This window comes from Rhea pennata, chromosome Z (genome assembly GCF_028389875.1).
Source record: "Rhea pennata isolate bPtePen1 chromosome Z, bPtePen1.pri, whole genome shotgun sequence".
NCBI classification, from domain to species: Eukaryota; Metazoa; Chordata; class Aves; order Rheiformes; family Rheidae; genus Rhea; species Rhea pennata.
The window spans coordinates 36,217,104-36,361,282 of NC_084702.1; the positions used below are offsets into that span (position 1 = coordinate 36,217,104).

Below are 144,179 nucleotides of genomic sequence, written 5' to 3' on the forward strand. Positions count from 1 at the left end.
CCCCGGAGCCCCCTTTGTTGCCGCCCCGGCGGGACCGCGGCACCGAGGGGGGAGCGGCCGCGGGTCGCGCCGGCTCTATCTGCGTAGGCGAAGCCAGGTTTCAGCGCTGGCGTTTTCGTGTTGCCTAGCGAGGGCAGCTCCTGCGGGCTCGTTGCGAATTCCTCGAGCCTTGGTCCAACGGCACCGGCAGCGAGCAGCCTTGACCCGAGCCTCGGTCAGCAGCATCCCTTTAGGGGACACCACATAGGCTGTGTCTTCTGTAAACCGGTTTACGTTAGACTGCTCCTCACTGGTGAGCAACTCTGGCGCCCGCCACGCAACCCCCTTGCTACGTGTTTGTAGCAACACCTCCAAGCGAGCAAACACTAAGATTTTCTCCTACCGACGCTTCCTCAAAATCATTCAATAAGGTTTTCCTCTTGGAATAATCCAAGAGTATATCGTAGAAACCTGGCAGTCTTCCTCAGGACATGGGAATCACTTGTATCTCCACTTGTACAAATCGCTCGGTATCACTGTTAGCTCTGGGACATTTGTTCCTTTCTCTCTTGTCTCTGAGCAAATTCCCACCATTAAGTGACATCCCCTCAAAAACATTTTTTGGAAATGTTTTCCAGTCACAAAGACATCTATAACTAAAGGTCATTTAGCCTACCAGGGGGTCCCCACTTTTCCCCCCATATTGCCTCTGTTGACACAAAACACTGCCTGTCCCTTTCTCCTCCTCTGCCTGCCATTTCAATTCTATCTTATCCAGCCCTTTGAAAAATAGCAAAGCTGTCTAAAAAGAGTGACAGCAGCTGGAAAAAAAGGCATTTCATCTCTATAGCACCTGCTGCAACATAAAATTGTCAACAAAGTAGGATTATAGCCCAAGGTAGTTTTACACTGCAGCTGGCACTAAAGGATCAGTATTCCCAGGCAGTACAAGAGCTAAATAAAATTTAGGGTATTTTATTGCAGTACAAGCTGAGCCCTCTGCAGGTCTTTAACATTGTCTTTGATTCTGTCTGCTTCTGAGATTTAATTTAGCACCGAGTTTTAAATCACCGAACTGTCATTTCATTATAAAAATATGTATTATTTCCAAGTCCATCCCCCCCACCACAATTGTTTGCTTTCCAGTTAGTATGCCTGAAGAGAAGCACACATTTTTTTTGCCAAAAGCGTTATGGATGGGATTCATTTCATTTCACCTCCCATTTAAAAGGACGTATTTAAAATTCAAACTGTACTTCCTAAGGAGGCCTTCCTTTTCTCCTCAGGTGTCTCAAGCGTTAACTTTCTGTTGCTGAAGCTATTGCATTTAGCTCAGCAGCCTACCTCCTGAGATGAAATTAGATGTGGCTTTCTCAGTAGACCAGATTATCTAGTTCTGCACAAATTATATGGAAATAGATGTTGTAGTAGTGGTGGCTAGTCAGCAGTCTCCTTATTATAATAACATAGTTAAAGAACAAAAGGCTTTTCTTGCAAGTCCATGCTTACTTTCTACCAGACTCTATTTTCAGTTTGTTGGCTCAATCTAACTAACTAACTTAAAAAAAGAAAAAGAAAAAAAGGAAAAAGCATTTTATACACCTATATACATTTTCAAAAGCTAACAGTAGAGTCTACTAAAATCTCGTTCTTTTAATCTTTGTGTGTCTTAAACTACTAGATTGGCTTCCATACCGAAGCAAGTTAATAACCATCAGTAATCATACCTCTCCCATTTCCTTGCCATCTGTTTACATCAGAGATTTCTTGCTGATGTTAGCACGACTGAATTCATCTTGTTCTATTAGGCTCAAGAAAAATTAGGAAAAAAAAAAACTGTCTTTAAACTGGGCCTCCGCTGGTGTCAGACACTTGTGAATCTGAGTATCTGCACATTGTTCCTCTCTGCTCTTGGCAGCTTGGACCTGACACACACAGCACATATAGCATATCCTTCCTTTGTACATAAAAAAAAAAAAAAAAAAAAAAAAAAAAAGAAGAAGAGCCTTTATGAAATCAGCCAGAGGGGTCACTGCTCAGCAGCACAAGGCAGCTGTAAAAGGCTGAGTGTTGATGCCGCCGTGCCTCCAGACTGCTGCCCAGGGGGATCAGAAATGTTTTCTCTACCTCAAAGAAAAGCCAAGGAATGTGATATTTACCCTCCTAGCTTACAGCTCAACTCAAACATTTTCAGTTTATTAAAAGTAAGGCTTTGATATGCTTTACACCTCTTAGAGCCAGTATCCAAAATACACAGCAAGTGCTTTAATACACTTTCTAAGTACCACCACATCCACAGTTTAATACATTTATAGTTAATACAAATTGTCTCAGGCATGTATACATCTTACAGGCAGGGAAGGCTATATAATATTCCAACCCCACTAAACTTATAAGATTTTTCGCCAAGATATTATTGCATTCATTCTTTTAATTTTTAAAGGGCAGCCTAAGCGTTTCAGCATGCACCATTTAACAGCGAAGGTTTAGAATGTATGCCGATTTAAACAGACTTCTAGAATCTGGAGAAGTTTGCAGAAAATTAATGTAAATTCCACGGTTCCTAGTAAACAAGCCATTTTAGTGTTGCCAATTTTTAATTATTAAAATAGCACTTTATATATAATATCTTTTTAATTTAAACTGTATTTACTTTTAAAGTGATCAGGAATCATGGTGAATAAAATCTGCAGATGTGTCAGTACTCTGAAGGTAAATGTTACTTAAGGGATTCAACTATGATTCTTCTAAAGAAGAAACAGACAAATACTTTAAATTACATGTTACCTGATCTGATGTCAGTCTTTATCAGTGAAATATTGTCTGTTTGTTTCCACTCAGGGAATGTCTGCTAAGGAAGAGTCCAACTGAGTAAACGCCGCAGTCTGTGCTTTAAAGAAGTAGAGCAAAACACCAAAAATAAACATCATTGTAATGGCAATACTTAATAAAATACGTAGTAGGACTAGCGTTCTTCTCAGCTATATTCAATGTTAAGTAAGAGTAACATCACTGATCAAGTATTTTTATAACATCAGAACATAAAATAAACTTGTACATACATGACATCACATCTGAGCAGGTTCCAAAGTCCAATAAAGTTTATAGTCCAGTGCTCAGAAAGGTCCCTTTTAGGAGATCCTCTTCCCCCCCTCCCGCTCCCTCTAATCTTAGCTGATAGTCCTACAGTATCTCATTCTGGCCACTCAAACAACAAGTTAATTTTCTTGCTTATCTAGAGAGCACTTTGGGGGGCACAGCAGCTATGCAGCAGAACCTTGTTGTATTTTCCCCTTGGGATTTTGTGGAGTGAAGGGTGGGGGACAGGGATATCTGCAGCTGTTTACAGAGATAGCAAAATCTGGAGACTTCTCACATCAACAGATGGGATAATAGTAGTACTCCTCCCTGTTTTTTGGCTTTAGTAACGCGAAAATGATGCCAGTTAGATAACTGCAAGTGCAACATGGTCCACATGTTTCTCATTGCTGCTCCCTATTGTGATAACTCATGTATGACTATATTATTTTTAATAGGTCCCCTTGTGTAACTTAAAGACTTGCCTATGAAATGCTCCTTAAAATACTAATTTTACTTGTTAGCTGACCAAGGTTCAAACAAAGTTGTCAATATTTCCGTCATGTAAATGAAACGAAAAAAGATTCTGCATTTTTTTTAATTACTTTTATAAGGTACAATGGAAAACAGCTTTTTCATTTCTGCTGAGTTTCTCACATTAAAGGATTTTCTTTAATGTGTTGAGGGAACTTCTCCTCCAAGAGGAGTCAAGATAGGATAAATAAAAGGAATGGGGATATACCCTTGCCGATGTTTCATATCTTTATGCCTATTTTACTCTTGAAGGGCTAAAAGAGTACAGAGAGGGAAGCAAATAGCCTGAAGTAGTAGTCTGGGAAAGAAAGGAGAACAAAAAAAAAAAAAAAAAAAAAAGTCTCACCGTGGTCACCACCACAAGAACTCTACTGCTCCTCAGCATTCATCATCAAAACTATCACTGTTCAGTTTGCCTTACTCAGGCAAATCCTACAGTTTTCAGTTGTTATGAAGCGGAGAGAACAATTTTGGGAAGCACATTTAAAGGTACATACATGGTACTCATTGATTTTGGCTGAGATAAAGTCCAGGGAATAGTCTACCTCCCCTGCTGAGGTACAGATAAATAGATGCAGTGATATTACTGTTACTGCAAGTTAAAAGTCACTTCCCACAATGATTGCAAAATCCCAAAGGGGAGAGAAAGAATCTACAGATGGTAAAGGAGAAACAGGAACTAGTAATTATATGTGTAACTCCGCATGAAGATCTGATTAAGCACACTGAAAAAACTATGCAGAACTAGAAACATGTTGCACTTTTGCAGAATAGGCAATCAGCTATAAAACAAGTTACAGATAAAGAACTTCCTTGCTTGTAATACATTAGTTAGCACAGACGCCTCACGCGCATAAAGAAGTAGGAGTTTTTGGGGAAAAAAAAATTGCAGACAAATTATGGAAGTATTAACCACACAGCTACATGAGATTGCTTTGCTGCAGTTGGTGACAGAACAACTCCAATTCACTCTGTCTGTACAGACAATGGTTAGACATCACATCATTTGTTGCCAACTCTTTGATTTTTAAGGAGTTTAAAACCGGGAATTTTTCCAAGACTAATTACCTGAATTTCTTTGATTAATCACAACTCAAAAGTTTAGTTATCTACTGCCCTTTTAGCAGTAGATAAAAGTTATTGAAAGTGTGAATCAGTGCAAAATTAAAACATTTTTAATTAAACAGTTAAACACTTGCTCTAACTCAAACCCAGTCTCTGACAGGTAATACCAGGCATAGAGACTTTCTAGATTTCTCACATAGTTGATCTGCCTGCATCTCTGAGCAAGCTTAGCACAGAGTTTGAGGAAGCTGGATTTTGATTGCCTGCTGGTTATTCATGTATGCTGCTTTCTCAACAGTGATTTGTACATGAGAATAAACACCTGGGAAAACCATAGGAGAAATATCCAACTATATTTAACACTGTGAATCACAGGGTTCACCAGACAGGCTTCTCCATACCAGCAGAGCATAAGAAAAACAGTGTTAGCTTGCAGAAAAAACCACAACAAAAAAACCAACACCACAACCCATGCACACTGATGATGGGATGGAACAAAAAGTAACTCGGGTTAATGCATAATATTAGGATTTCTTTGCTTCCAGCAGAAACCTAGCTCCAGGAGGTTTAAAAATGTCAGTCAATATACAGACTGACAAAAAAATAAAAATAAAGTAAAATAAAAACTGAAAAAAAACCCCTTCCATGTGCTTTTCGAGACCTATGATGAAAATATTGACATCCTGGAATACGGGCAGAGTCTCTCTGCTCCTACTGCCATTGCTGTGGATGACAAGGCAAATATAAGAAACCTGTAGTGAAATGCAGGTGTAGACATGCTCTTACATTTAGTTTTATACCAATAGTCTCTTTTATGTGGCTGAGAAGATAGAAAGAGTCAGTGTTTGTTCTAAGGGTGTTGCAGCTTCCATGCAGGGGTTGGAAATACCAGTTTTCACTGTATATGTTCAAGGAGTTAGAGGCATGTCAATACCTTGAGAATTTTTAAAATAAACTAGCAGGAAAATAATGATTTTAAAGTTTGGCATCCAGGCTGCTAGGTTCCTTACAATGTTATTCATAACGAAATCTTAAAAAGGCTGTACTATATTTCAAAGTTAAGAGCTATGATTACCTCAACACTTCAAGGGATTTTGAATATGGAGTAGTGGCATAACAAATGATAGTCAAATATTAGTATTTACCCACAAAATACTGTGGACTGCCACACAACTGCAAAGCAGTTTAAGACTAGCCTTCTTCCTAAGCATTTTTCCATAAGGCAAAAAAAAAAAAAAAAAAAAAAAAATCATTGATCCTCCCTGGAAATAAAATCAGAGAGTAAATTCCTTCTTTCCCAGGGGCTAATTCTGCTTCAGCTGAAGCCATTATATTCAGTTGCAGAAGGATCCAGCCTACCAACAGGATAACAAGAAGGGTGCACTGGTATATCATAGTCTTAACCCAGAAATGTTTTAGTATTTGTTTTATCAGTCTTTGAGTGATTAACTTGATAATAAAATCTCAACTTAATCGCTATTAAAAGAAGTTACTAGGTGGATTGCAATAGTATTATAATTAAAACAGGAAAAAAAGATCATTAGCTGTGTTTATTTTCTTCATAAGGCCAGAAGAAGGTAGGTTTGATGAGTCAGTTTGGCAGACCTTTGTATTAGACAAAAGTATAATTAAAAAAAACCCACCAGGCTCTGCCAGTACTTGAAGTATTATTTAATTTCATTCTGCTCATCATCATAATTAATAGGCAGAGCTGTATTTTAATAAAAACCTCAAACTGCCTGCAGAGGAAGGATAAAGGGCAGCAGAGTGTATCTTGCAGCACTCAGCTAACCTGCGCGTAGAAATCTGTCCGGAGAAAACACCAGGCGCACACAAGCGGAGCGCTTCGGACACGGGAGTTCTGCCACCGCAAATCCAAAGCCCAACTCAGCAGTCCAGAACAGCCTTTCGTTCGCCCAGCGCTGCGCGTTAGGAACGCCGTAGCAGCACGGGGCCTCGCTGGCGTACCGAGCCGGCTCGGAGCGCGTTTCGTTCGCTGTGCACGAGCGGGGGTAAGAGGCAATCTCCCCCGCTGCCCGGGAGCGGAGCCCGCTCGCGTCCTGCCGTTCTGAAATCGTCTTTGTGAGCCAACACAGCCTTGACAGAAATTTCGGCGGCTATCAGCCGCCTGTGTGCATTTATCACTACACACAGAGATTCATACTGTAGAAAATGCTTTGCAATAAATAATCAGTTACATATGAGGGTGCATAATTTTTTTTTTTTGGTTGACAGTCAATATTGAGGAGCACATAGATGATGCATCTTTCTGCTCAACAATTCACTGTGCAGTAAGAATTACTTCATACACAGAGAGGACATAAAAGTAGAATTTGAATTAGGTACAGAAATTATGAGCAGGTTCTCACCTTTTAAATTAGCAATAACATCGTTATAAGCATAATTCTTTTGTGTAACAGCACAAAGTCAGAGGCTGTAAGTAATCTCTTACCAGCCCTGGCTTCCTGATGAACCTTCCTGGAATAACATGCACTTTTTTCAGGGTGTTGATATGGAACTTATACTGTGCTAGGATACAGCATTTAAATGCCCAGATCCTTTGCACTTCAGTAAAAGTGACCTGACCCTATCCTGCCTTTCATGGAACAACAGAACGTAATAATGGTGATCACAAAACAAGATATATTTTTTAAAAAAAACACTGCTTGCTGTTTTCCCTTCATCGATACACAAGCTAAATGATGCCAGAATGTGAAAAGTTACCCGCAGAAAGCGAGGGATTGGTTGCTCCCATTTGGTTTCAGCAACTGAAACCACGTTGTTGCCACCAGGATTCAGCAAGCAAGCTCTCTCAAAAGTCAGCTCATTACCCCAGCATGACCGAGCAGTGAAGACATCATAAACCAAGAATCAACAACACAAATCCGATCTCTCTATGCCCACGCGCATCCCTCTCAGGGGCTACATCCTGCAGTGCTTTGTGCTTACCCATTCAAAATTACATTTAGAATTACACAACATTTTGAAATTTCCCTAAGCAGGATGGGCAAATAATTGGCACTCGGTTAATTTTCTCTTGGGCAATAGTTTTACTTGAATCCTTGTGAAAATTATTCTACATTCATCATTGGTTGCCTGGTGCATGAAGAATTTTTGGAATCCTAAAGCTTAGCTCCTCACGGTTTGAGAGATTTGAATATTAATTCCAAATGGCATTTCACAAAGGGCCAAATTCTACCCAGGGATAAATAGCTGCTCATCCATACCGACTTTAATAGGATCTGCTTTGCTCAGCAGAGGGCAGGATTTGATAAAAGGCTCTTACTCGATTTTGCCTTGATTGGCAAAAGCAAATACAGTAGACTCCTCCTGAAGGATTATTCAAACAGCAAACAGTGTTAAACACTGCGGAGAGGACAAGAGTACCAAATAAGGACTTGGGTTAACACTCTCTTACTGATAAAGCACATTTTAGAATTAGTGAACAGAAACCCCATCTCATGAATAAAAGCTACTATGCTTTGTCATAGCCCGCAAACGGGGGGAAAAAAGACAGTTTCTGAAAACAACGCATTCTTTTAAATAACGTACTTCTACCGAGTTGTCATAAAGAAAGCAGTGTAGTACAAATAAGGTAATTGCTGGGATAATGATAGGCTGGCTGCAAAAGAAAACTTCTAAGCCTATCCAGAGCTACATTTGCAAACTCTAAGAATCTGTTCATCTTCCAACTTCCTTGAAGGCTCAAATAGTTGCTCAACTGGTTCAAAAAAAAATCAAAAACATCTGAATAACTCTTTTGGGCTTCACGCCAAAAATGGCTTCAACATCTTACAGAGATGACTTAATTCCCAAAACATGCATCCAGCTAGACAATAGTTAACTTGAAAGATATCCTTTCCCAAGTTTTTCTGGGCTAATGACCTAATGGAACAAAATCTTCCGTACCTTTCTTTTCAGCATATGGCTTTTTTTTTTTTTTTTTTTTTTTTCCCTCCACATGTCCATGATTCTCACTGAATATGCTATGGGAAAACAGCCTTTCCTCTTCCATATTCTAATATCTAACAACATCACAGGAGAGAAATACGTCATATAGGAACAACTAACAGTGACTAAGAAAGTAATTTATTTTTTTCCAGGGTGCCAATATAAAATACAGGCTTCACTTGGCATTAAGTGCCTTGCCTCAGAATGGGGAAAAACTCTATATACAAAAAAACCTCTAAATCATAAATCTAATAAAGTATTAGTGTTTTTATTTTTTTAATCATTAAACTTGAAAGCATCATCTGCATTCATTAGGTCAGAAAGCTTTGTATCCACCCACCTCCTATGGCAATTCTCACAATTACTTATGAGGAAAGGGTTTTTAAAAAAATCTGCTAAACTTCACAAATCTAGAGAAAAAAAATGCAAGTGCTGTACATAAGAGCACAAATGTAAAGGAAGCACTCAAAAGAATGGGACATAAGCCAAGTCCTTTACAAAAGGGGGGGGGGGGGAAAGAAAAAGAAAAAAAAAGAAGAAAAAACATCCTGTCATTAGTTTAGTAGGAAAGGGACATTCAATCAAAATATACTTGAGAAGACTTTCAAAATATAAGCACAAACTATGTCTGTATCCAACTGAAAAAGGGGAACTCAGAATGGAAGTTAGATATACTAGAATTTGCTGTTTTCCGTCTATTTTTTATATCCAGTTCTTCTAAGTACAGAGAGGCAGATGTTCAGACCATCAGGTTCTTCAGCAGTTTTGGATATAGGGAGAGACCAAAACAGCCAAGCTATACCAATCTACATTGCTCCAGTTAGAGAAGACTTTTACTTGTGCCCATGCTGTTCAAATAACTGCAAGTTGTATTCACCTAGATCTTTGCATGCCTGCAATCCTCACTGAGGGTGAGGGTGGGTAGTTTTTGTGTATAAAAGTGTACCCTCAAACTTTTGAATGTGGAAGTGTAAGAAAACTGGGTTCTGTCTGGAGAGAATTTCGTCATAAATTGAAATATATCAAATTCAGTCATACTACCTATTATTATGGATTAACATACATTTTGGGTACTAAAACCCAATAATTTTAAGACAAGCTGGATGTGCGTCTGTGAAGAAACCAGTTTAAAAAAACCCTTCCCTTAGTAATGCACCTCATCCACTTTAATTTTGTGATTCACATCAGTAAACCATCATCCAGATTTAGAGTCTTAATAAATTTTATCACTTTTTTTTTGCATTCTATAATCTGTGACATCATTAAGCCCTTTAACTAAAAGTGTCACAGTTTACAAAGTACCTTTAATCCTTCTGTTCTATAGATCAGTTTTCTTCTTATAGGCTTCTGTGCAGCACAAACTATTTTAAGGAAAAATAGAATTGATGAAATACGTTGGATTAAGTTTAGCAGGAATGACAAATATCCTCTACTCAGGATAGATGTTGAAATTAATCCAACTCCTTTACTGAATAAACAGCTGAAACCGTTGATTGCTGGATGTGACATGAAGCTGGCATGTGCGAAAACGAAGCAGCAAATGTTCAGCAATAGGTACAGAAATGAAGCAGGAAGCCAGGACAGCAGGAAAACACCAGAGAGTTGAGCCTGGGATAAAGTCTAGCATGAGCACTTTTTAAATTAAGTACTAGATCTGGGGACCACCCTCCTCCTCCTCCTCCTCCTCCCAAAAAAATCATTTAGAAGCATGAGTAAAGAACTATTTTATGATTTGATTCCTCCTGCTTGTAGGGAAATATATTTGCAAAATTGAGAGTTTTGATGTGGGGTCATTGGGCTTTTTTGTTCATTTGTTTTGGTTCATTTGTAGCATTTCACCAAAGAAATAATTAAACTGGCATGAGCCAGTTTATCCCCTTAATTAGGGAGGGCTATAATCTGAGATTCCACAAGTTAACTGTGAAAGTTAAAGCAGTATAATGAATCTTAAAAGCATACAGCTGCTGTTACATACAGCTGCTATTCAGCAGTTTCCAGCAACTCTTGTGGTTGGATAGATTTACCATATATTTCTTCTCCAAGCCTGCTCTGGGACAGATCTACGAGTCCATTTTCCCACAGGCACAGACTAGCGGTTTGAATAGCCAGACTAGGAATTCAGACTTCCACTGCATTTAAAGTGAACCGTCTTTAAAAGGGTTTTGAGCAAAACATTTCTGGCACTGCAAAAAGCCGGTTTACATTTTAGCGGGAAGAATTCCCACCAGCTTCACGATGTTTCACCATCAAGTGCTGAAGCTAAGGATAACTTCCAGCATAGGCTGCATACTAGTAAATCACAGACTAACTCAGGAGAACAAAGAGCATTCCCAGCGTTTCCAGAAGTATTCAAGTAATTACTTATAATTACAGTACTGAGACTATTCAAGGATGTGGAAAGAGAGTGATTTGTAAAGAGGCAAAAAAGTGGTCCAGCAGAGAAGCATCTTTCCCATCTGTGATGTGCGCTGTGATGTCCCAACTAGTCCCAGAACTTCCTCCTCTGTTAAATCCTCATCGATTCGATCCTGTATCTTCTCTATCGTCATGTGATAAAGTAGACAGTTTCTTAGCTTGATTAATGGTAATAAAACATCATAAAAATCCTCATTGTGAAAACTAACAGGTCAGTGTAAAACGAGAATTAAAAAACCCCATACTTTGATGTGTATTATTATTTTGAACTAAAAAAAAAATTTAAAGCAAGTAACAAACAATTCTGTGAATAGAAGCAACAGTCAAATGCCACAAACTTATTTTTTTTTCTAAAACCACTCCACCCAATTTTTCAAAAGATAGCCCTAAGGCAATAGCCTGAAAGCTTCTTCTGAGTAACTGGCTTGGAATCAAAAAATTCCACTAACTTGTGCTGTTTTTGTCTTTATTATTATTTTTTTCTAATCGGATCACTGTTGGTATCCGATAAGCACATACAGCCTACGTGAACTTAATCCCACGGCTAGCTCCTTTCAGGAAAAGCTGCTTCCGTGCCTTTACTTTGTTAAGAAACGCTTCAGGCAAGAGCGACACTTAGAGGTGGGAGAAGATGAAACACTTGCTGTTAAGCATTTGTTTATTAGGTTTGGCTATTTTTTCCATTTTCCTCTTGATGATGAGCCAAGGGTGCGGTGGGTGCCCCCATTTGGATGACCCCCCTCTCCCAGGGTCACTTTAAAACAGGGCTTACCAAGTCTGGCACCGGTCCTGCTGCCTGATGCCTCCTTCTCGCACAGGAAATTGGAGTTTTGACAACAGCTGTTTTCCCAATTACTCTTCCTCAGGGGAAATTTAGCCTCCCACCATAGGCTAGATCCAGATTTCTCAGCCGGCTTCCTAGCACTCTTGATCTGGAGATCTCATCCGGCATTTCCTTCCAGGATGAAACTGCTCCTTTTGGCCTCTTTTTCAACTCTTCAACCTGGAAGCTCTGAAGAGTCACAAAATCTAGATCTTTCCTAGATGTCCTCTCACTCTTTAAAACATGCAAAAAAACCAGACACCCCCCCCCCCAAAAAAAACACCCAAACACCCTACAAAAACAAAGCCACAAACAGATTCTCCCGGGCGTCCCAAATAACCTGGGACAGCCTTCAAACACCACAGCCTAGCTCCTAGCCCTGTAACCTTTAACGTTTTTCCTTTTGTCCAGCAATGGGGGGTAAGCCTACAGCCAGGAGAGGTTCAGCTGCAGCTCCTTGAAGCTTAAACTCTCCCTTCAAAATGCTCTGCAATAAACAGGACAGGAGTTATTGCTTTGACTGAATAGAAACAAATGGTCCCTGGAGTCTGTGGTCTCCAACTGAAGCTTGATCACCTTTAGAGACAGTTGGGTTGAGCATTTTGTTGTCGCTGTGTTGGAAATGAGGATAACTGATGGTTGCAATGCCCTGTGAACAGCAATAATCTGGAGCCAGACATAAATACAGAGCCACACAGAGGCAATAGGAGTGACATTTTCTCACATACTGCTTTTAAAGCAAACAAACAAAAAAATCCCCAAACAATCTCCTCTCTTTCAAAATAGTGGTGAAATGTCAAAATAAAATCACTTTTTTCCAACATAACTTTATAGATAAGGAAGGTTGATTAGTGTATATAATGAAAAAAAACCCTGCTTTTACTCTGAAAGTAGCTTTCTTGAACAGCCCCACTACAACTGCACAAACATATGTTAGAACAACATCTGTATCTCTGGAAGTCTTCTGAATAAGAAGTGAAAACATAGTGAGCAAACGATTGGATGCTAGCTTATGTCACTGCTCTTGCTATTACTATTATTACTGAGCAAGCCAACAGGAAACATTTGGAGAAAAGCATTAGGATCCCTCCTCCTCTTTCTACACTAACCCACTGCTTAAAGTCTTTAAAGCTCACCATTTTGAATGCATATTCTAATTTTCCTCCACTGGAAATACTTATCTTTCTTCTGCCTGGTGCAAGGTCAAAGGCTGATAAGTATGTGAAAGCAGTAGTGCAGCCTGTCTCCTATGATACAGTACATACACAGCAATGCAGAGTTTTCCTTAAGCTCCCTATACCTATTTCCTTGCAAACTGCGGCTTGCACCACCGTAGCTACTCTACAGGCTTTTGAAAGAGGGCTGCTGAATCGCACTGTACAGCGTTTTTAATTAAAAAGCTAATAACATTGCGTGGTGAACTGTGTCTAACTACACTCTTGTGATCCAAAAGACTGAGCCGCACTGATCGACTTTAGCTATTTGTTTCTGAAGCAGCCGTTACCAGTTCCTGAGAGTTTGGCAGTTCTGAAATTGCACATCTTTAAGAAGCAGTCTCTCATTATTGCCCTTATAAACTCATTTGCTCATAAAAATAAGGTATTTAAAATCTTTTAATCACTGTATCTCAAATAATTTCACAGAGTTGGTTAAGCAGTATTATTAATTCCAGCTCACAGCTGGGAAGCTTAGATTCCCTAGACTAAATCGACAGCTCCAGAAAGGCCAAAGAACTTTTTCCCCCCTCCTCTCTCTTCTTCTTTTAAGAGGCTTGCTGGAACAGTGTATTAGTTTCACTCTCAGAAATTTGTTGGGCAGAGGCTACAATTTCTTAGATATCAGCAGAGGGCTATACAAATTACCCAAAGGGACTCTTTTGTATTTGCTGCAATCTCCTCTGCAACACCTCCCACGGCCCTTACGGTGGGCTCACGCCTGGTGTCACTTTAAAGCTTCTCTCACCCGCACGCTCCTGTATTCCCTAGGGGGCTGCTTTAGGGAGCAAACCGCAGCGGGCCCCTGGCTCCCTGCTACCTGGGAAATCGTTTCTCTGCTAAGGATTCACACGCCTGCGAGGTGGTGGAAAAAGTAAACAAAGCTGGAACAGGGAGGAAGGAAGGGAGGGAAACGGTCTGCAGAGAGCAGGCAAGCTGGCACACTGCCTACCCAATATATGCTTTCCTATCTATCTGCAGGAAACTCACTGGGCTGTTAACACTGCCAGAGACAGCTGCTGAGCACAGAAAACGCGTGAGTCGAGGCAGGCTGCCAAGGAGTAAAGAGCAATACGTGAAAAATCACTCTATTCAGTTACCTGGCCATGAAAAACAGGGACTCCTAAAGCCCCATCCTTTCTGGCATCTGCTGGTGCGCACTCATTCCTCTGAGCGTGAAGAAGATTACAGCTTTACAGCTGTAGCTCACAGGTATTCATCCGCTCTGTACTCTTTGGGCTAAATTGAGAGGATACAACCGTAAGTCTAGGGAAGCCAGGGACACATTCAATTTGTAACCCAAAGAGGAAAGAGATTGAGAGGTTAAATTAAGCAGAGTATTGCACACTGTTGGATACAAGGCCTGTTGTGGGAAATTTCCCCAAAATGCTCAGTATAAGTTTTCTTTCTCTCAGTAAGTGTTTTGCCAATAAGGACAGTTATAATTAATCCTTTAAAAAAAGTGACACTATTCCTCTTCCATCTGTACATATTCTGATTTCTCTAGAAGTAATCATGCAAACTGAAAACAATAGAGCACCGATCAATAATGCATTGCAAAATGACAACTCGATTGCACAAAAGGTTCAATGTACCTCTGAAGGGCTTGTTAGAAATAATGAATGATTTTACTGTAGCATCAGAAAGCCTTGTGAGAGGTACTGCAGGTGTTCTCACAGAGAAACTTTTCTTGAATGCCTTTCATTGGGGAAAGTCTAGATAATGGAAGAAATGAAGCAGTTAGCAGAAAATAAGCTCAGAGGAATAGCATGACAGTCTAAATCAAATAAAAACAGCACAAAATATATAACCGACATGTTTTTAGAGCAGGGAAAACAACTTTCCTAGCAGTAACAACAGTGATACCTTAGCTCATTCTTATTGCCTTTGTCTTAAAAATCTATTGTTGATTTTTTTTTTAATCTACCATGACAAGAGTTCTGCAGGGAAAAATCTACAAGATGTAAAATACATCTATATATTTTTCTAAAGAAATATAAATACAAGATTTAGATGTTGAGATCATTTAAGGAAAAAACACTGCTTGAGGTGTTAGCATTTCTAGTCATACAACATTAAATGGATGGCACTTATAAAGAGAATGTCTTCAGAGCCCTTCTGCTTATTTGTTTCCATGGCAATTTTGTATTTCTACTAGTAAGTATTTACAGCTGTGAAACCAGCTTCTGATTTGTAGCAGATTTTCTCTATTAAATCAGACAGACAGAATATAGACTAACTTGGAATAAAATAACTTCTGAGGAGAATATAACATACTAAAGCTTTAGCATAATATATTTTAACAGATAATGATGATAAAGTATCTGGATAAACATATTACAGTAGACAAACTTAATTGTCTCACATAAGATAGGTGTGAAAGAAAAAAAAAATGGTATCCAGATAGTGTTTTTCACTTTTTGTTTTTAAATACCCTGGAACACTAAGGGGAGGGGGGACACACAACTCAACACCTTACAAACATTAAGGATTTTTTCCCCTTCTTTAGACGTGCTACTTTTCACCCTCCAGTTTGGACCTGAGGCATTTCCACAAGTAAGGAATTACAGAGAGAATCACAATGCAAAATTGAATTACATCTCTTCTTAAATTTACCAGTCTTGGACTGAATAGTTCTACAGTGAAGGTACTTGCATGGTTGTAAGCAGCTGTTGTCATTTGTGGAGTTTATATTATTTTATACCCAGATTAGTTCAGTAGATTCTTTATTACTTCATATTTTTCCTAATAGCCCTTGAGAATCTTTCCACGTCTTTTTTTTTTTTTTCTCCTCCCCCCACCCCGAATGTCAGTGATTGCAGACCAGAAATTCTTCCTTCCACCAACAATGAAAATCTTACTTCATTATAGTACACTTGGGAACAATTCATTCTCACTACAGAGGCGTTAGAGACAAACAAAACAGCTAAAGCAATACGGGTTGGACAATTTCCAGAAGCTGGTACTGCAGAACTGTGTATTCGCTGCCTATCTTTCAAAAATGTGTTATTTATGTTTGAGTTAAACAGAGAAATAGAAGTACTGCTTAAACAGAAAATGAGGTAAGGTGGCTCATAAAAATCATCTCCAGAAGGACGAGGAGGAGGGAAAGGAAAAAAAAAGAAAAAAAAAAAAAGGACTTTAAAAGGAAAGAGGAGACGATAAGGGATTGTGCTGCCACTGATATCTTGGAAACCAGTAAAGAGCTGAAAAGGATCCCAGGCTTTGCTTCTACTTCAGAAACATACCTATCTACATGTACTTTCTGCTTTCCAACCACAACCTTGAGTCCAAAATATTTTAGGTTCTTATATCTCTTATCAATGACAGCTGGTCAAATTTTAAAGCAATTATTTTGACTACTCTCTAAAAAGAAAAAAAAATCAAGAGTTCACAGAATGGTTTGATTTAGTCTTATATGCAATTTAAACCTGATTGTAAGCGTAAGGAGAAAAAGCAGGTCAGAGTTTTCTCCTGCATGCAAGAGCAATCACAGATGACTGGTATCTGGATAAGTGAGAATATATGGGGATATCAGCAATCAACATCTCTGGAGGCATTTTTTCTTGTAGGCTTTTTCTTTCTTCTCCATGGCAAAGTCTTTCCCGGTGCTCCAAAAAGAGACTATCTTCTAGAGCTCCAGCATATATTCCAGCAAGTTCTGCATGCTGAATAAAGAAATTCCAGTAGTTAAAGGCTGTCAATGAAAAACTCCATCTAGTGCTAACAATAAGGATAAAGTAATAACTATAAAAAAGTGTGATTGTTTGAAAAAAAAGATACAACAAATGTAAATTTGAGGCAAATTACAAGAAAATTTTGGAAAAAACTTGGGCAATACCTTTCAAAGAATCCTCTATTAGCACATATTTAAAAAATGTATAGTCAGCACTTAAAGAGTATATACCCTAGAATTGCGTACACAGCCGGTTAGTTCCTTTAGAGAAATGAGAATTCATCATCAGCTGATCTGCGTACCTTTTGAAGTATGCAAATATAACACATTCATAAATACGTATGTAGTCAGACAATCTGAGCCTATTTAAATTGAACAAATTTTAATTCTATGCTTTGCATATTTAGGTTAATTGTAGTAGTTATTAGGTCTCTGTGTAAAACTACACATTGCTGGGATCACTTTGTTCATGGGAGTAGCAACTGAAATCACATACTTATTAGAATACTGACAGAATTTTGGCCTCAGTTAAAGAAAATGAATCACAATATGAATTTGGACATTGTTTAATTCATTTCTTTGCAAAGAATTCTCTCCTGAATGAGAACTAACATGGGCATTTTTTAAACATGAATGCTAATATATTCAAACATAATTAAGCATTGTAATGTTTAAGGTAAAAAACATTTTTTTCCTACGAAATGAGAAAAAACTTGTTATTCTGCCTTAATTCTACCCCCCCCCCCCCCAAATCTCTAGGCTGAAACCAAAAATGACCAACTTTGATCTCAAAGGAAGTGTCTTGGATAATTACTTGTTTAGTGTCCCCTTATAGGACTCCAGATGTGTTTTTCTCATTTTCATTGGTCATCAGTATTTAGCTCTAGATGTTTCTTTTTCTGGAAGTATTTTTGGCTAGGACATAGTATGCCTATCATAGCTGAGCCTTCCCTCTTTCTTCCACATCTTAGAAAAAGTGGCATCTACCAGCATTGCAGATAAAGAGGTGAGAAAGCTTTAAAAATGTCCTTTCCATAAATTGGGAAACATTGTTCTGCAAGCATTTCCCAGGCCTAGCAGACCATGGATAAGATAGAATGCAGTAAATCCAAATTATCACGATGCCATAGTTCCTACAAAGGTTCCCACTGTGTACAACACGCTCACCAGCTGCCTACTGAATCAAAGAGGTAGTCCTAGAAAATTGCAAGCTTCGCCTCTCTCTGCCAGCTTGCTGAATCCTTTAAGTGTACTATGATGCAAAACTTCTAAGACTGGGTATTATCAGAATCACTGAAGGACCAGCAGTTCAGATACAGGCCTGCATCTTTGAACTGTTGCTGACAAATAGGAATAAGAGAGGGATACCTAATAAGCCCATATTTGCTGAAGCCACGAATATAATTCTCTTCCTTGCATCAAGAGATTTTGAACTTTAAAGGAGCACCTCTGGCAAACTTTTCCAGACATGTAAAAAGCAAGAGTGAAAGAAAAAACAAAATTATTGTTTTTCACGTCAGAGCAAGAGCTGCATGAAGGACATCAGAAGTTAAAGGGATAAGTAATGAGTGCTGCCATAGCCAATTATGATAGTTTGAAACAGGCTTCTGAAGAACATGTTTTCTCAGTTGCCCAGTCCACCTTTCCATGCTGGTTATACTCTGACAAACAACAGCAGTTCAATTCCTCCATAATAGCAGGTGTCATAATTAATGTAGTTTTTTTTTCTTCACCTTCTCCATCATGTTTATATCTCACCATTGCTGTTTTCCCCCTCCTCTCCCTCTCCAGCTCTCAGTAGATTTTCCTGACACTAACCAGTCCTCAACAAATCTATCTGTATGAGTATTGCTGTTTATGTGACCTGCTGTCTCTTTTGGGAAGTTGGACATTTCTGTACCTAGCTGTTTCTCGTGACAAAGGAGTCACGGTCCAATTAGTCCCAGAGGAATTCACTGAAACAGTGCACAAAGTTAACAATTTCAGCTTCCACTCCTCTGCCAGAGATTATTGCTGTCACAACTGTTCAATAAATTCTGCTAGGTGCATTTTTGTACAAAATGTGCATGTGTGTGTACACATTTTATATATGTAAACATAATCCTCTAAAAACTTGAATTACTACTGTTTTGTTTTCAATTAAATTGAAGAGGAAGGAGTTGGCAATTTTTGTAGATGTCCTTCTATCCTGAAAAAATGGAATCTGAAGCAGGGAAAAGAAAGCGTTAAGAATTGTCATCACTTTATCCTCAGAAGATTTCAGCTCCATAAATAATAATTCACTGATTGTTAATTTGCTAAACATTACCACTATACATGCTATTCAAAATGTTTAAAATGGTGGGGGAGTATTTTTCTTTTTCTTGCCTCAGCAACTCTGATTTTTCTCACAAAAATATTTTCCTGATTTTTTTCTGACAACGTCACAGAAACCTTTTAACAAAACAAAGCAAAGTAGTTCTGCTAATTCTGGCCTCTATCCTGTCAACTATCCTTGGTCTAAGTATCAGACTTGATATTGTATTGATTACCACATTCCTACAGTGTCTTGATAGATATTCCCTACTATTTTTTCTCCGTCATTTTCTTTCTACCTCTAATTATGGGCTACAGAGAACCTTCTAATAGCTTAATTTTGGCTCTATTCCACCATTCAGGCTACTTCCTTCTCATTAAGAAGCTTTTTAATTAATATTAGTAGTATTAACAGATATAAATAGCATTAGTATTAATTTATATCAATAATTACTTAGGCATTAATAGCACTAATAATGATACTGAGAGGTGCACTCTCTCTAGCCTATTGCAGAAGTTAGTCTACCCTAACCTTGCAGCTGCTTGGCTTTCTTAGTAAGAAATCAAGCAAAACAGTTTGAACAGAAACACACTAAAACCCATCTTCATCTCCTCCACTTATTTTTCCATGTCAGATTTCACATTTGCCTTGATGCTCCATAACTCTGGCATTACCGTTTAAGACTCGGTTATCCATAACCGAGGTAATTCATACCTTCACAATATTGCTCAAATACCTAATGCTTCTGCTCAGTTTTTCTTCACTTCCTCTCACCTTTACTGCAAGATATTCCCTAAAATTTTCTGAATACTTCATTATTTCTAAAACATTGGATTATTGCTGACTGCTTTTCTCAAAAGCAGGAAGTTGTACTGTTTACAACTGTTCCTCTATATCCCTTCATTTCAGAATCCAGTTCAAGTTGTACCCTACATGCTTGTGCTCTAATTGACTGATTTGTTAGCACTTTCCTGAATGGGTCAACCAAAAAAACAAAACAAAACAAAAGAAACCCTCACAGGCAGGAAGATAATCTTAAGTAAACACTAATGCTTTGCAAAGTGACTATTACAATAGAGAAGAATGTAATTTAAAAGGATGCTAGCAAGTGTTTTAGTTTGGATTTTTCAGAATTATATAGACAAAATTAAGAGAAACAAGAAAAGATTTAGACATGTTTTAGAGAGTTTAAGCTTCAGAACAGAACATCCTGTCATTAGTATCAACATGGTACAGAAAGAATAGCAAAAACATTGCTGCATGGCATAATTTCTGGACCTGAACTCCATATGAGTTGCTGCAGATGCTCAGCTCTTTGAGGAATGAAACAACTATTAAGCAGCATACAGTAGGAAAACAACTCCTGGTCTCACTACCTTTAAAATTAACTTCCTGTTCTTCATATCTTGTTTCCAAGGCATCACATAAAGCTCTGGGATCATTCCGTGCTTGCTTGAGAATTTTGGCAAATGGCAGTTAACAAGCCTGGAGGACACAGACACATTTTAATGAGATCATCTGATAAAGTCTGAGAAGGAAAACTAGTTACTGTATGAGACTAATGTATACAGAAGGGGAAGGAGAATCTTCAACACTGTAATTAAAGTGACAATCCTTTCATGATCCATTGCAAAACAGAATCATATAAATAAAACACCATTCAATTTTTCTGTGATACTAAAAAGCATTTGGTTTCTTACCTGAATTTAGGACTTAAGAAAAAAAAAAAAAAAAAAAAAAAAAGAAGATTGCTCACAAACAAGCCTTACATTTTCAAATTAAAGCATACTTCTGTCATTTTCACTACCTGCTTCAGGCATGATACAGCTCGCTTTACAGACACTTATAGCTTAAGAGAGGGGAAGTGATATTCATCCTGGCAGTAGAGAGTCCGCATTTGTAGTAATTTTGATGCTTACCAGAGAAAACTCTTAGGAACAAAAGAATACTTTGTTTACATTTTGGTCTGTAAAACATCAATTACTAAAATCTAAGAGCCAGGAATACCAGTTCCTAGCTAGAGCACAGCCCCCATAGTCCAGTTTGGTCAAAAGCCAGGGATGACTAACACTACAGGGCTGCTAACTGTCAGTACCAACTTAGGAGAGACTCATCAGGCCCAATGTAAGCGGGAACTGTAAGAGAAAAATCTCTACCCTTCCTGCTTATTATTCCCTGGTAGATTTAGCAGAGGAAAACAAAGAGGGGGAGAGAGGAAAGTTGATGAAGATGATGATGATCACCAATGTCCCAGTCAACACCTTCCAGCAAGCTCAGTCAGGTGCAGACAAGAGAATCAGACAAGGAACATAGGAAGCCACGCGTTCTTTCTCACCCTTGCGTATCTGCATCTGCCCCTTCGGAAGCCATGGTAGCTGCAGCACGAGGCTCCAGGGCGCAGGGCTCTCAGCTCCAGGACTGCCTCGCACGCGGCTTTTGTGACACAGGCGCTGCCGGGCCGACGCAGACGCGTTCCAGCACGGCAACGCACAGCCCAAAGACCAGGGCTGAAGCTGGGGCCAGGCTGCGCACAAGGGATGCTCAGCCCTGCGACTCCCCCAGCAAACTCAAAGGTTGGCCACAGCACTACACCAAACTGGTTGCTGCTTAATGCAATCTTTTCGATAACAAGAACACAACCACCCCCTATTTCTTTTGCACGGACCATGCTGAAAGTAATAAAAGAAAAAGAGAGAGAGAGAGAGAGAAAATACTTAAGGTAGTCAAAGGTCATTTAGTCAGACACTGGAATGCTGGATACATTCAGCATAATCCTCTTTGTTAGAGGAGGACTTCATACACTGTTCCAGTAAACTTTACGTCAGAAATCAACACTAAAAAAACCCCCTAATAATTACAAAAATACAGTCCTCATTAGCAGCAAATTACATAATATAAAAAGAAATGCTGACAGTATCTAGAAGAATTTTAGGAGATAAGGGGTTCACAAAGCCAGTAGCAAATGCTACAGTCCCAAACCAAATGGTGCAAAAATTGTCTCCTTTTTACAGACGAATCAGTTTAGTAAGCTGATCATCACAGCTTTGCTAGGAAAGATAATCAAAATCAAAACCTTTTGCTACTTCAGTGGCAGGAAACACTCCAGCAAATACATGCTTCACAGCTGATGAACAACTTCTTAATAATAGGGAATTCAGACATATTAACAGAAAGATGCAGAAAGGTCAAAACTCTCGAATAAATTTGATTTAGTAAAGCATATAATGGAATATGCTCTAAATTTAAGAGTCCTTTCTCCACATGCTTTAGTAAATACCAGCTGATAAGAGTACCGAACTGTTCAATATTGTAATTACATTAAAAATTCCCAGTGACACACTTCTCTTCTGAAATCCAAGGACTCCCAGGTAAGCAAAACTTATGCGCAGAAGTCTGTCGTCACAGTTGAAAGTGAATTCATTCATTAGTATTTCAGAAATATTTTATACTGGAAAATAAAGCACAAAATTCACAGAAAACACAACTTATTAGGGACAAAGTATTTTAGACATCATACATGTTATCAATGTCTCATTCTTTTGTTACCCTCGCAAAAGGATGGGCAACATAGAAGTTATCTTCAAAACTTACAAACTATGCAAGTCTTCTGCTTCAAGTAAAAATTATCTCCCTCTTGTATACTGTTGTTTTCAAAAGAGTCAGTTTATAAAAACTTTAGAATTTGAGTTTTACACTATTTCTACTGCATACAGGAGGAAGAAGCATGGAAACAAGAACTGCAAGGTAAAGGATTTATACCTGCATACAGGCTCTTGAGCAAATACACCCTTGAGGGGAATACAAGTTAGTACAGTCTAACGACTCAAAGAGTTCCATTATGATTGATTCAGAACAAAAAGATCTATTCAAGTTGTCTGTATTAAGTATGGAAAAAGCTTAGACAGAACAGGTAGGAAGCTCAAACAACTGTTATAGTATGAAGGATTAAAACCTGCAGTAGTGGTTTACAACATACATTGCTTGATAGCGCTTATTCGCACGGTTGTTATTAAGAGGTCATTCACTATTAAAATTTAGTTTGTTTCAGAAACCTATCTGCTTTTACAGGTCTTCATATTACAAATACTGCTGTTTTGTCAATACACTGCCACATCAAGAACACAGGATCTTTTATGCCAAAACTTAATACAGTTAAAGTTTCTGCTCAACCACAACTAGCAGTCCCTACTTGATCATTACTTTTCATAACTTTAACTTCAACAGATTAAATATGATGCATTTGGTTAGAACACAGCCTTATTTCCTAAACTTAACGTGGCTAAAAAAAGTTCCTACGGAACAGACACGGTGAAGTAGAGCTGTTATCTAGAAAACCTTAAAAATTTTTGAGGACACAGCAAACAATAGGACAAATAACATCCTTCACAGTGTTAAATTTAGTGAAGAATTATGTCATTTTCTTTAGCATCAAGTGTTTCCCATATTTCTGCAACTTACGAAAACAAAAAGTCATGGAATTATAACAAAGAGTTGATTTAATATATTTTACAGAAACTTTGTTAACAAGTACACTGAGAGCTAGAAGATCTCCAAATCATGAGCATTATCAATCTCAATAACATCTTCGGATTCCATCTTTGCTTCATGATGTCCCTCCTGCAAATCATCCAGAGAAGCCAGAGCCTCATTTGTGTCACTAGCAAAAGTCTCTCGGGATGCATCATCATATTCTTGCAGGTTAAGCCCTTTAATGGCTTTTTTCATCTTCTTCCCTAGAACTTGTATTCTCCTCTTCTTAGCAGCCTTTTTGTTTTCATACTCCTTTTGATTTTCCAGATAGAAGATTTCCTTGAAGAAAGAAAAAGGCCGGCATATTCAGTTTAGTAGTGCTTGCCAAATAAAACATAAATATTTTTTTTAAATCTCTAGATATTTAGCCACCTTTTTATTACAAATAACATCAATATTTAATGCTATTTAATGTTAGCTAACAATATTTAGCCAAAATATATATTATCGCATTTAAGAAAAATGAATAGTTCTACAGCTACATAATTTCTCAATTTCAAACTATCATGTAACTGCACATTTAAGAAATGTTTTTTTATTCTGTGTTGCAAAAAAAATTTATGGGGGTAGGCTGTAGAGAAAATAGGGCCAAAAGGTTCTATGACACCTTGAACAAACTTTCCTCCAGAACTGAAATTTGAGTCCAAGTCTCTATCTTTACTGTCAAAGATGTGAACCTCATTTTCTCTACTGTAAAATACGACTGTTACAAGTTTCCTCTACATTTTAAGGGGCAGATCATGCAGCTGAACTAAGTGTTGCTACCTGATTTTTTTTCTGACGTAGTTTATTAAAAACTGCATATGGAAAATATTAAAGCTTTTTTCTCCCTCACTAAAAGCTGCTAAGTCAAACATTAAAGACATGCAAATCTGGGAGAGTTGTGCATACGACAATCTCTATGATGACAGAAGTATGTATTTCTTCCATAGACTCCTGTTTCATTCTGTACATCAAACGATGTACATAGTGGAAAATGTTGCCTCATTAAAAACCACTTTCCAATATCAGCAAGAGAAGAATGAGGAACTCAAACACAAAGGCAGGTGGAAGAGCTTTTTTGATTTTGTTTGTTTGTTTGTTTGTTTTGGGTGTTTTTGAGATGGGGCAAAGACTGATCAAACTCACAACCTCGTGCAAGTTCTGTAAGCCACCAAAGTTTTCAAAAATATACTACAGGCAATCATAATTTATGCTGATTCCTCTCTCAATTCAAAAAATGAGATGCTAGGATGATCTGCAGAGTGAAGAATACCCAAATACAAGTGAAATAAATGAGTCATTCTTTGAAGATCTATGAAGTGGCAAATAGCATGAAAAAAACAAAACTTGTCTCAATAGAATGCAGAAAACATTATCTCAGATTACTTCATATTATAAAAAGAAAGGCTGTAATATTTATAAGCTCACCAGACTGAAGTGGTGAACACCACAGATTTGGCCAATGAGCAAGAAAGTCTAGGTTCAAACCAGAATCTGACTTAAGTGGAAGTACAGCCTAATGCTATAGCTGCAACAATGAATATAGGACAAAAATCTTGTTTTAAGAGGGCACCATCCAGTCCACATACAATGAGGCTGAGCTCCAGAGGGGAAAATACAACAGCAGGCACAAATCAAGGAGAAAATAAGATTTCCTTCAGGCGCTACAGATACAGCATCCCTGGACAGGTGAGAGCATGATTTTTTTTATATTGTTTTTGGTGGGCAGTCAGAGCAGCTGGCATCATACATAAAAAGCGTTCTCTTTGTGTAGTAGAAATGGCAATTTGCGAAATATTTTTTTGCTAATATTTTTTAATATGAAAAGTTGGTGTATTTGAAATATTCTTACCTCGAAATACAGAGTTAAACCTGCTAAAAGTTATGGAAAGGATTCCATCAGAACATTTCCAGTTAAAAAAAAACAAAATTTACTTTTGACAATCAGTTATCATTTGATGATTTTACCTTGATTTGTTGTTCTTTGATGCTAGGTGTGTTCTTCAGCAGGTTTAAATAAACTCCCCCTGGTGTTCTTCTTCTAGTACCATTCTTCATAAGGGAAAGTGTAAATTAATATTTTAAGCTTGCTTTAATTACAAGTGTTGATATAGAAACATCATCTACAACAATGCTTTGTACTGAGACAGAATTCAGAAATCTAAGCTCTGTTTTGTTAGATATTACATCAGAACAAGCCTGGTTAGTTTTTGTTTGTGACTAATCAGTTAAAAGAAGGTCAACAGTCATCTCTCTATAATAAAACTGAAGTGTATGTTACTTCAATGCCCTGATACCGTATTAAAGGAGATACCTTTGTGTTACACAACAAAATAAAATACATCTCAAAAGTTCTAAGAACAAGAAAGTTCAATTTTAAAGCACATTCTTGCAATACTAGACACCATATTCTTTTATCAGCCTGGTAAATCCCCAGCCAAGAAAAACAGCATACTTCATTTGCCTTTCAAATACTCTGATTTTCAGCCAATTAATCTGTGCCACTAGGAGTTGTATTCTTTCATCTCCTTGGCAAATACTTGTTGATAAATATCTTAATCCTTCAAGACTATTTTTGCTTTAACAGAAGTCATTAGCTGAATTTTTTTTGATGATAGAAATATATGTACACATATATATACACAAACATACAAGTGCCTGAAAGTATTTACTGATTCCCTTTCCATTTTTTTAAAAAAACCCCTGCACTGAAGCTCATCATTTAACAAAAACATATGCAGAATTTGATAACCTAAGCAGTAAGTACAGTATTTTTATTATGACTTGTAACAGAAATCAGTACTCACTTTTGCTCTTCAGATACACAAGATGAATTTTATAGTCAATGGTCCAATATTAAAGCTTATAGGTTACCTCTCAAATGTTGCTTTTCAAACGTGACATTAGAAATGCATAGTACATTCGGACTTCCGATGGCATGCTGGTTAACATAGTAAATAGGTCAGTGATGTCAACACCCACCTAGCTTATTGAATTAATCTGGCCAGATGCAACACCTGGATCCTAAAATTACAAGCTTTTATTCAAGCTTTAGAGTCCAGTACTTTTAGTTTGTGGAAAGAAAAGTCCCAAGGCAAGGTAAATGAAATGTTATTGAAATCAGCTATTGATTTTAGCCCAAAGACTTGGACAATTTCCACATTCATTCAACTCACTGTTTACTCAAGCCCTGCTGGAAGATTACATTAGCATTTACTGTTAAATGATTTTCATGGCTCAGGCAAGAGTCCTGGAGAGGTAAAAGTAAATGAATGAACGGAACCTGCAAAAACCTCTCAAACGTAAAAGTTACGCAATAGTATTACATATGTATTCTGCAAGTAGATAAATCCCCAAACCCACAATATCGTATCTTTCTTACCACTATGAACAGTCCACCATTTTGTTCCACTTCAGCTGTTTCCATAAGCAGTTCAATAGCCTTCCTCTTTCCAATTACTTTCACTACTCGGGCAATTAAATCTTTCTTTGGTTCACAAAGCCTTTTGAGATGGAGGGGAGAAAAAGTATATTTACAGTTAGTAGAACTTCAAGTAAAATTGACCGTGGAACATTAATAATGAATAATTTATTTTGTGGGATAGAATGCATTTCAGTGTGCTTCAACTGGCATTTTAAGTTTACTTTCAAAATCCTGAGCTTCCAAGAGACAATGATATACATAGTATGCATTTTTGTAATTTGTATGCGTTTTTATAGTTTGTTTCAATAAAAATTGAGTGATTGTCTTCCATTCTATTAACATGTATATTAACATATTAATTGGAGGCTACAGTGAGTGAACAGCTCTTCTATATCTTGTGCAATTCAGACAGGTCTACATAATAATAATAATAAAAGAAACAAGTCTCTTGGATAATCTATGATAACCTATCATATGGGAATGGAAGCCTCCCCCCCAAAAGGCCCACAGCATTACTGAGTTAAATTGCATTATTTTGTTAGTAATGATGTCCTGGAACAGAAACTTTCCTCATTCTGCATGAAGGGAGAGGCTTTTATGGCCTCAATTCACTGTGCAGAAATCTGTACTTCCACTGGACAAAAAGCGTAAGTCCACAAATCAAAACAGCTTTTCCAGAGCAAGAGTTAATACTCTAAATTCTCATATTTTAATTACAAAGATGCAGAGTTTTAAGCATTATAGCTCAGCAGTGTCAAACTCTGGGGACTAACAGACCCCTTCCATCAACCATCAAAGTTTCTTGAAAACCATGGAACCTAGGAGCATCAAAAGTAGCATTACCACACTACAAAAATGCACGTGTTGCAACAACAGTATAATAAAAGGTCTCCCAGCACTTATATTATCAACCATATAAGGAACAACCAGGCTAGCTTCAGCTGCTTCAGTTTTATGACTAAAGTTACCTCAAATCAAACATTAAAATTCGTATTTTAATGACAACTGTCCTAACCATGCAAAAGCTTTATACTTTGGGATTAATCTCACTGAGTTCAATGAATTATTAGGCATTGGAAGTTAAAAGCCATTTCAAATATTTACAGGACTGAATTACAAATTATGAATCATTGGAGGAAAGGGAAATGTTTCTCAAAGACACTGAGAACTTTAGCGTAACCAGAATCACAGAATCAATCACTGAATGGGTAAGGTTGGAAGGGACCTCTGGAGATCATCTAGTCCAACCCTCCCACTCAATCAGGGTCACCTAGAGCATGGTAGACAGGGTTGCATCCAGGCAGGCCTTGAAGATTTCCAGAGAAGGAGACTCCACAACCTCTCTGGGCAACTTGTGCCAGGGCTCTGTCACTCTCACAGGGAAAAAATTCCCCCTCACAGGATTCCTTAATTTGGTTAAACTGTTAACTTTTGTTAGTAGTAGTGCCAGTCTTAAAGTCACCTCTCCACCTAGTGTTCATTCTGCCCCTGCACACAACCCTTCCATATATGCCTTAACACCAAGATGCGCAGCCCAACAGGAATGGAACAAGATGAGGGGAAAAAATGGTACAAAACAGTTAGGAAGGCTCCTTGACTTCAGTTCCCTGTGTGGGCAGCACAAGAAGAGGGTTATTTGGGTATAAATGGTACAGCACACCTTAAAAGCAACATGGCTATCTGTATAACCACAATCCTATTGATCCAGTTCAGAACAGCTATATAATAAGAATCAGAAAAAAAAAGGCTTCTATATTTGTCTCTTTGTTCTACTGAGCTTCATTAAGATTAGTTTATTACAAGTGACAAGCTGTAAATTCTCAAACTCAGAAATTTGTCCTCAACTTTGTCCCCTGCACATAGCTGTTATGAGTAATTTATCTGTTGAAAAAAGACCATCAGATTAAGTCACTCTAAATAAGAATGACCACAGTGACGTTCAACAGCATTAATCCAGTGCTACCAGTGCCAGCTGAAAGGAATTGTGGAGCTAACTGGTTCTGCACACTAACCTGTCTGAAAACAACCCTCAACACACCTCCCCTGCCCCAAGGAAAAAAAAAAAAAAAAAAAGACAGCCAAAGTCCAATCTGGCTCAGTGTAAGTTATTTAAATACTAGACTCTGCAAAAAAAAGCGGGTGACAGTGAGTGTGTGAATGGCAGGAGTTTGGTAATCTAGCCATAGGCTGGCATAAACTACCACAGAACTGCAGTGCAATTTCACAACAGAAGAGACAAAACTGTATTTCAATATTGGCATCTAAGCTTGGCACAGCCCAGAGTTAAAACAAGTGTCTGAAGAAACCTTTTTGCTGCTATGTTTCATGTATGTAAAGAACCTCCGAATTTCAGGATTTGTGCTCTCCAAATCTCTACACAGGTCAAGTCATGTATAACCTCAAAGATCTGTAACATTCACTTTCTCACGGAGATCACAGCAGGTGTTCACTGTTGTCCATCTTCAAATCCACATTTTTCATCATGGGGTAATACAGCTTTATCTAGAAAAGCCACTGCTCAATTTATGCCAGAAAAAAAAACAGTGTTTTTCCTTGCCAGTGCTCTCAAGTAAGCAAACTGTTCTGGTAGATCTTTTCCAAGAAAATTCAGGGTATTTTAACTCTCCACATGTAAAGCTTTTAGACTTTGTCAAATGCATTGCTTCAGAACTAACTGAAAATGGTATCAGAGACGTTAGACAGCATTACTGGAGGTTTTCTACAAGGTACCAGCTGTGATGCTATATTTCTATGATAGGATTCTGGAAATATGCCCAAGGCACTCATGTTTCACAGCTGGTACGACATAACATTTAGCTGTAAAAAACCTTTTTTCCAATATCTAAGGAAGTGAAGAAATACTGTATTAAACTCACCGATAGGCAATTTCATCTGCTACTTTTTCCTCAGAATCTTCTTCTGTTATCTCATACCTTCCTTTATAATTCATTTCTTGTCGTTCACCTAATCTAGCTTTTACAGGCCGCTTCCGTTTGAGAAAACCATGTCCATTTTCTTCTTCTATTGGTAATGTTTTCTTATCATCATGCATGTATTCATCCAACTCTTTATCTAAAGTCTCTGCTTCCTTTTGCTGAGCTTCTTTCATTAGCTTTTTAGCCAATAAATAATTGTAAGTCTCTGACTGTCTGCTTCTGTCAATACTACCATCCATCCCTAGAATTCCAAGTTCAGTAGCCACTGCATCCTGACTCTGCTCCTGAAGCACTACTCCCCAGATATTGTTGACCTTCTTACCACCTGGAAGAGTTTGTTTTTGCTGGCTCTGGGTGAACTGAAAAGGCTCAGATTTAGCAGGAGGAAGGCTGGAACATTTCTGCCGTTTTCGTTTCCACAAACAGCTGTCGTCATCAGATTCAGAAAAGCTCTCATCACTTGAGTCCACACTTTTGGTTGTCCGATAAGGGACACTTGGCGCACAAGATGAAATGATGCTCTGGAAAGGTCTGACTGGATTATTGCCATCATGTGATTTCTGAAAGAAATAAACATTCATTAATCCAATTACTCCTGTAAAAAAAAAAAAAAAAAAAGGAGCTAACAATTCATGTCAAAAAATGTGTATAGTTGGACAGAAAAATTACTGATTCTGATTAATGTGACTGGCCAGTCCTCTATAAGCATCTTATGGCTACAGTTGACAGAAGCATCTTATGAAACTTCTGTATTCTGAATGCTTGCACATGAAAGAGCATGGCTGCTATAGAAAACACATAGCATAAGTACCTAATTTGACTTAACAGTTAGATTAAGAAAATTAAGTCTCATTGCTCTAAGAATATTCACGAAAGCCTAATTCCCCACTTTTCTAACTAGCAGTCTAAAACACCAAAATCAAACCTGCTCAAAGCTGCACTGTCTGTTAAAGCACCATGGTTAACATAACCCAGAATTCTTATTCCTAGTGCACAAAACTTTGGGTCATGCTTCTGCACCATTCTACAGTAAGCATTTTCATACTAATATTTCTAGTTTTCCTCCAATGACTTCCTCTCATGAAGCTCTATACTATCTCATATATTTAAAAATAGTTCTCTTCTTTCAATGTTGGGTTAAAGAAAGTCCCTTAATTTTAATGTTCTTTCACCAACATTATAACACCATTTCCTTCTTTATCTACTAGCAAGAGAACACCAGAAGTCTTCAGCTTATTTTATCACGTTATGAAATACAAGTCTCTTAAGTTAAAATGTATTCAGTAACACAAAATAGTAGCACGCTGTTCACAACTCCACAAATTAAAATATATATACCTAATTTTTTGTGCTACACATCTCAGAATGCCATTACAAATAAACAGAAGTAACCAAATAAAGTAAAAATTCTTACATATACAATGTCATACACTGATTTATCCTATTTTGAAGTCTTTTCCTGTCCTCATACTACCGTAAGTTCCTCACGTAACTTCATAATGCAACTTAACATGAAAATTGTAAGAGACACTGGAAAATAAACATCTCTTTAGCAACTGATACATACAAGAGAGTTCTAAATTCAAGAGGAAGCAGTATGTTATTGACAGTTTTCCTGGAACGACCAACCGTAACACAGAACGCTCTTCTTCGCTCACCAAATCCAAAGCCTAGTAAATCCAAAAGCTCCCCACCCCCTAACAACCAGTTTCCCAAAATAAACAAGGATCAGAGAAACAGGCTAGTTCCCAGATCCAGGGCACGAAAAAAAGCTATTATTCTTTAGGAAAGACGTTTCTACCCCAGTTGTTTAGGCTCCAGCAGGGCGCCGCCTCCCGCAGGACACGGGCACCTCCCCAGCTGGGCAGAGAAAGCCTGCAAGGAGCTCATTCCTGAGCGAGCACCGCCCAGGGGCTCCCAGCCCCTCGAAGGCAGGCATCCCGGGCACACGGAAGGGCTGTGAGCCCGGCCTGCAGCCCATCTCCCGTGCTTGTGCGCGCGGGGCGGAGGAGAGAAGCTCCCCGTGCAGCGCCGAGACGGAGGCAGAGGCGGGCGGGGAAGGCCGGCCGGCAGCGCAGCAAGCGCGAAAGGAGGGACGAGGCGTGTGAGGAGGAGGAAGATGGAGGCGGGAGGAGGGCTGGGCTCTCCCGGTTGCGTCTTCTGCGCCCCGCTGCTAGGGGCTGCGCAGCCGCCGCTCCCGGCAGCGCGCCGGCCCTGCTGCTGTGGCGGCGAGGGAAACCAGAGCCGAGAGAGCCGTTACAACCGCTGGAGCCGTTACAACCGCTGGAGCCACAGACTCGCTTCGCACGCGCCCGCCTCATCGCGGCCTTCCCCTCCCTCACCTGCTGCGGGTCCCCGGGAGAGCCGGCCCCGGCCATATCGGAGTCCGAGCCGGAGAGCTCGCCGTCCTCCACGTCGCCCTCCATGCGCCGCGCCTCCAGCGCCATCTTCCCGCCGCGAACGCCGGAGCGCGGCGACTCCCGGGCGCCAGGAGGGCGTGGCCGCGGCCCGGGCGCCCCGCGCACGCGGGGCCTCTCCGCCAATAGCAGCTATGGCGCAGAGCGCGGTGCATGTCGGGGCCGCCGGCGAGGGGGCGGGAAAGGGGGGCGGGGGTGCGCGCCGCATCGCCGAGTAGCGCCGCCATCTTGTGGGTGCTTTGGCGGCTCCGTCATCTTGTTGCGGTGCTGTCGCGATGCTGCGCCAGCGTTTCGTGACGATGTTTTGGCGCGTCGTCTTGAGCGCCGCCGCTACGGAAATGGCCGAGGTGGCACAAAAGGGCGCCTACCAAACAAGATCCCTTGTTAATTTACACAAAAATCCAGCTAGGTTGCTTTACCCCATGTCTGCATGGAGCGGTGCTCCGTGGTTAGGGCCTACACAGGGCCCTGCTGCTGGAGGCACGTAGTGACTTTCATCAACACAAGAAGCAACATATTAAAAGCTGTTGCATAGCGAGGCAGTAAGATGGCCCATTCTGATTTCTGCAACAGATTCTTGAGGTATTGCTCTTTCTTTGACATATATTTAGATGGTGGTTTTTGTCCTGTATCACCCAAATTAGAAAAATCCTAGCAAGAGAAGTGGTTTTTGCATCCGTCTATAAAGCACTACCACAGAGCTTTTTCTAAGCATTCATTGCCTCCATTTGTTACCCAGAAATGGGATCATACTGGGCTGTTTCAGCTATCTTGTGGGTGACCTGATCTGAAACAGCAGTTCGGGCAGTCCTCACTACCCTGATAACTTGTCACTGTAGAAATGCTAGTTCTGTTAAAGCTGGCACCTTTCAGGAAACTGTTAAATGATCATTTGGTCCATTTACCTGTGCAGCAGGAGCCAGAAATCCTGCAAAGGAAATCATGTTTATTGGGATATGGGTTTGCTTTAACCACTGCATGAGTAAGCATGCAGATCATTTTAGCAAAATCACCGTGGTAGGTTAGCCATACAATCTCAGATGTTGTATCAGAAAGGAAGACTGAGGGCAAGATGTTACTCTTATAAAAACTGTTAACGTTAGTTGCTCCAGAATGTCAATTTGCTAGTCACTTTTATTGCAAGGAGGATCTTAAAATGGGTTGATTTGTGGTTGCAATGCCACTATATAAATTGATGAAGTATTGAAGGCTCTGTCCTGAACTAATCCCCCTGTGTTTCACAATACATGCAGAACTAGAGACAGTTGTAAGCAGCAGATGCAATGACAAGTCCTCTGTAAAAGCATGCTGAAAACTGAAGGCACCCAAGAAAAGCATTTATACTAATAAGCTACTTAGCTAAACCCCAGCCAAATGTAGAGGTTTCTGTCTTTGGCAGAATTCTGCCCAGGTGACTGAGTCTATTTCCATTAATGTTCTGCTTCACTGTTGAATATTGAAGGGACCAGTGCTCAAGAGCAGGATGTACTACAGTAAGAAGGTAGTATGCAAACACATATCTGAAAGGAAACTTTCGTATACAAGAGGACATACCCTTACTGACTTTCATGAGCATCACTAGGATGGATCTTCTTCTGTCTACTTGAAAATTTTGGTCCAAGTGATAGTTTGAGCAACGCTTTTGCCCATTTGGCAGAAGAATGATTAGAGACCAGTTTTAAATTTCACAGATTCTGAGCTGTGCTCTCATTAGTGGGCGTAACAAGTGTGATACAAGTTGTCAGACTAGCATGAATGTGCTGCCAAATGAACTTGCCAAATGAGCTATTTTCAGCCTCCATATCTGCACATTAGAATTCTTCTCACTGAAATTCACTTTAATAAATACAAACCTAAAATATCAGGCTTAATATGAGTTAATACTGTAGCATTACAGTAAAAAAATCATACAGTAGTTAGAGGTCAGTAGTCCACTTTTTGTTTTAATCTTCTGCACCCCAAGTGGACCCATTAAGGCTTAGGTACTTACATAGCTTCTTGATACACAGTCTTGCTTTATCCAAGCTCTCCTGCTATTGTTCCTGCTTTACAGGTATGGAACAAAAGCACAGGATGTATCTGTACTGCATTTCAGACATTGGCCTGAGTTCACACTTCTGCTTCATGAGTACCTAAATTTAGACATGGGCTTGGGCATACCAGGGAGAGAAGGTGCAGGCCTAGGTTCAGCTTTTATGCAGGTCTAACCACATCTTTATCTACATCCATTCTACAGTGGATGGTTCAAAAATGGTATGACTGGCATGGCTAGTACCACATAACAGATTAGAGCCCAGTGTGATGCAGATAACTTGGCCCAGAGTCCTTCCTAGAAGAATTTTCACACCACTTAATACAGTGTCAGTCTGAACTGTTTGGATAGCCTGAGGCAAAATGGAAGAAGAGAGACAAGTCAGGTACAGTGCCAGGTTTTTGCCTCACTTTCTCGCATGACCAGTAAAGTAGTCATGGCTGGAGGAACTAATTACTTACAACAATGGCGGAAATCTGTGGAGGAGCTAGGAATAGAAACCATGTTCTTTGGTGCCTCGGTTAGCATGCTAAGCATTTGGCAGTCCTACTTTTTTTTGCTAGAATTCAATTTACAAGTTGAAGCCATCTTGCACATTTCTCGTTACTTTGAGCATACGTAGACATAATCCAGAAAAGATAAAGGTGTGCACAAGATTATGAAATGTATTAGCAGTGCAACCTTTCAAAGTCTGTCAGGCCAGATCAGCTATATTCTGTCTAGGTACTGAGTTCCAAACCTCAGTATTTAGCACTGAAAGAAAACCTGTCTCGTGACAAAACTACATGCAGTAGTATACCTCTCTAGTGTCTTTTATTATCCCTTTGAGAGGTGTCAGAATCAGACTTTCTGAGGGTGATCTCTCTGAAGTTTCAGTAGGGTCATCTGAGTTCATAATCTCTGCAAGGCATCTTGCCAGGTTCAAACAAAATTGTGAGCTTCTGTTCTTTCTGGGGTTTATTGTGCCAGTGAATGACGGTTATGGCCACAAAGGCCTTGTAATTAAGTGGATCAGGTGCTCTTTTGAAAGCATGTTTCTCTCTGAGGCACCTATGGATGGAGCTGCTGAAGTTCCCACTTCATCAAATGCTGCATACTGTACAGACAACTAGAACCTATTTGATCTTAGATACTAAATTAACCTTTTAAGAATAAGGTTTGTATTAGGAGTAACAGTTAACAGGAGATAGAACAACTTGAAGCTGCTTTATACTTCTGGGTCACTAGATCAAAACAAGTTCACTGTGGGTCAGGTGTGATTGAAACTTGTTATCTGACAGGTTTTTGGTGGCTTGTGTGAAAGAAATGGATGGTGTCATTCCAGTTTCAGCTGGAACCCTCTTGGTAGTCTCGGCAGACCGACAATGAAAAAATAGCTATGAAAACTGATACACTGTATCATCCTAAGGACAGTTTCCTGAGGTCAAGGTTGTAAAGGCACAATGTCAAAGGAGAGGAAGGAAGCTTGTACTGCTCTTGACTATGCTTTTTCTGTGGATAGATGTAACATTTCATCATCTTGCTGAAGAAAAAGTATTATCGAAAGATATACATGCTAACTTCTCATTCAAGTTGCTTTTACTCAAGATTCTTTATATATTTCCCTCCTATTTAAATGAATTGCTGCCTTTTTGATACCAATTTTATAGTATCCAAACCTAATTTTCATGTACAAGTGAGAATTTAATCTTGCATGTAATGATACTAGTGACAAGTTTAGCTATTGAACCGAGTACACAGTATTTTTTTTTTCTTGCTTTTATAGACCAGAGTATATATTTTCATATGATAATGATAATAGGAATAATGGTTCATTCTGATGCAGCAGTTTTCCTTAGGTGTTTTACAAAGCAGGTCAGTCTCTGTGGAGTACGTATGTAGCATAGCAAGCTTAAGTCATTTTCCCAAGGTTGTGAAACACATTGGTGAAAGATACAGAAACAGAATCTAGGTTTCTTGAGCTCCCATGTAGTGATCTGCCCACAGAAAAATAATTTCTCTCATGACTAGTCTGTCAAGCAAAGTCTTAATGTAGTACCTTAGCAATAGACTTTCAGATTAAAGTCCTCTTCCTGCAAACCTTGCCAGACTACTTTAGAGCACTGATTTGGTTATATTATCCAAAGATATTTTTTATTTGACACAATTACTTGAACAACCTTTTCTTAAAGGGCAAATAAATTATAGTTAATACTATTACCAGTAAGCAAAGCTGTGTAGCTGTGAAAATCAAAAGATAAATTATGTAACCCATTGGAGAACTATAGATCCTCCTTTAGACAGTCTAAAGAAAACATGAGCTCTCCTAACCCCTCTCTGTCTACTCACTTTCTTATTTGTATGTTTTCTAGCTCAGTAAGTGCAAGAGAATCAGTTACCAACTCCTGGAGTGGAAAGCATGAGAGATCTTCCAGCTGTTGCTAGAAAAATATTCTTGTCTAGAAAAAACAGTAGGTATTAGCTGAAGAGAGGTATAACCAGGGCGGCCCAGAGAACTTGCTGCCTAATTTTCATCATCCTATTTTAGAAAGGAATCGAGCTGCTTCTTCTTTGAAGCTGTGCAGCCATCATTCTAGTGTCGTCCTGAAAAAACAGGCTCTGCTTCTTCGAAGTGAAGGAAAGATTTGTTCTCACCTCCGCTAATGAAGTCACTTCGCGGGTGAACTGGTGGTAGCTGTGGTTCCCCAGATTCCCCCCTCAGCACCGCGACCTTCCTACCTTCATCCCCGCTCAGGGAGGGCTGCGCGTTTGCAAAGCCTGTCTGATGTCTGATGCAAGTACAAGGGAGAGCCTAGCGGCGCACCCGGGGTGGGTAATGGGGACACGGCGGGACTAGCTCTGCTGCTGTCCCCCTGTGCAGGGGTCCTTTGGGGGGGATGGACTGAGGGAGGATTAGAGGCTTTAAAGACGCTTCGTTGTATTTGAGTCTCTCCAGGGCGGGGGGCAGCGCCCGAGAGGGCGCGGCGGGGGCGGAGGGGGCGGGGCCGCGCCCTGACCAATCGGCGCGAGGGGGCGGGGCGGGGCGGCCTTCGCGGCGTGCCCCGCCCCCTGCTGCCCCGCGGCCGCTGGCGATGCTGGGGCTGCGCCGCGCTGCTGCCGCGCTGCTGCCGCCGGCCGCGGCCTGTGTCCGCGCCCGCGCCGCCGGCTCCATGGCCGCCCTGCTGGTCAGCCAGCCGCGGTACGCCTGGCTCCGCGAGCTGGGCCTCCAGGAGGAGAACCCCGGCGTCTACAACGGGCGCTGGGGCGGCAGCGGCGAGGTGCGTGGCGGCCGGGGGCTGCGCGGCGGCGGGAGGCCCCGGCCTCAGCGGGATCCCAGCCCCAGGCCCGCCCTGCTGGCCTAGCGGCCCCTCGTCGGCAGTAGTTTACTCTCCGGGAGCTAACGTCAAAGTTAGGCTCTTCTGACGGTGTATTTTTTCCCGATTCAAATATTTTTTGGGGCATCAGACTACTGTATGTAGTTGTGTTACAAAAACACAGGCTTCTCTTGCATAGTATCCAGTAGTTATGCTCTCTTTATTCCATAAATACCTGAGCATTTCCCATTATCTATGTATTTTTGATGCTCAGCATCTCTGTTCTTGCATGTCTGCTTCCAGGTGGTGACAACGTACTGCCCCGCCAACAATGAGCCCATTGCCAGAGTCCGCCAGGTAAGCCTCCAGCACCAGAGAGAAGCCCTGAAAAGGGGGTTTTGGAGAATAAAGCCTGACAGCTCTGTGAGAAGGGAGAGTACTCCAACCCCAATGCTTAGAACAAAGAAGTTTTGGTTATTCTGGTAGCTGGTCCTTTTCTCAACCAGATTTGGAAGAGCACAAACCTCCTGAGGTTGGTGACTCCAGGGATCTAGAAGCTGTTGGATCACAATGCAGATCCATCAACCAGGAGCCAGTCTATGTGTTAGAACTGAGTCTCTGACTTCTCTGAAAAGAAGCGGTAGTCTGTTATCTTTTTTTCTTCCATGGTCTCGCAGATGTTGGGAAGAGAGAAGTCTCTACTGTCCATTTACATTTGTTTCCTGAGGGAGTTGGAGTAGGCAGAATAGTTGTAGAATTACTGCCATTCAGTGAAGCTATGTGGTCAGGAAGAGGTGTGAGCAGGAGCAATGTGACATTCACATGATAAATTTATGAAAATTTTTGGTATAAGAATAGTTAACCTATTCCTTTCCTAAATAAGGATTCCATTAGCATTTAATATTCACTGAAGCTGCTGGTCCTCACAAACTTTTTTATTTTTAGTAGTAGTGGTATATGAGATTAAAATATGATACATCGAGTATGATGGTGCCCCCATTACAACTATTTCTTATGGAGCAGCTTTTGTCTCTGAAGGAAGATTTCTGCTTAAGTTTTAATTTTGTGTAGGCAGCAGGTATACTTGCCTAGACATTTTTATTTGACAATAACTTACTTCAAGGAACTTTTAGACTAGCACAATAGAAATCAACATGCTGGATTAGGATCAGACTATGAGAGGGTATAACTTCCTGTAAGATGGTATTCTGTATTATCCACTGGAATGTCTTATGCTTAAGTGGTATACCATATCTTTTCTGTGAGTATTTTTGTCTCACTTTTCTTCTTTGACATGCTCATTCATTCAGGCTAGTTTGGAGGATTATGAAGAAACAGTCAAGAAAGCTAAAGAGGCTTGGAAAATCTGGGCTGATGTAAGTTAACAGGTTTGACTTATCTTATAAAATCTCTCTCTGGCAGGTAAAGGCCATTAAATTGCCCCCTTAGGAGGGCATGCATTTATGTTCTGTACATTATGTTAACGCAAAAATCTGTAATGAGGACCTCAAGAAATAAATTCAGACAACTCCTACATGTTACCATTAAAGTACAAAGATGAGGACAATAACTTGTGGAAAATGTTTGCTTTTAAAAGCCTGGCAAGTTTACCTAGGTCTGTGCCCGTATTCCATTGCCAGCAGGTCCGCTGAAGCTGAAAAACTCTGTAGTAAGCAAATTATCCCTCTGGGTGTGTTTAACTTCATGTTGCAGCATGCTGCCTTCTGTGAGAACACTGCAGAATACTTGAATATCTAACTTAAGGTGATAATTCCTTTCTCATGGGGTGGAAGAAGTCTGCTGGTTTTGAACGTGCCTTTTTGGCCAGTATCAGTTCAGTCCTGATATTTCATAGAACAGCTATGTTACTCCAAAACTTTATCACTGCCTTGTTGTACCAGACAATGGCATGTGATGATATTGTTGCAATATTTTTACTTAATAAGCCATACTTAAAACTCTTTCTGTATGAGCTCTGTCCAGCCAGCTTCTTCTTCTTTTTTTTTTTTTTTTTTTTTTTTTTTTTTGCTGGCCATGAAAAGCTTATGTCTATAGATACCTGCCAGCTCTTAATACAAGCTGAAAGTCTGAATTTTGTATAGTATTGGGTATCTGTATTTACTCATCAAAGTACTTTCTCTTGCGTGTAGAGAATAAAGTTTAGGACAAACAGCAATGCTTCCTCAGCTCCCTCAGAATATGCTAGTGCATGCTTTTTGTTAAAATATGTGACTGTAATGCTGCTGAGTTCATACAGGCTCATGTGTTTGGAAATAATCTGAAAGCATTTTAACAAATAAAAAGAATCAATGTGTCTAATCCTTTAAAGCCCGATCTGACAGCTGTTTGCTTTAATTTGTAAATTATGTTGTTATTAATGAGCTCATGTGAACAATTTTGTCTATGGAAAGATAGCTTGCATGGTTTATATATTCCTCACTTCTCTCTTTCCAGCTGCCTGTTCATCACTGGTTTCTAATCCTGTAAAATCTATTGCAGGTGCATGGCTTATTATTGATCCTATCTATTGATTGTTATCTAACATATACTGATAATCTCATCAAAACATCTATTGATATTTGGTATGTGTTTTTATTTTTTCAGTGGCTGGGGCTTTGAGGTAAAAAACAATGCTGTGTTTCTCAGTCTGTGTTAAAAATGTGTGCAGCTATTGTGGTATTGAAAAACAGTTTGAAAATACTGCAAGAGATCAGAAACCAAAAAGTGTGATTTAAAACAAAAAAAAAGGAAGGCTTATGTTTCTTGAGGCCCAGTTGATTGTTTTGGGCATTGTGGGTACTGTAACTGAACAGAAGTAGCAGAACAAGTAATCTGAATGTTTCCGGTAGTATTAAATGGAAGTGAGGTTTTGGCCAGGTGTAAATGTGTTCAGCATTGTCAGTCTTGATGAGGCGCAAAACTTTCTCTAAGCAGTTTACATGATAAAAATGAGTTAATTAGTAACTAAGAGTTGAGAAAATAGGGGGAAAAGTGCAGCAATCACTGCAGCTCTTGCTGCAGGGGTAGCAATTAGTAGTCTGTATGTAGCAGAAGTCACAGATGTTCAGTCTCAAATAGATTCTTCTGTTTGCTTTTATTTTGCCTAGATTCCTGCACCTAAACGTGGAGAAATAGTGCGACAGATTGGTGATGCCCTGAGACAGAAAATCAAAGTTCTAGGAAGCTTGGTAAGGTGTTTTGAGAAGCAGCCTAACTTTTGGGAAGAAAAATGTCAAAACTGTTTTTCTCTGGTTTTCGTGTGGCACTCTGCAATACTTACCTTCGTGATTATTCAAAAGCCTCTGTTAGTTCTTTTAGCTTTCCTGAAGGACTTCTAATTAAAAAAAGGAAAAAGAAACATGTAGACTGCTATTTGTCATCCAGTACTAAAAATGTTATTTCATATTTAAAATAAGAAAAGAATGATTCATTCTGAGCCTGTACTCTGGCTATGAAGATGGTTAAAACTGTTGCCATGCTCTTTTCCTACTTCCCTGTCAGATAGGACACTGTCTGGTACAAAAAAAAAAAAAAAAAAAAAAAAAAAAAAAAAAAAAAAGTCCTGAAAAAACCCTTCCTCTAATACAGAACTTTTAACCTTGAGCTCTTTCTGGTGATCTGCAGGATTTTGAAAACTTAGATGTGGAGATCTAGGACTTCAGAAGGAGCGATGGTTTTAATGAGATCTTCTTGCAGAGCCATGTGGGATATAAAGGTTGAAGTACTGTTCCTTTAACACACTTGCTAGTTGCTAAGGACATAAAGAAGACAAGTGCAGAACTTGCTGCTTTTCTTTAACAGAGCTTGTCTGTATGTGCTGCTATTCAGAAACAGCTGTTCTCAAGTAACTCCCTGTGTAGTCAAGCCTATATTGTTAACCTACGAAACTTTATTCTGATATTTCCCTTGAAGTTGGATCCTTAGCAGAGTTTTGGGGGTGGATTTAGAGTGTGAAAGTACATTTGTGTTTGAAAACTGTCCAGATTCCCTGATGAGTATGGACAGAGAAGTTTGCTGTATGCTCTTCTGACAAACCACATTGCATGTTGCTGAACCACACTTAATAGTTTTCCCAAACAGATGATGAGCCTATTCCATGGTAGTGGCTGAACATTTGTTCTGTGTACTAAATGTTCAGGTTTTCAGACTAAGTGATTGTAGTGGTCTCTTGTAGCTTTAGGATGTGAAAATCCCTCTGATGTAAAAGGGAAGGGAATGTCAACTCATTTTTTCATATGCAGTTGGAAGTTTCCATCTTAGCCTTATAGTGACCTTGTCAATTATCCAGATGCATTTCTGGCAGTCTTACAGATTGGGTGATCTCTTTCTTGGTAAATATGTCCAATGCCCCTCTGTTGCTGGTCACAGATTGGGGCTCGCCCTTCTATCTTGAGGTGGCTAAATGTCCTGGAGTCTGAGTCTGGTGCTCAGGTTCTCAACTTCTTGTTCCCAAAGAATATCTCTTACAGGAAATCTGGTATTCTGGCCAGTCCCTTCTCAGCTGGCTTCCCCTTCTTGAGGAGGAAGCAGAGGTCTGACATAGTTTTCTAGGTGAGCTATGTAGCCTAGCAGAGCTTTGGGACCGCAGGCATTATGCAGATAAGAAGTAGTATATTTAGTCACCTTTATTCTAATCTTTGCATGGGGAATAAATTCTTGTGGAAGTCCTTGAACCTGATTCCTCACTTAACGGCTTCTTCAAAGTACAGCCCTCAACCTTCCTCACTTTTGGGATATCACCTGAAAGCTTGTTCCCATGGCTGATCAATGAGTCTGCTGTGCACATCTAGCATACTTCAGCAGAAGACTTTAGTTTTAGAACTAACTTCAGCTAAAAACAAACAAAATGGTATTAAACAACCTGTGTCACTAAAAGACTAAGGGTGACTAGTCTATTTCAGCAGTCTCTGAAAATTGGATCTCTCAAGCTTTCTTTGAGATGTTGTAAAATCTGTAGTTTACTTATGAAAAATTTAAATGAGCATTTTGTTTTGATGGAACAGATTAATCTTTCTTCTTCAATTTATTTCACACTTGAACCAAAATGAATGAAAATATTTTGAAGAAAATGCAACGTTGCTTTGAACCAAGCCTACGAGGCTCATTACTTGTGGATGTAGTTTCAGTGGTTTACATTTGACTTCTTCTGTTGAGTATCTCCTGTTCTATGGGAATGCAACTCTTATCTAACTGTTGTGGTTATTATATTTCTTTAAGCTGAAAAACTCAGGAAGAGATGTATCTTTTCTAGTGAACAAAATTGTATTAGATCTTACTTGGTGTGCAGATATACCTGACACTAGCAGGAGACAAAATATGTTGGAAATGCATGTGGATTTTGAAAAAAAGATAATTATATCTTGCTCTTAATGTTTTCAGGTCTCTTTAGAAATGGGAAAGATTTTTGTTGAGGGTGTTGGGGAAGTGCAGGAGTATGTTGATGTCTGTGACTATGCTGTTGGTTTGTCCCGAATGATTGGTGGACCTATTTTGCCCTCAGAAAGTAAGTATACACAGTATTTTTTTTTTTTTGCATTAATGAAGGGATAGAGATAAAATATGTCAAATATATAGTGGTGTACTGCAGAAAAATCTCTGTACTGTGAGTTCTGAAGGAAGCATGTTGTCTAGGAATAGATTTGCTGGTAGGCAGTAGTGTCACCTCATAAAATATCTATTCTGTGGCATATATCAAGAGATACTATAGATTTTCTCTCTGCTCCTTGAAGCATTAGATTCTCTTTGCTTTTTCTGTTAATAAAAGTGCTGGAGGAAAATATGTGAAAAGTTAAGCAGGTGCTTAAGCACCTCTTTATCAGTTGCTGCCTAGCAAACAATAGCGTTCCTGTTAACTGAACAGTTAAAACAGCAAAAGTGATTGTTGATTAGTTATGTGATTACTTTTCTTTTCCACAGTCTAGCTGACTTTGTTACAGTAAGCTGTGGAACACATTTATTACAGCATATATTTTATTCTTGACCATAGTATTAGAGTGTGCCTGAAAATTAGATGAAGCCCTTTTCTTTTTTTAATGATAGGACCTGGTTTGTAGAGTCCTTTTGTTGTGATAGTAACTATTGTATGTTTCTGTGGCCTAAACGTAGGCTTTGGGAAACAACTTAGGCACCAAGATGCTGTTGTACGCCAGAACTATTTACATGCAGTCTCAGTAGAAGTACAACCAGACATGTGTGCTCCTGTTATAATGTGTGAATTATGACTTTTTTTTTTCCTATTTCTGTTTTTTCTGTAGTAGATGTCTGTATTACTTTTTTTCCTAATACTTTATTAAAAACTACTGCTAGCAAAATGTATTCTGGATGCAGCAGAATTCAATCTGGTTTTGTCTGTAAAAATGTACATTATTTCCATGTATATGAACTCCCTATTTTCAGAATGGATTGTTAAGTTCTGACCATTAAAAAAAAAGTCTGCAAAGGGCTGTGAAAAGAAAGGGCAGAAGTTGAGTTCTGCCTGTCTTAGTGCAGAGACCCTAAATAAACCATTGGGCAGCTCTCTGCAAGCTAATGCTCTGATGAAAGAAGGCCAACAACGAGAGATGAACGAGTAATGAAGGCCAACAAAATTGGCTGTGCTTGTAAGGCCTTATGATTTCTTTTCTTTTCTTTTCTTTTTTTTTTTTTTTTTTTTTTTTTTTAAAAAAAAAAAAAAAAGCATTAGGTGGATGCAAATTGCAATTGTGTCTCTGCTTTCAGGACCTGGCCATGCCCTTATAGAGCAATGGAACCCTGTAGGGTTAGTAGGAATCATCACGGCCTTCAATTTCCCTGTAGCAGTTTATGGGTGGAACAGCGCAATTGCAATGATCTGTGGAAATGCTTGCCTCTGGTAAGATACTGCTTTCCAATATGCTAAAAGTACTTTAAAATTACAGAGCTATTGTCTCAGGCATGTAATTATTCTCAAGTACCTATTGTTTCTGTGATACAATTCCATCTCATACAGGCTTCATTTTAGAAATGAATCTATTTATTTTTAGATTCACTTGTAATCAAAAAACTTCATTTTATTTTGTGATAGCTCCTTTTATGAGATATTGAGGCTCAGGCCTGTCCAGGACTTAGCTATGTAGCCTGTTAATGAAGATCCCAGGTTGGGCCTTAGAGCACTGCTAATAAACAAAGTTAATATTTTCAGAATTGGTATAACTAAGATTAAGAATCTAAATAGGTTGTTTTACTTTCTCCTTCCTTTCTGTTTGATCTATCTGCTTCACCGTGGGGGGTGGGGGAAATGCATATTTGAAATATTTTCCATTCTTGGAGAATATTTTCCACTTTTGAAAAATTAAAATGAAAATAATTTCATTCATATCAGTATATTTAACTTTTTTAATCTTTTTCCTTTTAGGAAAGGTGCACCTACAACTTCTCTCATTAGTGTAGCTGTTACAAAGTGAGCTGTGTTTCATTTTTTTTCTGTTTTGCTTTTTAAAGAAGTTATCTTCTGAGTGTTCTGTCTGAGAGTTTTTGGTGATGAGAGGAACCTTTCCCCTTGTTATATAAACAGGAGCAGCACACACAATGTTTTTTCTTGGGACGAGTGCTATGTCTCTGTTGAAGTAGGGTAGCTGTGTGGTCTGTCTCCATGTAGAAAATGAACTGCTCATGAAATTCAGCTTCCTTCAATGGCACACTCGTGTTTCAGAATCAGCTCAACATGAACACCTATTTTTAAGACATTCTCCTGGTTGGTTGTGTAGACCTGCCTACTGAAGATGCCTCCACACAATCTTTATTATCCAAAAGGAGTAACACTGCAGCATGTTTTCCCAGGGTTCAAAACTTGTTCCCAATACAAAGGAGAAGAACTGTAAAGAATAAATATCGTAGTGATATGTACTGTAGATTTATTACCACTTTGTTTATTATATTAGCATTTTAAGTGCTTATCTATCGCATGCTATAGATAACATTTATATTTAAATGGTAAATATAAATAGGCCCATTTCAAATAACTAATTAAAATATTTTAGCTCTAATATTAATTACTGAGAACATGGTCCAGACTGTTCCTGAGTATTTTATATAACTCTATGAAGTTATATGAATGTCTCTTTCTAATGGAAGCTTGAAAAAGACACGATGGCTTAGGTTTTTATATGCTGATCAGATGCTTCTCTGTGACATATTTGATTTTTTTGTGTGTGTGTGAGTAGTAGCTGCAACAGCAAGATCCTTGAGGAGAAAAGTGTGTATTGTACAAGTGCGTGTGAATTAAAATTAACTGCAAGGCTGTTGCTTATTTAATATCTGCAGCTTGTTCGTGTGCATACTAACACAGATTTTAAGGGCTTACTCTCTTTTATATGCTTCTGAAGGAAATCTCAGAAATTTTTGTGTTTAATTCTAGGATAATTGCCAAGGTCTTAGAGGATAACAAAGTGCCTGGAGCAATCTGTTCTCTGGCTTGTGGTGGAGCAGAAATTGGGTAGGTAACATTTCTTGAGTTTTGTAAAGAAGGATAAAGGAGAAAGAATATTCTTTGAGGATCTTCTGGCTGTAAAATTACTCTAATTTCCAGGAGTTGCCAGTACGTGCAAGTACCTGTTACTGTCATTTCTTACCAGCTACTCTGAAATACGAGCTCTACTGCAAACTTACAATGCATATCTCTGTGTGCTGTCTCTGGTTGTGAGATCAGCTGCTAACAATTTAACAGAAATTCCAATTCGATGAAGAGCCGTGACTAAGTTTACATTCTACTTCTTTTTGCAACCATGCAGGACATATACTCAAAACACAGGAATATAGCTAATACTAAATTCTACTCGTGTACTCTTAAGAGTTTTCACTTTGTAGCCCAGTAAGCTTTCTGAGTAACTCCCACTCCTATATAGGAGATTACATCCCCATTTTCCATGCTTGTGTAGGGCAATGTACTCATGCATGGATGCGTACCTGTGCTTGGAAGCTGTACAAATTGAATACTTCTGTCTGATTATTGCAGTCTGGTGATTCCTGCTACAAGTGAGTGTTCAGATATATCTTCTAAGTATTTCAACAGAAGACAAAACAAAATAGATGGTAACTATTGCAAAAGGTCATAGATATGCATATTTTCTTAAGAAACATAACAATCAGGACTGGTCTTACTAATTACTTTGGATTAAATTTCAAAATTAGTATGGGTGATTCACTGGTGATCTGCCATGAAGCAGAGGAGGAAAACAGTCATTTTCCTGTGCTTTTCTGACTAAGAGGAAGCTTTACTGACTTCTGTCACCTATTGCTTTCAGAAATGGAGCTTTGGCTTTAAAAGATCTCACTGGTTGCATTTGTAAGGAGTGATCGGCTTTTCCAGCTGTTTGCTCCTCTTCACCATGGTGGTATGTCTCTTCCCACAGGGCAGCAATGGCGAGAGATGAGCGAATGGACTTGTTGTCCTTCACTGGCAGCACGAAGGTGGGCAAGCAGGTAGCACTTACGGTTCAGGAGAGATTCGGTGAGTCGGAGAGGTCCCTTCCTTTTCATTTGTTTCCATGGTTGGGAAAGGTAGAGGATCCGCGGGGAATTTTAAAAGTACAGGTTGTTTAAATTGTCTCACATTATTTCCTTTAACTCAGTGGAAATACAATGATGAAAGTGCTCAGAGCTAGATACTGCATTTTGTAGTTAATTCTACCACAGTTCAGGATTTTTCTCAAAGCATCCAGAAATCCACAGGCCAACAGCTAATTTTGTGGGGTTTTCCATGAGTGGAAGTGTGTGGAGATTGTCAAAATGGACAGCTAGGATCTATTATCTTCTGGGAATCTCTGGAAAAAATTCATCTCCCCCTCACCCCCCTTTTACTTTATATGAGTACAGGAGAAAAGCTATGATCTTTGAGACGACATTTTTGTTGCAAATATTTGGAATATGTAGGCCTGAGTCCATGCTGCTGGATTCTAACTTGTGCTAGTTTTAAACCTAAAACTTTCTGAACAGATTTTTTTGCATTATATACATTTACAATTCAGAAGAGTGATGCTAAAAATTCAGTTTACAAAACTTCTGTGTATTCAAAGAAAGATGTTTAATGAAATCTAGCTGTAGTCAGAGGTGACCTCACTGAATGAGGGGCAGTGGATATGTGTGTGATTGATATAACTTGTGTTTTGTGTGTTTCATCAGGTCGAAGTCTGCTGGAACTGGGAGGAAACAATGCCATTATCGGTAATATGCACTGCAACAATTTAGTCCCATAGGTATTATTTGAAAGTTAGTACTGTCCTTTTTTACACTGTGGATTTAAAAAGTACCTAGTAGAATGTGTCTTTTTGTCTGTCTTCAGTATTGAGGGAGGGGTAGTGTTTTAAGACAAAAAATTACAATTTGAGTTCTTAACATATATTCACTGTTGGAAAGAAGGAAATGGGAGAGGCAGTTGGTTTCAGTAATAGGATGTGAACAATGCTGCTAATAAATTTTTGCTTTAGAATAGGCCTGATCTCTTGATCACTGCATTTTTAGCTTTTAGGATTTATTTATATGTTGACAGTAAATAGACATTGAAGTACTGCGAGTGATTAAGTACTGTCTTGAAAGCAAAGCATGCAAGTACTTATTCTAGTAGCATATTTTATAGATTTAAGTAACTTAGGGAGTCATCTAGTTCCTAGATAATGCAAATGTGGTAAAAGTGAGCAATATGGCAGAAGAAAAACCAAACTCACTAAATACTTAAATTGCTGTTCTACTGTGTTAGTTTTCTGTTTCATCTTTCTGATACTTCAGAAATTGTTTGCCTTTTCACTTGGAAGTCTTGCTTTTCATGGGATTGGCTTTTGAGTGGTGGCATAAACTTGGTGGCCTGCTTGGACTTCCCAAATTTAATAGTAACTTTGGATATTTACAGAATTTCAGTGGGACTAATTAAGCTGAATGATGTCTTTGAGATTTTTACATAGTAGCTTCGCTTTAAACCATCCTACTCTCTTCTAGCCATGTGAATTTGTTCAGCTGTTCTCATTTGTATTTCACAATATTATGCACCTGTACATGTTAGTGTTCTGTTTTGTTTGTTTGTTTGTTTGTTTTAAATACCATCTGAGTTCATTTGCCAGTGACAGGAGGTCAAGATAAAGAAACAGCAAGAAATAGCTTGTAGGATCTTGAGTAAAAATGAAGCTGACGTTCTTTACAAACTTTGTTGAAAAAAGTCCTTTTCAGTAGGTCAGACAGTCCAGTTGTATTTGGCTTTAATTCAAAGTATATAAGTACTCAATAAGAATTTTGAGATGTTATTGTGCATCTTAGTTTAGTGTGCTTGTGCCACTATTCCTAATGCTTCTTGATCAACCTATCACAGTTTGTTATACTCTGTTTAATGTCTAGTGAACTTAGAGGACCTTCAACACGTAAACCAATTTGCATGTTATCTGATTAATTTAGTGACATACTGATGTTTAACTTTTCTTAAGTGTTTGAAGATGCAGATCTGAACCTAGTCATCCCATCTACTCTGTTTGCTGCTGTGGGAACAGCGGGTCAGAGGTGCACGACAGCCAGAAGACTGGTGAGTAAATGTATATTGACTGGTTTGGGTATCTCTGGCTGTGAACTTAATTCCAGATTTTAAGCTCAAGAAGTGCCTAATAGTTATTAGGTAAATTTACCTATTTATAATATATAAAAATATATAATTTATATATGTATATATCAATTTAAAAATGCCTAATATTATGGAGAACAACCAATAGTCTTTGAAATGCATTTCTACTTTGTCTGAAAACATTCTGATAGGAAAGTAAGATGGAAATTTGTCATGCTGCTGTAATTTTAAACAGTTTCGTGCATATGTTTCTAAATATATTTGGTGCTAAAGTCACAAAAATAAAACTCATTGTACTTTTTGTAGTTCTCTCTGTTTTCATTGCCAGAGCTTGTTTGCCCATTTCTGCTATGACTTTTGGTGCAGGGTTTAGATTTCAGCAAGCGAGGGTGTGTTGCTTGCCCCTCTCCCCCCCCTTTTTTTTTTAAAAAAAAACCCCACGTTTTCAACAAGTTGACGTGTGTTATAATGTCTTCGTATGGCTCTTTAGTCTTTTCTGTATGGCTCGACTGGGTAAATATTAATCAAAAAAAGATTTGATTAAATTTGGGCAGATAGGAAAGGTGATGATTCCCAAATTGCAGAAATAAGAATCGCATGAGTGCCGAAGCACTGAATCTGAGAGTTTACAAAACATCTTGCTATCATTGATCTGAGATAGGGTTAAATTAAAACAGAGGTTTTATGTGCTTGCCTCTCTTTAAGTGCTCATGATTTGATTTCATGGTGTTGCTGCTCTTTTGAGGCCTTGCTTATGTGTTTATTTCTAACTGTTATTTGCTGAACATGAGCAGCACTACCGCCACACTCCCTTCTGCCCTCTACAAAATGCAGCAGTACTTCAGTAGTGATATGCTTAGCTTAGCTGTCTTACAACACTCTTACCCAATTTTGTTTAGTTCCTGCATGAAAGCATACATGATGAGGTGGTGGCAAAGCTTGCGAAGGCCTATGCCCAGGTCCGCATCGGTGATCCATGGGATTGTAAGTAACTGTTTTTAACTCATAGCTTTAGGAGAGGTGTTTCTGTTTCCCTTATTTGAAATTCCAAAGTGATTATAGATCAAAGCTCTCTAATTTTACTGGTTGAAGCAATTTACCAGGGAATGAAGATAGCTAGTTTCATTTAGAATACAGACTGTGAAAGGGAGATGAAGAATCCAGCTAATACTGTTCATCCTGGACAGATTAAATAATGGCTACCCAAATGTCATGATAAGAATATTTAGGAAAATACACAGTTTTCCTGAAAGAATGTCTTTGGATCCTTGCTTTTTAGCTGACACTCTGTATGGGCCTCTTCATACCAAAGAAGCGGTGAAGATGTACCTTGATGCAGTAGAACAAGCAAAACAACAAGGTGGCTCTGTGGTCTGTGGTGGGAAGGTGACTTATTTTTATTCTCCCTACTATGATTAATGTTCTAGAAAAAAATGCTGCAAGGTGGTGGTTTAGGCAAAGATTGTACTGCAGTTTGTCATGTCAGCCGTTAAGAGAATAGTAAGTTAGCCAGTCTGAGAATGTCAGAATTGAGGTCTTTTTTTTAAGGTAATGATGGCTTTCTACTTGGAAGCTACCGTCTTCTTCAGGAAATGTTTATGAGCTTTCTTCCATTTCTTGAACTGTTCCCTAGTCACACGGGATGATGAAAATAAAAACAACAGTGCAAATGGTGAATATGATGCATGTAATGGAAAATGGCTGTTCTGTCCCCAGGCCCTGGGTTCACAATATCAATCTTGAAGAAATCAGGGAGTTTCAAAAGAGTCACTTGCACATCTGCATCATGTGGGATGTTTAATTCTTGTGGACTTGAATTATCTTTTACTGGCACCTGGTTTACTCTAATGCCTTTAAATTTCTCTTCCTGACTTACTAGTCAGCCTGCAGGTAAGGGAGGGGGGATGTATTTTTATCAGCAGGTGAGTTTGAGATTTGATTGCCTACCTAGCAGATTAAGTTAGGCTTTTGTATTTTAAATATTTAAGTGAGTAAAGTTTAAGATGTCTGTCTGACCTTCTGTTTCTGATTGCTAGGTACATTTATAGTAATGACACTGTGAAGGATTCCCTCCCTACAGTGGTGGCTAAGCAGAATGCTGGTTTGGCTGAACTTGGCTGTTTCTTCTTTTATGTGTTTTGAAGGTTATAAATCGTCCTGGAAACTATGTTGAACCGACGATTGTGACTGGCCTCCCTCATAATGCACCTATTGTGCACACAGAGACATTTGCCCCCATACTTTATGTACTGAAATTTAAGGTAAAATAACAAGGGGAAAGTAGTCTGGTGTCAGAGATTGTGACAGAAATGTTGAGAGAGACTTCAGGTTTGTCATGTTCATGCAATTGTCCTGACAATTCCAAGAAGCGGTAACTGTTGTTCTGTGCTGTGGGATATCCACTGTAATAGCTTAAATCAGTGTGTAGCTACTATATGAATCTTCACTGGAGAGCACTGGAGTTAAAATGGGAGTCTGTACAGGAATAGATTTTTGTTGCTCATGTCAGAGAGTAGATTGTGTCTTTCTGTGCAATTGCAGAGACCCTGACTTGGTGCATAAATATTTGTCAAGCAGCATTCAATATAGTGTGTTATGGCCGTAGCATATTGGGGATTTTCCCACAGTGCTTCTTTCTGGCTGCTTGCCTTGAATAGGCATAGTTTAACCACTGACATGCTTCTCCTTAGGCAGAAGAAGAGGTTTTTACCTGGAATAATGAAGTAAAACAAGGTCTCTCCAGCAGCATCTTCACCAAGGATTTGGGCAGGATTTTCCGCTGGCTTGGGTATAGCTCAGATTATTTTTCTTATATTCTTAGAGCATAGGATCACTGTCTTTCACGTCTCTTGTAAAACCTATGCATGCTGCTAGCTGAACATCTTACAACCTTCATTTTGAGGAAGGAGCATCTCTTGATCCTGAGCATTAATTTAGTTTTTATCTTCATTCATAGGCCAAAAGGATCCGACTGTGGCATTGTGAATGTCAACATCCCAACCAGTGGGGCTGAGATTGGAGGTGCTTTTGGTATGTTATTTGAACAATCTGTTTTTTTTTCTTTAAATGATCAAATCCTCTAGTATTAAGTTTAGAGACCAGGTACTATTCCTCAGGTTTCTTATTTTGATTCTGAGATGATTTTTTTTTAGTGCCTTAGTTTCTCATTCAAAGAAAAGCTTCTAGTGCAGATGAGAATAAAGCATTACCAATGTAAAGCTAGTATAATTCAAATCTCCTCGTGTTAGTTTTCAAGGTTCAGTCTGTTCATGTAAATGACTAAATCTGATGAAATCAATGAAGTTTATTTTGAATTACTCTGCTGTAGGAAACAATGAAAATTGGCTAAAGATGGTTGAGTTTCAGCTTTAAAAAGACCCCTTAGTTTTGACTTTTAAATATTCCACGTACTACCTTTTCTTTTTTCTTTTTTCTTTTTTTTTTTTTTTTTTTAACCTGTCAAGGAAATGTAGCCCAGAAATGGTGTTCTGAGTATAGGCTAAATTCAAAATTGTTAAAATCAAAGTTTTAATTGAGGCAGTTTTGAGCATGATTTGTGGTGTATGTTTGCATGTATGTATAAAAATTACAGTGTAAAGTGTTTTCATGAGAGAGTCTTTAAAAAAAAAAAAAATTTTTTTATCTGCCTTTTTCTCCATTGTATGTACCAAAGAAAGGGAGGAGGGGGAGAGAAGGAAGAAATACTCAGCTAAGTGCTTAACCAGTATGAGAACCAGCACGTTGTTGTACTAGCATCTCAACTTAAAACATCTTGAAAACAGCAATCTCTAATATTAATGTGATGAAAATTTCAACTTCAGGCAGAAGTTTTGTGGATTAAGAACGGAGAGAATTGGCTGTGTCAGTGGTGTGTGGTGGTATTAATATAATTTATTCTACATTTACTGCAAGGGAAATGTAACAGTTTTCCAGTGTGTGCGTGTGAGGGGTGTGTGTGTGTGTGTGTGTGTTTAAACTGTCTCACCTCTTGTAAATAGTTCAGATTTCTGTGACAAGAAAGTTACCAGTTTTCGTTAATCTTTTTGTTTTTTTCTACAGGTGGTGAAAAGCACACTGGTGGAGGAAGAGAATCTGGAAGTGATTCGTGGAAACTTTATATGAGACGGTCAACTTGGTAAGAGAGAAGTTTTTAATTCCAAATAAATGCAAATTACAGGTAAACTTGTTAAAGTTGAAAATATATAAATCCTCGACTACTGGGAGTTATTTTCACTAAATGTAAGATAAGCGTGTTTTGGTTTTTTGTTTTGTTTTATTTTGATTTTTTTCTCTCATCTTTAGCTGATGTAAACTCAGCTAAAAATTAAATTACTGAAACTTGTCAGGAAGCAGGTGAAGTGGGAACTGCCAGGAGCAGACCACTATTGCCGGTGGGGAGCAGTTTAGTTGACTGCTGGGTATCTCTCCATGAATCTGCTGACAACTACTCTGTACTGGTCCATCTTTCCTGTTCTCTCCTGCTGTCCCCAGCCTTTACCTGCACTAACTTGGTTAGCATGCCTACAAATGTGAGAAATCCCACCTGGATATTCCTATATGAACATTCTGTTATTAAGAAATAAAATAGAGGAGTGTGTTCTCTCCTTTGATTGAGTGGAGGGGCAGTGTGGTTTTCTATGTATGTAGTTACTATATTGAAATCTGGAGTAAATAAAGTCAGTTCATAATTTAAACAGGCAAATACAGTATAGAAGTTTTTTGTATGCATGTGACAGCAATGAAAAGCCTTATACGTAGGAAATGGACCACATAATCTTGATGATCCAGCCTGCTTCTCTAAACACTTTTTTCTCTTCCAGTACAATCAACTACAGCAAGGACTTACCTTTGGCTCAAGGAATCAAGTTTCAGTAGCCACCTTATGTATGGCGTTGTCATGAACTCTCCTAACATTTCAGAATGATGTACCTTCTAAGCCTCATGGTGAAGAAAATTATCTGAAACTCAGCTGCAGCAATGATAATTCTGTCAGGAAATCAGCTACTCTAAAATTGTTTCACTTTCAGTGTATTAAATTACTACTTTAACCTTCAAATTATTTAGTCTTTGGGAAGAAGGAGTGGTGACTGAAACTAAACAAACTTGGTTTCGGGTGGCCTGAATAATCGTCTCTTGCCTTATCTCTGTGCTTCAGTGTCAACGCTGTCTGTATCCCGCACCGTCTGCTGATATATACTGCTAGTAGGCCCATGCTTCAGACTGCATTTCTGAATGTCCTACAGATATCTGGTGCTACAGGAGGGTCCAGTACAGGGCTATTTTTCAATACATAAATAAAGATACGTTTTTTGAGATTCTTCAGACTTCTAAGTTTCTTGTACAGTGTTTTGGAGCAGGTGTGTTCAGCTGTTTTCTCATACAGAGCTGCTAGCTGCCAGAAATGTCATAAAGACTGCTTTAGTTTTCCTGCCTCTCCTTTAGAAAGGAGACTTTCACCCCTTGTGTTGGGACATAAGGGATAAGATCACTGTCTACTACAGTCTCTTGGAACCTCCTCTTAGACTAGAACGGTTCATGGTTGATTCAGATTGTTGTGGCCCTTGTGACACCCTACCACCAGACCATCTGAAGAACCAGAAATGTAACCAGGAGGGAACGTACTTGTGGAGGAAATATGCTGGGGAAAGACAAGCTGTTTATGCTCTGTTTCGCCTTAGATGGTCTTTTCTGTTAACTACTGAAGGCTACAGTCATCAGGAGCACATTTGAGAACTTTTTCAGAACCTGAAAAGAGAAAAGGTATGATGCTCTAGGCTGAGTGGAGCTTTCCAATGATTCACGTCTTCTTCTTCTTCTTCTTTTTTTTTTTTTTTTTTTTTTTTTTTTTTTTTTTTTTTTAATGCACTGTTGTTGGAGAAGAGTTTCTTTTCATTTCAGTCTTGCATACAGATTTCCACAATCATTGAACCTGGCCAGGCCATTCAGTGGGGGCTCAGATTCTAGCTTTGATTTATCTTGATGCTAAGATCTCATAATAACAATGTAGGGAAAATTGTGTTGAAGGTCCAAAGACTGCAACACTATCTGGCCTTCTTTCATCATAGTATCTGTTTTTAAAATAGGCTATGTATTTTAAATTGTACATCTGTGTTATAAAAAGTATTTTGAGTGGCACTTTCTAAAGAACAGGTAGTCTAAGCTTTTCCCTACTGAAGCTTCAGAGACTTATAGTCAGGTCAGCTCTCTGCAGTAGTTCTTTGTGCTTTGTCATTTAACTAGGAAGTAGTTTTCTTGAATGGGTGTGCATTTTCACACAGACACAGAACTGAAGTCACCTAAGCAACAGATAAATCATTAGCAGATAGAGGGCAAGATGTCTAATTTCCAAATTTAATTATCCTCAAGGTAGCACAAATTATATGTTGCATTCGCTGACATTGGTCTCTGGCACTGAAAACCACTATGGCACTGTCTTAATGAAAAATGAGTTCAAGAGCTTCTCTTTTCCCTTCTTGCTGCTTGTTAATAATGTTTGGATAGCTTCATTCCAAGCAGGTAAACAAGTTCAAAATAAAGAGCCATTCTGTGTTGATGCCACATCCATTTGTCTGTAAAATAAAGACCTCTTTACTGTTTTGGGTAAGATAATTTCACAAGTCCATTGGTTTAAATTACAATGGAGTTTCTATGCACAGGAATAAAGTTGGCTCTGCCATCTGTCCTTAGACATGTTGTCCAGTGTTTCGGCAATCTTCAAATCATTACCTGAAAATGAGAATGAATAGAAAAAAATTAAGAGTGTAGTTATGAGGGTGACTGTGCTGTAAAGCAACATGCTAAGCTTCTGGGATTTTTGAAGATTAACTTGGAGTTTTGGTGTGTAACGATCCCTTCTTCAATATAGACTTTTCAGTAGTCTTGCAGAGAACTTTCATCTTGAAGCACCTCTGTAACTACCTTTGTTTTTGGAGAATAATTTTTATTATATCTACTTTGTGTAGGCAAATACGTATCTTCATTAGTAGATTACAATTTCATTTTAACTTTTTTTGAGTGTGTAAACTATCCCAAAGATCATGTTATCTGCATAGTCGGAGACTTTTGGTATGGCATTATAGCCCAAGCCTGTAGCATTCAACCGATTCTTGTAACACCTTATCTGCCTCTGAATTCCTTAGGTGATTTCTGAATCTTGCTTCCCCTCTCCCCTTTTATTTATTTAGTTACCTATTGTTAAAGAAGCTTTTCTGAATTGGCTGGTTGAATGACTTATGGTGAAGCAGGTTGGGGAAAAGCGCAGTTTGAAGACTGGCTCCAATTGTGGATTGTAATAGTTTTTGGCAAGGATATAGATGCTATAAACAGTTGTGTTTATGATGAAATAATAAAACTAAAGTAGGCTTAAAGATACCGTAAACATGCTATTTCTAGTTTCTAGCTTAATTAGGAAAGTCCATTCAGGAGACTGTAAACTGCATTAGCTATCATTGGGTTATCTCACCCAGAGGAAGGCAGTTTGAGTATTCATAAAATATGTGTTGGAGCTACTGGTGTGTGCAACAAAATGGAACTTGCAGTTTTAATACAAATGCTGTCAGCAGCTTCCACTGTTGCATAAACTTAATTACCACTAAATGTGTAACACCAGTGAATAACAAGTGGTAAATGACACGTGATCAATAATTCATTTGTTAGCACAGTATCGCTTACTGTGAAATGACCTCGATAGGGACAGTCTTGCAAGTAACTTGCTTTTTGCTATTTTCTTTCTAGCCAAAGAAAAAAATAAATTCTACAATTATCATTTTAAGTTTATAAACAAATACAGCAATTGCTTCTATAACGAATAGTGAAAAATCAGTGTGGAAGGGGACACAAATTGTTAAATGTGTACACAGGCAAATGACATAATCATGCAAAATTAAAATCCTGCATAAAAATGATGGATTGGCAAGGACTTTTGCAATGTCTTCTGCTCGGTATTCTGAAATGTGTGTTCTTTGACACAGCAAACGTGCTGTCCTTTGTAACATGCCTAATGTTTGAAAACTAATGGATTAATTCATTTGTTTGCAAATCTCGGTTGGCACTATGCTGGTTTTTGCAGTGCTAGGTATCTAACCTTGTATTTTGAATGTGTTTTTTTTGCAGGTACTAGGTATGAAGGTACATACTTATTCCATCTAAATTATCAATTGTTCTTTTTTTTTTCCTGCAGATAACAGGGAAATGCTTCTATATTTTGGAACAGACTTACACAGTAAGGAGTAGCAGAACCTTTTCTTTACATTGTGTTCCTCTCGGTGTCGCTGTTGGTCAGAGTAAAGCTTACTGAAGAGAAACAGAATGCATTTGTTCTCCGATTCTCTCTTGCTCATGAGGTCACCACAGAACAGCTTTAGCATTCATTAGGCAGATGTGTAAAACACAAGCTGCTGCTTCTGAATATCTTTTATATTCCAGCACAGCTGGGAACATTACTTTTTAGTTGGTAATTAAATCTACTTCACTCTGCTTAAGCCTCAGTTGATTAATGCAGTTCTTATGTAAAACATTAACTCCAGAAGCCAAAATATAAAAATAATAGTATTTCAGTTCAGTACTCATCTCCAGGAAAGAGCAAACAAGTTATTTAATACACACTTTATCTAGTAACTTACTGTTCTCTGGTCTTATGGCTCTGTTTTCCTGGAGCCCAGTTTCTTATAAGCTGGGGTGGAGCGGTAAGGTGGAAGATCTAAAAGTGATTAGTGATCACAGATGAACGAAGCATTGCTGTTCCAAGGCAGCTTGTACCCCTATTGACTGCTGTGAACCCCATCTTACCTGTTATCCCAATTTTCTTTCAAAATATTTTGGTTTGTTGGTTTGTTGATTGTTTTTCTGCTAACCTAATGCTGGTGTGGCTCCCTGCAGAGTACAACAAGCAGCAGAGCTGGGCAAGGGAACCTGTAGGAAGGCAGCAAGCAGCTGTTGGCCTGACTTGGGCTGCTTCTGGAGAAGGAGGGGCCTTGAAGGTGAGAGTGAGGAATTGGAAGCAATCAGTGGAGGAGGTGAAAGACGCAGGTGGTGTTGCTGAGAAGAAGCTGCTTTAGATGCTCAGTATTACAGTAGGAATGCTGGGGAAGATGAGGTCGGACTGCAGCAAGTGGGAGATGGCAGAGTGCACCAAACAGGATAGATGGACAGAGCATGTTTTGGGGTATGTTATAAAGGAATAACCGGATAAGGTAACTGGATAAGAGCAGGGAAAGGAGTCAGAAGCTGTTTAAGCTAACACACTAGGCTGCAATTAGGGTAGATAAAGCATAGATACACATATTCGCTATGGGACAGTGTCATCTTAACCCTCCAAATCTGGTAGCATTCATCCAATGGAGCATGGATCTGAAAGTAGGGCAGGCCATCAAACTGTTTGCTATGATAGAAAGCAAACAAAAGGATCTGAAAGCAAAGAAAACATTCCTGTTTTGGTGCCTCTATGTTAATGTTCATTGGAAAGCTAACCTTACTAGTAGCTCAGCCTACTTTATTCTGTGTTGAGTTGTTCCAACAGGAAATGGTAAATATGAAGCATCCTTTGCAAACTCTTACTTAAATGAGTTCTTCAGATGACAAATTTGCTCATTCCTGTTAGGTCAAATGTGAGCTTGCCTCTTTGGTGAGGTGGCCCTTTGAAACTGGGTCAAGAAATTGGCATTTCAGAATTTACTCGTGTTTTGCAAAGGTTAAGTGATTTGTTTTGCTCATGGTGGTCCTCCGATAAGCTGAAAACGTATATTTTGACTCATGGGGTTGAACAACTAAGAAAAGAGAGCAAACTATGTTCTGGCACAAAATTACGGCTGATATAATCCAAGTTGGTACAGTTCATTTTTTTCCCCCTTAACTACTTGTATACAAAAACATATTTTCTGCAGCATCTCCATGACTGGCATTTTTAGTTGTTTACCTGTATCCTCATTTCATAGCTTCTCATTCCTCAACACTGAGGTACGATTAGTCAGTCTTTATTATAGGTTGGTAAATCAGCGGCGCAGAGCAGAAAATAATTATTCTTTTCTCATTATTCTGGTTTAGCATGTTTCACTTCAGTATAATTGCTCCAGAATTGTATTTGCTGGGAGTGGAAAATCCTGGAGCGTATGTGTCTCTGCCAGGTTGCTTAATTAATTAAGACTGGAGGTATTAATCCTTGCTGTCTTCCCACAGTGACTGGATTGGTACAGTGAGCACAGCCAAAGCATGAAGTTCACATCCTCCTCCCTTTTCTGAACTACCTTTGTTCAGCTTCAATTTCCTCTAGAGCTCTTCACTAGGAGACATGGTGGTAGACGGGATATTTTTCTGAAATATGCCATTCTATTGCTTTATTTTTCTAGGAAATGGCAAAAGCTATTCACCCTTTTTGCCATAGAAATAATGTCTAACTAAGCTAAGTTAGGCAAAAGGCACAGTCCTTGCTCTTTTATGAGGAACGCAGAGGCTCACCTTAGCGTATAGATGCATCCCTAAATTGTACTCGGACACCTGCTGCTGAGAGAACAAATATGCAAACGCTTGTTTTAGTTTCGTTTTAGAGCTGCTGGATATACCTTTCCTAGCCAATATAGAGGAAGTTTTGGAAGGGCTGGGAACAGGGAGATGAGAGGCTGTGAGTTTCAGTAAGCTAATTTAAGATTGGTGGTGGTGGTGGTAACTTGGTTGTTCTGCCTCCCTTATAGAGCATTCCTGTCTTGCCCTTTGTTCCTTTTCCCTACTCAGCTCTGCTGCTCCCACCGCAGCTGCCCCGCGTATGGATGCGTGCCCTGGCAAAGGTAAAAGGCAGAGCTGGGAGGTAAGCAAGCGAGGATGACCTTCACCCCTTTCCTCCCAATTTACTGTCAGCTGAGCCAGTCGCCAGGCATCAGAAACATCAGCATCCCTTCTGAGGGACACAGACCTAAATCAAATGAAGACCTCATGCCAGTAAAGCACAGATGTGACAGCCTGGCTGCTGTCCTGCTCCGAGGAAACCAGTAGTGTGCGCTTGCAGCTGTGCAACAGCCTCACCGACAGAGAGAAGTCTGCTCTGGTCTAGCAAATATCCAGGAAAGTGAGTCGGAGCATTGTAAAGCAGGATTCTGGCTAGTGCATTGAATTAGAGTCTGAATAAAGTCTTAATTAAGCTGCTGCCTATCCCTGGGCTGCCCACATACTGCCTGTGCTTCTCCGTCTCTGTGCCCTGCTGAAGCACCCAGCGCAGAGTAAGGTGGGGTCCTGCAGCTTTTGGCTGCCCGATTCATTTTTTTTTTTGCAGAGCCACGGTGGGGGGAATCTCACAAAACCTGGCTATTACTGTTTTATTTTACAGCTCAGGGGTTGTGAGGGCAAGGGATAGTCCCATATAAGCTCTTTCTTAAATATGGCTAAATGCCACCGAAAGGGAATTAGATACCCAAAGCAGCCTCCTGCAAGAGATAAGCACGTCTTTACCATGTGTACACATCACCTCCAACTTCTCCTTCCTCTGCCAGACTGGTCCCTCAGATGCTCCAATCCAGTTCAGAGGGGCAACACAGGTGAAGCAATGCACCTTTGTACACCGTTTAAAATGCCCCGGCTGATTTTCCTGGAAGCAAAGTAGGAATGCAGGTTGGAACTGCACCACAGGCGTACTGGTGAGTATAAGAAGGAAGAGCAAGTGAGCAGGAAGAGGGGTAGCAGTAGGAAAGCTTTACTGGCCTTTAGCCAAGGCAACTGCTAGCAGGTAGAACATCTGTCACAGCCTGAGGTACAGGGGGTCAGAAATGTGTATGCATATGAAGTGACTCAGGCAACTGTTTGACTAAACCCTTAGAAGCCAAGAAATGCTAATTTCTTTGTGCTCATTTTTAATCTCTTCAGGAAAGACATTAGCCGAGCACCCTTACGAGCAGCACACTGATACTAATGTAGCTGGCCACACAGGTCTTGTGAGAGATTGCTCATTGCAAGCTAGATAAGTGGAGGAAAGGCAAGTAGTGTTAGTCACCAAAAATGCCGGCACTCCTGCAGCCTACCATATTTTATTGCCAATAAAATCTTAGGTTAGCAGCTCCTATTTTCATTTCTTAACCCTAGGAGAGAAATTTGCATGTTGCAGATGATTTAGAGGAACAAGAAGAAGGACTGATCCACAACAGAGGTATCAAAAGTTACATTCTTTTGTCTCATTTGCATTTCCTGCACTTTGCCCTAACATGATTTTGAAGGCCTACAGGATTGTGGTAGTAAAATTACTGACCTGTGTTTTCCTCAAGTAATCTCTATTTGAAGTAGCAGTTTTGGCAGCAACTTGCTCAGTGCGGTTTCTCTCATGTTGTCGTTTGCTCTGCTGCCAAATGGCTGTCAACGCTGTAGACCAGAAGCTGCTGTTTGCTCAGACCTTTCTGACTGTATGCTTCCACCCACTGCAGTAATTCACATTTAAATTGCTTTATCATATATGTTACGCAAGCTTATGTAGTGCAAAGCAATAAGGAATTGCCCTTGGAGTCCAAACAGGGACCACCACTGTATAGAGTTTTGTCCTTTGGACAGTTTCTTGATCATAAATTAATCAGCGAATCCAGGCTGCTACTATTTCTTTTTGCTGTAACAAGTTTTCTAGCTTGTTAATAAGGTTGCCAAAATTTGTGCTAGACTGATTAAAGCTGTGAGGGCAAGTGTGTTGGAGGAAACCAACATCAAGGCTTTGTTTCAGCTCATAAAAGATCTGCCTTTCACTTCCTCAAACTGCACATCCTCATTACTCTGTAACGATACTGAAACTTTTGCAACACTTATTTAATCCCAGTATGCTTGATAATGGTGGGATCTCCCACCATTGGGCTGTGCGTGTTAGCATGTGTGCAAGCATATTCACTTGGGAGTTTTTTTTGTGTCAAGTTCAACCTGAAGAGGAAGAGCTGGTTCTCTCCTAGGGCATCCACAGCCCCTGAGTCATCGAGAAGAAATGCTTGTGCCGTGCAGCGAGGGACGAGGCCGAGTAGTTCGGCCAGAGGCTAAGCCTGCCACTCACGCCCCAGCAAGCTGGGTCCCCAGCGGGACCAGTGCAGGACATGCACCAGCTGGAAGTGCCACCCCTCTCCCAGCGGCAAGGGCCTATACCTTTACTGGGTGATACCACAGGGAGAAGTCACAACTAGCAGAAGTGGTGAACTTCAATAGCTAGAGTTTCAAAATTTTCCCAGTCAGGGTATATTATGGAAAAATTTTGGCTGCAGGGGATGAGCGCTGAATTCTTCTATTGCTCAGGCTTTTTCCCCTGAGCAGAGCTAAGTATGGAAATCTTCAAGGCCAGAGGGAAAAATCCCATCTCACTTGGAGTTTTCAAGTCCACGCTCCAGAGCACCTTTTGTGGAGGTCCCAGGACACTGTGTAAAAACAATTCAGGGGCTTGAGCAGAGTGGGCTGTTGTACACTCGCTCATTCATTGAGTTACTCTTGAGCACACTATAATGAGTTTTTACTGGAAGGTAGTCGAGGGAATTGAAAACAAAGTAAAACAAAACAAGTGTTCTTACTGATAATGACAATGGCAGAGGAAGAACTGTCAGAGGGAAAAAATGCGTGTTTTATGATTTAGACATTAACATCTCCATTTTCCAATGTGATTTGAATGGCTCTGTTTTTGCAATAAGTTATCACACACTGTAAAAGAGAGAATATGTCCATGCAGTCTGAAATGAATACCCAGTCTTTGGAAACCCAAAACCAGCTTAAAGATCTCTCAATTTGAATGCTGAAAAATAGGTGTATTTCAAAAAGAAAGAAGAAAGGTTCACAAACTGGATATGGTTACTCTAACATGTCATGAATATCCATCTACATTCTCCTTTACTTTTTCTCTTGCTGGGGTCTTCTGTGTTTGGGAAAAAGATCTTGTGCCTGAATATCCCATCTGTGAGATTTTATAGATACCTACAAAATTCACATTGAGTCTACTTGTCTTTCCTGGTTATCACAAAATATTTTTTCAAACTTCAGTAAAACAAGTTTTCTAAATATTCAAAGAGTAATTAGTATAATTACTTTCACAGAGGGTTCTATTGTGAACAGCAAAATAATGTAAGAAAAGAACAGTTATGTGAAAAGCAATTAAGTGACAGGATTTATACTGTTATAAGAATATAAAAAGAGCCAACAAGTTTACCTTTGCCTTTGGTGGTTAGATGAATCTCTAATACCACCACATACCATAGGTAGAAATTCCCTGAATGATTAAGCAAATAAATGTATTTGTGGTTATCATTTGTTTAAGCATTTTGCATTAATTCTGTCTAAAATGATAGAATTGTTAAAATTGCAGTGATTATTAAAAATGATACACACTGTAGGATGGCGTTGTACTGTGTTACCCTGGCACAACTACCTCCTCCCCCTCACATTTTTCACCAAATTCAGAAACAAAAATGGAATTTCCAGTATTTGCTTAAGGAGCTTATTCAAAGCATTAAGAGAGCCAAGGAAGAGATTTGTTCCTCAGAGTAGAGAGTGGAGTGTTTGCTAATTCAAGAAACAGAAGGGAATGGAAAAAGAGAAATGATAAATGGAGGAAAGAGGAGATGAAGGAGATGTAGTCTGTGTTTGGAGTTAGTGCCTTGAGACTCATTTCACTATTCAAAGCAGGGAGAAAAACATCCAATAAGGCATGTCAGCCTTACTGCAGAAATGAATATTGCAGTTGGCTACAGTCCATCTTACCGCGAAGCATACTTGCTGTGACAGACGTGCTTCCGACTGCGCTATTAGAGGCTGGCACAGCTTTAAAATGGAAGATTTGATTTCAGTAGGTTGGAACTAGTAATATCACTGTCATGGCAGTAGGTCACTGCTTCCCGAGGAAACACAAACCAAAAAAAAAAAAAAAAAAAAAAATCACAGGACAAATACATTATTCTTTGGTAATCCTCTATTGTCACCTATTAAGAGGAGTTTTTCTCTTATTTTTGCAGCTGAGGAGAGCAACCGGCGTCGCACGGAAGCCTTAGCTGACGCAGTTGGCCCATCTCGCCTGGAGCTTGGTCTGTGACAGTGGCCAGCAGTAGACCCTCAGGGAAGCGGTTAGGTACAGGACAAGTACACAGAGGTGTTTCCACAGAGTATTCCAATGCTGTTTCACTTTGTGTGGAATCAAATTACAGAAAATGATAGAAGGGGAAAAGGTAATAATAGCAGCAAAGCTCCTAGGTGTATTCCTTCAGGCATTGCTCAAAAAGCAGGTTTTGGATGCGGGGGTTGTTCTATAGACACTCCTTTACCTTCAAATAACTGGTAGAAAACTGAGCATTTTTTTGATGGGTTACTATTTAGCAGATCAACTTTTTGATCTATGTCACATTGAGCAGTACAAGAGGGGAAATGAAGGTAGAGGATGGATAACAGGCAGCAGTGAGTGATGAAGCAAGAGGCTGAACATCTGCTTTTCTTTAGTCCTAACACTAATCCAACCTTCGTACTTTCATTAATTCAAGTAAACGTCAAACCAATAAATGTTTTAATGGGAGGGCTACTCTGATGGTCAAAGAGCAATTTCAGAACCAGAAATGTGTCAAGGGAAGTGTGAAAGATGTGTTCTTGCATTTAAGAAGTTTGAATCTTTAAAATCAGCAACCATCTTCCATCTAGCAATTACAGTAGATCAGAAAGACATGGTTTAGAAAGGCTGATCGTTACCCAATTTGGAAATCTAGATCTTTTTTTCTGTGTGAATTATTAGTTGCATCACTAAGAACTGTTTTAGGGCATGAGTGGGGAGAGAGGGAATAGGACATCTCTTGACCCTAGTATTTTAAACTAATTTTGCAAAGCATTTACTTTTCAGCTAATTCATACTGAGAAAGAAGGTTCATGATTCATTACCTATTTAGTGGAAATAGCTTTTAGTGCAAGCTGACTTTCTTCTCACCTTGCTTCTGCTTCAGAATTCAGCCACGTGTGCGTATTGGCATGGTAGCAAGCCACAAGTGCTGGAAGGATTCAGAGCTACGTTTTGTCCTGCCTGCCAGGTCCAGCACATAAGGTTATAATTAAGTTATTAAGTTACTCATTACTTTTTTCCATGGAAGGAGCCCTCATCTATCTATCTGTAGATTGTGTGAGGAGTTGGTTTTTAATTTTGTACTTGACAGCACATTAGAATGATTTCCCTTTAATCTCCCACTAAGCACTGCTAAAATGCCTACTCAGTGGAAAATTACCTTATCAATACCATTAAGTAAGAACAGCAGTTGAAGAGCCCTTTATTATATAGCCCAACCTCCAGGCTACCTGCATTGCCAAAGACTAATAAACGCTTGTTAGAAAGCTTAATATGGAACATTATACTTTCAAAACAGGATGCACTTCCTGCATCGTCATGCATCATGACTTGAGCTTGTTGTTTGTGATAGAAAGCCTAGGGAAGGCTAACGTGATCTTTTCAACGTTAAGAATGTTAAGCTGTATCCAAATCAACTCAGTACAGAGGCTGACAAGGCAAGCAAGTCACATACCCAACAGGAGTATATTGGCACAGGCTCCACCCATGATAACTGGGGAAAAAGAGCAGGTCTGAACTGAATTCACAGAGGCCAGCAACTACCAAGCCTAGTCAGCTGGAGACTTACTTGGAGGGCACTAATTTTGAGGATGCTCTTCTCAAGGACCTAATTTCTTTCTGAGTTTTTCATCACAGATACCTACTTGGTAAACAGACATCCAACTTGAGGTGGTTACTCCTTCCCATCAAGGATTGTAGTGGTGAAAAGGGTTTGGACCTTCCAGGGAGGGAAGTTTTTGGCATCAGTCCTGCCCTGTATTGGGGGATGAAGAGGGAAGTGTTCTATACAAAGTGGCTGTGCATTCAATAGGGGATATCTGGAATATTTTTCTACTCTTAGTATTATAAGCACAAGCTTAGGGAAGGCTTCACTAACATACAACTGCTTTGAATTCTTGCTCAGTCTCCTTGCTACAGTGCTGCAGCCTGACCACTTGCATGTATATTTTAATAGAGATGACGACAGATACACGGAAGATAGTTACAGAAAAGCTTCTGATTATTATACCAATTCTGTTGGGATACTCTGAGAGCAGTTACCTAATCAGTTCCCTCTTGGGACCATCCTCTTCGAGGGTCCTACCACAGCAGGTATAGACGAGGGCTCCTAACCACGTTTCCATAAGGATGAAGGACTAGTTAGCTAAATCTTCTGAGATTTAATCCAAACTGAGCAGGCACAGTATCGCTGGCCAATTTGGCTAAACAGAAATTTGAGGGTCAGTAAGAGCCAGTAGGAGGAAGAAACAGAAAGTCTAAAAACCAGCTAATTCTGCCTACATTTTAGACAGGAATAGTTTTAGGCACATCACCTTGTAGAAGCTCAGAAAATAAACTGTTAGGAGTGCTAGTCCTTTTATATAACCGTAAAGTTGATCTTCCTGACTAGATTGTTATTTAATATCCAAAAAGCATATTGATAAACAGGGAATAACCTGCTGTATATCTTGTTTAGGCTATTAGCTAAGCAAAAGGCTATCATAAAGCTCCGCAAAATCAGACTACGTTGATTTTATAACCCCAGACTGCAGAAATCTTTTGTAAAGTCTCATTATATGCAACAACTTTTAGCTATAAAGTTTCACTGAGTTCACACAATATACCTAAAAGTGTCAAATGAGATTAGCCCATTTGCTTAGTTGGCATGTCAAAGACTCAGCTATTCTCACCAAGAAAACTGAAAGCAGGTGCTGGCAAAACCCCTTTCAAATGAGGATATTCCTCTACTGTTTATAAAAGCACACGCTCAGGCACTGAGCACAAAAGAAACTGTTTGCTCAGCTCTCTGTATAAATAGCCAGCTTTTTCATCATCTGTATTGCACGTCTCAGGAGTGACACCTTGCTGGCAGCTGCAGCTGAGCTGTCCCAGCAATAGCCATGAAAGGCCAGGCTGGCACCAGGCTGGAGCTCTGTTTAGTGTTTAGCAACTGACTGTCAGCCGGAAGCTTAGAAACGAGAGCACAGAAGCACAGGTGTCGTGGGAAGTGGAGAGCAGGGGTGGTAATAAAAATCAAGCAGATACACACACCCCGTTGACTTTTCTGCAAATGCTGATAGGATGCAGTTCATGCTCTCATGCTCTGCTTCCTTCTTACCAGCAGTAGCACAAACCTGAATCCCCTAGACACTCCACTTGTTGGATATTCTCAGCATGCACTGTAGAAAAGTCAGGTCTTATCTACAGCACGCATTCACACAACCAGAGTGTCTTGGCAGTTACTTCAAAAATATTTTCTTCTTACGAGATGGAGAATATCAAGCAGCTGTTTTATTTTCTTAGAACAGGAACTCAAGTTAACTGAAGACACTTGGACTAAGCCTGTTGAGAAGAAAAATTGAGGTCAGCAACTGCACAGAGGCAGGGAAAAAAAAAAAAGCATCACTGATGTGGCCGTGTTTCCCTCCGTAAGCCTGCAGTTTGAAAGTGTCTTGCCAGAACCCAGCAGTACAGGATGCTTCACAGCTGATGGAGCCCAATCCTTGTCTTTTCCAGCTTATAAACTGTTAGGGACAACAGACAGATACAATTAAAGACTTTTTGGTCAGCTTTCATGACAATCTGCACAGCAAATTATTAGTTATTAATATTGTGTGTGCTAAATACTCGGAGTAGGTTAACTTCCCCAAAGTTGCACCTCTTTCCTCTTATTGCAGTGCAACTAGTAGTTCCTCCTTGCAGACCAGCAAGACTCCTCCTGTGGCCTTTCTTTGTATCAGCTCAAAGGCAGGGAGAAGCCCTCAACTCCTTGCCTCTCTCTCCTGCTCAGAAAGGGCAGCTTTTCCTTGCTCATCATTGCTGTTGTTACTTCCCTCCCTCCAAAGAGGGCTAGAGCAAACTCTTAGGCTCAAACCACACTTTTAAACTTTACCCCCACAAGGTCTCTATCTCCCAGTTTGGGAGAGGCATCATATATTGCCTGCCAGTTTTCTGAATAGCATTAAATCATTGAGGCCATCCTCATTCATCTTCTAGGAAAATGAAGAAGTTATGAAGCAAGGCTGAGAAAATGTGGCCATGTGAAATGAGCTCTGAGGTGAACACACAGGCACAAACTGCAACAGCCACACAGCAATAATCTGTAATCGTGGGCAATTTGCTTCTCCTTTTGAAAAGACTGCTTCACCTTTGCCAAACTCAGGGCCCTTGGCAGGCTGCCATGCAGGCTAAAGGGGACTCGCCCACCTTGCATTACCCAATTGCTCCTGCTGTTACTCTGTTCACTTAGGGCTAATGACAGGGGTTCAGCCTTTCCTTCCTAAAGTACCTGCCATATATCTCTCCACATTCTTTTTTTTAATAGCAAAGCACAATCCTCACTGATGTAATGGAGTAATAGGCCAATTCAGTTCAGCTGGTAGGTATAACAAAGATGCCTTGAAGTTCCCTTGACAGAGAGGACACGTCTCCAGCTTTTAAAGTACCATTGGAAAAGCATACATATTTCTGTTATTAAAAGAAATACTAAAAGGAGGGAAGTGGAGGAGGAGGAAGAGGTAAAAATCCAGAAAGTTGTATAAGCTATGGAATTAATAGAAGACAATGAGGGCAAAGTAAGGAGTAAAGGAAAACACAGCCTTTTTCAATTGTTTTCTTGGAAAAACTTGATTATTCTAGTAATCCCAAACTGGCTGAGGAAGGAAGGACAGAAGCTGTAGGGAGAACTGTCAAGTCTGCCTGAGTTTGTAGGAAGTGTGAATAACTCTGGGGGCCAAACTTGCTCCTACTGTTCTGTCTCCTCAGCCTGGGAAGGTCTAGAGTATAGCTGGGTAAAAGGAAGCATTGGCAGAAATTGTTCCTGCCTGCTGAGCAGTCAAGTTTGGACTGTGAGATATGAGCCTGCTCAGCTCATGAATATCACAATCACTAAAACAGGTGAATGGAATTGGGTTGACCTAAACTATAGTACTTCCAAGTCACTTAAAAAAAAAAAAAACAGTTTATTTAAACAAAGTAAGATACATTTCACAGAAATGGTTATAAAATGCATAGCATATATAAACAATACTGTTACTTTACAGACACTAATTGATATAACCCTAAATATTGCTTTTTAAAAGTAGCCAGCCTGCTTGGTGAATCAGAAAGCTAAAAATCAGTTATCCCATCTCAGGCACTATGAAGACAATACTTCAAATATAACAAAGCAGGCATCCATTTTCTTTCATTCACTCTACGGAAACCGTTTCTATTGCAACATCACTAATTCGCCAGTTCTTATTACGTGGAAGAATCCAGCCTCTGGAGTCACAACGACTAGACGTCCATTCACTGGAACATGAATTGCACTTGCTCGGCCAACCAAGACTCCACGCGACTCTGGGAAATGCTGACTGTGGCTCTTAGCACTGAGTAACTTAATGGACAGAGACTGTATGAATGGACAGAAAAACTACAGCAGCTTTTCTAAGCTGTGCAGACATGTCACACCCGTATCGCTAACTACAAGCAGTTTGATTGTGAAGTTGGTGAGTCCGCACATATTTCAAGCTTGACTTCAATGGAAAATGAATGCCCAGTAGCAGCAGACCTCACCTTCAGCAGTGATGCAGCACCACAAACAGTGGAATTGAGCCTATTTACAGCACCTGAGAACTGAGCACACACTGAACGCTCAGCACTCTGCAGAATCTAATCCAGAGATGTCTGCTCTCTGATCTCTGGGATGATAGGTCTGAAAGCAATAAAAGCCAAGAGCACAGCATTGATCCAGAGCCACAGTTGAGACACAGATACCCAGCTCATTCACACAACATACTTCTACATGTATGGGTCATGACTGAAATTCTTCCCATTTACACTTGTGTGACAAAGGACAAAAAACCCAGATGCTGAGGTAAATGCAGTTACACCTGATTTACACTGGTGTAAGCAAGTCTAGAATCAAACAAGCTATAAAATCCATTATTTCACACATCAATAGAGAAGGAAAAAAAACCCTTTCAAATTACATAGACATATGCGATTGCTCAAGAATAGACTGACTTTCTACACTGTGACAGGAGATATACAGTAGTTTAAACTTGGCTTGGATCAAAAATAAGAAGCTTGAACTCTGGCCAGCAGAGCTCTTTTGGAACTGTTTGTCAGGAGCAGAAGACTGAGGTCTGAAGCAGTCCAAGAAGATCAACGTTTCATTCACCATCTTCAAGTAGTCTTTGCAAGTTGTTCTGTATCTTAGAAAAAGAGACAAAACAATTAGGCAGGGAACATCGTACTGCATTTTAAAAATCAAGACATGCTCTCTGTACGCATTCTGTCACAGCTATTTATACGCACAGTATGCACGTTAAATGCTTTCTGCACTAGGCTCAAAGAAAACACCTAGCTATAATGAGCCAGCAGCCTGCTTAACTGAGCAACTGAAATCAAGGTGATATAGGTTATGATCTTCTCCTGCAATCTCTTCTTACAGATCTTCCTCTTCCTTAGGCATGAGAGAGTAGTAGAGGAAAAAAAACAAAACAAAACAACCCCAAACAACCCCCCACACCTCTCTAGAGCTAGAAAGAATAGAAATAGAAATGGATTAAAAAAAAAAAAAAAAAAACAAAAAACCCCCAGTATTTTAAACTGGATGAAAACTCACTGAAAGCCTCAGACTTCAAAAACCATAACTTTTAGATTTAGATGGGAAATTCAAGTAGTTTTACAACAGTTTCAACTACATAGGCTATGACCTGCACATAGCAACATAGGGTCTTTCAACCATGAGCAGATAACGTTGCATGGGCCAAGTCACTCGCTTTCTCTCTCAGTTCTGCTGAAGGCAATGCCAGGCAGTCACAACCTCAGGATAATTTACACACAGATGTGATTTACACAGCCTGTTTCTTCCCCCTCCATCCTCCTGTCCCCCAAACCAGGGTGAAACGGATACAGTGGGGCACATCCCATGGCACACGTGTTCTGTGTCCCAGTAACTAGCAATCACTGTCTGCAGAAGGCTTAGTTGCAATTACTTTCAGACTTTAAAGTTATGTGAGGAGCTATTGTCCTTCTGGTTCAAGGAGGCCATTTCTTAATTCTATGTCATGACTTCTAGTCTAGGTGCACACCTTTTCCAAGAAAAGCATTTGGGAGAAATGAGAACAGTAAGAAGAGCTAATTTGAGAAGACTCAGTTAACTCTAACACACATTTCCCATTAACAAGCTACATTAGGATAAGGGAGTAAGTTACTTTAGGCCACATTCGCTCTTCCCAGTTTAACCCTTTACCCTGACATGCATTTTAACAGCCTACAACTATGACGCCCATTAGAAACAAACACTCAAATACCAAAGCAGTGTCCTGCTAGGCTACGGAAATGCCTTGGTTCCAAGTATGGAGTACAACTGGTAAAAATCACAAGGTCACTCTGAAAGAGTCACTGCAACATAATTTTGTACTGAACATTTGTTAATTGGAGAGTAATTCATAGTTTTTAACCCAGATTATTACAGTGCTCTAGTTTACAATGCTGCAGTGGCACAGGAAGGGAGGGGGAGAGACGACAAGTTACACTAAACAAACTTCTAAGTTAGCTTTGCTGCCAAAGCCAGCTGCAGTCAGTTACTAACATTTTTTCACTAAGATGTAAGACGCAGGTACAGTGGTTGCAGTAGCTTTGCTCAGAGAATATAAGGCTGTTAGATTTCTACCTGCTTTGCAGTGCAAGGGTAGGGTCAGGCACGCTGTTTGACTATCACTGATCCAGATTAGAGAGGACTAGGATGTGATAATAAGCAACTACAGGTGATACTCATTTAGCTTAGATCACCAGCAGTTGATAGTGACTGGAGTATGCTGCAAAGACAAGCTAAGACTTATTTAAGAGTTGAATTCTTTAGACTAACTGATCAAAGTACATGGCTTAAGTCTCTCTAATTCAGGACAGAAGGCCGCTTCTCCAGGAAGCACTGAACGTTACTACCATCCAGCTGCCTTTTACTGCATCTCCCAGCAGAGTCTATATAAGGGACTGAAAGGGCTTAGTCCCGCTGCAAAAGCCTGGCTGCCTTCCCACTGAAATGAAATAAGGTCTCCCATGAACCATCCTGTCAGCTGAGGGCCTGACCCAGACAGCCGGAAGGCAGTAATCCCTTAAATGGTGTAATTTGGCTAAAAATAGTATCTGGCAATCATTTGGTAAGCATTTTTCCCCTCGTATTGATACTGTTGTTATCCAGAGCACAGAGATGGGTTATGCTGGTGTTAATCAAGATTTCCATAGACAAAAGGTTGGTGGTGGAGGGAAAAATTCCCATTTGTTTTTTGGCAGGGTTATGAAACCTCTCCACCACAGTAAACAATTATATAATATAATTTTAGCTTCATAACATTTGAGAAACTTGCTTTGGGAAAAACAGGTATTGAAAGACCTTGGCAAGCACTCAGTTTTGGAAACAAGAGGCAAAAATATCCCATGTGATTTAAGTACATAGCAATTCAAATAACTTCTATTTTTTACTCCACTGATCCTTTTTTCTTGCTTGGCCAGTGGCACTCTCTCCTCCCCAAAACTTGTGCATATGTTTGATACACCTAGAGTAGAAAAAAAGACATCCTATCCATTCTTGTTTTGCATAGGTATCCAGCTCATTCCAGCAAGTACATTTAATTTTGCAATTGCAGAATGACAGAGTAAAGGTCAACTTTAGGGAACCACACAGCTGGCACAGCAGCATTTGTGTTACTTTAGAGAAACAGGCAGATTCCAGCCACTTCACAGCGAGAAGCTGGCTACATATGGAAGTCCCATCCTTTTTTTTTTTAAACAACAACAAAAAACACCCAAAACCCACACCCACCCACCAACCACCAAAACCACACGCAGAAAATGCCATCAAATAATAATCAAAAAGGCTACATTCAGAATCCTTAGTCTTGGTGGACCAGAGTCACGATCATGAAATGTAGTAATCCCCCTGAAGTGTCCAGTTTACTAGTACTCCTGATCTTAAGCCTCAACATACCATCAAGGAAAACTTTCACATGCATCAATGCTTGTACTTGGACTAAATTATGGTCCAGCAACAGTATTTCCACTAGGAAAACATGCTGCTCTTGGTATCAGATCTGGAAGTAATTCAGCAGTTTTCAGTGCAACAAGCTGAAGAAATTCTGCAAGAACCTGATTAGTGTTTAAGCATTTGCCTTGTATCATAAAGTTACCTTCTCCAATTTTATAAGATTAGCAGTCAACTCATCACAGAGGGCATCAGCATTAATTTGCAGATTAGATCCCAAACCCTGGTGCACTGGCTGGCTGTGAAACAAAAGAAGGAAGTAAGTATGAGAGAAATGAAAAGAGGAAAAAAACACGAAACACAGAGATACATAGAGATGGAAATACTTTGAATAGTAACATTTTGAACTGTACTTGTTTACAGAAACTCACGCCTAACTCACTCTTGACTACATTCTTTGTGACATCTCGTTCTCCAGATTTTTGGATGGAAAACTTTTCAACTTGCTACTGGTGGAAATAGCTGTAAAGTTGCATAAGCTCCCTGTGTCTTGTGACTTAGAGGAAACCAGAAAGCCCAACCCTTTGACACTGTAAAAGCACACATTAGGTCATCCTCTATTTTGTACTGCTTGGGATCAGCATGATAGAAAACAGGAGATTCCCGTTAGTAAAAGAGTGCTTCAGAAGAGGGCCACAGTATCCTGTTAATCAAAATATGCCAAAAGTGGGAGAATAGCTTTTAACATTGCCTGCTATTAGGCAGGTTTACCTCTCTCTCCCTGCACTGTAAGTAAAATACAAAGGCAAGCCAGATGAAGAACCACTTCCTTCCTATTCACTTAAATTTGTTATTAAGAGCCTAGCTCTGCCTTCTGACACAGAGCTCTGCAAGTGCTGCCGCTCTCAGCTCTGTTCTGTGGACAGCAACTGGATCCAAAGCAGCACAGCAGTTTAATATGACCAAAAATGCATCGTCAGTGACCTACTTGTTACACTGATGTTTTATCAGAGAAAGTTGAACTAACGAGTAACCTTACTCAGGAACTTGCACCAAGTCTGACTCTCTTAGTAGGCAACTGCATCTAGCCTGGGTACAGCTGTAGCTTGAATTTTATTTTTCTTCTTGTTTTTCAAGTAGTGCTTTTCCAGCCAGCTGGCTGTGTCAGCATTCCCACTTGCACTATGTCTGGCTGCAGGTTTTGCAATGAGATTTACAGAGGACTTCAAGCTGTGTTTTTCAGAGCAGCTCATAAAGTTTCAGTTACAAGAAGCAGAGTCAACTCAAAATTTAATGCTAATGAAACTGATTAGTTTTCTCAGCTGTGTACAGCTGAACTATATTCCGTCCTGGGAAAAGAGGGAGAAGCTAGTACAGCTTAGTGGCATATTTCTGTATGCCCTGCACTACTTGTTTGCAGACTTCCAGTCCATATAACATGGAGGAAAAGAAGAAAAAAAGGTGTGTGTGTGAGTGTGTGTGGTAGATTCATGTCTGTGACCTGGGCTCTGCCCACAGCTACAGAATAGAACTTTCAAAATAGTGTTGGGAGATGCCTAAAAAAACATCAGCAGTCTTATGTTTTTCCCTCCTCAAACTTCCCGAGCACTCGGATTATCTTAGTTGTTTTCTTGCAACTTGAGTATTTCTTATATGCTGTGAGTCAACATGAGGTAATGACAGTTTGTTATTTTAATTTATATTCAGAGCAGTCCTTACCTCCTTTTCCTATTTGTCATCTTTCTGCCATTTATGTTCACATATGCAATGAACCTTTTAAAAAAGGTTTAGTGAGATAGGACATCAGTATCTAACTAATCTGAGGCAGATGAATTAGCCTGAAGATTATGAAGTAGTTTATCATCTGAAGCTAATCAAGTGACATTAAGACTGAAAACAGAAGATATATGCCCCTCTCAAGAATCATTGAACCATGCTCTAGAAAGGACCGCATTTCAGTAGTTAACTCTGAAGTTACAGCTATCCGAAACATGCTGAAGGCAGTCATATACCACAACACATCATACTTATACTAAAAGCCTCAAACAGAAATCTATTAGATGTGGCTAGCACAGAGAAGAAGTAGAGAGTATTGAAGTATCACAATGGTTTGTGAAGAACATAGATGGGCATAACAGATACTTGAAAAAGGTTCTTTAAAATTATTTTTTAGAGCGTATTCTTACTCCTTAACATGCGACTCAAAGGATGTCATAGAAATAAGACGTTCCTCTAGGACATTGATTTTATATCTCATGTAGAAGGTAGAAAATATTAATATACAGACACTGTAAGAGAGAAAAAATAAGGTATATCAGCTGAGTTTGTAGGGACATGGTAACTTCAGATGTACAAATAACAATTTAAACTGCTTGTACTGTTGAACTTGTCACATACATGTATTGTAAATGTGTCATTCTTAAGAGCACCTCAGGAATACATTTCAGTGGCACTCAAGCAGCTCTGAAAGTCTCAGCTGTGTTGTACAACTTTACATGCCACCTAGAATGAACTTGCAAGCAGCTAAACTCTAACATTCTCCCAGTCAAAATACCCTTTGCTTCTACAAGTAAAAGGCTGTTAAGCCTGCCCTGGCATTTCTACTTCTGAAAAGTATGAAGGCCACCATCTCCCTCAATCTTCTCTTTTTCAAGTGGAGCATAGATGATATTAATCTATATAAACCTAAGAAAACGCTAATATTTTGACAATCTTTTATTAATTGTTCACTTACAGAACTGCATAAAATATAAGTATTTGGTTCAGAGATAAAAGCTTCTGGGAATTCACTTTGTGGAAGAACCTGAAGGCTTCAGAATGATCTGCTAGGAGAAGAACAAAGTGTCATTTTAATCAAAGCAGACCAAGGCAGACAAATGGTGTATGGAAGCATGCAACAAAATATATAAACACAGGGAAAAGATCTTCCACTGCTAATGTGAACTGACACAACTATGTGGACGTGCCTAACCCCAGCTGAAGATCTTCCCTGATTCCTTACCATTTCGAGGAGTGTTCTTGGCTTTTCCTTCAGGTACACGTTTACTGTGTGCATCTGAACGGACAGACTTTGCCTCAGTCTTGGAAACTTTCAAGTGAGTCTGTGTCTCTATAACATGATAATCTGTCAAAAGCAAGAGTTTTAGTAAAGCTTTTTCTTTAAGAAGAAAATTATAGTTCCAGTTCCTGACATTTCGGTATAAAAGACATCTGAGTGAAATGGGACAGAAAAATTCAGTCGTATTCAGTTTTGTTTACTTATTTTGTTGTTTTTGCCTTGCATATCCAGGACTGTTCTAGTGATGAAAAAGAAATTTAGAAGTGACAGGTTTCCCCCACCTCATTTCTATTCCTAGGGAGATATTTTTAGCTGGATCTTTCTTCCCCTGGCGGAAAGGAAAACAGAAAGGTTTGAAGTAGTTATTAGCCTTACAGAAACAAGACAGCAAATTAGATAATTATTCAGAAGTCTTCATTCAGTAAGTAATGTCAACACAATTTAGTTGTTGCTTCATAAACACTAACAATTACAATATATATAGACCCAGTAAATACCAACAACAAATGAAAGTAAATGACCTCAAATCATAGAGCTAAACAAGAGACAGAAAAAGAGTTAAGTAAGAAATAACTCAACTAAAAACTGCTATTTAAGAAAGAGAGGATTGATAATGTTTCATTTAAAAGTAACGGCTACAGAGAAGTTTCTAATTATATAAGTTCTTTATAGTCAAGACAGAACCTGGAGTAATAAAGAATACCAGCACGTTAATATATATTAACATATAAAACTGAATAATACCATAGGATATTGCTGCTAATGACATCAGTATGTGCAATATAAAACAAGTTCTGCCATATTTTTGAACTCTTTTATAAGCAATGTTTTTCTGTGTAACACGACGGCAGATTAGATGAAGAATTTGAGGTATATAAAATTACAAACGCTGGTGTTAAAAACGTCAATTTGGACAGTATCTTCAAGTGTCTTAATGACTGCAAAGAATAAAACAAAAAACCTTAACCTTATCAAATATAACTTCTCCTGATGATCAAAACCCACCTCTGTAAATCAAGTCGTTTAAATGGATTAGAAGCTACACTGTGACCTGAACTACTTTTTAATAGTTTATTCTGTCTTTAAAGGAGGAACATCTCTTTCATTACATCTCTGCTAGCATAACTGGTGGGGTAAAATCCTTGGATGGTGGGGAGCAGATAGAGCATGAATAAGCAACTAGAGGCAGTAGTGACATGAACCAGGTCTGCTGCTGACAGAATCATTACTTAACTATGGATTAAGAAGGCAGGTGAATAGTAATGGAGACCTAGTTATTGTGGCTGCAAGGAAGACCTCAAAATAGTTCTTCAGGACTGTGATGAACAGAGATGCACCTCTACATCAAAAGGGGATTACAGAAGCAAAACTAAGCTGTGTCATTCCCATTTTCTCAGGCCTAGTGATCTCTCTCACCTTGAAAACGTTCTAGCTCTGGGGTTTGGGAGCCTGTACTGCTGGACTCCTCCATCTCTTGTCTCCGCTGTTGCACTATACCATCCAGATCAGAATAGTCTTCATTAAAATCCTGATAGGAGAAGAGTCACAAGAAAGATCAGCCCTAATGTAAATCTAAACAGCCTGATCTCCTTTCACCTCCTTTGAGAAACTGAACCAATGATTAGGTATTTAAAACTGGCTGGCCAGGAAGAAGCTCCAATATAAAGATGTTGAGATCAAGTTAGGACAATAAGCACTTTATAATGTGCACTTTAATAACCACTTTATGACCACCAGAATTCACGCTTAAGTCTCATCTCTTGCCTTAATTTAAGCTTAGGTACGTTGGAAGAGAAAGACCATTAAGGTAGACTCTAGCCACTGCACTGGTTACACATCTCTCAGTTGCCTGAACTAGATTGTAGGAGGACTGCAGTGTTTCTAGCTTCAAAAATCATGTTGCATTGCCATCTGTGGCAGGGGAAACACCAACCATAAGTTAGTACAGAGCACCGTGAAACTTGACTACTAAAAACAGCGTATGTGTGCACACATACCACATCCGAGGGGATCTAAGTACATCTACGCTAATCACTTCCATTGCTTCCTGAGGCTGAAAAGCTCCTGGAAGTTTTAGAAGCAAGGGCACGATTTGCTTCAGTTTAGGACATTATAAGCAGGACTTAAATGAATAGTGCCATACAACAAGAGAACAAACACCCAAGTCACTTACCAGGGGCAGAGTTGTAGGACGATCAGCCCTGAAACTGTTTTCAGCAGAAGACGGATTGGGACTGTTGCCGACACTCATATCCTGAAAAAAAAAAAAAAAAAAAAAAAAAAAGTTTAAACAATGAACACAGTTAGAAACTGCCTAACCTTTAAAAGCAGAAGAGCTGTATTATGAGCATAATAAATCTATTATCTTCCCTTCCATTAGTACTTACCTCTAGATGTCTACAGATAGATTTTAATAGCTTGTAGGTGGTATCTCTGGAGAGCAAGGAGACAAACATGTACTGAAAAAAAAAGTTCCGGAATTGTTTGAGAAAAGGCACACAGTAAAAGTTTCCTTTTATATCTAAATAAAAATGGTATGTGGCTTTGCTGATCGAGTAACTATTTTCAAGGACTTTTGTGCAGCAGAAGAAAACACTTCCTCTAAGCCTGTGAGCAGAGGTTAATCACAAGGTGCATAAAAAAATGCACATCAGAATTTACCATGCCTTGCTGTAATACCTAGAGTATAACCTAGTGCATATAAAACAAACAAAAAACCCCAACAACTTTGTGCACTATGTTTTCCCTATCTTTTTCTAAACAACTCACTGTATATCCTCTCCTTGTTTGTGCAATGAAAGTAGTCTGGTCCCAAAGCCATTCTTAAGATGATCAGGTTGTTTTCTACTTATTGGTGCAACTACTCCTGAGTATTACTGTGAGCCACTGTATTTTGTTGCATCTGTGGCATCACTGATCAGATGAGAGACCCAAGCAAAATCAAGCTACTGTCAAAGCTACCAGTTGGGCAAGTAACCCTTTCTGCGCTTGCTTTCTGGGCCAGCTGCTTCAGTCCCTCAGAGCCTGCTGCACTAACCAGCAGGCTTGGAGAACAGGTGGTATCCAGAGATTTTCTTTTTTATTTTCTCAGAAAGTTCTACATTGCTCTGTTTACTGTACATCCAAAGGAGAGAAAAAAAAAGACAGTGAGCTAAGGGAAGGAAAAAAAGTCACTGCCTGTCAGAAGAGAGGGAGTAGAATAAGCCTGTTAACTCCAAAAAGTCCTCCAGGGTTCTCAATCTAAACAGGCACACGTGACTAATTCTCTGTTTGGATAAATTGGCACTTGGCACCTTTAAGAAACACTCATGACAACTGTAAATGAGTAAGTAAAGAGGACAAAAAGGAAAAAGAAAACAGGCAAGGTATGACAGCTTTACCCTCTTCCAGTACTTACTTTATCTGTGACTGTTGCTATGATCAGAGCATTTGGCACAAGGAGGGCAGTTTTGGTTTTCTTTAGCAGTGTCACTGAGAGCACAGGTATACTGATCTGTAACAAAAGCATCATATTGTTAGGGTCCCAATGCAAGCATTCGGTCTGAATGCTCTTTCACAAGGAGCCTAACCTACCAACTGGGGTAAGTCAGACTTTCAACGCTCCTCCTTTAAAGATTTCTCTTGAATGTCTCCATTTCCACATTCCAAATGGAGCAGGTATGGTTTCAGGCTAATACTATTTCTTAACTGTTTTTACTTCTATTTTTATCAGATAACAATTCAAGCTTTTATTTTTTTTGTGCTTCCTCTTTCTGATCCCTTTGCTATAGGCTTCACTGTGCACCCGCAGAACAAACCAGGCTTAAAGCTAGGTTTCTTTGTATAGGAACAAAACGTTTCAGAACATACCAGACAGGAGATGCTTGCTGAACAATGAACTCACAACTCTTGCTCTTCCTCACCATTTTCAGAGCCCTTAGTTTACAGCAAGCAACTGAGTAAACAGCTTGTCCTTCAGTATGTCAAGAGATCCAATACTCACACACCCACTGACTTAAACTGATCCCTCTGTGTCATCCAGCCTTTCTACATTTACACTGAAAAGTACTCAATTTTCCTTCCTGCTTCTTGTTTACATTCAACCCCATTAGTGGGAAAAAATGTTACCTGCTAAGTTTCAGCTTATTTCAATTCAGATATTTGTATGGGTGCTTCTTGTAAACACCACGTTACAAATGACTGAATTGCTGCTTTGACTTTCAATTAAAAAGCCCCAAGCTGACTGTTTAGGCAAACACAGCAATTCAGAATACTTAGGGATGAGATCTAGCTCCTGTCAGAATTCCCTCAGTATACACCACCACAGTGACCTGAGAAATTCGGAAGAAAGATGGAAATGCCAGAGATTGATCAATAATAGCTGAACATTGCACTGAATGAAAAAACAAACAAACAAACAAAACCAAAAAAACCGAGAAACCCCCAAAACACAGCTCAGTGCAGAAGGAGAATTAAAATACTCTTGGAGCAGTTTCGTAAAATTTTTGTTAACTTTTGTTACGAATAAGTACAAAGTAACATCAAGTCATGAAATTATCTCATGTTGTTTCAGGTTTAAAAAATTTTAGAAAGCATTTCTGTACATTAGTCTACCTGCAAGATTGTCAGCCACTCCTCAAGGATGGCAAGCCAAACCTCTGCTTGTCATCTACAGGCTAGAAACTTGGTATTTAGTTTTGTTAAGAAAGGGTGCTAGAACAAAACAAAATAAAAACAAACCCAAAATCACAACGCTTATAATTTGAATGCCTGGGTCTAAGACTTTGCAAGTCTGACCACTATCACCTGGCAGGTGAGGGGGAAGAGGGCAGCTATGACGCATCTTTAACAGGAAAAACAGAACTATCATGAGTCAGAATAGAATTGGCTTCACTTCTTTTGGAGATTTTTCAGTAAAAATCATGAACGATGATTATAATAAAAAATGCAACTTAGAAGTTGTCTAACTGGCTCAGTTCACCTCAAAGAGCTTTACATTGGAAATGTTAATGGCATTCTGCTGCATGCTGTTTTCATGGATAACATTACTGTAACCAAGACAAAAGAGTGCTTAACCGTGATTAAGTACCTGCTTACTGCACTCTTATCCCAGCGCTAGACTGAAATGGGGAAATCACTGTAAAGTATTTTATTTATCTGTAGTAAAAATTCTTCTGGGAAATATGGCTTACTTTTAGCAACACGGATAGAAACTAAAATGCATAAGATGATACTTAGCCCCAGGAAAATGATCCCAGGCCAATGCAGAACTACCTGTAGAAACAGTGCAGTCTTTCAGAGCTTATTCTGTCCTGGAGCAGAGATCTTTTATTTTCAAACAAGCAGAATGTTTTCACTGCAGACTCAGAGCTATTGCCTTGTATGGCTGTTTCACCCCTCACTCCCTAAACTTTTATTAACCAAAATTCTTTAGGTAGAAGAGAAGTGAAAAGTGAAAGATTTGTTAGAACATGTAATCCTGCTCCTTCTGACAAGTTTAGAGAGTTTTACAAGTTCCAAGTGATAGACTTTTGTCTCGTGGCAACTTTATCAATATACCTTACTGCTAAGAAGGTTCTTCCTCCTGTCAAGCTTGATTTCCTCTTCCCCTCCCCCCATTATATTATTCTTCATTATATCCCTGGTTCTTCAATGTTTTGTTGAAGTTTTGTTGATGACGTTTCTAAAAATACTTGTGCCTGCTCTGTGTGGCTGAACCAAGCTCTGACATGAGATGCAGGGGGAAGTAAATGACCAGTTTTACTCCCTAAACGATCTTAATTTTTTTTCCAATGTATTTTTAAAAATAGGCACTCAGAGTTGGACACAGATGGATATCACTACAGCCATATTTAAAAATACTAAACCTACCCTGCTCAGTCCTCTAATACCTTTACTTTTGTGTATCATATACATACATAAATATGCATATATCCACAGAACTGGAACTCAGTTGATATTATATAAAAAAATCCACTTTCCAGTACTATATGATTATCTTTCTACATGATCTTTTTCCAGGTCTTTTTGTTCTGCTTGATAGAGTTTTGTGAAACTTTATTTGTATGTATGTAGCTTAATCAGAATTTTAGAAAGCTGCACTTCAGTCTGGAGTAGACCCATCTGCATTTATTTGTGCTGAACAGGAGATTACTTAGACAGTAACTTAATCTATTTTTACAGGGTTTTTCTCAGCATCGCTCCAACAAAACTACTTCCCAAGATAGCTACTATGAGTTAGAAGCGATAGTCTCTGAGCCTTTCTTTGCATCATATGGCTTCCACCAGCACACATACTATCTGCATCCATGCGCTGCCCATGACTAATGGCATCCATTAACTGGCAACCAACAATAACTCCGTTTCTTGAGCCAGGCAGTAGTGCACAACACGCCATAATCTCACTATGAACAATGTGTCATTAATCATTCTTTAAATTTGAATCTATTTCACCTTTCTAAAAGTCCTTTTGAAAATAAGTGGTATACCACCAAAAGAGATCCCAGCAGAGAAAAGGGATACCATTTCCTTAAAGTACAGTATAGTTCAGCATCCTATTCCCTAAGCAGGAGTCTAGATCTAAACTGCAACTTTGTTCAAGAAAGTACTTGAGAAAGAAATCTTTGCAGTAAATCAAGTTTTGTTTCCTAATAAAAGCTCAAAGATAGATCTGAGTTTATGTAGACAAACACCCCAGACCTCCAAAACAACGAGAACACTAACTGTTAGACAGAATTTTTTATCTGTATGCGTAGCATTCACCTGAGGCGGCCAAGCCTTAGGTGGGTAACTGATAGTAGAAAAAGCTTCTAGCTTGAAAGTTGCAATAGCTGCAGCTATTTGCACTGAGAGAGAGTACACAATGATCTAGTAAGTTACCATCTTTCTGACTATTCAGGTCCCATTTCTGCTTTTCACATTAGGCTCTGAATTAAATGCCTAGCAGACTGGTTTTGATTTCCCCTCTCAGTTCACGTGGAACAGAAGGAGCAGCCAGAGGAATCCCCCCACAGCCCTTAGCCACTCAGCTCTGAAACCTGATTTAGTTTCTTCATCTGCAATTGTTCCATTTAACGTGCTTGATTTTTCCCTTCCCTCCAGTTCTCCAACTGCAGTCTTGACCTTGTTTTTCAACCTTGCCTCCTCCTCCTCCTTTTCATACTTTTTCCAAGGAAGTTTTTTGTACAGTTTTTGCTATGTGGGCTTGGCAGTGCCCTCATTGCTGCATGTCAGATCCTTTCCCTCCATCACTTTTTTCCCCATGCTGGAAATCCCTTGGGAGATGAAATGGGTCTTCAATAATAGAAGCGCTCCAGCTCTGAAATAACTTTTTGGCATTGCAGCACAGCAGTTACTGTATTTGGCAATAGTCAGCCTAAGTATTAGCAGTATTCTAGCCTTGCACAATAACATGAATTTCTGGTGATGACCACAGTCCAAGGGAATAGCATTACTGTTCTGTACATAAAAAAAAAAAAAAAAAAAAAAAAATTACTGACCTTAGTGTCTTTACCAAAAACCTTGGAATGGAAGCAAATCCAGTTTTCAGAGAGGAATAACTTTCCTTGGTACAGAATTTCTTTCTGCAGAGCACAGGTAAAACCTAAAACACAGATATTCTTTAATCATTAAGGTAATCACAAGCCAAGGTAACTTTTTAAAAAACTTTTTAACTTTAAAGCCATAACCTATGTAGGTTTATATCTTTTGATAAACATTGTCAAACTTTTCTATTAGTAAAACTTACTGTTTCAAAGAGCTAAGTTTCACAAGTCTAAGTTCAGATTCAAAACATCCACAGTCTAAAAACTGAAACATAACATACAACTGGCTCCCAGAAGCCAAGAAACTTTGCGAGTACAATGTAGTTTCCTATAAACCTTTTGAGTATGTGTCAGGTAAGTGTATTACATAAATGTAAAGAGCTTTATGGGAAATAGGAGGTTTAACTCAAAACTTCTAGAACTATAGCACTTGTCCAGACCAGATGACCAATGGAGGCAGAAGCACATGTGAAACACTCCTAACTTTGTAGCCACAGAGCACACCATTTATCTCATTCATAAACTGCTTTCCTTGTATTCCTTCTTTCAGGGAGGATCTGTTATGCATGCATAGCCTTCATTTGTTACAGCTATCACAGGGAACAAATCAATCTTTAGACATCGGAAAATCCTTCTCCTACCAGTGCTTTTAAATCTTAAAGCATCATCAACAAAACCCCTCACCTTGGCACCTGACCAGTTCTGTTATAATCAAGTAACAAACTTGAGTACCAGCAAAGGGTTACACGAGATTACTCTGTTTGGAAGTACAAAGCAGACAATTCCCAAAGATGCCCAACATCTCAAGATTTAAGAAATCAAAATTCTGCAAGACTATACCAGAAACACTCTGTGCATACAAGATGAAAGCCTTGCAGCTCCAGGCATCTGGAGTTTTTAAGGCTTTTACAGTTCAGGTAGTGCCTCTTGAATGACACCAGTATCTTTCTTCCACCAGTATCTTTCTTCCAGAGTCAGCAATAATAAGGGGATTAATACTTACTTTGTTTCAGTGGCTCATCAATGGGAACCTCCATAAACAGCTTATGAAAGTGTGCATTTGCCTTCAGCTAGAATACAAAAAGGCACATGCCCAAAGATAAACGCCTTATTAGATATTTTTAAAATCAAGCAGCCATTCCATTTCCTCTCCTCAATACATTCTCATCTTGCCAAAGCTACCATAATCTCCATTTTTTGCCATATGTCTATTGAGTCTTTACCCTGCTCCACCCAGACTCCAGCACACAGATGAAGGGAACCTATGTCCTTATGCTACATTGAACTATAACATTGCTAAATGAGGGTGCTCTCACAGTAGTTATGCATTTACTAAGTATATATAAATACAAATAGAATCACAGAATCAGTAAGGTTGGAAGGGACCTCTGGAGATCATCTAGTCCAGCCTCCCTGCTCAAGCAGGGTCACCTAGCGCGTGGTAGACAGGGTTGCATCCAGGCAGGCCTTGAAGATCTCCAGAGAAGGAGACTCCACAACCTCTCTGGGCAACCTGTGCTAGTGCTCTGTCACTCTCACAGGGAAGAAATTCCCCCTCACGGTCAGGTGGAACTTCCTGTGCTTCAGTTTCTGCCCATTGCCTCTTGTCCTGTCACACGGGACAACTGAAAAGAGTTTGTCCCCGTCCCCTTGACACCCTCCCTTCAGGTACTTGTACACATTGATAAGATCCCCCCTCAGTCTTCTCTTCCCCAGGCTGAAGAGGCCCAGCTAAATAAATCCTCTGCACTACCTGATTTGAGACACGTTTTTTCCTCTCAATCTTGGAGTCGTTCTTGATGTCCATTGTCATGGGTGGACTATCTGTACTGTTCTTTGTCCTGAGGAGGGGAGGGAAGGGGAAAAAATCCATATAACATGTTTGATCTGATTTTATTAGTCTTGGTGGTTATCAATAGCACATGCATTTCCATGAAGCATATGAATTCTTCAGCAACTCTTATCTGATTCATCAAGGATTACACTAGCACTCAAAAGGAATACATCTAAGTGGTAAACCACAGCAGCCTTCACAGAAGGTCTATTTTAAAAGGAATATTCTAAACTTCTACTTGGAATCAGGGAGGAATCAAGTTCAAGACATTTCTACAACTTAATTATCACAGATCTTAAATCCAAGGCTTTTTTGGAGAATGCATAAAATATTGTTTCTTTAATAGCACAGTAATGAAAGTAAGATAGAAGTAGTAGAGTGCAAGGTAATGCACTCAAAACTATGAACTTCTACTACAAAATGGGATCTCATTTGAAGACAGAGAAGTGCAACAGAGAAGTGGCATAGGCGCACAAGTCAGATGACTGCTGTGAACCAGTAATATAAGGAAATCATTAAGATAACCACAATTCTGGGGGCAAAGTTCCCAGTACCCGAAGAGGAATTGTAAGTGCCAGTTATATAAGAAGTTGTATTTGTACAGCTTTGGCCATTCGTACTGTGCAGAGGGAGGGAGGAGGAAAACAAAAAAACACAAGAACTCTAAAGTAGAACAAGTACACAAAGTCTGAGAATGGCTGAGAAAGTGGATTTTGTTTGTTTTTATACAGGAGAAAGTCAGTGTGCCTTGTTTAGCATAACAAAAATTGAGGTGGGATAACACTGCCTCAGAAATCAGGTGGAAAAGATTATCCTTGAGAGCTCACATTTATAGCAGAGACAAAAGGGCTACAAAATAAGCTAACTCTTTCAGAGGTGTTCAGATACAGACTGGGAAGAGCAGAAGAGAGAACAAAACAAAGACCTCACTGAATGGCATGGAGAACATGTGCTGTGAAGTGCTAAGGTAGGATGGAGAGAGAAAGGTACTACAAAATACTTAGTCTCCATCTCTGCACCTTATCCCCCATGGTACATCTTCCTTAGTTTTCTAGACTTGAAATGGTCAGGGCTTCCAAAAGTAAAAGGGGAAAGGGGGAGCCCAAGGGCTGTTGAGATGAGCTAAACTGAGGAAAGAGACCACACAGTAGGACTCATTTAGATGGCAGGGAGACTGGCATCATTTCTCTGGTGGCCCCTCATGGAAGAGAACTCCAGCATGCGTGTGTGCACTCCCTGTGTAACATTTAGGTCAAACTTAAATTATAGACAGCCTTACAAAACGAAACTATGTCAACTCCTCTTCAGCAGGATCAATTAATTCTATGATAAAGATGAGACTGGAAGGAGGATTTACTAAAAAGGTAGTCTCATACTTCTTCAAAGGGTATTTCATGAAGTTAAGTAACATTTCATAAATATCAGCCTCACAACTGAAACCAAAATAGCAGGTTGACTATTAACTTCTGCATTAGTTGCTCAGTGAAACGTATGCAAGTTTTGCATCCAAGTTCTTAAGGCAGAAGTTTAATGCTAATCTGGTTTGTTTTAGAAGACTTTCAAGTGCACTCCAATTCTACAACATGTGAAGAATGTCCATTTTTGCACAGATGATTGTAATCATCTGATGCAATACACACTGCAAAAAAGCATCAGTGTCTCAGTTAAAGAATCCAGAATTAAGATTCATGTCTTTACTGTGCACAATCACTAATCCAGGGATACAGTGCTCCAGAAACAGCCCAGGAGTCAAACTGCAGCTCAGTTTGACTGCCTCTCAGGCTTTAATGGCTGCAAAAAGGAAGTAACCAGCAATGATGCCGATCAGTGCAACATATGTTTCCCTAGTACAGGGGAGCAAAACCCCACTCAAAACTCCAGATTCTCACTATTCTGACTGCTTGGGGTGGATGATATGACAGCCATTGGAAGGGGGCTCTGATCTCTGCTTGCACACTTGCACAACTTCATTTGGGCTACTACACACAGCTACCAGCTCAACTGGGATGATGGCAGCTGACAAAGCTTGCTTCTCAACTTTTGAATGGGCTGTAATCATTTCGATTATCTAACAATCAGAAAGTTGACATTACCTAGCAACGCCAACTTTTTTCCGGTCATCAAGATACTCCATTTCACTGGAAGGGGTTTGCAGCAATATAGTTGGTGATTTTCCTGTCTTTCTTTTTTCATCTGATCCATTTTCTCCATCTGAACTGCAGAATAAAAAACAAAATAGATAACAACGTGTTTTTCAGGATTTATACCAATGTCAAAAGCTACTTCAACTTGTTGATGACATAGAACATATTAATGAACAAAATTATGACATTCTGTTAACACTAAGACACCAAAAAGTTTGCATCCACTGACTTGACAGTATTACACATCTGAGCAACCACTCAGATAAGCTCCTGTACTGAAATTCTAGCAATAAAGAGATTAAAACCTGAAATACAGCCACAAATATTCCAACACTCTTAACATTTGTAGCTTTAATTTCTGTTCCAATAGGAATGATTTTTTCCTAAATGAGACTGTGTTCAGTACTCAACCTGATGACAAAGGGAAATTAATTTGATTGGCAAGCTGGCAAAAAGACATTACAGGACCTAGCACTTAACAAAGTATTTGTGGCTGTGTGTTATAAGACGAGCCTGGGGAAAGTTCTCTGAGCAGAATCTTTTCATTCTGAATCAGTGGGTCCTATTTTGTCCCTTGGTTACATAAATCTTCCACGAGAGCCAACCTGTAGCATTTTCTTGATGAAGGGTCCTCTCAAAGCAACAGAAGTACTGGGTTTAGCTTACAAAAACAGCATTGCCCCTTCACAGTGAATTGCCTCTTCACAGTGTGTACCCCACCTTAGAAATACACGCTAAGAAACTAGAGTCTAAGGGCTAAGAGATATGCCATCAAGAGTCTTCTCCTGGCTTCCCTTTTCATCAGTTTCTAATGCAATATTATGTCAGAAAATGTCAGAAGTTTTCAGAAAATTTAAGGGGAAAAAAAGCTGTCATTAAAAACAGGGTTTCAAGAATAGCAGTGCTTCAAATAAAGTATGATACAGACACACACCCCTTACTTTGGGAGGCTAAAGCCCTAGAAAGATACAGGTAGCTTACTAGTATTGAAGAAGGAAGTGAAGCTATGTTGTCAGGTAACTTAATGCCTGGCTGGAATGACCCCATGTACAAAAGTTTTCATTATACTGTTTTACATTATGAATACACAATATACAGACATTGCAGTTTCACAGCAACAACACAGCCACTGCTATCACGCAAAAGTGTGTCATGATACTAAAAAGTTTATTTTCTTATGAGGACAGAAGTTTTGTTGACAGAAGTTCCCAGATTGATTTAATCTCCATTTTCTTTTAGGAAGGGCATTAAAAAAAAAAAAAATACCAACCACCACCAAAAAACACGTAATGAGACCTAATGAGATCTGCCATCTCCTACCTGGCAGCCAAACCAGAATTTATGTTACAGAACACAAGTGATGAGTGTTTGCCTTACTGATGCTTGGATTTTCTCCCTAAGGGTCGTACGTTTACCTAGAGCAGCCACTGCCCTACCTAACACTCTCCCACCCCCTCGACACTCCCACCGGAGAGGGACCGAATCCGCACTTTGGGCACGCATGAAACGGTTACAGCACTCATAAATGCAATGGGGAAAAGCAGCAACCGTTTCCCCATCACCTCATGACTGGATCTGTCCTGCCTGACCACAAGGCAACAGCTTTTATTTTAGCCAGCCTAAACTAGGATTAAGCGGGCAATTCAGAGGTCTAAGCGGAATACAATCTTCCACCTGGAAAAATCCAAACGAACCCAAAGTTTTACCCGGTCTGAAATTTTAAGCAGAGAGAACTGCCCGGCCACGGCACGTGCTCCTAGCCGCGCGTGCTCTCGCCCTCCGTCCGCTTCCCGCGGGGAAAGCCTCCGGCTTCGAGGGAGGCGAGGGACACCCGAGACGAGCCCGCCTGGAGCCCCTCGCCGCCGCCGGCTCTCCCGCCGCCGCAGCGGCTCGCGTCAAGCCCACGCCTCCGCACCGCGGCTTCGGCTTCCGAGCTCGCACGACGATCCTGCGCTCACCGAGCTAGAGGCGCCTCAGGAGCTTGGGGCAGGCCTTGCACGCAACAACCCTCGGCAGGTTCAGCGAGCCTCCGTCGCGTTTCCTCCTGGCTTGCCTTGAATCGCGACCCCGACCCAGGATCCGGCTGGCTAACCGCAGCGGCACGAGCGGCTCTGCACAGGGAGCAGGAGGGCGGCCGGCGCCCGGGGGCGCGAGCAAGCGGAGCTTTCAGAGCCGCGCGGAGCTTCACCAGGATCCAGCGCTTCGAGAGCGGCCACAAAAGCCTGGGTGTGCTGCCGTCTTCTGCGTTCATAGAGTCGCCAGCTGGATGTTTTGTTACTCTCTCAAACGCTTCATCGCTTACTACTCATATTTCTCCTGCCCCCCTCAATCAACTCCCTTATTTTGCAGTTAAGCTCGTGGGACTGTTCTGTCTGCTGCTGAGCTCCTCACCTTCTCCATCAGCCATCACTATCTCCAAATCTGTCTTGACTTATTCCCTCCAGCTGCTTTCAGTTTGATTACAATGCTTATAACTAATTTTTCTGAACTTTGATTAGTTTACAAGGATATGATCCCATAGTAAGTACAAGCCTTAGAAATTTAATTTAAAATATTCCCTATAACAACCTTTATTTTGGAGAATAGACAGCTTTCCTCTTTTTTATTTCAGCATTTATTTGAATAGCAGTACTGCCATTGAGCAGCAGCACTGAACACAATATACGTTAAATTTAATTCTAGACTATTAAAATTATTTTTTTCTTTTCTTTTTCTAATCACTAATTAAAATTAAATCTGGATGCCAAAACACTATGCGAATAAAGCAAGGCTCTCAGCATGTTAGTCCTGCTGCCCGTGGTAGGCGAAGAGCAGAGGTCTCCCAAGCTTCTCATGGTCACCAGGATCCTCTGTGGCAGCTGAGATGCCCCTTGGCATGGGGAGAGCACCCAGACATCTCAAGAGTGAGGAGACAAACATATGCTACTGGCACTACCAGCCAGCTATGTCCCTACTAGCCAACGCGGGCTTGCTATGTCTATCCTTCATCCCACCTCCCATACACCCACCACCTCACTTAATGAAAAACCATGTAAGGATTTGTCCTTATGCTTCTGATAATTGTAGCTTCACATAGCAGCTAAATCCCTAGCAGCTATCTTTAAACTAGCAGAAGAATCTTATTTTAACTGACCTTCTGGGGCAGCACTGATGGCAGGTATGACCTAAAATCCACGGAATTATCTTTCATCAAGTCTTTAACAAATTAAAACGCTCCTTACATTTTTGTGTGCATGTCACGCCCCATAAATGTTTTGTAAAAGCAGCAGCAAAGTCAGAAATCCGTGAAAAAAAAAAAAAAAAAAAAAAAGGAGGAGGGGAAAAAAGTCAAGATCAAAGGACACTTAAAGTGATGCTTATTACAGCTGTTAATATTTCCGTAGAAGTGAACCATATTTGCAAAATCCAGGGCAAAGCAAACAAACTTTGAAGCATTATGGCTTTATTGATACGAAAATACACATTTTTTATATTTAAGATGTATTCTGTATTCAGTACTGCTACTAAATACCAGTACTGCTATTCAAATAAATGCTGAAATAAAAGTTGTCCATTCTCCAAAATAAAGGTTGTCATAGGGAATATTTTAAATTAAATTTAAGGCTTGTACTTACTATGGGATCATATCCTTGTAAACTAAGCAAAGGTCAAAAAAAGTTATAAGCCTCGTAGGCAAACTTCCTGTAAAAATGTATACATTTTTTAAATATACACCAATAACTAACCCGAGTAATTTAAGTCACAGCAAAAGGAAAGTGCAAAGAAATACAGTAACCACAGCAGTGGAGTAAATTTCCTTCCAATGAAGTGTTCAGAGAAGAATTATTAGAAAATGCATTTTAAGAGACAGTGGTAACTGATCTCTTCTGACTTGCATAATTTCTATAAAACACAAAAGCTTTGTGAGAGACATGTAAATCAAGTTCTTTGTACTGCAGAAAGTTTTCTGAACTTCAAATGACTTTTTTGTTTGGAACTCATCTTCTCTAGAACCTGGAAAATTCAGAATTCCTGTGAAAACTATGCTTAAAGTGTCACATTAATTCACTGGGGATTTTTCAAGGAAAAAAAAAGTCATTAGGATTCTAAAATTATTTTCTTCTTCCCTTCAAAACTGGTTTGAATGAGAAGCATTGAAGAGAAATAATGCAAAAGATGCGCTTATGGACCACAGTTTGAAAAGTAACCCTTAATGAAATAACATCTGTATTTTAAGACCTCAGTAGTCTTACCAGCATAAATACTTCTCAGGCACATGTAAGAGAAAGACCTACAAAACTGTAGAATGGTAACTGTCTAATCCACCACCACATACACCTTTTTACAAAGCATCCTCAGACCTGTCACGAGGAATATCAAGGAGACCAAGCAGCTCGGGCAACAGCTTTAAAAGAAGTTCAAAAGCCACAAAGAGCTGCATCAAGCTAGTCCCCCAGCCAACAGATTGCACATCAGCTACGTAGGAGGAAAAAGGTGCCTTGACACATCACAGATGTCAGTAATGACTTCAGTTGTTTCCAAAACCACAGGCACACCAATATTTTCTTAATGTTTGACAGGAATCAGTACTGCTGCAACATTCACTCTGAGGATGGGCCACATATGTATGGGATACCTTGTATCATAGATACTTTGGAAGCTCTGTTTCCTGTATAAAAGAGATTAAACAGGGTAAGAGATTAATTTTGCAACAGCAGCAATTAGACAGCTGTGGAGAAGGAGCAGAATGAAGAGGGCTATCCAAGCAGCATGCTTCAAGCAGAAATGGCTGTAGGTGGGTAAAAGGAGATATGCTTGAAAGGATAAGAGCCCAAGGTTGCCTTATCTTTCCCTAAAGGAGCAACCAGAAACAGCTACCCCAGCCTTCACTTTGCTAGGTTAAATGCATACTGCTGTCTTTTGGTCTTCTTCCAGAAGACAAGTGCCCCCATTCCACTAACCCTTTTTTCTACCCCACTCCAGTGGGGATGGATCTTTCTTGGGGACATACGTATCCAAAACTGTGCTTTTTCCAAAGACCTTGTAGTCATTACCTAATCCAGTTGCATTGCCTCATCCCATACCTTTCCCGCCCTGGGCAGACTTCTCCTGTTGTCCTTTTCACAGCAAATCAGAATGGTCTCTGTACTGGATAAGCTAACAACAGTGCTGAAGTCAAGCGTTCAGATGTCCAAGATGTCCCTGCAAAGTCTCATCACTCAGAGGGCAAGACGCCCAGACTAGCCATACTCCAGTGCTGTGGCACAAGGCACTGTTTACGTGAGAAAATAGATCTCCTATGTTTGAGGCATGTTTTAATCTTCTTCTAAGACCAAGTACCATTTTTACTGAGCAATCCAAAGGCCAAACACTAATAGTCACTGAGACTCCAATACTATCAAAACAGACAGAAAATGAACTACAAGGTAAACTGATCACAAACAAAACAAAACTGCTTACCAGCTGCTATAATAGGCTTTCCAGACAGCCATCATCTACCCCCACATAATACATTTGGTATTTCTCTAATGTAATATGCTCAGTATGTTGTTTGTTTCACCAGCCTTAAGTATACCCTAAATGAAACAGCTGACTCTGGGAGTACAGCATTTGCTTTTGAAGTACTTTGTACGAGAGAGAGAGCCTACAGATGTGTTTGTGCCTGAGATGAAGGGGAGCAACAAGGCATTACTGAGGGAGCAGAGGTGGAAAGCTCTGCACGAGCGAAAGGGTTGGTTCATCAGAATGAACAGGTACGAACTAAACTGGGTTAAGTACAACATGTCAGAAACTGGAAACACAGAAACTAGATAACTCAAGTTGTTCTTGGAAAAGGCTAACTCTTCTCACGAGAAAGCAGTCAAACACAGCACAGTGGAGGTAAAGTTATACAGTGGTATGTTAATTAAATATTATATGCCTGTGGATGGGTACACATGGATATATGCTGCCAGCTACTCTATGCATTTCTACAGTGAAACAGGTCTCTGGACACAGGTGGAATTAAGATAGCATCTGGCATTGAAAGAGCATCCAGCCTGTTAGAGTGTTTTGCTTATTGTGGATCTTACTTTATAGATCAGAGACAGTAATTAATTTCAGAAATATTCACTATGTTCTATTTCACAGCTATCTCTAAGAAACAATTACTTATACGAGAGTAGTTTCAGATGTCTGTTTCTATATCCTTATTAAAAGGATAATGTAATTTTTGAGTTAATATGGAACAAATCCTCCAGTATTGTTAAAGATTAAAGTATCAGCTTTAAGTTCAGTAGACATTTCACATAATAACCAGGTCAAGTTTCACACCACCCTACCACTTAGACATCAGCGAGATCACTGTGACACTGCAGACGTCATTAGCAAGCATGTAAATTCTCTGCTCTAAATACCATCTATTATTAACTGCCTGTATTCCCTGTCTAATCAAAACCAGACTGCTATCAAGTTCCACAGGAAAAAAAAAAAAAGCAGAAGAATTCCCAGTGCTCTGAAATACGAGAGTCTATAACAAGATATTTTATTAACAATATAACAGGAACGCCAGTCATCAACTCTCTTGTCTTTTCAGGAGTTTCCATTCCAGATACCCGCTTCAAAGAGCTAAAGTCCTTTCAAATATATCTTTTCACCCAACCCCACAAGACTCCCATGATGCAGTTTCCATGGGAGTCTCAGCAGGATGTTCAACAGTTGTTTATCTAAACAAAGGCATGGCCAAATCCAGCACGGAACACTACACAGATCTACTTGATAGACACACTTCTGAAAGCATTTGAAGCAAAAGATCTTAAGGGAAGAACACCTCTTCCTATCTGCTTTGGACTGGAGCACATGCTCTTTTCATTCTCCAGTTGGAAGCTCTCAGGTGGAAAGATTTCTCTACTCACTGGTTCTAATCCAACTTGTTCTCTAAAATGGAAAGACAAAAGACAGGCTCACGGTGCCTACTGAAGAGCAAATGGCAACCTTACATTAGGCCACATTTTTATCTTTAACTTTCAGAGGTGACAGAAAAAGAGGAAAAGAAAGAAGCATTCATGAGCTACAATTTCTTCGCAGTGCAGAAGAGAGGCAAAAGCACCTAAATCTTGGGGCTACCAATTATTCATACTAAATTAAAGGGGGAAAAAAAACCTGCAACCATATACAACCCATGTGCTCTGTCTGGCTCCTGAGGGATCTAACCCAATACAGAAGTTAGGGCTGCTACATAACTCAGAAACAACAAATTTCTCCCAGGAACAACAGAAGCATCTTTACAAGTGAGGCCCAATCACCACAGCATAAGCAGATAAATTTGGCCTTGCAGTCAGAAGCTGTATCTCTGCTCTTTGGAGGAATAGCTGTACAGCAACATGCCTCAACATGGTGTAATGCATATTGGCCGAGAGAGAGAAGCTCAGACACCAGCAATTATATGAACTATTGCTATAAGGATGAAGAACACTAAGAGATTTGGAGCAATCCTACACACACATTTATTCCTTCCTACACTGCTGAAGAAAAATAAAATTATAAACTGAGGTTGCTACGGATTACTTGATCATAAGCTTCTCCTTTTATGGCACTTTTAGAAACAATGACTCAACATGCTGTATACAAAGTATTTTAAATCGATGTAATAGTGGAAAAAAAATCTTTTAGGTTCTACAATCAGGACATCCACAAAAAGAAGAAAAGATTATGGTTTGATCATATAGCACTTTCTTTGACAAATGATATCAACAGTAGATCACCCACAGTCACTAGATTCCTGTGCTTAAAAAGGCAACTCTCCTTGTCACCCTTCCCCCTCTCTCCAAGCCCCAGGGCTATTAGGGCAAAGCAAATTTCAGACAGGTATTTCATGGGATGTCTGACTACAACTTTTTTTTGTAGGTTCCCCAGCTAGAACAGCGCACAACAAGGCCTAACGTACAACGCTGAGATGAAAGCAAACAGATTAGCTGTGTCCATCTACCCAGTTTCACTCCACCTTCCATCAAAGATGGAAAGTGATCAACACGAAGCAACTATTGCAGGCTCCCTGCTCCCCAAGGGTCTGGCAATGTTGAATTTCCTATAAGTATCTTTATAACCTACCCTTTTTCCTACATCCACGTCTACGCTTTCATAGAAATGATCAGGGCAACCTGCATAATCTAATACAAAAGATACTATTTCACAGTAGGAAATCTTAATTTCCAACAATGGTTCTAAGCAGTGTTTTCCATAACAACTCCTTTGATTGGGACATTGCCTATGAAGTATTTTTCTTCTATAGTCCTGAAGACAAACATTCTTACTAAAATCAGATGTGACACACGGTGTTCAGATCCCTACTAGTGTCACTTTGCCTTTCTGTTTTCTGTGTCCCGGAGCATGAGTCCAAACGTTCCACAAGCTTCCTTCTCCAATACGAAGACTTCCACTGCTTCCACTGCCACATGCTGTCTTCCACAGCAACACCCACTCCCTTCTATGCTGGCAATAACACATTTGCACATATTACAAGTGGGCAAGAATGAGTATATATACCATTTTGCTACACAATAGCCTTTTGTACTAGTGTTCCTTCTGTCCCAGGACAAGGCCAGACAAGCCTAAATAGCTCTTCCAGAGCAGATATTAACTACAAAATTACCATCAAGATGCCTTAGCTTAGTTGGTCCATCTTTCTATAAACTACCTAAACTAGAAGGGAAGAAAAAACAAACAAAAACTTAATACAGTCTTTTCTTACTGTTGTTGAGAAAAGCTAGTAAGAGGGAGGGAAGCAGAAGGTAGCCACCAACAGATGGACTGATAGGGCACTTAGTATTAAAGGCTTCCAAAGCCACCCTCCAAAGGCAGTTGAAACTGTACTTTAAGGATGAGAAAGGATGTCAGGCTCAACACAGCCCAATTTCTCAGAAAAGGAAAAAGGACTGTATCATTTTACCAAGGTAGCTAACTGTAGTATTTTGTCTGCCACTATTGCACATCACTCCCAAGCTTTGCATTTCTTCTAGTGCAGCATTCCCAGAGGGCTAAAACCTTGCTGAAGTGCCTACCAGAACAGATGTTTAGAAAAGGCACATTTCAGCGTGAGAGATCTTCTTGGTGACCTTGGGAACTATCGCTTCATAGTAAAGTAACCAGAAGTGCTCCTCCTCCTATGCACAGAGGAGGAAAGCTTCACCCTGCCTCTATATCCCTTATCCTGCTGAGGTTCTCTGCTGCCTGACTACCTGTAAAACATTTTCACTTTATTTTGTACCACTCTTTCTGAAAGCGTATTAATCTTCCTCACTTTAGTGTCATATTTTTCAAGGGTGGAGGTACAAGCCGGTCAATGTCAGGTAAAAGTTTGTTAAAGGAAGTGAGTACTTTAAATAAAGCGCTATAGCTCAGTTCCAAGGGGATTAGAAGAGGTAACTGCATTTTCCCTTGTACGTATACTACAGCGCCCGGTTCTTCCTTTTACTTAAGTGTCTCATCTCTCAGTGCTTCATCACTGTAACAACCATCCCAGCGTGAAACGGCACACTAACCTATTTTACAAGCTCTATATAGTGGGCTGTCTGGGAGCAGTTGCCTGCAAACTCCTGGAATCTTCCCTGACCTTTCCATTTTCTAAAATAAAGAACAGACATTTAAAATTTTTGTTTAAGTCTCTCTGCAGGAAAACAGTAAGAATCCTCTGTTATTTTGGATAGCTCAGAAAGTTTCTCGATGAAGTTACGCCCAAGGAAGAGAGGAGAACCGCAGACAGCTTGTCTTGCCATCTACCTATTATCTTCAGGGAAAGAATTTGCTGTGGCCTGACAATATTTGAGAAGACCTCTGGCAAACAGCTGGATCCAGACTGCTACCTAGAGATTCTGTTTTAAGTACATACCAAAAGAATCCCAAACCATCTTTAAAGATTGATAGACCAAATAAAAGATCTCTGGTATAACAGTAACACTGGTCTAAACAGGTCAACCTGTTCTGCATGTTCTGGCTGAAGGGCCTGACTTCTCCTACGGTCACAAAGGAAATTAGGCTAGAGAAAGCTCTACGTGGGATACAGCGGATGCGATACTACAACTAGTTTAATGCCTTAGGAAGTTTGCTTCTTTTTTCCTAGTCTGGCTGAGGTTAAATGAGTGTATTCTTTCTGATTAATCACTGCAATATATATGGACTTTGCAGCCGCTTGCATAGCATTAAGATCACAAGTCCCAACCATGTGTATCACTAGATAAGGACTGAACTCTTCTAACCGCAATTTCAATTTTATGGAGACGACAGGAACAAAAAATTCACTATGTTTGTGCATCACCTGTCAAATATCATCAATGAATCCCACTGCCCAAAGCTTACAGGTAAAGAATACTATGTTGTCAACAAGCAACTATCTCTGCAACTAAATAGTAAAGGCAATACATGTGGAGCATTTCGGGTTAATCAGTGCTTAGCCAGACTCAGGTTAGCCTCTGTACCTCAGCACAGAGGCACTGAGGTACTAAAGAAGTCTGTTCAGACTCACAAGATATGCATTTATGTATTAAAACACACATACAACTACTGAAAAGCCTGCTTTTATAACTTAAGCACACATATGCAAAATAAGAATAACAGCAAACAAAAAAAAAGGAGCAACTAAAGACCATCATCATGAACAAATGGAGGTCATCCAGCTTAGAAACCTCTCTCCTGTCACATCTCAAGCTTAAGCGTTTCACTTTGCAATCCTAACCTTATTTTCAGGTCATGTATTATAATTACCACACACAAAAAAAAAAAAAAAAAAAAAAAAAAAGAAAGAAAAGAAGAAGAAGAAGGGAAGAACTAAAAAGGAAAGTTAAAAAACATGACCTCAAGTATGTAAAATTCCTGATCTACCAAAAGTAGATGTATAATGTAGGCATACATCTACATCTTCTTTCACCCTGTTTCCCCCCACCAAGTAAAAACAGCAGAAGTTTGGCTGTTGGAAAGGAGTTAACCTGGGTGAGTGCCGAATTACAGGCAGCTGCCCATATTACGAGTTGTACAGTAACTCTGAATCAGTTATAAGTAGCCTCCACTTACCTTTCTGCATTTTGCATTCATCTCAAGCAATCATTTAGAACAAAAGTTAGTGAGCTGCAATCATGCAAAGGTGAAACAGTCATTTTTAACCTCATAACTGTTTATCAATTGATGAATTAACACCAGCTGTTGCAGCATTATACGTCAGAGAAACACAAGCCTTAAAAATTGCATTCTCTCTACTCCCTGGAGAGTATCATTCACATGTAAGCATTTTCTAGTGCTTTCAGAAGCACATTTTTCTCAATATGTAAGTTTTACTCTCTCTCTCTCTATATATATATATATATATTTTACAGATTAAACCCCAGCTTCATGATTTCTTGAAGTTATACTCTGTACTTGGATACTACCTTATGCTGTAAGAGGACAAAGTGCCCCTTAATGTTAGCAACATCTTACCAGTGAGCTTCTTAACAAATCACATGGCATACTGTAGCCAAGTATGTTGCCTAAATACAGACAGATTTAATGGTTTTAGGCCCAGGAAGTCATCTTATGTCATGCAAAAAAACCCAGAACAAACGCTACCCTTCCTCTATTAGTGCTCATCAGGTTGCTGGGGAATTTGCACGCATGCAGGAATGGTAAATGACAGCATTCAGCACAAGGTATGTTGCATAGCAGACAAGATATGAACGAACACATAAAAAATTAATTACCCGATTAACACTTAAGAAATAGTTTCACCTGACGACCAGTCCCACAAAACACCGTTGAAACATGGACTCTATTGCAGTATAGATGGAAGCAAAAAAAAGGCCAGCTCTGAGGTAAACATCCTGAGAAGGAGGCCCACTTCTATGATTTAATTTGTTACAGAGCACACCTAAATTTTTCTCTCCAGCCAGCAGATTGTGTTCACTGGAGTTAAAAAGGGAACACATACAGCAGAGCGGTTCCTGTCAGTGGAATTCAGGACAGGGTACAAATACTAGTGTATACTGCAGACTAAAAGATGCACAGAACGATTCAATCTGTGGAAAACAGAAAATGCCCTACTGACTTCAGCAGAACCAGGCGTGTCTGAGAGGAGTCTGACGCTGTGTAAGAACTGCTTGTTATTAGATTTCTGCCATTCCTCCTTAACATGCTGCATTCTGTTTTCAAGAACTTAGCACCTATTCCACCAGCAGCCCTTGCAGTGGGGCTAACTGTTTCTGAGACAGGCTCAGGACTATCAAAAATGTGCCAAAGAAGGACATCTCCCTTTTGCATCAGAACAGTAAGCATCTTTAAAATATAATGTGACTGTTAACTCCTAGGTCCTGGGCCACATTAGGACACACTGGTCAGGGTACTTCACATAGACAGCGTTCTAGGGACTTCTGATTTTCTTGGGAGAAACATTAAACTGAATGACAAATTTTCAGCCCATCACTATTTTGGGTGTGCACTGTACCTGTGCACATCTTGCAGTTCATGTTATCACTAAGGTTGTACAACTCAAAGTTGTACTGTAAGCATCACAAAGATGATGTTATTAAACGTACCAGAGAAGCCCATTCTTTAATTAATGTGACCATATTTAACTGTTTGTATACAAGTTTCCAAGATCCCTGCAAATAATCTCCTCCTTTCAAACGCTCCTCTAACCTAACCCCCACTTAGAACTTAAATCCTTCAGAACTGCTTATCCCTCATGGAGGCTGTTGTGGTAACAGAAGCACACAGAGCTATAAAATTCATCTCTAAAGCGAGCATACAGTTAAGCATGCCTGAATTTCAAGCAGTATAGATAACTATGCACACATAAACAAATCCCCTGGGCACTGGAAAGCGCTGTAAGGTTCCACGAGCCTCTAAACTCTGCCAGCATTTCTTTCAAGTAGAGGTCAGCATGAGCTCTTCTGGTTGCACATTGTTTCTTGGCAATACACAAAGGGGATGGAAAAACAAACCCACAAAACCTTACTTACTTATGAACTAAAACAAACAATAATAATAAAAAAAATCCCCAAACTCAACCTTTGGGGGGGGGGGGCTAATTTGCCAGTTCAGTTCCAGCTCTGAACCAAACCCAAGATTCTGTCACTGCTCTTCAGCTGAATTACCCCCCTATAATTTTACTTCAGTCACACCAAAATTACTCAACTTCTGAGGCTAACTCGCAGTCACAACACTTTTTCAGAAGGATCCACTTGTCACTTAAAACGGGGTTTGACAAGCGAATTCCAACTTTTCTCCTCTATCCTTAAAGGCTTAAAAAAACATCTAGGACAAGGCATTTCAACACTCTCCCCTAGCCGAGTATTTTTGTCCTCGTGCTGCACACTTTGCAGCCCCCAGCACAGCACCTGTGTTTTACTGGAAGGGCAAAACTGAGGGCTGAAGAGGAGAGTAACGGCGACGAGCCTTCTGCCCTGTATCACGGCGGCGAGGAAGGACCGAAACACTTCGACGAGCGCAGACGAAGCGGAGGTTCAGCTAGTTCGGGCGCCCACGCTGCCTCTGCCGTTAGGCTTCTGACAGCCCGTCTCGGGCTCGCGACTCCTGGCCAGCCCCGCTCTCGGGAGCGGATCTCACCTACCTGAAGAGCTTCATCAGACTGCCGGGCACAGCCGTGCGGGGCACCAGGACCCAAGGCCCGAAGCCGGCAGGCTCTGGGGCAGCTCGCGGAGTTAGTGCCTCGTTTATAACCTGAAGTCACCGATCGCTGGCCTCCGTGAGCGCACTTAGAAGGAACTCCGCTTCCTAGCGCTATCCAGCGAGCAAGTTCCTCCCGGCCGCAGCCTTCACGGCCACGCACACTTCGGAAACGCACCTGCCTGGGGGCCGGCGACACGACAGCTCGGGAGACACCACTCCCACGCGCGCTGCCTGCCCAGCGGGGCGCTTTTCCGCCATGGCCGCGGCGGGCGAGCGCCGCAGCCGGGCCGGGCCGGGCCCTCGCCGCGGGGCGCCGGCGCGTCCAGCCCCTCGGCGTGCGCCGCCGCCGCTCCGCGGGTCCGCGCCGCTCCGCGCCGCTCCGCGGGGCCCGCCCGCGCCGCGCCGACTCCGCGAACTTCCCGCGGCGCCTGCGGCCCCGCCCGGCCGCGGCCGCGGCCCCGGCGCGGCTCCCCGCGGAAACTTCCCGCTGCGGGCACGGCGCGGCACTCACGGCAGCGCGGCGCCCCGCTGCTCCCGCCGCCCCGCGGCCCGCGCCGCCTCCGCCTCGCAGCGCGGCTCGCCCGTGAGCACCATGGGCCCCGCTCCGCCCGCCGCCGCCGCGCTCTGCCGCCCCGCCCCGCCGGGGAAGCCTGAGGCCGGCCCGATACGCGGCGGGACCGGCCGAGGCCACGGGCGGTGTTTCCGCCCCCGGCGGGTTCCCCGCCCTCGGTGTCACCGCCCGTCGAGCAGGGACACCGGGGCGCGGCGCAGCCTCCCGCCGGCGGCAGCCCGCGGTGCAAGTCCGGAGGAGTGAGTGCCTAGAAAAAATCCATTACCTGATTCATAGCTGAGAATTAATTCCCGTTTCACCCGGGAAACGCTGTGTATTTCCACAGAGCACCCTCGAAAGGTGGACTCCATGGCAGTACAGACAAAAGCTTAAAGAAAGCCAACCCTGAGGTATACCTGTAAGACCAAGCTAAAAAAAAGGTCAACGCCAAGGTAAGCATCCCTGAGAGGAGGCCCGTTCCCATGATTTAATTTGTTACAGAACCTACTATTTTTTTTTCCACCCAGCAGACTGTGTTCACTGGAGTTAAGAGAAGAAAAACAAACAGCAAAGCGATCCCTATTAGTGGAATTTGGGGTAGCGCATAAATACAAGTGCACACTGCAGATTAAGAGATGCATAAGACAAAGCTAGAAGTATTGTGGCACTTCACCAATTGCTTGATACTTTCACAGTGTTTTGAAAAAGTGAGAACTAAGTATTGGGTATTTCAGCTGTATATTCAGGAAGTCATCAAAAAGAAGATAGTGGTTAAAAGACTGAGTACTGCTATAACTCACTGGGCACACAGACCCTGCAGGAAGTGTGAGATTGCTTTATGCTCTTAGCTAGACCAGGTGGGTTTTATTAGTTCCAGTACAAGAAGATTTAAGAACTGCATACCTATCTGGATAGGAATGTAAAGAAGGAATGTAAAGAAGGAATGTAAAATAGCTGTATTTCTAGGAGAAATCATTAACTAAAGCCTGCATATTATTTAATGTGAAAACCAAAGCACACATAGAAAATAAGTGAAACAGTTTATGAGAAGAATTATTCAGACCTGGTAAGTACCAAACACTTACATGTGAAGCTTTACTGGGCAGGGCCTGGACTTCTGGTTTAGCACTGCAGTATAGAGCCTCTTATACCTTCCCCCTTCCCCCCATATGCTAGACACAGACTGCAGCAATTTGGTTGCATCCCATTTATCCAAGGGGTAACGGAGATGGCCCCGTTTCAGCTGCGCAGGCCAGCCACACAGCTAGAGCTAAAAGGAGGCAGGAGAGGCAGGACTGTCTTCTCACGGCCCTCAGTAGCCCTTTCCTGGGATGCAGCAGCCCTGGGGCAGTTGCAGGTGCCCTGGGAACTATTCTCATGATCTGTGTGCACTGCTAAGGCATGCATTAGCATGTCTGCAATCAGTAGGGAAAGTGACTGCCTACTGGGAGGGGAAACATTCATTGTATCTTTTGAGGCTTTGCAGTGCTGGGATGTACTAGAAATATGTCGGAGGGTTCAGCTGGTGCTTCACTCCTGATTTTAGAGCCTCAAGGCAGACTTCTGGTTCGCCTAGTCTTGCGTGGTCCTATCCACTTTGGTAGAATAATGCTGATTTACGGTAGGTGAGAATCTGACTTTTAGATATTTGACCAAATTAAATCAGCTGCCTTTGCTTTGCAACCTCTGGCAGATTTAGCTACAGGATACTACTACTGCTTGTTTTCCTCACCACATTGCCAGAGGTTCCTGCCTCTGTCAGTGGTGGAAGAACTGAGAATGCTGCTCCTTATTCCCTGGATTTCACTGTCTACTGTTCTAGGGTCAACTGGCTCTGTTGTTTAATACAAGCAATATAGTAATATAAGCAATTGTTCCTCAAGGTCTGAAAAGCTCTCTGTGCTAAGTTACCAAGGTGTTCCCTATGGAAGAAACCTACGTTCAGATAAATTCACACCTGCAGCCTAGATACTAAAAATGAATCCTTAAAAAGATACTTTGTTCCATACCAAGCTGTCTTAACCCCAGTCAGAGACATGCTTCTGGAAGATTTTCAATGCATGCTTCTTTAGCTTCTGCATTTTGTTATGCTCCTTTAATGACGATGGAGGTAACAAGCAATGCCTCTGGCTTGTGGTTTTCTGAGGGCTTAAATAAGAAAATCTGTGACTAAGCTTTGTCAAACTGTGTTTTGTGCAGCGACTCTTGAGCAAGATGAGATACTCCACACTGAGAAAAAAGGTTGAATGCCAGGAGTTTCTATAATATTAGGGGAGAGTGCCTTATATTAAACTATTAAATGTGCAGCTGCTAGTGTGAGTGGAATATATTCTAAAACCTTACGCTCTTCTTTTGACACGCTGTGGCAAATCTTACATAAACAAAAAAGCACAAAGGAGCTTTTACTGTACAGTTATAATTGCTCATGTATAATAGATACAGTAAAGCAAGTGTGTGAAGACCAAGCTGTCACCCACAGTGATCCATTGTGAGCAAATCTGCACTGTACTTTGTCTGTTTGTAATTGATGAAATTCAGATTGGGGAAAGAAATAGAAATTAGTGTATTGTGAAATTCCTGTTTTCTAATTATTTTTTAATACCTACAGTTCTGGTGATACCACATAGGCAAAAATTAACACGATCCTGCTCCAAAAAGGCTACATTAAAAGGACTTAAGTCTGAAAGAGGATTCAGCATACCATTATCAATGATCAGGATATTACATACAGCATAGCAAAGGATAGAAGAAGTAGAGATAAAATCATAGGAAAAGCTTTCTTTCTTTTTTCTTTTTTTTTTTTTTTTTTAAGAGAATTTTAGATATAGATGCATTCATAGAAAGGCAGGGTTGGGAGGGACTCGCTATGATGTCAAGTTCATTCCGTATCCCAAAGCAGTGCCTGCTATTTGAATGCCATTCTTGACATTCCTGATGAGATACTTGTCTAAACTGTTCTTAAAACTCAGTAATTGATCCAGACAATCAGTTCCAGTGTTTGCTATCATCATCCAGAGGAAGTCTTCCTTAGTCTCTAACGTGATCCTAAGTCCTTCCTGCTGAAATTGAAACCAATTACTTCCTATTTTATTCATCATGAAGAAAAGAGAAAAACTGTGTCCACCCCAGCCCCCATGCCTCAATTGTCATCTTCTCCTTAGCCTAAGACAAAAGGTGTAAATTGCATTTTTCTTGTTACTCTGCTGTGAGCTCTCTCTAGTGGGTCCGTATTTTTCTTGGAGTGCAGTGCCCCAGACTGGACATCCATCAGGAGCTTACAAAGGCTGAACAGAGGCAAGATTAATAGATTACTTTATCTATCCTACACACACTGCCATTGTTTGTATATCCCAGTATGGTGTTAATGTGTTTAACAACAGTATGAGGTTGGCTCATGTTTAATGGTTGAACCACCCCAACCTCGCGAACTGTTTATAAAAGGACAATTCAAAGGCTGTTCTCTTCCAGTATTTAATTATTTGATTGTTAGGTGTGACTAAATATATGACCTTCTGTTTGTCCTTGTTGAATTTCAGTCTTTTTTTTTTTTAGATAATTTCTTCAATTGATCAAAATAATATTGAATCCTGTCTTGAATGAGATGAAGAAGGGAGGAGTAAAGAGGTCCAGTGAGACACACTGGAAAGGTCAGTATAAAACCACAGTCCCCTGCCTAGTGATTTTTGGATAGGATATTGTCAGTGAATGATGAAAGAGACATTCTAGCCATAAACAAACTGATCAGAGATTGTCTTAATCAATAATATCTATATATCTTGTGGGTTTTTTTTTAGTACAGTCATCAAGACTGTTCATTAAGTATTTCTGAGTTCATGTGCTAAGTATCAGCATGGGTAAATGAGAGGGAACATCCTTGTGAAGGAATAAAGCGGAAATCACTGCACTGATTTCTGGCGTTCTGTCTCCTTTGAAAACATCTTTCCTCAGTAGAGAACTCATGTACTTTTTTGCCTGGTTCTTCTTCCTGTATCTGGAAGGTGCTCTTACTCTGAAAGATGAAAGTTGGAAGTACACGTCTATCTACTCCTTCCAATGTTACAGTTAATTTCCATTTTAAGAAAACTTTGAGTTTAAAATTGCATCAGAAAACTCCCTAGGAGATGGATGCCACTATATTAAATACAAATTCAAGTGCCTAAAATGTGTCCTTGTTTCTTCTGCATACTTAATGAAGTAGGCTTGGTATCTGAAAGACTGTATCTTAGTTTTTTCATCTGCAGTAAAATTTGCAGAGCAAAAGCTTTTCCTTTTTTATGCTGAAAACAAATCTGATCTAAAAGGAAGTTCTTGCTGCATAAGCTATAATGAAAACCAAGCTGACGAATATTATCTCACAGAATATATCTTTTTCTAATAGCCTTTGTCTGTTACAATCGTTAGTACAAAGTCTAGCTATAGAGAGCTTGTAGGTAAGTCTGGAAATTAGTTTCATTACAGTGGATTTCCAAATTGTAGGTGTTACAGTCTGAATGCTTTCCATGAATGAAGTGATTTTTGTCAAAATCATTAATCGCAAAAAATGTTCAAAACTCTCAAAATCAGATGTTAAGAGCTGCAAAGAGATAGAGCCTTAACAAGACCTGAATGCAGGCACTTCTGGGTCACAGGCCGTATTCCCAGTTACATCTTGCCTTCAGTTTTCTGTACCAGCTACTGTATCTGGTAGAATTCTGTGAAAGATATTTGAATGTCTTGGAAGCCAGTAAGTGGTAAAAGACCTGTTAAATAACTCCTTACATTACCCTGTACAAATACAATAGGAAAGCAGACTTATGTTAAATACTGTAGATACAGAAGCTGTGATAGCATGAGACATGTGCTAGAGGCATTTGGAAAAACATTGAAACAGTGGCAGATTTTCATTTCTGCAATATATGCATGTCAGCCACATGGGGCAAGACAAAGGGAGATGGGCTGCAGCTTGGCAGGCGCAGCCTTGAAACGAGAGAAAGCTTCCTCACCAGGAGGGTGGTGCAGCATTGGACGAGGTTGCCCAGAGAGGCTGTAGGCTCTCAGTCTTTGGAGATTTTAAAGACCCGGCTAGACAAAGCGACACCTCACCTGATCTGGTCTTGCTGACAGTCCTGCCTCAAGCAGGATTGTCCAGAAACATTTGCAAATCACTCTGCCTGTTTGAAGTATTCTCAAAAGAGATGGAATAAATCACGTTCCTAAATAGATCCTGGAAAATGACGAGAGGCTAGAACATTGACTTGTGCATAACAAGCGATTTTGACCAGCTGAACCCCATTCCCTGCCTGGCTTAAGATTTTAGTAATTTATTTATTTTTAAAAATGTGAGATTGCTTTATATCATCTGTATCACGTGGTAGATTTCTTATGAGCAGTTTGCCAGAAGTATTTTCTACTTATTCATTCCTGTTTTTTTATTTAAAGGAACTTGACTACTGCGTTGGTTGAACTCCACTTTGGATAGGAAAGTCCCTAGAGCACGTGAGGCAAGTTTGACTAGATGCTAGTTAGGGCATTTCTCACCGTAAATAATGGGGCGTGAGAGGGCTGGTCATTGTGGCTCAGTATGGAAGCAACTAGATGCAATATACTATGCTACAATTAGGTACTGTGGCAGGAAAAAGCAGATAAATCGTCATATAAATCAGTTGAGCTTTCTGGGAATAAAACATAAAACACACCCAGCTTCTGGGGTATTAGTAATATGGTGTCAGCTCTTCCCACAGTGAGCATGTAACACGTTGTAAGTGTATTTTATCAGCACGTTTACTGCCATTTTGATACTAGTGACCTTCACACAGTTTTCTGCGTGGAGTCAAAGACGACGCTGTGCACTCATGAGCCAAACAACAATGTGGAAAAGAGGGTTAATAGCAGTATGCAACCTCAGCAAAACACAGTGGAATTGGTGATGTGAAGGAACATTCATCTCTCTCCAAACTGTTCATGGGAACATGTGACATGTAGTAATTCAGTTCTGCTGCCTATGAGATGGCAGTCAGGCAGTTGGCACTTTTCAGAAAAATGCAAGTCACTGTCTCTGCTTATTTTAAGAGAAAAAAAAGCAGTCAGGGCATATTTCTTAAGCCGTGTGTTGCCCTGGGTGCTTCATGGATGGCATTGGTAGAATGTTACAATGCCTCGATCTCTTCATTGATAGCAGAAGTACCAAATCCCGTGGCAGTAAAATCCAGTTTGTGCAGTTATAACTGGCATTTAATAAATGGTCTAACTAGGCAGGAAGAGCTAAACAAAAGTGTTGCTTGCTCTACCCTTGTGGATCAGCTTAGCTTGATCCATCATCCTCTGTTTGTGTATTCCCTAAAGGAAATCCCAGGTGATATATAAATGTAGCATCTCTGTGCGTAGGTGAAAGGGAAAGCATTTTTAAGCCAGGTGCACCAGTATGTTTAGGACGTCAAACAGATGCTTGTCTGGTGAATAAGGCATGTGTGTATGTAATTGCTGAAAGTGTATACAGTAAAGGAATATGTATGGAAACGTTCTTGAACCAAATATGCATGCATGCACATCCTCATGTTATACGTAAATCTGGTAATCTGGTGATTAGTCAAGAGAAACACTGATCATCTGGCAGTCTCTGAAGAGCAGCGATATTATGTGCAAGTATGTGAAGAAATGAAAACAAAACTTCTTTGAGAGGTAGGTTGAATCTTCCACTAGAAAAATAGTACCCAGACTTTTCAAAGGACTAGGAAGAGATGGCTCGTGCCTTGAGGAGAGCAAAATTAAAGTGAGGAACGCAAGAAGCCAAAATGACATAAAAGAATGAACGACATTAGCAGTTCTCTTATTGTCTTTACATCAGAAGGATTATGAATAATGCGCTGTCCTACTGAGCTGTATAGACTTACTGTTTTGTCTCAGGCGCAACCAGGAGCTGTATTATTTTCAGAAAAATTCTACCTAGAAATGACTTGGGCATAAAGGCTGCATGGGGTAAATGCCAAATCCCAGATACATGCCATTGAGCAGTAAAGTGGTTGGCAATGTTTCAGGTGCGCATAATTGAGCTGTAAAGATAATACATCTTCTATAGAAGGTGGTATATTTGCTTCTCTCTTTAATATTGCTGCTTGAACTTGCCTGAACTAAGCCTTAGCATTACTGCAGTGTATTGGATATGTTTCTTAGAGATATGACTCTAACACCAAAGTCCATTTGCTTAAAAAAAGTTCACATTCCCTTCTAAAAATAAAATCTTCAGAGAAAAAAAATGAATGTATGGATTTTTTTTGTGTCCAAGCAAAAATCCAATTACAATAGAACAGTCTTTACCCTTTATGTTACAATTTCAACTAATTATACATTTTTTTTCCTAAATAATGCTTTCTAAACCCCAATATGCAAAACATAGCTTAATATTAAAGCCAAATTGTAGATGGAAAACATAAGTATAGTATTTCATTGATTTACACATGACCACACATCAACTGAGTTACTGAGTTACCAAACCAGGATTAGAATCAAGTACCCTTTTGACTCCCATTTCCATGACAATGCATTTAGAAAACATTACTTTATACACTGGAAAAATTTTTGATTTTTCAGCTAATACTGGCCAATGCTGAATCTTTATTTTAGTTTATAAGGATTTGATATACTTAGATCTTTTATTCTTCACTATCTGATTACTGCTAAGTTTGATGTTGACATACTTAGCAATATGATATTCACAGAATTCATGACCCAAAATTCTTAAAAAACATATTCCCTTATGTTCAATATATTTGTTTCAAGATAATTTTGAAGACTGGTCAAAACCACAAGTCTTGAGATTTTTCTAAATTGTAGGAAATCTGGATGCTGGGTTTTGACTCTTGTCCATTATAGGGATAGGTTTGAACATGTAGGTTGAGATCTTCTTGGCTTTTGCCAATATTTTGGCCTGGACTGCTGGAAAATGTTTTGTTCTAAGGTCAAGACAGCTCTGTAAATTCCTACTGATAAAATGCTACATACACATGTGGCCAGTGCTCTTATCAATGCAAACCTCTGATGTGTGTGCATGGCTGACACTTCAGCTATAGCTTCTGAGCCTTAATCTGCTTCTGAAATCAGTTCTGTGTCAGGACTAACATGCTGCCATGGTGATAAACTAGGAGCTCCCCTGTCTGAAATGTTAATCACCCCTGGGTTTCTGTCGAATTTATGTTCATCTGCAAAGTGCCAATTACAGTGAGGTGGAAGCAGAGGTATATAAAAGCTTAGGTATATAGTCAATCTTTGGCCTCAGGCATGAATAATTAGGATGAACAATAGCAATCATTAATGTAGTAAATTATCTCTATGTGTGCGTCTTCATGTACAGAAAATATTCCTTAAACCAATAGGATTGTCCTGAAAATAGTACCTAAAAATGCAATGTCTGCCTTTCCATTTCCCAGAAGCGATGTCCCTGGTTTTCCATGTGTCTCATTTTGGATAAGCATATCTGTGGCGCACACATGAAAAACAAGTTCAGTGAGAGCTCAGGCCAGCCACAGTGTGCAAACATGCACTCTTCTTACTAGCTTGTCTAGTTCTTGCAGCCTGTTATTGCATCGTTTGCTGCTGATACAGGTACAGTTCTGCTGCAGGGCTTTATGATCACGTTATCCTTCTTACTGAAATAGCAACTGAGTAAACTGGATTTCCAGAGGGCCTGCCCCTGCCACTTGCTATTTGGCAGGCTGGTTGATTATTGAGAAATATAAGGCAAAGGACTCTCTTCTTCATCACATTGCTTTCAGAGCACGCATGGTAGCTGTTTGTTTACCAGTTATCTAGTGATAAATAAAAAAGTGGGTAAATCTGTCTGCTCAGTTTTCTAGGCAGGCAGCAGAAAGACGGTAAACTTTATACTGCCCAAATTAGACATCACCTACTTGTGTTGAACCCTCCCTACCCCACTGTATGCACTCATCTCCCTGCCAAACTGAAAAATGAGATCAAAAGAGGTGTACAAAAACACATGAGGATGTTATTTTAAAAAGCAGGCTCTTACTGCTTGGTTCTAGGCAAGAGCCCCTGAGAGTTCTAATTAAAACATGTAATTTCTGACTCCTCATTCTGTCTTCAGACTGGTAGACACTGACATTTGAGCTGTTATAAAAGATTTTATGCGGCTATAATAATAAGAAGCCCTAATAACATTTCACAAGAAGAGAAAATGAGGCCAGGAAAATTATTTATACTTGTGACCTAATTAGTGATGTGAGCTGCCACCCCATACAAACAATTTGTACACTGCTATGAAGAAAAATAATTTGGTCACATAGAGAATACGTATAGGTGCTCTCTGCAAGCCACTCTTCAAGGTGGGCTGGGTAATAGGCAGATATCAGGGAAAGATTTTGGTAGAGAATTTTCAAGCTGGTTAAGGAACAGTAAATGTTTAAAGTTATTTTGTTCATAAAGGGCTGAAATACAGGAATTTACCTGTCTTTCACCTGTAGTGGATATATAGATGGTAAGTGGTAGTAACCTTCTGACACTGCCTTCCCTCACTTATCTGTGGATCTAAAACGTGCACCCTCTGTCCAGAACTGTTCCTGACAACCCTGGTGTGAGTCCACAATTCAACAATGAATCTACACTTCCAAAATAATAAGATAGATTTGTCCTTAAAAGGTCTTTGTTCTATTAGAAAACCTTTTAGAAGTCTTGACTCACATGAATACTTCTTGTTTTTACGGCGTTATTTCTCTGGAGAGATAACTGAATAAGCGTTGAATAAGTTTCCTAGAGGCCAATATTTTGTCAAATGATCTGTTGTAACCTAGTTTACATTTGTTTTCTACAGATCCACTCACGTATCCCAGATAGCACTCGATCGCCTGGCAGAGATGTTTTAAGACTTCAGTTTGCTGGTGAACAGTGCTATACATATTCCAGGTCCTACTTTACTGTAATGGAGATGCGGACACAGAGAACAGCCTCCTGTCCTTCCTTACACGTTTCTGCTTTACGCTTGCTCTCCCGTTCCCAGCACAATCAGTAACGCAAGTGAAATTATCATCTCTTCGTGCACTGCCTTCACAAATTAAGCTTCCTTATTAGAGTATTTTCATCGCTGTCCGTACGTGTCCCAGTGCTCTCCTGTGTTGCTGCCCTCACCCTGCAGGCATCAAGCACACAAAGAACATTCAAACGCAGATCTGAATTTACCTTAAAAATACTGATCCAAAACTCTCCGTAGGGCTGACTGAAGGGTCATTGCTTGACTTGCGGAAGCTGTTCTGACTTTCAAAATGAAAAACGGAGTCCTCCAAGGAATTCCCTTTTCTCAGCATTTTAATGGGGTTAAGCGCGGAGTTAACTAAGTTCAGCTCTAAAGTGATCTTTCAAGCCTCTCACTGCTGTAGGAAGTGCATTCTTGGTGTGACTCCAGCTCAGGCTGGTTATTTAAATCAGTTAATAAGTAACATTGACATGGCATCATAAGGTGGTTTTCCTTTTATCCACAGCATTTCATAGGCTTATTTTGAGATAGATTTCATCAATTCTAGGTGCAATATGTCTTTGGAATATCATTATTAATAACAATAAATTGTTTTGATGAATAAAGAAGAAGAAGGGATGTAAAACTATTTTATATTTTAAAATATTTTAAAATTACTATTTTAAAACTATTTAAAAACTATTTTATCTAATGTTTCTTTGGTAGGTTTGCCCCAGAAACGGTAACACTCCCTGTCATAAGTTCTGCTTTATGATTTACATACCTGTCTTTAATTTTCCCAGTTTGAAAAACATAATTGCATATCTTTTAGAAGTGACTATATCCAGCCCTTCTGACATGTTGAAATCACTATATTATACTTCGACATTAACAAATTTGTGCACATGCATGCATGTACCTAGTATAAAAGAAAGTCATTGCAGTTCAGCTTAAATACAGACAATCATTAGATTTTTGAGTTACTGTAAAATGTCTGAACAAAACCAGTTTGCCTAATCTTTTTTTTTCTCATGCAAAACAGCAAACATTAACTGCAAACTTGTACAGTTCTCTGTTTGTTGAAGATGACTATAAAGATTTGTCAAGAAATTGGTATGCAATGTTTCTTTAAAATGTAAGTCCTTCTGTAATGCCGAATTAACAGCCCAAGCCCTACAGAAACTCTCTTAAACTTTAGTTAGGGTCTGCATGGTAGCAAGGGTTTGTCTATGAGACTGAACAAGCATGTGGAAAGTAGTTTTCTCATTCTATTCTCAGCATCTATAAATAGATCATGAAACAACATAAATGCATTGAACTGTTCTCATGTTTTACTGGTCAGCCCACATAAGTCTTGTCTTTCTGCCCAATTTGTTCTCTAATTTCTTTGAATGACTAAAAAGCCTGGTGTTTCCTTTTTTAAAGAGCAAATTTATTTTGTGGTCAGTATTAAGCAAATTGCAATGAAATCTATGGATGACAGAAATAACAGAAGAAAAATAGTAACTATTAAAGTACAGGATTAGCATCAATGGGAAGAAGCAAAGGCGAAGACAAGAAAGCACGTTTCCTTGGAAGTGGAAATTCCAAATTAATATGAGACATCTTGGAAGAAAGAAGGCAAAAAAAGAGTGAAATACACACTCTTGATCCTCTTAGATATCCTCTATGAAATAGGACACAGCAAACCAACTGTATTTATTGGCATTATTTAAGCAGATTGAAAATTGTATTGGACTTCTTGCTTTCCCTAATTTAAATTTTCTCCGTTAATGACTCTTTCCAGAACAATGTACAACTTTAACTTCCAGCCATCTAGGCCTTTTAGTTACTCAGGTTCTGCTTGATTGTAAAATAAAAAAAAACAAGGCTGGCTGGCTATGCGGTATCTCTGTACTTTAGTCCTCCTCTTAGAAAGCAAACAAACAGAAATATAACCTTCAACAAACACAGCAGAGTAAATCTATTCTCCTCCTCTAGTCACAAGGAGAATTGGACTTGGCACTGTTGTTTTGTTCACATCTACCCATTTTTGATAGGGGAGTCTTAATTCTTCTTAAAGAAACAAACATCCTTAAAACCTGTTAGAAAGCTTCTGTGAGGTTCTGAACACCAAAGCTATTAATATTAGCCTTTATCTTTGAAAACAATATGCTTTTATGGTAAAATATAATGAAAACCTTTTATGAAAAGTCTGAATGGTAACTGTGTTTCACCTGAGCATTAAAGAGCAAGTACAGAGAGAGGGCAATTGACTTTTTTCGCTGAAAGGATAATTGCAGGAACGATTGCACTGAGTAGCAACCATGACATGATTTTGTTCTTTTGAACTGATACGTTCTTTCTCTTGCCCACAAAAGAGTAGTTTCTGTTACAGAGAGCACCATGGCCCTCCTAAAACTGCAGCTGTCCGTCACACAAAAACTGAGTGTTAGCTAGCTCTCCAGTCCGTAATAAAAAGGCCCCTTGATTCACCCAAGGCAGTCTATGCTAACTGTATCAGGTGCTTAGCTGATGAGCTACATGCTGTTATGGCCACACAGTGGGTGTTACTGAGCAAGTTGGAACTAGCTTGGGCATGGCTATATTAACTTTGTGACAGGGATGCTGGAGATGGGTGGCCCAGTAAAATAGCCTTGCAGCGTGGTGGCTTGAGAGTCTTACAGCCGCTGTTTGCTAAGAGGGCTCATGTTTGTTGAGTGTTGCAGCGGGAACTGCTTGGATTGGTGGAAAGAAGGAAAGCAGACCTACAAAATGCAGCTCTCATGGGGGCTTAAGTGATGACAGTGATGCTGTTATGGGTCCAAGAAATGAAGCTTTCCTCTCCTTACCAGTCTCAGACAAACTGAGTTTAATACTGGTTTGTAGTGGCTCTGCACAGCTGTGGTGGGGAGATGCTCTGGACATTGTTCATGAGCTGGAGAAGGAGATGGTAGTTTGTAGTTTGCATTTAGCCAATGCCAAGTTAGCATTGATGATGCCTACACAAGGAATATGACTTGAATGCCTTCCATTTTTATTGGAAGGGGATCTTTGCTCTCTGATGGACCCAGGGATTGCCCTTTTTTGGTGCAAATATTTGCAAATCTTGCAGTTTACAAGCACTGTGCAAATTCTTGTAGCAGTTGCTCTCTGTCTTCAATTCCTGGTATCCACAAAATTTTCCAGTGAGGGTTTAGATCCCTATAGAAATGCCACATCTACAGACTTGTGACAGAGGCAGTAGTACTTACTTTTTCTTAGTCGCTTGTTTTAGATCTCTTAGCATTAGTTAACGGACACCAATTTTGTCAGTGTATCTTTTCGGTCTGATGCGGTGGATCAGGTGTGGGGAGAAGTTGATACTGCTGATGGTGTAGCTATCTGCTGTACACTGACTGCTCCCCAGAGAGCTGTTCGTCACGTTCTGAAGAAATTGGTAACGTGACATCAGGGGCTCAGCTCTGTGCCTTGTGGGCTTGGATACGTTCTCCAACTCTGTCTCTTGCTGTCCCGTGTCCTGAAAACAGCCTTTTCCCCTTTGCTTTCTGTTTGTCTTCCTCTGTTCACTTTTCTTCAACTCCATATGCCTTGTTGGCCATGAGTATCTGTGTTTTTCTTAATTATCAGACTATGCCCTTTAATTCCAACCTTTGTCACTGACACTCAGTTATCGCTTACCTGCTAGGCTGTATCTTGTTGAGTCTAGCACTGTTGCAATTGTTCCTGATAGGCAGAGAGGGCAAAAAAGGTAGTTGGTGTCCTTGAACTTCACACAATTTTATTCTCAGTCTACACAGCCACCACTGAAAGGTAACAATTTTGTCCTAAACAAATTGTAATTCTATTTTCTTTTCTTATCCTTATATCTCTAGTGATTTTTTTCAGAGAGTTATTCCAGTAAAAGAAATGGTGGTTTATTTTTATTTTTTTCAATGCCCCGATATTTCTTCTGGAGAAAGACATACAGGGAAGTATGTTAGCAATGACAATTGTGTTGCACCTGCTCTAAGTTCCCGTGTCTTATTAAATGATCTTGTGTACTAGATAGGAAGAAAAAACGATGAGTTTTAGGTATTCGAAATGAGGGCTTTCATTTGTGCTGAGGAAGCCTTTGCACCTTGTGCCATGTAACCGATAAGAAACTAGATAAAGACTACAAGTTACAATGATAGAAAAGGGAGTTTTTGTTTTGTGTGTGTGTATGTATATATACATACATACACACACACACACACATATATATATACGAAAAGAAAAGGTACAGAGGTGGCTGAGAGTATTTTATGAGCAAAACATTCAATTTTATTACCATCCAAGAATGAACCAAAATTAAATCAGCAATAAACCAGCTGTTGTATTCAGGGCAGAATGTCATACTAGTGATTCCGGATGGTAGCTTTTATGTACAATCTTGTAACAGTTTACATCTTGGCTGAAGTGTAGCCACAAAACCTTATAGATTTTATAGTAAAGAGCAGGAGAAATGGATGTTTCATTGGTTCATGCTGCATCTCAGGATTTACAGAGCTATAAGAGTCTGCATAATTAGTCTGTAGTGATCCCTAGAATAGTGAGGAAAAAGTCTACATCTATCTGATAGCCTGAGGCACTGAAACCTTGCTTCACTGGTTTGGCTCCCATCATTTTTGTTTTCTGTGGTGTATAAAAAAGCAGCTGCTCTGATTCAGAGCTGATGTTGTCTTTCCTGGTTAGGATTGCCTCCAGTTCTTGTTTTCTTTTCTTTTTCCTGTCTGGACCAAGCCTGTGCAAGCCCTGCTCTGTTTTGCGCGCTCCAGAGGTGCACCTTTCTTGTTTCCACAGGTAAAACCCAACAAAGCGTGGATCAGATCTACTTTGTTTTTAAATTGATCGAGACATTCCTAGATTTACTATTTCACATCTCTTCAGTTCCTGTTTCTAATCTTACATCTCTTGTTTTGCTCTTGAGCTGGTGTTCGATCTCTTCAGCCTTACGCCTAGTCCACAACAGTGAGATGCAATGAGTCTATATACAGTGAGTTGTGCCTACTTCTGCATAAACTTACACCAATACTTTGGTGAGCATGTAGGACATGTATCCACAAGCAGATATTTGGGATTGCTGTTGCTCTTTCTGTGCTGCTGTAAATGCTGGATGAGAACAAAACTGGAAGAATCACAAGCAAGGGAGAAACTCTTTTACTGAGCAAAGATACAGAAAACTCCATGTACCAGCTAGGTGCCCTGACAAAAGCAGGTGAAAAGATGTCGTACAAAATGACACATCTAGAGGTGTATAGGAAGGAACTGAATGACTGTGGTATTATGACTTCTGTGGAAGTCTGTGACTATTTTTCACATCATTAATCTTGTTATAGAAGCGTGCATTAAAGCTAATTCCTTTCTGCTCTGTAGTATGGTGGCCACCTCAGTAGATGCTCTTGTGCTCGCTGCAGCCTGTGAACATTGACCTGACCCTGAGACCTTCCTGAGGCTTACTCAGCCTCTGGAACTGTATAGAGCTGTGATACCCACTTGGAGAACTCAGGCAGAGCTGTGCTTGGGAGCCTCTACTTCCAGGCAGAAAAGATTTTTTTTTTCTTTTTTAAGAAACATCCAATGAACTTGGAAGAAAGCCGCTTGAGTGGAGAAGACAGTCTGATGAGATGTGGTTACACAAGGCAACACTACACTGAGAATGAAAGAACTAGGGAAGAGGAGGTTTTGTAAAGTTTTCTTGTAAAGTTAGGAGCTATCAAAGTCTGTGGAAAATTGCATGTATAGCCTGACCACTGGGGACTGAAAAGAAATACAAGACAAAAAGTGCAAGAGTTGGTTGCCCTGAGAGGGTCTTTGTTAATAATAACAAAAAATATGCCTTCCCTTTGATTGAAGGGGTCTTGCTATTTACAAGGAGAAAATGCTTGGCCTGAGTGGCTTGGGTGAGAATGAGAGTATAGATTCTGCTTTTGTGGTAGTATACAAGAGAATATTGGCATGTGAAGAAAATAGGCTACTAGTACCTGAATTTTTTGCAGGATGCTGTCTGTATGGGTGAATGGCTTATAGTCTGCTTCACCGATGTCGATGTGTGGAGGATGTGCTTAAAAAAAAAAAAAAAGTAGTTCAGTTCTGTAAATAGCTTTATGTTTCACTCTTCGAGTGATGTCTAGAGGCTACATTATTATCAGCCCATGTGTTAAGAAAATGTGAATTGTTTCTTCTTTTCCTCTGAGTAGTGTAAGAAGATGACCTAAAAAGAATAATCAAGGTCTGTGATGAGTTTGCCAAGGTCATGTTTTCAAACTTTCTGCTGTAACCTTGAGGATTACAGCTTGGGCCTGGAATAAACTCTTGCTGGAAATGAGAAGCGGTAACATTTTACCAACCTGATGGTTGCTGACGTGCAAGGCAACAATAAATTCAATAAACAGTATTTCAAAACATTTACAATTTCTGCCTAACTGTAGTACTGTCATCTTCTCCGAGGTGAACTCATGCTAGCCGTTTTTTTATCTAGACCCCCTGCTTTATCAAATGCTTTAGTTGGTAAATAAGGTACTGGTTTGCACAGTGTACAGTACCATGGTCGACTGAGTGCAGTGACACCCCCTCTCGAAGGTGGCCTAGGCAGGCACGACCACAGGCTTTACTGCGAGAGACGTGAAATTCCAGGGATGCTCGTCTAGTGCAGCAGCACGAGGGAGGTGCACGAGCCAGTAATAACACGTGGGACCTGCAGTGGGATGATGACTGGTAATAGAGTTGTCAGTGAAACAGCAACAAGGTGGTAATAGGAATAAAACTCCAACAAGGCTAGCTGTGATATGGTAGAAGGGGATGGGTGTTCAACACTATATAAAACCACTGAAGTGAACAAAACCTTAATATCAGGCTCCTAATGAGATCTCTGCCAGACAACCATGTGCTGCAACAGTGAACTTAATTTGCAGATAGAGAGCATGGAAAAAACTCAATTAATAGACAAACTACCTTGCCTGCCCTAATCAATAAACAGTCTGAAAAAATCATGGATTTGATTGCCTTGGTTCTCACAGCAAGTGGTTTGAGTAGCACATGAGGAAGGCAAACAAGCACTTCAGACATGTTTTTCTATTTTTTATAAGAACTGTAGCAACTTACTGCTCCTATGTCTAATGGCTCTGATAAGAATACAGGCCTGATTATTATGTCTTCCTGCCTCTAACCATATATTTTTATTGTGTTTAACACAAACAATAGGAGGAAGAATCTGGGAGACAGACTTAATCTTACGTGATTGCACAGTGGAGTGCTTCCTGAGAAGTAAAATAAAAATATGTTTTTTTTTAACTTGCTTCATTTGTTTTCCTTTCAGCGATAAATTTCAGTTCCTACATATGTAAAGATCTATTTTAATCTGCTATCTTTCTCTATGCAACTGTGTTAAAAGCAAATCTTTTTTTTTTTTTTTTTTTTTTTTTTTTTGGTCAAAGTATCACAATTAGAAGGAACTTTGTCAGGGCAAAAGGAGAACTAAGTTTTAGGTATGGCTCTCTTCCCTTGAAGATTGTATTATATTTAGCTATATACAAAATTTAAATTACATAAGCCTATGGTCCTTCTTTCTCATGGGTGAAAGAAGAACATAGAAACACTATCTAGAGGTGCAGACTATTACAGTAGTAAACTTCACGTTTGTTTGCAAACAAGATGCTTTTTGTTTGGTTTGGCTTTTGTTTTTCCCCTTGATTTGGTGACCAGCCTTCTCTCCCAAACCCTCTCAGGTGTCCCGCATGAGTAGCTGTAGATACATCTCCTGCCTACGGCGCTAGGCGCTGCACCTGCTGAGTGGCCAGCCCCCAGCTCTCTCTCCTTTCCCCGCTTCTTGCTTGGGGAGGACAGCCCCGATAAGGCAGGTAGCTCCTGCGGCTGGGCAGGGGCAAGAGGGAGCGTGCGCGCACACGCCTCTGGGGTTGCCCCTGTCCCAGGTGGGAGCAGGGGTGAGACTGGAGGAGGAGCACAGCTGGGATAAATTGGCCTTGATAATCTCAGCTGCAGGGAGGGGGCTTATATGCTGTTGGGTGAGTGTGTGCCTGCTTGGCAGATGAGGCTGTGCAGAGAAGGAGAGAAGCTGCAGTGCTCTCCAGGGAATGGGTGAGATGCTGGTCTAGCTGTAGGGGAGGGTAGAATAGAAAGAAACCAGGTATGAGTTGCTTCAGTTGTTTGATGAGTTTGGGTATCCTTGCTGGATGTACTTGCCTGGGGGGGATTTGAGAATTATGTGTTTAATTTATAGCCTGGTAACAAATGTGGATGGTTTCTCATTTATTGGTACTGAAGCAGTCAGGCCAGAACAGACCCTTGTTCTGCTAGGGTTTAATGTAATCATCTGATTGAAAAACAAACAAACATAAAAACCCTTCTCCTTGAAAGCTGATGATATATCCTGGACAAGATGCAGCAGACAAATGAATGAGCAGATAAAGGGAAAGATCTCAGGGCGAAATAGCAGATGTGAATGGTGTGTGGGTTTTTCTTTTTTTTTGGTTGTTTAATTTCTTTAGCTGGAGCTAGTAGGCATTTGTTGGCCTAATGAGAAGGAATTATAAAATATGTTTTAATAAAAACTGTGTATTAGCAGTATTTACTGTTTAAGAGAACTTGTCCCCTTCAGCTGCTTGGAGCAATCAGAATTACGCAATGCTAAGTTGTAAGGGTGCTGCCTCGTTAGCCTGAAATGCCTCTGTGTGGGGGTTTAACGAGGAACTTAAACGCTGTACAAACAGCAGCTAATGGAGTTACCACCACCCTTTTGAAAGCTGAGTAATGCTAACCATTTTTACAATTAGGTTAAGTGAAACTTGGAGACTTGGGGATATTTGGGGATACTCGGTTCGCTTTGATCCGGTCTGTTACCAATTAATGCCGAGTGTTTGGACACGCTGCTCAAACCACCCACATCGCTCGAATAAGCGGAGGGGGGAGGACGGCTTTCAAAACTTCTGCCCCTCAGCTTGTGCTGAGGGGTTCCCTGCATACGCACGAACTGCGTACGCTCCCTTTGACTCAGTTTGCAGTAGGTGGCCTTGCTAAGAGGAGCTGAACCATGGTAATTTTGATCTGTTCATTTTTGTGCAAATCCCTGAGGAGATGATGACCGGGATTATATTTTTAACAAAATATAACAACCTGCTTTATTCAGGTCTATTTTAATCTCTTCCTGACAGTGAGATTACAATGAGATTGTGCTAAGATATAAAATAGATAAATTTAATGCAACAGTGTTGGCAACTTGCAAAATAAATTTTTTTAAAATAAAATATCTTAAATATTAATCATGTTTGAAATATTAATGTATATGTTTGAAAATAAAACTATATTACAAGCATTTTGCACTTGCCAGTGATTACATGTTATATTATAATGCTAGATGATATTCCAGTGTAGAGCATTACTTTCAAAGAAATACATGTTTTGCTGTGAACAAAATGTAAGAAGCTAGCTAGTGAACTAAAAGCATAAGAATCATGAATAGTTATTTTATATATATATATAGAGAGAAAGCTATCTTTTAGGTGTAAGCCTCGGTGTGGATTTGTAGGTCGGTTCATTATGTCAAGATATCAAATTAGTCATAATACAGTAGTGCTCTATGGGAACAAAATTTGTGCTAATACAGGAGAAATAATCCACCATTGTAGTAAGAGTGGAAATAATGCTGCTGGCCATCTTCCATCTATTTTTAACTTCCTAATGTTGTTTTTAACTACTAGCAATCTTTTTTATGATAATTAATATTACCTATTAATCTGTTTCCTGAGTGATCTAATTCTGCAGGAAATATTATGGTTGTGTTAAGGAAGAAAAAGATTGCTCCTCTTACATATACTCTGCACATAAAATAGTAGTTTTATCTACAGAGTGCCTAATGAACAGTATGTAGAACGAACCCAGTGCTTGCTTTCTGTGCCTAACATATGTTGAGCCTAACTTATTTTTTTTCCTCTTGCTGTCAACCTTGTTTCTGAGCTCTCCCTTAGCACGAAACATGGATGGTGATGTGGTTCTTCACTGTCCATGTGCAATTGGTGTCTTTGGTTCTTTTCCCCTGACTTTTATTTAAATATTCAGCAGTAAGGTACCTGTCTCCTAAATTCTACTGAAAACGTTCCTGGCTAAATCTCAGTTGTCTGCTCGTGATGGCTGTCTTTTGCAACACGCTCTCCTGTACCTTAATGGCTTAGTACTGTCCTCGCGCTTCACCTTCCTCCTCTCTGTGAAGTTTCCAGCCTCTACCTGCTGTTTCTCCTCTTGGGATCCTGTGTGTATGTAACTATGTTTTCTTGGACAAAGTTACTACCTTTTGTGTTTCAGCCACCATCTTTACACCATTTTTTTTCCTGAAAACAACCTCTTTTGTTTATCTCTTTGCTTCTTTCTTCCTTTTTTCATCTGTTCAGAATATCAGCTGCATCTTCTAGTCAGTGACTGCATCTCCTCAAGTGGTGTGTGAGGGCTTAAAGTATTCCTTTGAAATGAAGACAAAATGCAGTAGGCCGCCTGGAAAAAGTAGTTTGTGTGTGCAGTGAACATGTGACATTTATCAGTGTATAAACTGGAAAAAGGCTGGAAAACAAAAGGTCAGGTTCTGCTACCTGCAACACAAATCATGTTCTGTTACCTACAACCTAAACTGTGGGATTTTTTTTTGTGTAAATTATTTCCAGCAACAGTAAAAAAATTATGTGCAACTCTGCGTTAGTAACGTAGGAGCCTCGTGGCAGGACCGAGTAGTCATCTGAATGACAGAGACTCTCACTTGAGTCATCTGAGCCCTGGGTTATTTTAAGGGAACAGGGGTTTAAGAAAAAGACCCTCCCATCCTAATACTAGGATGAAGTTTAGTTTTCTGATCTAACGTCTCAAAGGAAACACGTGCAAGTGATAGCCAGTACTGCTCACAGAGCAGTGATAAGGAGGAAGCGGATGGAATGGTTTGTGTAAAGCTTCATCCTCTTTCCTTTGTCCAAAACTGTCTTTTTTTTCCCTTCCCTTTCAGTGAATATTTTTCTTACCGACTGAAAGCTAAATACATCCTAGATATGTGGCAGAACAGCACCACCTGGTGGGTCCTGGCACCCTGGAGGGCTGGGGTGGGGGGACCCAGCCCTGCTGCAGCCACCTCTGCGGTGGCAGCCACTGACAGCGCTCAACCGTGACAAATAAAAGTGACAAAATCCTACGGAGTTGTACAAAAATCTCCTGTGTGGGTTTTCTCTATCTCAGGTTAGTTCAGTATATTTAATATTCCACATATTTTTGTCCTAAAAAAAAAAAAAAAAAAAGCCTGCTACTAACACTTCAGTTTAAGAGCATCCTTTAAAAATATTCCCCATTCGCAAATGCGCTGCTGTAGGACCTTTGTGATTACCGTTACAGCGAACATAGAGATAATCTAGCTTGTCTGCAATGGTCCTTCTTCCAAAGAATAATTTTTCCATTGTTATCCATTGACTCTTATTAAATGCTACATTGACTTTGCTTATCTTTCTAACAAGAGAAATTTAAAACTACTCAAAGAGATGAAACCAAGAATGGTGGTGGAAATGAGAAAGCTGTGACCTGAAAGCAGCCTGATGTCAAAGCAGATGCTTAATAGCCTACTTGTTGTTTGCTAGTTTTCTTGTGAAATGGTGGAAAGAAGAGGCTGCAAATGGAAAGGCCACAAATTTGTTTCTTCTATAGGGAAAATAGTTGTTATGCTGCATTTCAGCACTGTCTGTGCTGTGTGACAATCCTGTGTTTTCTACATCTGGGATTAATAAATAATTATGGAGTAGAACATGTGTCTGCCTGGAATTAGCGCTGAGCGAGGTCCTGCTGCCTCAGCTGCTCCTCTGTGCATAAGGTGGTTTGTTAATTATAAGAGCGGTTATAAAAGTTACAGTAAATGAGTTGCATGTTGTAGACTGTGTTGAATGATAAGTAACTTCTATGAATTAATAGCTCGAGCTTTCAAAATGGAAGAAATGGGGAAGGAACATTTGGGCTAGTGGATAACTGAGAAGGCTGGTGAGCTGTCACACTGCCGTGTGCTCTGCGTTAGCTTCGTGAGCGGCAGGATGTTGGTTGTAGGGACTTTCTTATGGGCTTTCTTGTGTTTTTAATGGCCCTCCTGGAGGGAACGTACTTTAACTGCAAGATCTCTGGGAATAGTTCAGTAATCTCCTGACTGCTGTCTCCTTTCTCTTTTCCTGTAGAGAGAATTCTTGACCTGTTCAACATGTAATATCTGTTTTATATTTCTTCATATCCAGACACATCCATTCTGGATGTCACTTTTTGTGTTATTTTGCTTTTTTGTGTATTTAAAAGATCTTCCCCCTTCCCCGCTCAAACTTATTTTGGCATCTTTGGAAGCAAAAGTCTTGGAACCACATTTTGCAAATTACATTCTTTAAAAGGGAGCAGGAACAGCAATTTTACAATGAAATATGTTGAGGTATTTTAGTTCACACAGATCTAACTCCATGAATTCCTGGCTTTTGAAGACTTCTGTAGTGCTGAACTACTGTTTCTATCATGTGTATATTAAGAAGAGCAAACCTTTGGGGCTGTGAAACAGTACTACATATGTTATAATAAGGACTTGATGTACTGGAACAGTATTTTCTTGTAAACACTCAACTTCCTGGGTCAGTTATACAGATATGGGATCAAACATCATTGTAGGGGCATTAAATGTGTCTAGCCATTCTTCATTTCACCTCTTTCCCAGCAAGGCACTTGAGGCTGCAAGAAATTTGGCATATTTTAATAATCTATACTTCAGTGTATTTTTCCCCCCTCTGTTAAACTCAGTTCTTGCGGTTTTCCTTCTCTATTTGAATATTCACAGGCTGTGTTGGAAAGAATTATGTAGTGGGAAAATGGCATTTTGAAGTGTCTTTAAAAAAAAAAAGCTGACATAAGCAAGCACTGTAGTGGTTAAGAAAAATGTACATGTATGTCAGTGAATCATAACAGCAATTTGGAACAGTGAAATAGAGCATTTTTCAGTCCTGGACCTATCTGTATATAGCATCTGTGGAGGAAGAAAAAGCTTTCAAATTAATCTGAAATGCTTCTGTGGACCTTTTTTTAACCATCTAACTGATGGAACAGATTGTATATGCCTGATGCTCATTCTGATTTACCTTGTGATTTAAAACTTACTGTTCAGCATTATTTTAGGGATATCAATTATGTATTCTGTCTGTCATGTGCTTAAAGGCCTATCTTGAATTTCTGGCTTGTACACTGGCTAAGCTTTAATAGCAAATTAATTTTCTGGCTGGATTATGTTTAAAAAAAAGTGTATATTTAAGTTTTCCTCCTGAAAGCATGCACAACGCTTGCTTTCACAGCTGTTTGTTACAAGTGCTTGAGGGGGGAGAAAAACTGTCCAGGTGTCAAAGCAAGTAAACTTGTACAGTTCTAATTAACTTAGCTCTTTAGGATTTTTCTTCTCCTATTTAAGCTAGTCAATACTACATGGGAAAACTTAGAAAGCAGCTTTTTAGTTGCAAGGGCTTGTAATCTTTCCACAACTGAAGAAAGCAATATTTAGGGTGGTGTTTTACTTTTTTTTTTTTTTCCTCCTCCTGAGGGAAGAAATTGTTTAGATATTTCTGTGCAGCAAATAACCTCCCATCTACTGCCTCTTTTCCTCGGGGAGGGCACGCCACCACAACGCGTGTCTGCCCCTCGAGGCTTCAGCTCTTATTCCTACGTTTCATTCGGTCTCTGTGTGCTTGCTTTGGTTCTTTGCAGAAAAAAAATGTGCTCTTTACTGGAGCCGGTGTCTGCAGCTTTGTATGGAGAGCTTCAGTCGCCGTCCTGAGACTACCGGAGCCAGGCAAGCAAAGCCAGGTTGAGGGGAATTTGGCTCTTTTTTGAACCAAGGGTGGAAACTGTTAACCAAAACCGTTGCTGGTGGGTTCAAGTTTTGGGCAGGGGAAGGAGCAGGTACTGATGGTATCTGGACCTCTTAACTTGTCTCTGCTTTCTGCGGGTGACGGTGGCTTTCTGAAATCAGCTCTGCCTCTGACTGCAGTACTGGGAACTAGGATCGGGTCTGCATACTGCCGGTGCGGTGCGCTTGCGCTAAAAGAGTCCAGCTGTGCCTTTGGCAGTTAGTAATAGTAACTAATATTGGTTATTTGTTTTTAGTTACGTACCCTCCTGTATTTAATGCCTCTTGATCAAGGAGTACCCTTAGGTAAGGGCCATGTGGCTCATCTTTTCCAAAACTGAGACAATTTTTTATTCCTCTTTCTTTGCTGTGGCTGAACTCAGGCTCATGACCCAGTTATACTAAAAACACTAGTTAATGTGGTCTGGCATACTTAACTATTTGGCTTCTAGTTGCAATGCTAATTTGAATTAAATCAGGCAAATCTATGAGAAATGAGTCACCTACTGGTGGAATAATTTGTTTATTCAACTATTTGTAGCAGGAGTTGCAACATGCTTGCTCTTTGCCCAGAAATCTATGCACAGAAGTGTAGCTGGGTACATTCTAGGCACGAGTTTTAGCTAAGGAGCCTGTGGGTTTTTTCGTGGCTCTTGGAGAAAACTGATGTGTGTCTACATGACTATCTGTTAGTTGGCTATATATAAATGCCATTGAAAGCCTAGAATTAGAATCTCTATTAAAAGCTGGGTTTATACCCCCAGGGGAGATAAAAACTTATTTTCTAAAACCTATTTCATTGATTCTAGTGTGGTCCTGCTCATGGCTAAAGAACGCTAGAACCTGCTGCTGTACTATTATGATATTTTTGCTAAACATATCAACCACGGGGTGATGCCTGTGTAGGCACTTACTGATGATGTACCTACTACTTTGAGAGCAAACCCTAATGCTGTACTTAAACTTACAGCTTTATAAGCATAAACTAATGGTAATACCTGTCTTATTTGGTTACTATAAATAGATCTGTATTTTAATTATTTTCTGTGAGGGGTCTGTTTTGGTACAGTCTTTTCAAATGACGTTACCAAGTTAGTGCTGTATAAATATATTCTTGGTTCAATAAGGTGATTTTAAAAATATCTTGTGCTGGTGTGTGGAAAGAGTCCGGAAGTTTTCCAGGAAACTGAAGATTAAAAATTGGATTCTAAATTGGAAATACTATAGCCTGTGACAAATATATGCAGGAGTCTTATGTGCTTTGATTTGTGAAGTTCAGTAACCTTGCATGAAATTCAACCTCTTTTAAAAGCATAAGCACTGGAAAATCTGAGGCAGCTTTTAATTTTGTCCAGAAAAGGGTCAGATCATCTTCACAGCATGCTTGGTGCACTCTTTGAGTGGCTCGTGACTGTATTAGCAGGTACTGAGAAGTTAAAGACATTAGACATTCCTCTAGCTTGCCTTCCTGTGAAGGCATTGCCCTCTTCAGGAGCAGTGTAGGCTGTTTCTGAAGTAGTTGCAGGAAATTCATTGACTGCTGCATGCAGAAGAGCTGCAGACCCCTGGCACCTGAGAAAGCTCTTCACAAGCACCATGCTCTGTACTGCCAAAGCTTGCCTTCTGTGATCTACAAACAGCTAGGACAAGCTATAAGCAATCTTATTTCTGTTTAATTATTGTATATCACTTCTGGATGGAGAAATTAAAAGCAGAGGATAAATGGAAAAAGATGAAATCACGCATGACCCTACAAGTGGGTAATTAGAACTACTGAGGATTTTCAGGAAGCAGTCTCTGTTTTGATGTGACATATCTGAGAGACTTGCTATGCTTAATGACATTCAGTTAAGTCAAAGGGCCAATTCCATAGATTCAACTATGGATTTGCAGTCTAGAAACTTGACACATTTAGTGCTTATTGCAAAAATAAAACTTGGAGAGAGGATTTTTAGTGGAGAGACAGCTGTAGTAAGATTGAGGTGGTTGAGCAACCAATTTTTACTACTTGGCAGGATGTTAGTATCTGCTAAAAGATCAGAATGTGCATTAAGAGCTCTGAAAAACAGAGTGAATGCTTGACAGTAGCTAGAACTTGTCAAGTGATGGGTTTAATCCATTTTAAGAAGGTAGATAATGCCTGACACAACAGAGATGGCTTTAGAGATGAGAAGACTGCAATAGGGGGAAAAAGTGGTGTATGAACATGTGGATCTCCAAGCAAAAATGTACAGGCTCTTACAATCAGTAGGAGGGGTGTTTATTTACCAATAAGGTGGAAAAAGCGTTGTATTCGTTTGCAAGCCCCAGCAGAGTTTGCCCAGTGTGGACAAAGATCCACAGCTACAATATAGCTTTTAAAGTTTTTTTTTGTTTGTTTGTTTTGTTTTTTTTCCCCTAAGTGTAGTAGATGACATTAAAGCAAAATGAGCTGTTAATCTAGAGTAAACAGTATTTTATTTATTGACTGTAGACTATCTAATGTCCTGATACAAACAGTAGCCTTAATAATGAAGGAAGCCGTTGACACAAAAGGAAAGGTTTATTTGGGTTCAGGGAGCGATGTTATCTCCCATCAGGCATGTATGGTCTGACTTTTATGGACAAATAGGAAACTAGAACTGAGGCTACATGTTACGAGGCTCCATGAACACCTGTTACTGGATAAATACGTAAAAGCCATTGGCAGAGATAGTGATTTTAAGAAAGAGCCTGAGATCACCTTCCTGGGGTAGGAGGGACTCTGCCAGGGCAGTGACGTAAATAAAAAGGTGGAATAACTGCTTTCCAGCAACCTCATGCACATACCTCTTGCTTTGAAGACAAATGCTTCAAAGTATCTGGATGGTGTGTCCGTGTTTGGGAACAGTGTGGGGTGTGTGTGTTTCTGTGTTTCTTTGAGGAGATGGGGGCGGGGGAGAGGAATTGCACAACCTACTTTTGTTGCAGAACACTTTCCCCAAAGCTGCCTGTTTTGGTTAGAAACTAAATGAAATCCCTTTAAGGTGTAACTTGACTTGGCTTGAGTGTGACCATCGAATTGGCAAGGTCAGAGTAGTCCTTTGCTGTCAGCTCACATCAAATTATTTTCCTGTGGAAGCAGTAGTAATATTCTCTATAAGGATGCCCTCAAGTCAAAGGCGTGTTGCAAGGCATCCCAAACTGTGTGAGCATTATTGAATTTAATAGGTTTGGTTATACGTATTTGAAATTGTTTCTGCTTGCAAAAGAAGTGCAGGGGCAGCTGTTCCTTTTCACGGGTTCTGATGTACAACACAGCCTTGTGCTGTGCTGGTTGGGGTAGCTGGACTGTTCCCAAGCACTCCAAAAACTGACTTGGGAATACTACAGCTTCCAACAAGATGCATAGCATCCTCTTGTATGAGGGAAGCTAGGTCAGTCTGAGTGCTTTTTCACCTACGTTATGTATAGTCAGTGCATTAGAAAATGGTATAAGGTCCAAAATGTAGAGGTTTGTGTAGACAGGAATGTTTCAGGACTGATGTAGGGCAGAGTGGTCTTAAAGCTAAGAGAGTTGAAGTTTCTCCTTGAACAGGCTTCCTCTTGCACAAAATCTTACTGGAATCTTAGTGACTCGAATCAATCACCTGAAATAATGAATGAACAAGCGAAACCACCCCACCACTAATTGCACACTGCTACTCCTTCTCAGAGTGTGCTGCTTCACAGATTAAGCTTATACTTCACTGCTAAATGCTCGTGAATGGAAACTGTTCTGAAAACTTGAAGAATCGTGTAGTGCCAGTCTGAGGAAAGGAATTGTCATCCTTGTGTTAACTTAGACACCCATGTGTTAACTTATCACTTCTAAAAACTAAACAAATTGTGCCTTTTTACTTTATGGAGTGTTTGGAAGGGAAAACTAAGACAATATGATGGATAACAAGTAACATTTCATTTTCCTCCCTGAAATTAATAGCGTTTGGGGTTGAGTTTGAAGAATGTGTTAGTTTGTGGAGTTGCATACTGAATGATGAGGACAAATAAAATGTGGAATAGCTTCTGATCAGTGGCCACCAACCTTCTGGAGACTGAATGACTTGGATTCTCTTATAAAAGTAAGTTTTACCATGTAGTTAATGCTACTGCAATGCTTAAGGAAGCAAAATGTAATTGCATGAACCTCTCTGCTTATATCATGTTAACAACTGATTAAAACAATAGAATTGACATGTGGATCCTAGTTTGTATTTTAAAGTCGTGAATCCTTACAACAGTCTTCCATAACAGGATTCAGTCCCCCCTGGTATTTTTATTCAGGAGTACTGCAGAAGGATCTCCTCCTAAGCTGTGAAGGATGTATTAAGGACTAGAGAAGGCTTTTTGTGGAAAAATGTACATGTGCTGTGTATCACTAGGAGAACAAACCATTAAATGGCAGGTTATGAGTGTAATTAAAAAAGCAGATTATGCTGTGTCTACAAGTGTTGCAAAAGAGGAGAAGATGAAAATGGGGAGCAGAGTAGTGTCACTTCTCTGCCTGAGCATCTTATTTGCCCAGATCTTCAGAACTTAAGAAACTATTAACTTAATTATAGTAATTACTAACTTAAATTTTAGAAAGGTTTCAAGCTGTTATCTTTTTCTGCATCCTTTCCCTAAATCAGGAAAGGCAGCAGTAAAGATGGCTGGAGAAATGGAGATGTGGTGAGAACTAAACAGGATCTGGGATCCTAAAGAGGGATCAGTGTTGCCTGTGGGATGCTGTTGCATCTAGATGTTGCACCACATATATCAGCTACTCTGGTACCACAGTACTGTGGGGATGTTTTCCATTACTTGGTTTCCATTCCTTGTGAAAGTCTGTGATACAGCTCAGTAAATGAGGATCATATGGGCAAGGTAATGCTGATGTTTATGGGAGAATTAATTCTGCACACTAGAAAGATAAGAGTATTTCAAGACAGCATGTGTCTTAAAACATCCTTTCATGGGAAGGAAATAAACACCATGCAACTCAGTTTGTTTGAAGAAACTGCTCACCTCTGGCAGTAGAAGCTTAATTTTAGTGCTGTCTGTCTCTGAAATTGGAATATTATTGGTATATACTTTTGTTTATGCTGTCATTTTTACAATAATATGCTTTAATATGTACTTATCACTTTGACATCATTGTCTGAAATTCACAATATATACATGTGTGGGAACATGGTGGTTTTTTCTAAATTTTGCTGTTTGCAGGTTAAAGAGATCTAAACACTGAGCCCCAGCTTTGGACTAAATCACTAGCCAGTGGATTTTGAGTCACAGCAGCTCTGAGGGGTGCAACCACATGTTAATTCAATTCAAACCTTAATTTATTCAATTTAAACCTTAATTTAACTAAATTAGAGTGTTTGTTCAGATCTAGGGTTTGACTCTTACCACTATTACGTTGTTAAAATTTTGGTCTAGAGTGCAATTTTATCTAACAGGAAAATACAGCTCTGGTTTCCACTGCACTCTTTCTTTCTATCTTTCTTTTTTCTTCCAGAAGACAATTTGTTGGATATAGAGCAGTTCTTACAAATTTTTTGGTCTGTAGGATTTAGGCAAAAGTGATATTTGAAAACTTCAGACCTGAAATTTCCCCAAGATCACAGTGTAATTATGCCATCTACTGTTGCATTTCTGGCATCACATTTGAATTGTCTGCACAAGTGCATACTTGAAGAGCAGAGTAGACTATATATAGAAATATTCTTTCCGGAGATGTCTCAGCATGAAAAGTCTTGTGTGCTTGAAGTGGTATGTATCTTTAAATGAGATGCCGCATATCAGTCAGTTGTCTTCTGTTTCTGTAATTCTGTGGCAGCCTTCGCGGTGGTGAAGGTCACTAATACAAATAGAACTGGATCATTATTTTCTTTCTTTTCATGACTCTGTTCCTGAAGGCAGAAGTAATACAGTATTGTGAAGAATATGTATCATGAATTGGCTATTTAGTCAGGTTAAAAGGGCAATGTAACATAAAGCTGGGTCTGTAAGTTGCTGAGAATCAGTGGAAGAAAAGATGTCTGTCTTAAGCACGTGACATCCTCACTGTGATTCAAATGCATGTATATCGGACAGTCGCTCACCTCTTTCCTTAGTGCCAACTTTGTTTTGCTTGATTTGAATTCATTTTGAACTTTGTTAGAGAATCAGTGTGGTGCTGCATCTACTTGCACGTTGTTTGACACACCATGCTACGTTTTACTGCTATGTAAAGACTCGTCTCTTTTGAAATGGGAGATTATTCATAACATGTAATTGGAGGAAATCAGACTGCCTGAGATCTTGAGGTGTTAATGCATCAGTCAGGGGACTGGACAACTTACACTCAGAGAGCATCATCAGGCAATGTCTTCCATTTCTGGGAGTCTTGGATGTAAAGGTTTTTCTTCTGGCATGTAGCCTAAAACTTTCAAGCCTAAAGATTACTGTTGTTGATAATTGCCCTTAAGAGCTTATTCTGCTGTATGTGTCTTTTCAGTGACCACTTCTATTACAGAAGATGTTTCACATCTTTCATTCTTCTCTAGACAGAGTAACTCCTGTGCTTTCAGCCTTTCCTGTTTTCCAAATGTCTGATTATTCTTATTGCCTTCTCCAGTTGGTTTGCATCTCTTGAATTAGTGCCCAGATCTGGGCATGCCCCTCCAATCCAATTTAAACAGCTCTGCCATATCAAAAACATCAAATGTGCAACATGCTTTCAAACCTGTAGTAGTCTTGGTTCTTACCTGCCTATTGCTGGGGCTGGTCCCATTAACAGTCTGATCATACCTGATCCTCTTTGGTGAAGAATGGAGCCAATCAGTATTGAGTGCTGAATCACTGAAGAACTGAATTAGTCAAGTCGGTGTCTTCCTAGCTGCCTTTGGCTTTTCATTGCACTGTGCTTGCTTGCATTTATGCCCTTACTATTGTTTCCTTAGTAAGTTACGAAGTATCACAGAATCAGTAAGGTTGGCAGGGACCTCTGGAGATCATCTAGTCCAACCTCCCTGCTCAAGCAGAGTCACCTAGCGCGTGGTAGACAGGGTTGCATCCAGGCAGGCCTTGAAGATCTCCAGAGAAGGAGACTCCACAACCTCTCTGGGCAACCTGTGCCAGGGCTCTGTCACTCTCACAGGGAAGAAATTCCCCCTCACGGTCAGGCGGAACTTGCTGTGCTTCAATTTCTGCCCATTGCCTCTTGTCCTGTCACACGGGACAACTGGAAAGAGTTTGTCCCCGTCCCCTTGACACCCTCCCTTCAGGTACTTGTACACATTGATAAGATCCCCCCTCAGTCTTCTCTTCCCCAGGCTGAAGAGGCCCAGCTCTCGCAGCCGTTCCTCACAGGGCGGCTGCTCCAGCCCTCTGATCATCTTTGTAGCCCTATGCTGGACTCTCTCCAGTAGCTCCATGTGTCTCTTGTGCTGGGGAGCCCACAACTGGACACAGTACTCGAGATGAGGCCTCCCCAGGGCTGAGTAGAGGGGCAGGATCACCTCCCTCCACCTGCCGGCAACACTCTTCCCAATGCAGCCCAGGAGACCGTTGGCCTTCCTGGCCACAAGGGCACATTGCTGGCTCATGGTCAACTTGTCATCCACCAGCACTCCCAGGTCCTTCTCTGCAGAGCTGCCTTCCAGCAGGTCAGCCCTCCAATAAGTGTCCTTATTTTCTTTTCTTCAGACATCCATCCCATGAGATTTCAGGTACCAAGGTTATAAAAGTCTGCTTTTTCTGAAATGTATTGATTTTTTTAACTTCTGAAGAACCAGAAATATTATTTTTATTACCTTTCTTGCCTTACTGGCTTTCCACCTTTTCTCTTCTATGAGTTCTAGGCAGAGCTACTATTTCCTGTCCCTTTTTAAGATGTCCCCATATATTGGAAGAATTAGTCTATATACTGCTCTGTTTTGTTGTTAAACATCATGATTACCTATTATCACCATGCTGGTGCCTGGATGATCTTGCTAGTTTCCCGCAAAAGGCCATGATCCATTCTGATCTTGCCAATGGAATTTAGATTAGTTTTGTGCTGTGTCACCTCTTCTGCTATTTAGTAGGATTCTTCAGCTATTTAGTCGCTTCTGTGTCCTAGATGTTAGGGTAAGCGTGCACATCTGTGATGGAAGGCCACACTTTTTATTGGTTGGTTTTCTGAAACAAGTTTTATTGTTTTACGTTCAACTTATGAGTTGTTCTCCAGCTGTAGGTATCAAGTCATAATTTAAATTGTTAATTACAGTTTAAGTCATTATAGTTATTCTCACAGTTATTGCAATATAATATTGTAAGTAGATTTGCCCTCTCATTCCTTTAAGGCCCAATGTTTTATGTAACAGCAACTACATGAATGAGAATATTGTGCTGGAGAAATATACAACTGTAATTTCTTCTTTCTGTTTGTTGGCAAGTAGTGTTTTAAATGCTGTCTATCCTGTAATGACTGAACAAGTAGGAATGGCGGTGATACAAAGGGCAGATATAAATATTCATTTTTCTTGCAAATTCTACTCTAGAAATGAGAATGAAATAATGGGATACTCAACTCTAATACCTCCTTCCTGATTTTGACTTAAGCTAATGGCATTAGTTTAATACTATTTGTGAAAAGAGCTTGGAAATCTCAGTGCACTACCAGAATAGAAATACAGTAACTAAATCTGGCCCTATGACTGCAAAAGTTAGTGGAAATACCAGCTTTGGGCTGGTATTGGCAACAGTTTCAGGATTGCTAGGGTTTCAGTTCTTCCTCATCTCCCCAGTTGTGCCTTTGCCTTGTGTTAACAAAAATGTGATATTTAGAAAGCTTTATGGTGATGCAGTTGGGATAATGTGAATTTGTTCTCTTTTACTGTTTATTCCACACTGCAGTCAGTTCCTCAAATTTTTTCCTAACCACCTGTTTTGTATCGAAAGGAGATGGAAAAACCTGTACTGTTTTGTACATGTATGAAACATTCACTCTGACTTCTAAAATTCGGACAGTTCTTCCTCTTTGTACAAAATAACTTGTTGAACTTATATATATCTTTGTACCTCTTGATTTGTTTGTCCCTCTCCATAAGTAGATAGGTGGAGAATGTGAATGCATGGATAGAGACTCTGGTTGGTCAAAGTATTCACCTGACTTCAAAATAGTAGAGAGATACCTTTTTTTTTCTCTCCTGCCTCTTAACGTGTTTAGTGGGTTTGCACACATGTCTATATATGTTTGGCTGCAGCCCTCAGTAAGAATTGAATTCTAGAGTGCCTTTAATATATTGAACTTTCCAGGCAGATGAACAGAAGTAGCTACTAGTTCTGTTAATATTCACTTTGTGAGAATCCATCACTGTTGGTTGGTTGCAATAAATGATGGTTTTGCCACTCTTGCATAGAGGTTTAATTTAGTGTAGCTAGCTAATCTGGTGACTGTGTTAATTTGGTCTTGTACCCAGAAGATGTGCTCTAAGAAAACAGAACAGTTGCTATCTAGCTTTTATACAGTGATTAATGTAGCATGAAGAGGAGGTTGCTAACTATGCAGTATGATTTCAGGAGGCAATAAATATAATAAGGGGATAGGTATATGGTTGAAGACCATGTACATTTGTTTTTGGCAATGGCTCTTGCACTGTTAGCCTAGTACTGGAAAGCTAAGACTGAAGAACTTTTTCATTTTATCTCTGGTAAGATAAGGTGTTGCAGCTGGGAACCTTGATTGCTGTCTGCTGAGGCTGGGTTTGCCCAGCTGCTGCTTTGGCAGCTGACCTTACCCTTCAGCTGTGTTACATAGCCCTTGCCCTGCTTTTCACCCAGCTTGGAAAACCAGAGGGGGCAGAGGAAAGGTGCAAATGTGTGATGGTATGGATAGCTGAGGTAGGGGAGGAAAAACCAAAAACAAAAATCCAAAGTTATCTATTGTTTAAGTGGTAGCATGTGGAAGCCCATATAAAAAAATAAGCATAAAGTCATTTTTTTCCCTTCATTTTGTTCTTTAGTATAATAGGCTGTACTGTGATGCTCTGTTTTGACCTACTTTATGATAAGCAGTCTTGTCCATGACTCCGTTTATTGTCTTAAGAAGTCCTTACAAAACAGTGTCCTTGTTTATGTTAAAGGTTTACCATGAAGTTCAAGGAGCAGGATGCATGTAACAGCTGTTGTAGGCAATTGTATGTTTGTGCACTGCACTGATGCTTTGCACTGTTTCCTGTATAGCAGTAAGGGGTTTGTCTCATTTGTTACTGTGGCTGAAAGTGCGCTATGCGTTTAGTTTATCCAAATATCCTTATTCCATCTTCACAGTGAAAGTCACTGTAAATAACTATCGTGGTGGGGACAGCTTTTGGTGTGCAACACTTAGTGAGGCTCTGGTCTGTAGCTGCTAGAAGTGACCTTGTGTAACTTTTGAGCTCACAAGTAGGGGCTTTGGTCCTTCAAAAAGACTGAAATGTGTTACTGCAAACAAATAAAGTGAAATGAACTTCTTCAGTCTTGACTCCTTACTCAATGGGTTATTTTCTTGTTGGCATTGAGGAGAGTGGAGAAGAGCCAAGCATGGAAGAGGCCGAACCATGCCTAAGATGTTGCTCAAAATTACTGATTTTAGCTGGGCTAAGGCCTTCCTCCTCTGCTGCTGTCCTTCCCCTGGGTCCTGGACATGTTCCAGAGGTTCACTTCCCTCTCTACAACTGGAGTGCAAGTGGGAAAGACCCGTAGTTAACACACACCACAGTTTCCAGGGTTGTGTTGTTAACTCGTAGCAAGCTAATAGACTGGTGTTTGTGAGCGCTGGGGAAAACGTGGCACAGGTTTCCTGGGTTTCTAGACAGACACTTGAGGTGGTGATTTTTTTTTTTTTGTTGATGGTTATTTTACATCTGAACTGAGATTCTGTTGCTGTCAGTCAAATATTGACAGTCAGACTCTAGAAGATTAAATATTTGGCAAAAGCTAGCAGACCTTAGAGCTCTGGTTGGAGGATGTGTTTCCCGCTTACTGGATTTTTACTTCTCCAGTATGTCTCCACTATAGTTGAAAAACAACTTACCTGAACACCTGCATATCAGTGAACTCTCACCTGATTATTCCTAGAGATAAAACAGCCTCCTTTATCTCCTGTAGTCTATGCAGGATAATAACTCATGAAGGTGGTTTGAGCAGGCAAGAAAATGTTAGTTTAATTAAAATAATTGTTTTGACTTAAACAGAAGGAAATATCCATTTTCACCCCAAATGGAAAATGCAGTAAGTTCTCTTAACTGTATGAAATTGTTTTTTCAGACCACAAAAACAAGTGAAATTTTAAGAAGTAGGAATATGAGATACTACAATGTGTGCTGAAACTGTGTAATGTGGTTCTTATTTGTGGCAAGAGTGGACAGATCATAGGAAAACTTGGATAGGGAGCAGGAGAGAAGGCTTGATCATGCAAATTAGCTGTTATACTATTCTAAACTTATTTGAGCACTGCATGGTATTAGCAGTCAATTTGTACTCTATCTAAAACAGCCTGATGACCTGTAATGACTAGGATTTGAATCCCATAATCTGAATTTACTTAACAAGATAATTAAATATTTAAAGTCAGTTCATTTAGAGGCTAGAATGGATTATCTCTCCACATTTGCAGATTTCTGCCCCGCTATTAGTATGCGTGGCTGTACATCCTCAATATTTTCTTGTTATAGCTTTTCTTTCAAATCTTGTATCTCTGATTTTGCCCTAGCAATTAGGACTGAAAAGCTTTCGGTTTCCCTAGGAACTGAGGGAAAAGAAGATACGAAATGCTGAATAAGGCTAGATGGGTTCTAGTCCTCACGCTGCAGTGTGGAAAAGCACTCAGAAAAGTTAATTAAGCTCAGGAAATAGACAGCAAGATAATTAAGATTAGGCCTAATTTTACACGGCAGGGGTTCTGTGCTGTTTTGCGAGAGACTAAAGGGACATCATGGGGAGAAACTCCAGGCCTTCAGTCAGGCTCTCAAAAGATCGTTATAGCTGATGTTAAACAGCGAGACAAACTAATGTGGTGGGGCATACGTTTCCTTTTGCTTTTTTTAAAATGTAAAATTGTGCCATAAATGTAAACAAGAACTAAATACATGGTTTATTACTGGCAGAGAGATATGTAAGTGAATCTGTTGCCGAAAACCAATAAACATTAACACAAACAACCTGGATATGAGTGTTGCTTCATCTGCCAGACTAAAATCTTGCATGCTGTACTCTGCTGTCCTTTGCTTCTGTTTATTATGTTTCAGAAAAACGTTGTAAGGTCTTTTGTTTAAATTGGGCTCACAGTATTCCTTTTCCTGCCATTGCAGCCCTCAAATATAGTCTATAGTATTTAATGTGCTAGCAGTGTAGTTTCAGTCCTGCTAGAAAAAGAAAATCCGTACTGAGGCCAACAAAAATCTGATTACCCTATTATCCTCTCCAAATATTTATTACTTGATACATGAGAAATCTTGGAAATGAAAATGGAGAATAAATTACATGGAACTGTGGATTCTGGTTACCTGTTCTTTGAAATGCTTCTACTAATTCTGTGCATAGTGAATTCATCTCTCATTAAACTCACATCAATGTTTTTAGGTACCAGTACTATAGTTTGCATGCCTGGAGTCATACATTAGAATTGTCAAAACTTTCTGTAATCTGGGTAATCAGTCCTAGGAAATACCCTATAGTTTCTTAGACACTTTTTGTCCACTAAGATTTGATATATTGGTTTTATGCTTTCTTAATTAAATGGAAGTCAATTATTTTTGTTTGGGTATTCCTCCTAGGAAGAGTGCTGTTGGAATGACTTAGAGAATTTAGTTTTTTTTTGTTTGTTTGTTTTTTTTTCCAAAAAAAACCCCAAACTCTATCATCAGACAGCCCTGGGTCTTGATGATTAAGAGCTGGAAAACACTACTTACTAGAAGTTATTTTCCCTTGCATCTATACTATTAGTAACAGCAAAAGTGCAAATAAACATGCATTCCAAGTTTTTAACAAAAGGATTAAAAAAAAGATGAAAAAATGAGTAGCAGAAATACCTAGTGTGACTGTATTTTGGAGGGGGAATATCTCAGACTGAGGAAACTCTCCCTGCAGTGCTGCTGCTACTGTGGCATGTTTTTAGGGCAAATAATCAAATAATCCGATGCATATATAAGCATGTATCAACAATCAATTTAAATGAAAACTTGATATAGAGGAAACATTGGGGTTACTGGATATAAGTTGATTTGCGATGGTTTCATGCAAGAACTTTATCAGAACTACTCTAACAAATTCACGTGCGGAAACTTGATACACAAAGTGTCAATTTATTTTAATTAAAAACTGTTTTCCTCAAATATTGCAAAGACGAAATATTTCATTTAGTTTCAACTTAATATAGGAAGCTTGAAATTACTGTGTTCTTTTCTGCTTCTCTGAGGCAGGAAAAAAAGATCAACAGATGCCATATTTCATAAAGAACCAAGGCCATAAGACATTTTACCTTGTAAAAATCAGTGTTTACCAGCAAACTCTCTGAAAAATCATTTGGTGTCCTGGAAACCTGTGTTGTCATTTTGTATAGAATGGTCTATTTCTTCCATGTAAAATGCAAGCAGCAGACTTGCTTGTTAAAAAAGAAACTTAACTACGCTGTTAGACCAATGCCTTAATAAAAGGAAACCTTCATATGTTGCGTGTTGAAGAAAAGTCTCTCTGCTTGTCCTCTGCCTTGAAATCCTGTTGAAAGCCTTGGACTCTTTCCTTCACTCACCTTGGCCATTTGTAAAGTTCAGCATTCGTCCCCTGAGTCCCTCCTGGCTTGGGATGGTCTGTGGTGACAGGTTTGAGAGGTACAGTATGGTTCTCTGAAGTAGCTGTGTTGAAAGCTGAAACACGTTTGTCTTAAAAATGGTGCTTCTAAGGTGAATGTGTTCACTGCTGAGGTGTAAAATGAGTATATGAAGTAGTCGTGTTTTCCTCTGTGCCCTCTGAGTGCTTGTTTGTTGGGTGCTTTACATATTACAAGGTTCCTCACCAAGCTGCTCTTTATGATAACATCTCTTTCGCCCTGCTCACACAGGAGTGCAATGAAATGCAGCTACTGTACCTTGCTTATGTGCATTATATTCTCTCATGGTGAAACGTTATCAGAATGCTTCTAAACCTGGTATACAGCCCGCCCCACTACTTGGCAGCGAACGTTCTCCCTTCTGGATTTTAGAGCTTTTTCCTTTTACATCCTAACATTGAATGGAGTTGCCATCGTGGTAGGCTCTGCATGTCTGGCGCTCCAATTTTGTGCACTATTGCTTGCGCAGCTGCTGCTGTATTAGTTCTCGGTGCTGATGAAGCTGTATATAGTTAAGGATGCAGCTATCAAGGCCTGCATCTTGGCATTGAATGTTTTATTGGGACATTGTTAATGAGATTTCCTGTGCAGTTATTTCTTTCAAGGATGGCTTGACATATTTATTATTGGCTTCATGCAGCTGTTAAGAGTCTAAAACTTTAAATGCTGACCCAGCCTTGCCTTTTGGTTAGCTGTGGCACTGTGCTGGAGCAGTATGATTGAATGCCTGGCTACACTGTATAAACACACTGCTAGTGAAGGGTCATTTGTTTTCAGAAACGCCCCGTCCCTGAGATGTTGCAGTGATGTGTCTTTGGTCCGTGCAGAGAACATCTGCAGGACGCCCTGTTCCTCAGAGGCTGAACTGAAGCCTGTGGTGACCAAGGCAATCGTGATCAACCCTGCATGCTTCTCCCTGGCGGAGGCTGTTATCCTCACAACAGGCTCGCGGGGAGCACGGATTGCTATCTCAACCATGTCAATGTGAATTCCTGCTCAAAGGTTGTGGCGTGTTTGATGTGAGGATGGGGGCAGTAACCACATCACCTAGGATTGCCCTCATCCTGCCTGAATGCTGTGGTGTGTGGGCTATGCTCTTTGAAGCCAAATGTGAAGCTAAATTGGTGTTGGTTTAACTTACTGAGTTGTTACCTATTTTAATGATTTGAGCTAACAGGGTACACGGTTAAGTGTAGGATTTTACACTTAGTGGTTGAGAAGCAGATATAGTTTTCTGTGTTCTACTTAGCTGCAATGCTGCTTTTGCTTAAACTGGCATTAACAAGGTCCATCAGTCAGTGAAGAAACCCCTCCCCGCTTCCTTCTCCCCAGAACTGCTCGAGATGCTCTCGATTTCCAAGAAGCATTTGGCTCTCTTTGCTGCTTGCACTGTGTTTCCTGGAACGTATCGCCCACTGCATGCTGAATATCCTTGGTCGTGTTTGGCACTTGAAGTGGGCTTGAGTTTGCCAGAGCTGAATTTCTATTCCCACATAGCCTTGAGTGTTATACAGAGAACTTCAGTTCTTGGACTTTTGGACTTCAACGCTTTAATGTACTATTATTATTATTATTATTTTCAATCGCTGATCTTGGTAGTGCAGTGTTCGGTATCTGATCGTTCTCAGGAAATGAGATGTGAATCTCATAGTCTGCACTTGGTTTTCTCATCTCTGTTTTTGTTCTCTGAAGCTATGGAACTTGTTCAATTGATCTGCTTTATTTCTGTTCTAAGTGGTTCAAGTCCCCTTCCTCTGCTTCAAGACTATTTTGGATAGAAAACCAGCAGTGTTGATCTCTGGCCCTTTCTACTGTAGCAAATTTTGAGAAACGACAGTGCTACACTTCCAAACAATTACTCAGGTTTTTTTTAGAGCAGTTTTTAGTGACTTTTAAAACATGACTTAGTTGCTTGTTTTTCTTAACCTTGAAAACACTGACTAGTCTGTTCATGCCTCTGTCTCCTTTCACAAATACTTCTTTGGCAGTAACAGCTTACAAAAGTTACCAATGACACCTTTTTTGTTTGCTCTATTGCTTTCAATATTCTCGTAACACAAGTTTTCAGTGAACTGTTTGTTGTATTGATTTAGCTGTTTTTGTCTGTTTCAGTGTATAGTAGATGGAGGATATTTTCATCCTATAAAAATATCATGTTAATTTGTGACAGCCCTGTGGAGGTTCCACAGGGTGTTATAGCCACTGGCAAAGCGTTGTTACTGTTGGTGGTTTTGCTTGCTTGTCTGTTTTGTATAGCTTAAGTGCTTTTCCTACTGCCCAAGACTTTAGGGTGCCTACTACAGAAATGTGCTTAAAACTTGCATTGTCCTAATGCTACATTTGTAATGGTGAGTAATTTTGTCTTTGGCTGCATCTTCCCCTTTGCCTCCTCCTTACACAGCTGCTCTTGTAGCTTCACAGGTTCACTGGTGCCCCGTTGCCTATTTGGTGTTCAGTGCACTGTTTGCCTGCTGCCGCCGCCTTGTCTCGCATCTGGGGCAAGGCTGAGTTCTAGAAATCATTTATTTCTGTTGTTTTGCATTGCATTAATGTCAGAGTGCAAAGTCTTTCCTCCAAGATACTATTTTGCTTTCCTGATATGCGTATCTTTTTCTTTACAAGCTTTAGCGTAGTGATTTCTCTTGATACAGCTACCACGTGATGCATTATGCAGGACACTTTCCCTTTTCTTTACAACAGTTTGGGCTGTTCGTCTTGTTCATCTGTGGTTTCGTATCCATGTATTTCCTTTTGTGTAGCTTCTGTTTTGTTTTTGCTTACTTTTCCCATACAGTTAAGGCATGTCCTCTGTCTGTGTGCAGTTTGGATGCCTTGCACTAGTTTTGCATTTATTTGCAAGTCCCGGGAGTGTGAGCTGTTTAAATCTTGTCTCTCTTGTCCCAGGTACTAATCTGGAATTTTCTGTTAAGATTTGTACAATGAATCTGTCCATTTATATAGCTTGACACTGCAAAGAACTTCTCAATTCATAACAGCACATATTTAGAGGAAAAAACACTATTAGTGTATGAAACTTAGTGGGTCAAAAGCGCTCTTGGAGCGCTCATAGTTGTTTGTTTTCTCCTATTCTGATCCAGATGTACCAGTTATTAATCTTTATTCCTTTTTTATCCAGCCCAATTGAATTTTACCTTTGTTTTGATCTTAGTATTTCAGACTCTTAATTTGTAACTCCCTTTTATCTGTTTTCTTGGGGAAAAGAATCTGCTGTCCAGTTATATTCCCATCCTGTTTCATTTGTCAATATTTTCTATTTTTACATAAATGGTAAATTTTCATAACTAATTTGTGAAATCTTGTTCAGCCTTCAAACTCAAAAGAAGAAACAACCAAGACAGTGTAGGAACTTGGGCTTTATTCCTTTTTCTATATAATCATTGCATAGTACCTTCTGTTGGAAAACGATTTATTGTAACAATATGAATCTTGTGCAAGCAAAACTGCAAGCAAACTGAAATACCAGATTTTCCCCCACCTCTCGTATAACAGATACTAAAATCAGTCTCAGGATTGTTTCTGTGGGCCAACCTGCAGACCCCAAATGTTATGCTTGTGCTCCAAACTGGAGACCTTTGTTTTACTTGCGTTTCTAGCAAGAAACAGTACAGATAAATGATGCTTTGGGGGGACTGTTCTTAGGCAGAAAAATAATTCTTGTGCAGCAGGAAACTGCTACAGGGTTCAACTCCTGGATTAATTTCCTGGAATAAGGGTAGACTCTTACTGGAATATTTTCTTCCTGAGAAATTATTTGCATGTTATGTGCGTTTAAAAACAAATTCCCTTGAAAGCTTTTATATTTAGAAAAAATAAGCTCAGGAAGTACAAGTATAAACCTAGTCATCATCAATGTCTTTGTCCAGAGTTCAATAAAGCTGTAATACATTACACTTTGGCCCTGACTTCTTGTTTGAATTCTGTCCTGAAGTTAAGGGTTGGATGGAGCGCTATAGATACTGAAGGCGTCCCACCCCCTACCCTGTGTGACTGTATTTTTAAACCCTAAAATGAAAATATGGCAGTATGAATGATGGAAAGGGATGTGAATATAAAAACTGAAAACCTCCAGTGGAAAACTATGCCCTTCCTCTCTGTACTTTGCGCAACATGACTCTTTCTTGCAACTGATCTACTATGCATGATCAAACCTCTAGTTAAACTTATCGAATTTTCAATGATTTTTCCTATGGACACATAGCCTTATTGTGAGTGGAATCATGGCTTCTGTCTGTTTTTATATTTTTTTTTTTGAGTGAAGTGTACAATGTCAAGAAAAACATTTAATATCATGATTTTTGACAAGAAACTATCCCAGCTCTAACCTGTGTAACAGCAAACAACCATGGTGAGATTTCTGTGCTTAAACATTGGCAGTATGGCATATCTTTTTGAAGTAGCTGTACCTGTTTTATCTCTCTAGCTCTTGGCAGTTGTTTCTGTGTGGAAGCATAGCCTAGAGTGTCTTTTCTCTGAGATGATGCCTTGTGTGCAAATTACATCAGAATTTTGGGGTTGAGGGAGTAAGATCTGCTGATTTATTTCCTACTGTGATTTATTAAATCATAAAATGGAAAGGGTAATTGCAAATGGAAGTGACTCTTAGAATAATAATTAAAA

The 144,179-nt window shown here is 39.9% G+C and overlaps 4 protein-coding genes across 9 annotated transcripts; 1 reads left to right on the forward strand and 3 right to left on the reverse strand.

The window, feature by feature from the left end:
• Window positions 1-16,460: 16,460 nt before the first annotated feature.
• SPMIP10 (sperm microtubule inner protein 10) lies at window positions 16,461-21,578 on the reverse strand. The gene is made up of 3 exons (XM_062600220.1): window positions 21,367-21,578; window positions 20,408-20,516; window positions 16,461-16,727 (listed from the first exon to the last, which is right to left on the reverse strand). Exons 1-3 carry the CDS (start codon window positions 21,399-21,401, stop codon window positions 16,521-16,523), a joined length of 351 nt encoding a protein of 116 aa, XP_062456204.1. The 5' UTR covers window positions 21,402-21,578; the 3' UTR covers window positions 16,461-16,520.
• A 645-nt stretch (window positions 21,579-22,223) lies between these two features.
• PHAX (phosphorylated adaptor for RNA export) lies at window positions 22,224-32,411 on the reverse strand. Its single transcript, XM_062600219.1, has 5 exons — window positions 32,246-32,411; window positions 29,844-30,463; window positions 26,926-27,046; window positions 25,512-25,595; window positions 22,224-23,840 (listed from the first exon to the last, which is right to left on the reverse strand). The coding sequence occupies exons 1-5, from the start codon at window positions 32,348-32,350 to the stop codon at window positions 23,571-23,573; spliced, it is 1,200 nt and encodes a 399-aa protein (XP_062456203.1). The 5' UTR covers window positions 32,351-32,411; the 3' UTR covers window positions 22,224-23,570.
• A 5,040-nt stretch (window positions 32,412-37,451) lies between these two features.
• ALDH7A1 (aldehyde dehydrogenase 7 family member A1) lies at window positions 37,452-54,517 on the forward strand. The gene is made up of 18 exons (XM_062599886.1): window positions 37,452-37,609; window positions 37,949-38,002; window positions 38,956-39,021; window positions 40,753-40,833; window positions 43,025-43,148; window positions 44,363-44,495; window positions 45,018-45,062; window positions 46,020-46,097; window positions 47,014-47,111; window positions 47,783-47,824; window positions 49,072-49,166; window positions 50,102-50,186; window positions 50,482-50,588; window positions 51,347-51,463; window positions 51,893-51,990; window positions 52,159-52,232; window positions 53,262-53,337; window positions 54,023-54,517. Exons 1-18 carry the CDS (start codon window positions 37,502-37,504, stop codon window positions 54,075-54,077), a joined length of 1,536 nt encoding a protein of 511 aa, XP_062455870.1. The 5' UTR covers window positions 37,452-37,501; the 3' UTR covers window positions 54,078-54,517.
• A 14,657-nt stretch (window positions 54,518-69,174) lies between these two features.
• Window positions 69,175-101,934, reverse strand: GRAMD2B (GRAM domain containing 2B). 6 transcript variants are annotated; one of them, XM_062599291.1, is made up of 14 exons: window positions 101,859-101,934; window positions 87,686-87,808; window positions 85,512-85,599; window positions 84,762-84,828; window positions 83,714-83,817; window positions 79,633-79,728; window positions 78,623-78,694; window positions 78,409-78,489; window positions 77,652-77,763; window positions 76,179-76,301; window positions 75,912-76,002; window positions 75,364-75,465; window positions 73,383-73,476; window positions 69,175-70,403 (listed from the first exon to the last, which is right to left on the reverse strand). In XM_062599291.1, the coding sequence occupies exons 2-14, from the start codon at window positions 87,724-87,726 to the stop codon at window positions 70,362-70,364; spliced, it is 1,113 nt and encodes a 370-aa protein (XP_062455275.1). In that variant the 5' UTR covers window positions 87,727-87,808; window positions 101,859-101,934; the 3' UTR covers window positions 69,175-70,361. The 6 variants fall into 6 exon arrangements, with proteins under 6 accessions (XP_062455275.1, XP_062455272.1, XP_062455273.1 ...); XM_062599288.1 differs by lacking the exon at window positions 101,859-101,934 and adding an exon at window positions 101,523-101,612 and having other exon boundaries at window positions 75,912-75,999; XM_062599289.1 differs by lacking the exon at window positions 101,859-101,934 and adding an exon at window positions 101,523-101,612 and having other exon boundaries at window positions 69,175-70,397.
• Window positions 101,935-144,179: the final 42,245 nt, after the last annotated feature.

Coding starts and splice junctions, on each gene's coding strand:
- SPMIP10 (XM_062600220.1), bottom strand. CDS start 21,401: ATGGCTTCCGAAGGGGCAGATGCAGATACGCAAGG. Junction 20,517..21,366: donor GCAGATGCAGATACGCAAGG/GTGAGAAAGAAC, acceptor TGTGTCCTCCAG/GCTTGTTAACTGCCATTTGC. Junction 16,728..20,407: donor ACAGGAAGTTAATTTTAAAG/GTAGTGAGACCA, acceptor TTCTTTATTCAG/CATGCAGAACTTGCTGGAAT.
- PHAX (XM_062600219.1), bottom strand. CDS start 32,350: ATGGCGCTGGAGGCGCGGCGCATGGAGGGCGACGTGGAGGACGGCGAG. Junction 25,596..26,925: donor ATGGTGGACTGTTCATAGTG/GTAAGAAAGATA, acceptor TCCCTTATGAAG/AATGGTACTAGAAGAAGAAC. Junction 23,841..25,511: donor TCAAAGAACAACAAATCAAG/GTAAAATCATCA, acceptor TCTTTCTTCAAG/GAAATCTTCTATCTGGAAAA.
- ALDH7A1 (XM_062599886.1), top strand. CDS start 37,502: ATGGCCGCCCTGCTGGTCAGCCAGCCGCGGTACGCCTGGCTCCGCGAG. Junction 44,496..45,017: donor TGTGGAAATGCTTGCCTCTG/GTAAGATACTGC, acceptor TTTTCCTTTTAG/GAAAGGTGCACCTACAACTT. Junction 53,338..54,022: donor TATATGAGACGGTCAACTTG/GTAAGAGAGAAG, acceptor TTTCTCTTCCAG/TACAATCAACTACAGCAAGG.
- GRAMD2B (XM_062599287.1), bottom strand. CDS start 101,605: ATGGCGGAAAAGCGCCCCGCTGGGCAGGCAGCGCGCGTGGGAGTGGTG. Junction 84,829..85,511: donor AAAAACGTGTCTCAAATCAG/GTAGTGCAGAGG, acceptor TTTGTATTCTAG/CTGAAGGCAAATGCACACTT. Junction 79,729..83,713: donor TTTTTGGTAAAGACACTAAG/GTCAGTAATTTT, acceptor CTTTTGTTACAG/ATCAGTATACCTGTGCTCTC.